The 117154-nt window shown below is 41.7% G+C and overlaps 1 long non-coding RNA gene across 2 annotated transcripts; it reads left to right on the forward strand.

The window, feature by feature from the left end:
• Window positions 1-247: 247 nt before the first annotated feature.
• On the forward strand, window positions 248-52801 carry LOC132398590 (uncharacterized). 2 transcript variants are annotated; one of them, XR_009513705.1, is made up of 5 exons: window positions 248-317; window positions 7488-7572; window positions 10755-10816; window positions 12692-12925; window positions 16639-16770. It is a non-coding gene; the product is annotated as an uncharacterized LOC132398590 (long non-coding RNA). The 2 variants fall into 2 exon arrangements; XR_009513706.1 differs by lacking the exons at window positions 12692-12925; window positions 16639-16770 and adding an exon at window positions 52268-52801.
• Window positions 52802-117154: the final 64353 nt, after the last annotated feature.

Here is a 117154-nt window from a genome sequence, read left to right on the forward strand (position 1 = left end):
AAGTGTTACGTTTGAAGTCCAAGACCTCAAACACAACACCAGCTTAGGGCTTACTAAGCAGATGTTATCCCTACCCTCCTGCATACTTTGGAATCATGAATAGGCATATCAAAGCACTAGAGAAGTTTTGCTATTGAAGACTGAATAAATTCAGCAAATTAATTGGCTAGGGAAGTAAAACGATGACATCATCCTCTCATTTCTGGAGGATTGGTCACATTGCACGCATGATCACCGTCAGTCTCTGGAAACAAACACTAAAGGCCAGGCTCCGTCATGGGAAGGGATTACCAGAAGGACAGAGAAAGAACTTGGAGGTCAGTTTCAAAGTCTCTTTAAAAAAACTGTACCAAATCTACGGCCTGCTCAAATGTTCAAAGCTAAGGAGGAGCATCATGGAAGCAATCTGAACAGGGATTGGCTTACTCTTGTCATATGTACCTAGGTACAGTGAAAGCTTCTCTTGCATACTGTTCATACAGGACAAGTCATCACATAGTGTATTAAGGCAATACAAGGTAAAACAAAGACAGAATGCAGAATTAAGTGTAACAGCTATAGACAGAGTGCAGTTCAGGTAACCAATAAGGTGTAAGATCATAACGAGGTGCACTGTGAGGCCAAGAGTCCATTCTATTGTACTAGGGAACCTTTCCATAGTCTTAGAACAGTGGGATACAAGTTGTCCTGCTGGTACATTCTTTCAGACTTTTGAATCTTCTTTCCAGTGGGAGAAGGGAGAATGTTTGGCATGTATGGAGTTTTTGATTATGCTGGCTCCTTTACTGAGGCAATGAGAAGTATGGACGGAGCCCACAGATGGAAAGTTGTTTTCCACTATGTGCTGTGCTGTGTCCACAACTATCTGCAGGACAGAAATCACCACAGGAAAAGCAGGACATTTCATTTTGGAAGAAGAGTTCTGGAGATTACATGCCCATAGTGTAAAGTTAAAGAGAATCAATTGCAAGGTCTTACAACAGAAAATCCTCACGCAGGACATCCTAAAGTTTAGTTTGCAGGTTGAGTCAGTGGTGAGGAAGGAAGATGCGATGTTAGCTCTTACTTAGAGAGGACTAGAATATAAGTCAAAGATGTAATGTTTAGGCTTTATAAAACACTGGTGAGGCCTCACTTGGAATACCGTGAGCAGTTTTGGGCCCTTTATCTAAGAAGGGATGTTTTAGCTTTGGAGAGGGTTCAAAGGAAATTCACAAAAATGATTCCGGATTGAAAGGCTCGTCATATGAGAAGTGTCTGATGCCTCTGGGCCTCTACTCACTGGAATGCAGAAGAATGAAGGGTGACCTCATTCTAAAAGGACTTGATTTCGAGAGGATGTTTCCTATGGTGGAAGTCTAAGACCAGGAATAGAGGGATGTCCTTTTAGAACAGAAGTGTGGAGGGATTTCTTTAGCCAGAGATTGTTGAATCTGTGGAATTCATTGCCTATGGCAGCTGTGGAGGCCAAGTCATTGGGCAGAGGTTGATAGATTTGTGATTAGACAGTGCATGAAGGGGTGCGAGGATAAATCAGGAGATTAAAGCTAAGAGAGAAAATGGATCAGCCATGATGAAATGGTGAAGCAGACCCAATGGGCAAATGGCCTAAATCTGCTCCTATATCTTATGGTCTAAGAAATGGTATCCTGGTTTTAAAGTTGATTCCAAAGAACATTAAGCAATAAAGGAAGAATAGGGGTGAGCATCTAAGCCTAAGTGTACTGACTGAAGCCAGAGGTTCATGAGCCAGACCTCATCAAAGGTGGAGAGGGTCAGCAACTTTAAATTCCTCATTGTGATTATTTTGGAGGACCTGTCCTAGGTACAACATGTCAGTGCAATTACAAAGAAAGCACGCAGCTTCTCCTGTAGGAGTTTGTGAAGATTTGGCATGACATCTAAAACTTTGACAAACTTCTATAGATGTGTAGTGGAGAGTATATTGACTGGCTGCATTACAGCCTAGTATGGAAACACCAATGTCTTTGAACAGAAAAATGTACAAGAAGTAGTGGATATGGCCCAGTCCATCACGTATAGAAACCTCCCCATCATTGAACACATGTACACAAATTGCTGTCACAGGAAAGCAGAATCTATCATCACGAATCCCCACCACCCAGGATGTGCTCTCTTCTCTCTGCTGCCATGAGGAAGAAGGTACAGGAGCCTCAGGACACACACCATCAGACTGAGGAACAATGATTACCCTCAACCATTAGGCTCTTGAACCAAAGGGGATAACTTCACTCAACTTCACTTGCCCCATTATCGAAATGTTCCCCAACCCATGGACTCACCTTCAAGGATTCTTCATCTCATTTTATTGATAGTTATTGCTTATTTTTTTATTTATTATTTATTTTGTTTTGTATTTGCACAGTTTGCTGTCTTTTGTACACTGATTGAATGCCCAAGTTGATGGGTCTTTCATTGATTCTGTTATGGTTATTGTTTTATGGATTTATTGAGTATGCCCACAAGAAAATGAATCTCAGGGTTGGACACGGTGACATATATGTACTTTGATAATAAATTTACTTTGAACTTTGAACTGAAGTCATCCTGGTGGGTGCAGTATTAAGTTTGATTTTCAGCATGTCTTATGAAAGCATGTCTCAGGCCATTACATGAGTTACTGAAAATTGAAATGGAGATAAAGCAAATAATAAAAATCATATGGTAAATGCAAGAATAACATAGCAAATGAAAGTCCCCTTTTTAATTATAATACCACATGTGAGATGAAGCTACTATGTGTTGTACTATTGAGCAGGAGCAGTGATAAACTCAATAACAGATTATGGATAAGAGAAGCCTATTGCTTTCACTTCCTGCACCCTCAACTTGGGTGAGTACAAGTATTCACAAGTCAAAAAGAAAGCACTCAGAATAGTGTTGGGAATCAAGAAATGCCATTAGATTTTACTAGAGAGACCATTAACCCAGTAATATCATTACCCATGCAAAATGGTAGGATTAAGGAAACTAAGGTGGCAATCCTCGTGCAGTATGAGTGCTGGATTCCAAGTAGAATGCCATCGTGGATGATCTCCTGGAACTTTTCAGAGAGTCCATGCCAGGTTTTGTTAAAAAGGAAATGAGAATTCTATATTTAGAAGGATGAGAGGGGATCTGATTGAAACATATAAGATTATTAAGGGATTGGACACGCTGGAGGCAGGAAACATGTTCCCGCTGATGGGTGAGTCCAGAACTAGAGGCCACAGTTTAAGAATAAGGCGTAGGCCATTTAGAACAGAGATGCGGAAAAACTTTTTCACCCAGAGAGTGGTGGATATGTGGAATGCTCTGTCCCAGAAGACAGTGGAGGCCAAGTCTCCGGATGCATTCAAGAGAGAGTTACATAGAGTCTTATAGATAGCAGGGTCAAGGGATATGGGAGAGGGCAGGAACAGGGTACTGATTGTGGATGATCAGCCATGATCACAGTGAATGGCGGTGCTGGCTAGAAGGGCCAAATGGCCTACTCCTGCACCTACTGTCTATTGTCTATTGCCTAACACTAGTCGATAGTGTAAGTGGATGAGTTCATTTACCATTGTTTAATTTAAGAGAAATTAATTGAAGTCTGTAGGTGCAAGTCATAGTTGACGAATTTGTTTCTGACAAGGACACTTGGTTTCAAGTAGTTTGGATTAAACACTGTGAAAGTACTGTAGATTCAAAACCAAAATCCATAGGAAATATAGATTTTGAAAAGTCAGTTACTGAATTTATGGCTATTCATTAAGTAAATATATTAAGTTAACGATACCTGACTTCAAGAAGTGGGGAAACAGAGCTAAGGTGCATTTTTAAGAAAATGCCTTCTCTCAGTATTCATGTGTGTGTTTGTATTGTGATCCTCTTTGAGACCAGATCATACTGTATGCCTGTTTCTCAACAATTTCACTTGGTTACAGATATTAGTCTAAAGATTGGATCCATTACTTCCATTACCTGTGCTTAAATTGTCTATAAAAGCAATTTAACTCATATTAGATCATGCTAGCAAATCAATTTCTGGTGAAATCATGCCCATTTAGGAAACAGGCTCGGGTACTTCTGTGACCTCTTCATGTTAATGCGCCTGGTATTTTTTCTGGTATCAGAGCTACACTGAGTGATATCCCTACTCACACACTTTGTTCCCTCCTACAGTGGTATAAATTAGAAATTATCAAAATGTTCTACACCTTCACTGAGCAGTCATGTTACAGCTCAGAATATGTTTTTTTTTCTGCATTTCTGTTTAAAAGCATGTTGCTGACACTGCCAGACCACATCCTGGTAGCTGCTTGTCTGGCTAGTCAAACTCACGCTATATTGAGAGTCTGTTTCATATTTATTCAGTAGAAGTCTTGGTGTATCTGGTCTTTATATTGTTGTCAAGGTCAACTTGACTCTTATTTTCCTCACCATATGATCGTCCCACATGGCTGCAGTAGATCTCTGCTACGTCTTCCAAATTGCTGCACACCACAGGATCCATATTTGTTCAAAGATAAACTGACGAACGTTCACTTACGTGATGCCATCCTTGCTCCTGGGATTTGACAGAACTGCTGGCTTCCCAGAGGTGCAGGCAGCCACTGGCTCCACTCATTTGCCCATTGTAAGGATGTCAGTTCACTAACCCTGCCAGGTGGCTTCCTGCCCCTCACTCATTCTCCTCCATGGTAACAATAATCTGTGATGCTAGTGGTTACAGAAATAGACAATGTTGTCAGGAGGCATGTTTCCTTGAGCTTAGGCTCTCTGGTAACCACACATATCCTGCATCAGAGTCTGGTTCTGTGTATAAAGGGTTAACTTCATAAATGGTACTATTACTGGACCATAGCAGATTTTGAGTAAACCAAAGAGTGAAATCCAATTTCAAGGTAACTTAACCTGCAGCAAGCATTTAAAACCTATAGATTTGGAATAATTTTAATGGTGTTATCTGGTAAGAAAGCTTCTATCTCCTTGGGCATGCAGGTATTGTTTCTCAGCACATTTGTAAAGACCACATTGTGGATGGTGTGGCATCTGAATGAGCAGCACCAATCTCATTGACAAGATCCAGGACCATTTCAGTTCAACTGATTGTGAAGAGGCTGGAGGGGTGTAAGAGGTCAATGGTAGCTGAGAAAAGAAGCCAGGAATTATCTTGGCACTTCAGGATGATCCAGGGATTTTTTGCAAGGGAAAGCAATGGGAACTCTTTCACATACGCAGGCAGGGAACAGAGGGATCCAGGCCATGTGCAAGCAGATGGGATAGCTAGAGAGGCATAATCGATGGCAGAGACAAGGTAGGCTGAAGGTCTATGTTGTATTTTTCTAAGTTCTTTACATCCATCCATCCCCTACCCTTCCTATAATGTAATACTAACATGTTTTCTTAACACAAAGTACACTGCAGATGCTGTGGTCAAATCAAGATGTACAAAAAAGCTGGGTGAACTCAGCAGGTCGGGCAGCATCCGTTGAAAAGCATCCTTTTCAATGGATGCTGCCCAACCTACTGAATTCATCCAGCTTTTTTGTACGTCTTAACTTATTTTCTTTCCTGATGAAAGATCTGTAACATGAAACATTTACTTCGGTTCTCCTTCGAAAGATATTCCCTGTCCTGCTAAGTGTTCCCTGCATTTTGTCTTTTTATTTCAGATTTCTATTATATGCAGTATTTTGATTTTCATATAAGGTTTTTAATGTGCCAAGTCTAGAGAACAAGGCAGTTAAGATGAATAACAAATTAACATACCAAATTTAATTCGGCTGCTAAATTGTAAATGTGATTTTAGTTATTTGCTAGTTAAAGTATTAGCTAGTAAAGATATTTTTCACTCTGTAACTGTATTAAATTAGCAAACAAATCAACATGTCCAAAGAATTAGTGCAAAGTGCTATGTTCAAAGCACTGTGTTCAAAGAAGACCAATAACCTGGTACATGTATGCATTAAAGAGCATTTTTAATTTTCCTGTTCAAGTGTCTAAATAAAAAAGCTGCCTTCTTATCTACTCCCTTTGCAACTAATTAGTCAGTGAAGTCATGGTGTCATTAGTGCAGAGCTGCCTGAGGGACAGGGCAAAGTGGATGTTGGCAGCTCATTGGTCCCAGTGGTTGGTATGAGAAGTGTCAGGACAGATCACTGACTTATCTATGCCTATGTGTATTGCAGTCACTTTATAAGGAACAAAAGAAACTTAAACAGAAGTCCTGGGTAACATGATAAGTGAGTGCATTGACAGTGTATTTTGAGGAATTATGAGTTAATGATGTAGATTTGGGGTGAAAGCCTTGTTGAAGTGAGGGTATAACTTATGTTACGTGGTAGCAAACTTTCCAAAGCAATGTATTGTTTCCATTGTCTACCACACTATCAATGTTGTCATATCAAATTGAGAGGGTGAAAGTTTTGAAACTGGATTTTATATCATAATTCTTTTGTACTGTCAGTTTCAAATTCAGTCCCATATAATTCCCAAATATTGGAAGAGATACTTATAAAAATGATAGAAAATAATAATGTAATTGTGGTAAAAACTAAATCTAATTTCAATGATCTACATAAGTGTTGTATTTCGATAAAGTTATTAACAGAGGAATACACATGAAGGGAAAAACATTATAGTTCAGTTAAATTGTTTCAAGACTTTGTTAAAATGGAGCACATGTGGTCTAATCAAATGATTAATGGAGTGCCTGGAGAAATTTCTACTTCATAAATTACCATGAAATGCATTTTTGAGTCTGGTTATACATTACTGCAGCTCCTTGGTTCTGCTAAGATTTTCTTCTTCTCAAAATAAACTATTCAGACAATAATTGAAGGAGAAACCGGCGTCTCTGATCTGACACAACACGGCAAATTGGTAGAAAAACAATTCTTCTGATCTCCACAGCTGGAGAATGCATACTTTCTGGAGACTGACTTTCCCATGAGGCCTATTAGACCGTGCAGGGGAAGATGAGCTGGTGAGAGTTACTATGTCAATTAGCAGTTTCTAGGGATACAATGAATACTGACTTGATCACATAGTTCTACAGTTTTGGTTGATTCCAAGGACATCAAGTGTTAAAAATACAATTCTCATTTATCTTGAATTTATCTAATTGAATATGCTCAATGATGTTTCCTATATTAGGTCAGCCAGTATTTTCAATAATTATTACTTATTCTATAGATGAATCTCAAAACAGTAAGCCATGCATAAAAAGTAACATTCATCCAAATTATAATATGGTACTTCATTCCTTTTCTTTATTTGGTTGAAGCACTTGGGAATTTAAGGAGTTCAAATGAGTAAGTGCATCAATTGATTTCATTGATTAAGCAGTTAATTGCTTTGAATGTGCCCCAGTGACTATCCACAAAGTGACTCTGTCAAAACAGTTTATTTCTGAAACCTTCTTTAAGCATAGATAATCTGTTATTCATTTCCATTACTTTAAATGATAATTCCATTCATCTGAATTTCTTTCTTCACAGTGCTTGTATTCTTAAGAATATACGCATGTTCTAGCAGATCGGGCAGCATCTGTGGCAAGGGAAACAGAATGATCACTTTGGAGTGGTAAAGTAATCGATCTGAAACTCTAACTCTGTTAAGCTCTCTACAACTGCCCCCTGCCTGGGGATGGGGGAAGGGTTTGAATGTTCGGTGTTTTTCTTTGAATGGGTTGGTTCCATGGTTTTTCTTTGTTTCGTGGCTGTCTATGGGGAAGTTGGATCTCAGGGTTGTGTACTGCATACATAATTTGTTAATTAAAGAACTTGGAATGTTTGAATTTTCTGTTTTAATCCCTGATATATTGCAGATGCAATATATCAGGGATTCACTTGAACATACGAGATGTAACTGCAGTCCTAATGGACAAACCTAATGGCCAAATCATTAAGTCAGATCCATATTTCTGCTTTATATCGCATGATGCTGACTCTCGGTTTTGAGTGGCATGCTTCTGAATATTCTTGAATGTCATGCTCCAAGTTGTAGAACACTTTGGGCCAGCAAACAGAAAAGTGAGGGAGAGTTAAGAACAGAGAGTGTTAACAACAGAGAAGAGAGGGCAGTAAGGCCACTGGCAGTGATCTTCAGGCAATGAGCCTGTTCCAGCAACATGTGGCCCACTGTTACTTTGACAGAAAAGTTCTGATCATTTCATGCGTTTGGTAGACCCCCAAGTTAATGGTGAGCTACATAGGATCTAAACTCACGTGAATTGACATTCGTGTCAATATAGACACTAGATAGGTTTGTCAGTGGTGCTTCCTTTCATAGACTTCCCTGCTACGATTTTAGATTTCTGTTCTATGCGTAATCGGATGAAATCTGATGGGGAGTGCGGTGAGGGGTTAACACTCAATACCATGATGCAGAGAATCTGTCAGCAGCTTCCGGAACACATTGCTAAGAGTGGTGATGGTGGAGGCAGATTCGGAGACATCCAGGAGGCTTTTTGATAGGCACATGAATATACTAAGAGTGAATGGCTGTGGACAGGCAAAAGGGATTAATTTAATCAGGCATCATTAACCTATTTAGTTTGGGACAGCATCATGGACAAAGGTCTTGTTTCTATGCTGTACTGTTCTATGTTCCATGTGAATATACTTATTTTTAACTAAAATATAACAATCCAGTGTTGCTGGAAGTAAGTCCCTACATTGGAAAAATCTTCAGAAATTTGTGAACTGCAAAAACCTGAAATTGAAACAGAAAATGCTGGAAATACTCAGCAGGTCAGGCTGCAGCTGTAGGAAGAGAAGCACTTTAATGTTTCAGTTTAAAGACCCTTTGTAAGAACTGAGAAGGAGGCAAAAGAAGTTTGTTAAGATACAATAGGCTGTGATTACTGGAATCCAGAGCAATAAACAAGCTGCTGGAGGAACTCAGTGGGTCAGACAGCAATTGTGGAGGCAATGGGATGGTCAACATGTTGGATTTAGAAGCTTCATCGGGATTGAAAATGTTGAGGGAAGAGAACCAGTGCAGTGAATGAGGTCGGTTAATAGGTGAGAACAAGAGAAGTAGAAGTGATGAGCAGATGGTATCTGGTGGGTATAGGAGGAATGTGCAGGTAGGTTGGAAGCTGAAATATAGAAGCAAATAAGTCAGCAGTGCTGGGCAGGTGGATTCTCTGGAGGAGGTGGAGGGGAAAAGGGAAGTTCAGAATTAAGGCCTGATGACTGATGGCTACGAATTGTCATTTCCTCAGATACTTTGAAAATCCACAGATTTTACAATAAGTAGTTGTTATTTTGTAAAATTTGTCCATGGCTTAATCTCATGTGTATTGGAAAAGAGTTAAATTATACATTTCACATGTAGGAAAATGCATAATACTTAGTACATTCTGCTGTCAGAGAATTCTTCAATATGATTCACTGCAGAGCCTGCTTGTTGATACTGCTACTGCTGCTTGTTTGCTAATCCTCAAAAACAGACATGATGCCCAGAAATCCCATCTCAGCTTCCTTTGACGTCTGCTGTAAATATTGCAATATCTAAATCCATAAATACCTTGAAGCTTCTCATTTATTTTCAGATAATTACTTAGAACTTGGCCTGTAATTGATAAATACTCTCAATCAACCTTTCTCCTTTAACAAGTAATCAGTACCATTAAAAAAAGGATGATCAAATTATTGATCCCATGGCTGTTTGCCATTTGCTACTGTCCCAGAACAGCTGACCAAATTATCTATGTGACAGTTATTAGAGTTCAAGAGTTAATAATGAGGTGAAGTCTTTTGTGTAGTGTTGATACAATAAAATGCTAAGTAATAGATGTATTATGAATGACTAGGAATGTCAGACGTTTCCCAGAATAACTGCTTTGTTACCATTTTATAATTTTGCAAATTGGTGAACAGAACATTGAACATGAAACAGTATTGCACAGGAACAGACCCTTCAGCCCACAATGTTGTGCAGAACCAGTTAAATTAGTAATCAGCTGGCCAACTAAACAAACCCCCTCTGCCTACACAATGTCCATATCTTTCCGTTTTCCTCACATTCATGTCCATATCTAAACATCTCTTAAAAGTCATTAATATATCTGCATGTACCACCACCCTAGACAGTGTATACCAGGCACCAACTGCTCTCCACATAAAAAAATCTTGCCCCTCATATCTCCTTGGAAAAGACCCCTTCTCACCTTAAATGTATGCCCTCTGGTATTAGATGTTTCAACTCTGAGAAAAAGATACTGTCTCTCCACTCTGTCTATGCCTCTCATCATCTTATAAACCCCTATCAGCCTCCATGGCTGCAGAAAAAACAAGCTATGATTATTCAAGCAAACATGAGGAAATCTGCAGATGCTGAAAATTCAAGCAACACACACAAAATGCTGGTGGAATGCAGCAGGTCAGGCAGCATCTATAGGAAGAAGCACTGTTGACGTTTTGGACTGAGTCCTGACGAAGGGTCTTGGCCTGAAATGTCGACAGTGCTTCTTCCTATAGTTGCTGCCTGGCCTGCTGCGTTCCACCAATATTTTGTCTATGATTATTCAAACTCTCACGATAGCTCATGTACTCTGATCCTGGCAGCATCCTGGTGAACCTCTTCTGCACCCTCTCCAAAGCCTCAACACCCTTCCTATAATGTGACGACCAGAACTGTATGCAATATTCCAGATGCGGCCTAACTAGAGTTTTCTAAAACTGCAACATGACTTCCTGACTGTTAAATTCAGTGCCTCGACTAATAAAGGAGTGATTGCTATATCCTTTTTTTTGCAGCCTCATTCGCAGAGCCACGAATTTGGGTCCCAAGGCCCATCTGCTCATCAACACTGTTACAGGTATTGTTCTTAAGAGAGTTCTTTACTTTTGACCTTACAAAGTGCAACTCTTCCATTTGGCCAGGTTGAACTCCACTACCCTTTCTCTCCCTTATTTGTAACTGCTCTATTTCCTGCTGTATTCTTTGCCAGTTTCCTATGCCATCCACAACACCACCAATCCTCTGCAAGCTAACAAACTCACTTATCTACATTTTCACGCAGGTTATTCATATATATCACAAACAGCAGAGGCCCTGGGACAGAACCTTGCGGAACACCACTCATCACAGACCTCCAGCTAGAATAAGTCTCTTTGACCCCTAGCCTCTATCTTCGATGGGCAAGCCAGTTCTGCATCCAAACGAATAATTCACATGGATCCATGCGTCTTAATCTTCTTGTCAAACACCTTACTAAAATCCATGTAAACAATATCCACAGCTCTAGTTTCATCATACACCCTCGTCAAAAACTCAATCAAGTTAGTAAGACTTAACTTGTCCCGCTCAAAGCCATGCTCTCCTTAATTAGGCCATAGTTTTCCAAATAAATCCTGTCCCTATGAATTCCCTCCAGTAACTTCCCAACCACTGACGTGAGACACACCAGTCTATAGTTTCCAAGATTATCCCTCATTCCCGTCCTGAATAATGGAATAACATTAGTTACTTGCCAGGCTTCCAGTACCACACCTGTGGCTAGAGAGGACATAAGGACATTGGTCAAGGCCCCAGCAGTCTCTTCCCTTGCCTCCCTCAAAAAGCAGAACTCTATCTGAACTAGAAATAATAGAGAGAAAAACACATTAGATGACATATGCCTTCAGTTGAGTTGTTCATTGAAACATACTTCTGTTAAAATATGATCTTTAAAGCTCTTGTTTTCATTCATGCTAAAGCTCTTGTTTTCATTCATGTATCACAGTCTAACTTCTCAGTTAATGTAACATATTGAAAATTCTAACATCATAGATTAAAGGCAGAGAATAGGAATGGAATCATCATAGGCAGGCAACCCATATAATTTCCTTTCATTAACAGCAAATGACTGTACATCCGGAGTCACAGAAACTGATAAAATAGGGGCATAATATGCCTTTCAGCCTTTGATTTGGCGTGCGTATGAAACATACACGGCCCATCATCTAACCCACACACCATTCCCAAACTCCCAACACATCTCTTGATGCCGTTTGCACACAAAAAAAAATTACTTATTCAGTGGCCACTTTATTAGGGACTAATACACATATTTGCTACCAGTGCACAAAGGAATTTGAACTGGACAGAAAAGGTTGTCACCCTCTACCTCATCGGTATGTTAAGTATATTTCACGATTGTACACAATCATATTTCCTTTTCTGGTTTTGGATGAGGACGGTTCTGAAAAAAATGGAGTCTGTGATGATTTGCCTGCAGATTTTAGAACTGACTTATTTATACTGTTTTTATTGGAAGAAATTATTCAGTCTGCACATGTTGTTGTCACTGGGCAAAACATTACACAGCACAAGATTTTTGTGCACACTGGTCATTACAAATTAAAGGGAACGTTGGACTCCTGTATGTTTGCATCAACTGGGATTCCCTTATCAATTCATTTAATTACACTTTCAGAAAACTCCAGCGGGTTGTCGAACATGATTTACATATCTGAAATCAATCTGATTTAGTCTAATTCCATGGATGATTTCCAGGTGATCTGTAATCTTAACTTTTAGGAAAACCTCTTGTATTTTACCACTAACATCAGGAGGCTAATTAGTCTGCATTTTTCCCTATCCTTATTTAAATGGTGGGATTGTATTTGCCACCTTCCAATCTTGCATAATTGCTTGCATTCTGGATAACAATAACCAATATATCCACGATTTTCATTTCTATTTCCTCTAGTAATCGAGGGATGCAAATTAGCAGGCTCCTGGAGGTTACCAGGTTTCAATGCTGTTATTTCCTCTAGCACTGTTGTTATTGATACTCAAGAGATGCTGGAAATCATGAAAAACACACACAAAATGCTGGAGGAACTCAGCAGGTTAGGCAGCATCAATGAAGGGAAATGAACATTTTAGGCCAAGACCCTGCATCAGTACTGAAAACGAAGAGGATAAAAGCCAGAATAAAAAGGTAGGAGAGAATGAGCACAAGTTAGCAGGTAATAGGTGAGTCCAGGTGGGGGGGTGGGGGATGGTAGATGGGTGGTGGAGGGTGATGAAAGGGAATGATACAAGAAGCTGAAGAATGAAGTATTTGATAGGAAAGGACAGTAGATATGGAATAAAGGGCCCACTCTGATTCCCTTATTCCCTGATCTACAATCCTCTCCTATCAGGTTCTTTCTCCAGTCCTTTGCCTCTTCCACTTTATCTTCTAGCTTTTCACATCTATCACTTTAGATACAGCACCCTGAAATTTACCTTTCTAACTATTTTAGACATCCTAATATTTCTGTTTTGTGCTATAGATCTATTTTGTATTTTTGCCATTACCTCTTGCCCTGTTCAGTTTTAGTTTGGACAGATCACAATCTTTCTCACACAATCTATTCATCATTTTCCTAACTCAGTTTCTTTGCTTTTTCTCTCTGGTATTCGAGCATTCCATCCCAACAAGCATAGAAGTTCTTCCTAGTACCACGACTGACGCTATCCCATAATAAGAATTATGCCACTTGACCATTGTCAGGATGGTGGCTAGTTCTTTGCTTGCAAAAATTGGGGAGGAAGAGGAGCACTCAGGAGTGACGGCACAATTGTTGGTGACTGTGGAGGCCAGTTCTGGACCTGCAAACTCTGGAGCAGTGGGGACCCGGGAACAGCTCGGACAGTAAGACCCTTCGTGCATCTCCTCTCCTCCGTCAGAATGCTATAAATGGAACCTTGCTGCGTGAAACTTAGCTACCATGTTTCCTCACATTACAATGGACAGCATTTCAAAGTGGGCTGCCCTGCACATCCTTTTTAAAGTCAGAAGGCCAGCGTGTCAAATAAATGGAAATAGGGTCAATGGGTTGAGGCACTCCAGGCTCCAAACCCACGATGTTTCTTCATGTTTGCTGCCTCTAACTGCCCAAAGCCTGTCAAGTTAAATTCCTTCGTTTTGTTAGAGTTAGTACTGAAGGTAGCAGTGTACACTACTGTCGATGAGAAACAGCATAAGCTTGGCATGAATAGTGCTTCTTAAACAGGAACCCATAAACTAATGTGAAATCTTCAAGGGGTAATATATTGGTATTGTGTTGCGATATCTCACTGTGCCATAAAAACAAAAAAAAAGCTGGAAACGGTTGGTTTTTATTTTTCATGAAGGGTCTTTGCTTGACATATTAATTGTGTTTCTCCTTCCGGACAATAACTCAGCACACTAGGCGAAGATCTGAATCCACTCAGGTGCTCCTTTCCCATTACCTTGCGTTTGGTCCCGCTTAAGTGAGTTAGAAGCGGCTTGTCAAATGAGGATAAAGCTGTGAAATGTGGAAATAAAGACTTCTATTTCATGTTGTACTAGTTAATCTATGAAAATTCACCGAAGTCATCATTTCAAAATGCATACAACTTGACACAAGGCACTGATTTAAACACACCCACGGATCCTTATCTATGCAGGATTTGGTGGCATCCGTCAGTCTCGAGAGACCATGGATCTGTGCCTGGAGTTTCCAGGGCGCAGTTGGGCAGGGTTGTATGGGAGACCGGCAGTTGCCCAAGTTGCAGGACTTCCCCTCTCCACGCCACCAATGTTGTCCAAGGAAGGGCACTAGGACCCATGCAGCTTGGCACCGGTGACGTCGCAGAGCAATGTGTTGTTAAGTGTCTTGCTCAAGGACACAACACGCTGCCTCAGCTGAGGCTCGAACCAGTGACCTTCAGGTTGCTAGTCTGATGCCTTGCCCACTTGCCCATGCACCAACACATGCAGGATTTAGCATGGTACTATTTATTTGTACCCATATAGAAAGCACCGAGTAATTCATGGAGATGTGCAAGGTACATGGATATCAGCACGATTACTTCAGTTGCCTGGTACCAGGATATTTTGGTGAAGGTTCAAAACAAAACCCTACAAGCGTCTTATCATCAGAGAATACCTTGCTAAGGATCTGACTTGAAAGTAATTTGACATCTGTAAGATCTTACCACAAGTACTTTAAAGGAGAAAAGTTAACTTTCTCCAAAATATACTTCCAGAAAATTTATGTTGCAATGCATACAAATCCATGAGTTTTGTAGACTTTTGCCAAGAAAATAAATGAATGGTAATGACCTAAAATAAACACCTACTCTTAGCTGCAGTGTCAGCAGTATCTTAGACAGCAGCATGGGCAGCAGTGCTTCTCTGAGCATACAACATTGTGACTTGGATCGGGTGGTAGCACTGTTGAAAGCAATAGCTGGGCAAAAGAGCCTAATTTTCACCCTTGGGCTGTAATGTATACTTTAAGGAGCATTGCGAATCTTCTGCAATGCAAAGGGGGTGTTTACTGAGACTTACAGGATTTGCAAATGAAGTTTCAGAATGGGTCATAGAGTCATAGAGCACAACCACACAGAAACAGGCCCTTCAGCCCATCTAATCCATGCTGAACTATTATTCTACCTAGTCCCACAAACCTGCACCTGGACCATAGCCCTCCACACTCCTCCCATCCATGTATTTATCAGAAATTATCTAAAATGTTGCAATCAAACCCACATCCACCACTTCTGCTGACAGCTTGCTCCACCACCTCCACGGTGAAGAAGTTCACCCTCAGGTTCCCCTTTTTAATCTTTCACGCATGGCCTATAACTTCTCGTTTTTGCTTCGCCCAATCTCAGTGAAAAATCCTGCTTGCATTTACTCAATCCATACCCCTCATAATTTTCTATCAAATCTCCCCCATTCTCCTCCAATCCAGGAAATAAAGTCCTGACTTATTCTACTTTTCCCTGTAGCTCAGGTCCTCAAGTCCTGGCAACATCTTTGTAACTTTTCTCCATACTCTTTCAATCTTATTGGTATCTTCTCTGTAGCTGGGTGACCAGACTTACACATAATGCTCCAAATTTGGCCTCACCAATGTCATATACAACTTCAACATAACATTACAACTCCTATAATCAGTACTCTGATTTATGATGGCCAATGTTGCAAAAGCTCTCTTTATCATTCTGTCTATCCGTGACATCATTTACAAGGAATTGTGGATCTGTATTCCCAGTTCCCTTTGTTCTACCGCACTCCTCAGTGTCCTACAGTTCACTGAGTAAGTCCACCCTAGTTTGTCCTCCCAACACACTACCCCTCACACTTGTCTGCATTAAACCTCACCTTCCATTTTCAGCCCATTTTCCCCGCTGGTCCAGATCCCACTGCAAACTTTGATAGCCTTCCTCACTGTCCACTACTCCTCCTGTATTGGTGTCATCTGCAAATTTGCTGATCCAGTTTCCCACATTATCATCCAGATCATTGACGGTAGACATAAGCATCTTTTCTTCACTGGAAGAGTGTTTAGTAAGAGAAAATAACCTTACGGTGAGAGACAAGTCTTTCAGGACGGAAGTTAGGAAATATTTCCTTTGGTAGAATTGTGAAACGTCTAATGCACACTAGTAGATGATAGTTTCATTAATAATTTACAATCTGATTTTGATAGACTTGTGATGGCCACATTGCGGGATATTTAGCAAAAATAGGACATTAAAGTAAGGTACAGGCCATCTGACCCACAGTGTTGTGCGGACCTTTCCACTGAAAGATCAATCTAACCCTTCCCCTCTTCATAGCCCTCCATTTTTCTGTCAACTGAGTTTCTTAAATGTCCTTAAATTATCTGCTTCTCCTACCACCTTTGACAGTGTGTTCCATGAGCAAAGTACTGACCTGTTCTCCTGATGTGCTGATCTGATGACGGCCTTGGACACTGTTAACAGAGAGGGTCTGTGGAAGATCATGGCAAAGTCCAGATACTCAAGGAAATTCATCACTGTGCGGCAGCACTTCCATGATGGCATGCAAGCTAGAGTTTAGGACAATCGGGAGACACCCGAGCCATTCCCCATCTCAAGCAGGGTGAAGCAGGGCTGCATCTTGGTGCCAATGTTATTCATTCTGGTGTTTTATGCTATGTTGGTTGATGCCTTGAGAAGAAGTGATGTAGTCATTGCCATCAAATTCTGTACTGAAAGGAAACTGTTCAATCTCAGGAGGTTCCAAGCAAAAACTAAGGTTTTGGCTGATGACTGTGTCCTCAGTGCTGGTTCAAAAGATGATATGCAGCATAGTTTCAACAAGTTTTCTGGTGCATGAAGCCACTTTGGATTTACCATTAACACCAAAAAGACTGAAGTAATGCATCAGCCATTTACAGAGAAAACATATTCTAATATCACAATCAACAGTCAAAGACTCAACCCAGTGAATAGGTTCACATATCTTGGCAGAACACTGTCCCAGAGCTTCATCATCAATGATGAAGTAGATGCCAGGATCAGTGAGTGCAGCCTTCAGCAGACTTAATACTCAGGACTGGAACAGAAGAGGCATGAGTATACAGAAAGTGTATAGGGCCATGATACTTCCTACTTTGTGAAACGTGGACACTGTATGCTTTACAGAAATGAAATGTTGTAAAGATACCATGAAAACTTCACTCATAGCCTTTGGCATCAACCCAGACATGTGGGAACATATTGCTCAGGATTGGTTTTCCTCCAATCAACTTAAAATAATGCCCCCTCATATTGGTCGTTCCCACCCTGGGAAAATGTCGTTGGCTATCCACTCGATCTATGCCTCCTATCACCGCACACACCTCTATCACCTTTTATCCCCTTTCACTCCAAAGAGAAAAGCCCAACCTACCTTCACAAGACTTGCCCTCTTGGCCAGCCATCATTTTGGAAGATCTCCTCTGCACCCGCTCCATAGCATCCAAATCTTTCCTATAGCAAGGCAACAAGAATTGTGGTTGAACCAGGGTTTTATAGAGATGCAAAATTACTGTTTATGTACTGCATATATAGAGTACACATAGTAATGTTGTGGCTCGAAATAATATATCTACTGTATATCATATATATGATAAATATCACATTATATATAATAAAATTATGCATGGGTCAGTCATGATATTATTGAATAGCAGAAGAGCTAAAAGCTTCCTCCATTTCCTATGTGTCCATAAGAACCAGTCAGGCCAAAGAGCACACCAAAGTGATTTTCCACTTCTGTGGGACCAGGAAGAACCAACGTGCTCCTGCACTCTCTGCATTCTCAATGTACGTTGCTAGTTTTCCACCACCTTCCCCCATCCAATCCATAGATCGGGGCCCACCAGAGGCTTGTTGACCATCTGATATTCTGGCAGCCTGCTCATACCAAGCATGGCTGGTTGAATGCAAGACTGCAGTGTCAAATGGACTGAGCCCTCTACTTGGATTCCACTCTCCGAGACGATCCATGCTGCGAAATGGCATCAGATAATTTTGGATGGAGCACTGATTTAGGTGGAGGTACGAAGGGGTGTCAGAGAAGCATCTTCTCAGCTGCAATTTGTCCCGAAGTCCTTGAGCTAGATGTGTTGTGTATTTAATATTCCAGTAATATTTGCATAGTATTGTAAACATATTGTTTGATTCAGCATTCTTTGTTGTTAACATAATTCATTATGCGTTATACTGTATGAAGTATGTGAATGGCATACATTATTACACCACCACAATCATATGTGTGTGTCTCACTAAAGTAAAGTGAAGTAGGTAAGTTATCCCCGGCTGCTGTGTTTTTCCTTCAATTAGTTCTTGGAATTACAAAACATAACAGTGGTGACAGTGTTGTTTTAAAATGAACCTGTGACGACAGCTTACCTGTTGAAGTGTAGCACTTTTTTTCTCTTTGGAAAGTGAGAAAGACATTTAATTTTAAAAAAAGCACAGCACATGTTTCTTTGCAAGGGGAGAAAGACAGCCAAGTAAACAAAAAAATCAGCAGAAACATACTTAATACGTGGGTTCATAAACAGTGAGTACCAGGTGACAAAAAAAACCCAGTAGTGGCTGGTTATGTTGGAAAGATAGACACGTTTCATTGCACATCAGATAACTGGATGATCTATACTGAACAAACTGAGCAGTATCTTGAAGCAAATGAAATAGCCAATGAAAAAAGTACCAGTGTTACTGAGTGCAACAGGTGGAACAGAATACAGTTTTCTTATAAGTTTAACAGCTCCACCCAAATCCGCTGGAATAAGCTTTGATGATATCATGAAAGCAATGCAGGAATATTTAGAACCAAAACCATTATTGATTGCAGAATGCTTTTGATTTCATAAGTTGAATCAAAAGTAAGTGGATACCATTTCATTTTATGTGGCTGAAATGAAGTAATTGTCAGAGCATTGTCAGTTGAGTGATGTGCTTAATGATGCACTGAGAGATTGTTTAGTTTGTGGAGTCTTACAAGAAAGCATTTAAAAATGGCTCCTGAAGCATAACTCACATTGAACGAACAATTGAAATTGCTGGAAACAGCAGAGACATAATTGAGTTGCAGTCAGGAATGTACGTGAGTGTGAACAAAATTGCAATGTTTAAGCAGGAGTCTGCCTAGCTGAACAAAAGTCAAGTTTCAAATAGAGCACAATCTACGTTCTGTTGATGAAAAATCTGATAATGACATGAGAGAAACAGGACTGGGTTATCTCAAGTTTGCAATGTGAAAACTAACAATAGACAAGCAATATGGCTTACATCAGCAGTGAACAGTAGTAAAAATGGAATTGGACACTGGGTCGGCTGTTTCAGTCATTCCAAAATAAAAAGAGCTTGAATGACATTTCAAAGATACTGAACTGAAGCCTGCAGATATCCAACTAAGAACTTATACTGGAGGAAAGGTAACTCCTGTGGGAATTCCATTCATAACAGTGAAATACAACAACAATGGGGCTTGTTAGTGGTAAAAGCAGGCATTGTGGGGCCATGATTGGCTGAGACAACTACAACTTGGCTGGATATCCATCTGGTCTTTGCATGCCACATCCCTTGCAAAAGAGTCAACTGAAGGCAAATTAAGAAAGATACTGGATGGTGCCAGTGTTCAAGAATGACATAGGAAATGGTAAAATAGTGTTAAATGAAAATGCCGCACTCTTATAGAATCCATGATGAAGTAGCCCGTGAGCTTAATCGTATCGTACAGAGGTTGAAGGAATTCATTCCAATTTTGAGTGGAGTCCTTGGAAACAGCAGTGGTCCCAGCAGCCAAGACAATGGGTCTGCCAGGATCAGTGGTGATTTTGTCAGCATAAATCCAGTACTTAAAGTCAATCAGCCCAGGATAGAGAATGTCTCTGCAAGCTTTTCTGGAGGGGAACACTTCAGCAAAGTGGACTTAGCTGAGGTCTATCTATAGATAGAGATGGAAGAAGATTTCAAAGTGTTTCTCACCATAAACGCTCACAGAGGGATATATTGATATATAGTCGGCCCTCCTTATCCGCAGGGGATTGGTTCTGAGACCCCCCGCGGATACCAAAAAACGTGGATGCTCAAGTCCGTTATTTAACCTGTCGCAGAGCGGTGGTCTTTAAGACCCAGCGGAACCCTGGACTTTATTTAACATGTCTCAGTGCGGTGGACATTAGAACCTGGTGGTGTAGCTCTGAATCTGCGTTTTTCTGTTCACGAAAATAATCATGATCGCGATTGAAAATAAGGTGGAAGTAATAAAGCGATCGGAAAGGGGTGAAACACCATCGGTCACTGGAAAAGCGTTAGGCGACGTTGGTCAATGATCGGAACAATTTTAATGGAGCATGTAAAAGGCCCTGCCCTGATGAAAGCTACAATTACTACTAAGCAACGCAGTGGTGTAATTATTGAAATATGCATGATTCTTAAGTGTTTTATATGCATAGAAAGGTAAAATATGTACTATACACTAAGAAAAACGTTTGACTAACTGATGCTAAATAATACCGGATGTACCTGTTCCGACTTCAAATCCGACAGAGATGGACTCAGGAACGGAACTCATTCATAACCCGGGGACTGCCTGTACTTTTAAATCATTTCTAGATTACTTATAATACCTAATGCAATGTGAATACTATGTAAATAGTTGTTATACCGTATTGTTTAGGGAATCATGACAAGAAAAAGTAGTCTGTACATGCTCAAATAACGAGTGCTGGAGAGAGAACTTCTGGGTTTTCCTGATCCGCGGTTGGTTGAATCCGCGCATGCGGAGGGCCGACTGTTACAGTAATAGACTTATTTTTGGAGTAGCATCTACACCTGTACTCTGGCAGAAAGCTGCCCAGGTATTCAGTGCTTTGCTTTGAAATCGCTGGAAACAGCAATCGAATTCCTGTCAGGAAATTTATTTCCCACTCCCATTGCAACGTGTGAGTCCATGGCCTCCTCTACTGCCGCAAAGAGGCCACACTTGGGTTGAAGGAGCAACACTTTATATTCCGTCTGGGTAGCCTCCAGACTGATGGAATGGACATTAAATTCTTCAACTTCTGGTAATTGCCCCCCCTTCACTATTCCGCATCTCTTTTTAGCTTTCTCACCTTATCTCCTTACCTGACCATCACCTCCCTCTGGTGCTCCTGCCCCTTCCCTTTCTTTCCATAGGACCTTAAGACATAGGAGCAGCATTAGGCCATTTAGCCTGTCGAGTCTGCGCCATCATTCAATCATGGTTGATCCTTTTGTCCCCTCCTCAGCCCCACTATCCATCCTTCTCCCCATAACGTTTGATGTCATGTCCAATCACAAACCTGTCAAGCTCTGCCTTAAACACACCCAAAGACCTGGCCTCCACAAATGCCTGTGGTAATAAATTCCACAAATTTGCCACCTTCTGCCAAAGGAATTTCATTGCATCTCTCTTTTAAATGGATGCCTCTCTAACCAGAGGCTGTGCCCTCTTGTCCTAGACTCCCCAACCATGGGAAACATCCTTTCCGCACCTACTCTCTCTAGGGCTTTCAATTTTCAAAAGGTTTCAGTGAGATCCCCCCTCATCCTTCTAAATCCCAACGAATACAGACTCAGAGCCATCAAAAGTTCCTTGTATGATATCCCTTCCATTCCTGAAATCATCCTTGTGAACCTTCTCTGAACTCTCTCCAACACCAGCACCTCTTTTCTTAGATGAGGAGCCCAAAACTGTTCACAATACTCAAGGTGAGGCCTCACCAGTGCCTTATTACGCCTTAGCATCACATCCCTGAACTTGTATTCCAGACTTCCTGCAATCAGCGTTAACATTTGCAGTACTCAAGTGTAAAGGAGAACAAAATAGTTATTATTCCAGTTCTGATGTAGCACAAAAAACAACCAGAGAAGGTAAAGAACACACTATTACTCTAGGGTAATGTAAGGGTTGGAAACATGCATAATTCTCAACTATCGACATTGAGTTGGAGTTCACTTTCTGAGGCTAGTCTGATGTGATGATGTAATGACATGAATTTTGTTACTGGTCTTTATGTTCTGTGTTTGGCTGACAATAAATTGTGTTGTTATGGTTTCCCTTAAACTTAAGATGAGGCCATAAGACCATAAGCTACAGGATCAGAATTAGGCCTTTTAGCTAATCGAGTCTGTTTTATCATTTTGTTAAGATTGATCTAATTTTCCTCTCAGACCCAGTCATCTGCCTTCCCCCCTGTATCCTTTCTTACCCTGACTATTCAAGAATCTATCAATCTCTGCCTTAAATATACATAAAAACTTGGCCTCCACAGCTGCCTGTGGCAATGAATTCCACAGATTCGCCACTCTCTGGTTGTAAAGCTGACAAATTTTAGTTTCATTTTGATTATATTTCACAATTCCCTCTTGGAGTCTGATAAAACAACAGGTAAATCGTCCTGGGGTCTACCTGCAGCACATTGCATTTCATTAAAGAAGTTTATTGGCTTGAAAGTAAATAAAAAGAAACGGACACTCGAAACCATGGAGATTGTTCAGGTTCAGCTTCAAGTTTAATTGCCATTCAACCTACAAGAACACCCGTGAGCGCTGCCAAATGAAACAGCGTCCGTGTGGGGGTCAAGGTGCAAAACACAGTACAGTCATACAGGGGACAGAGCAGATATACCACATACAAGATAGCAGTAAACATACAGTCATACAAAAATATATATAAATAGCCCAAGTTCCTGAGTCCATGGATAGCATAGGTCTCCTGAACACAGAAGAAAAGGATAACTTACCTGAAAGTGAAACCCAATTAGGAGGAGTTGAAAAATAAGTTTGACTGGGTATCAGCAAAGTAATGTGAGGATTCAGACTAGCAAGCAAGTGAATAGTATCTAGAGCAAGTGAAAATCATTAAGCTATTTTTAGGGCAGAGTTCTTGAAAACAGACTACCCATCGAATGGTAGGAGTTTTGTTCAGCAAAAGGCCAGGCATTATTTCCAATTAAATAGTTGATTGCTTACCCCTTGTGGTTCCTTCAGAGTCTTTGCAGCACAAGGCCAATCATGATTATTTTAAGGAAAAAAAATCCCTTCCATTATTTTCCATGCTATATCAATGCAGTAAATATTTCTTGGTGACACTTCAGTGCAAGTTGTTTCTGTAGTTGGTCTATGATAAAAGTACTTCTTTTAGCATAGCCTGCCCATTTCGTGCCTGTCGTTTGACAGACAGTGGCGAGCCTGTTCCAGGTTTCCTGGACTTGCACTGCTGAAAGGGATGGAACGATGCAGAGCATATGCCAGGATCAACTGAACAAGCTTCAGAAGGTGGAAGAAACTGGCTTGATTCCTTCTCTTTTTAAAAAAAAATGTTTCGCATATGAAATCAAGTGCTCCAGTCTGAAGTGCGATGTTTGAAGTTTGAGGTGTGATAAGCCACGTGTGAAGTCTGCAATGTGTTTTCTTGAGTGTGATTCTGTAGTGTGATAGATGCACATTAGCTGTAAGTCCATTTTATGTACACCGAGTTAGAAGATGTATTTTAACACCTCAAGTGACTGTCTAATGATCTTGTGACAACCACACTCATGCAAAAGACAAAAATTTAAGAGCTTAAGTGATAGACTTAAGTAAAGAAACTTGTAGATTGTCAATTGTTACTGAAAATTATACTTTGATCATATGTTCAGTTTAAGCTTATTTTCTACCAACCTTTGTTATGAAGAGAATTTGAAAAAATATTTCTTTAAAATATCTGAGCGTTAGACATTCAGTTTTAAAGCCTCAACAGTCTCTCATTCTACAAACTTTGTACAACATAATGGACTTGTAGATGAGACAGCTTGTTAAAACATTGCATATAGTATGATTATCACAGAGACTCTGGAGTGTGGTTGACCCAGAGGTTAAGAATCCAAACAAGATTTTGATGAAGAAATGAGAAGTCATGATATAGGTCTGGGGGAGGAGAGCCTTGAGAGATAGTCTCAATGTCCTTCTATGGTGAAATTTGCCAACAATTCAAAGTAACAGGGTCTATTGACCTGCTCACTAAGTAGAAGCCATAATGTACATAGGCTTGGAGTAGGTGGGTTGATATCAGATCAGGTAAAAAACTGATCCAGGAGTACTGGATGTCCTGAAAATATTGTGGAACTATCATGGTGACTTACATTTGATGTCACAAGATGGCGGTGTTGCAGTGTCCTCTCCGGCTCCACCTAATGGAGAAATTTCTTGTCTTATTTGTCTTTTCTATGACCGAAAACCACAACTTGGCATTAAGAACGTTAAATTCTGCAAGTCCGCCTCACTAGGGAGCGGAATAACGAACGTGCTGTGGAGTTGCAGCCTAGTACGGGGAGCGGGCTCTGATACCCCACTGGGGCTTATGGCAGCTACTCTCGGAGACTCTCGGAAACTATCTGTTCAAACTCAGAAGCACGGTAAGTGCATCGGTATTAAAACAAGACTTAAACCTGATCCCCGCAGGCCCGCCGTCCCATCGATTCTACTTGCTAATGTAGAATGTAGATTGCTGAAAAATAAACTGGATTATCTGTGCCTGCATCTGAACCAGAGGGAGATGAGGGCGCACTCATCCTGACAGAACCGAGGCTTCAAGACATCATTCCAGACTCACCCATCCAGCTAGAAGGCCTAATCTCCTTTTGGGCAGACAGAGATGCCTCAAACTCCAACAAGACCCATGGAGGAGGTCTGTGTGTCTACATCAAAAAGAACTAGTGTGTGAATGCCCCAGTAGTAATGGCCCACTGCTCACCACAGGTCCAGTTTTTTATGGTGAAATGCAGCCCTTCTACTTGCCGAGAGCGTTCATTGCCATTGTGATTATTGCTGTTTAGATTTCCCCCTGGTGCTGATGCTGGGGAAGTGCTACAGGAGCTCTGCAGTGCAATCTACAAGCTCAAAGACACTCACACTGATGGTGGCTTCATTGTTGCTGGTGACTTCAATCAGGCCAACTTTCTGCCAAATTTCTACTAGCACGTCTCGTTCGCAACCAGAGGAGAGAGTGCATTAGACCTAGCTTATACCAAATATTGTGGCACCTACAAGGTGATAACAGCAACAATGGGTCAGCATACAGTGAGGAGGTACAGAAGCTTGTTAAATTGTTTGAGAACAACAACCTGAGTCTCAGCGCGGACAAGGCAAAAGGGATGATTGTGGACTTCAGGAAGGTGCAAGTCGATCACTCTCCATGGTACGTTAATGGTTCTGCTCCAGAGCAGCTAAAGAGCACAAGTGCACATAATGGACGATCTAACCTGGACTAGAACACCTCTTCACTAGTCGAGAAGGCACAACACGTCTACACTTTCTGGGGACATTGAGGTGTGCAAGGTTCCCTGCCCCCATTTCAACAACCTTCGACAGGAGCACCATTGATGGTGTTCTGTTTAGCTGCGTTACTCTGTGTATGGAAGCTGCAAGGCCCGACCTGATAGAGGAGAGTAAAAACTGCCGAGAGGATCACTGAGGTCTCCCTCTGCTCCACTTGTGACATTTACCGGGAGCATTGCAGATGAAGGGCCCAAAGCATTGGACCACTCATCCCATAATCTCTTTGCCCCACTACCGTCAGGAATGAGGTACAGAACATCAGGACCCGGACTGCCAGACTGGGTGGCAGCTTCTTCCCTCAGGCTGTGAGACTAATGAATACCCTGCCACCGTGGAGGTCTTGTCATTAGATCAGCAATGCTGTTTGCTGTGCGTTACTACATGCACTTTACATTATATTTTATTAATTTATTTCCAGTATGATACTTTGGTTTATGTGCTGTGTGTGATATATGTTGTGTGGGTGTACCATAGTCTGGAGGAATATTATTAGTTATCCCTGATGAAGATGGTGGAGTTTGTCATCAAAATATCAGTTATAATCGATATCCATACCTGGCTGGAAGCCCGAGAAGAGGTTATTCACACACTGTTCGTTTAGTTATATATATGTACAGTCAGATGACTATAGATTTGACTTTGAACTTGAAATGAACACCTCAATGAGGTTCAGGACTGTCTATCCAGTGACCTACAGGAAGTCCTGGTACAATCTCCAGAAGGCTATCATGAGAGCAAAGGATACAATTCCAAATGAAGCAGGAGACACAAGCAGACACTTGACAGCTGTGGCTGGGTATACCCACCATCATCAAAGTGAATAGCATAAACGGCAGTGAAGCATCGTGCCATTTTATGCATGTTTTGGGAGGGGAGTACCGACACACCTGTAGGAGTCCCCACAGAGCCCGACCACCCTTTGATCTCAGTTCTGGAGACTGACTTTGCAAGGCGCCAGGTCCTGATGGCTTACCTAGTCACGTGGTAAAATGGCCGGTTAGTCAGAGTGCTCAGGAACATGTTTAACCTCTCGCTTCTGAGGTCTGAGATTCCTACCCGCTTCAAGATGGCACCAATTGTGCCGATGTCCAGGAAGGTGGGTGGGAAAGGAGCTTGTTTTGCTTTGTTATTGTTGTTGTTTGTGTTGTTCTGTGGAACATTGTGGCTATGAAGTGTTGGTGCCAGAATGTGTGGAGACACCTGCTGCCCCCACCCCGCCAGCACATCTTGTGTGAACTGGTTGTTAACTGAAGTGATGCATTTCACTGTATGTTTCGACATTCATATGAAACCTGGAACTAAATCTGACTTGCCCCAGTGCTTGCCATCCAGTAGCACTTATTTCCACTGTCATGAGGTGCTTTGAAAGGTTGATTATGATGTGAATCAACTCCTGCCTCTGGAATCAGAATCAGGTTTAATATCATTGGCACATGTGATGAAATTTGTTAATTTTGCAGCAACAGCAGCACAATGCAGTATATTATAATGGAGAAAAAGCATAAATTGCAGCAAATATATAAATATCAAATAGTTAAATTAAACAAGTAGTGCAAAAATAAAAATAAAAAAGTTGTGGGGTAGTGTTCATGGGGTGAATGTCCATTCAGAAATCGAATGGCTGAGGGGAAGAAGCTGTTCCTGAAGAAAGACCTGGACTGGCTTCAATTCACCCATCACACATTGGGTCTACCGTTGTTGCTATCTCACTGGACCACAGGGACAACTGGGATGCACAGTTTTGACTACATCTCAGCCCTCAATGCCATCATCACCTTAAAGCGTCCAAGGCCTCTGTGGTTGGATCCCCAACTTCCTCACAGGGATACCACAGTCAGTAAGGATCAGAATCCTCATTACCTCCTCACTAACCATCAACACAGGCCCACCTCAGGGCTGTGTGCTCAGTCCCTGCTTTACGCTCTCTCTACATACAAATGCTTAGCTAAATAGAGCTGCAACACTACCTACAAGTTGACTGATGTCACTGCAGAATCATTCGACATAGGAGGCATACACACACACACACACACACACACTCACACACACACACACACACACACACACTCACACACACACACACACACACACACACACACACACACACACACACACACACACACACACACACACACACACACACACACACACACACACACACACCTAGGGTGCCCAAGACTCCAAGACTTTTGCATAGTGTTGTGTTTGTCAACATGGAGCAGAAAGAAGACTTGAGACACCTGGCAAGGTTTAATTTTACAAATGATTGGTTTATTTAACATTACAAAATGTCTCTCTGGTGCTTCCTGCTCCCTCCCCTCTCCCTTCCCCTTTTCCCAACCTCTCTTTGACCCCTTCCCACTCTCAGTCCTCAATAAGTATCCATATCAGAATCAATATCATCACTCACATAAATCGTAAAATTTGTTTTTTTTTGCAGCAGCAGTACAGTGCAATACATAAAGTTACTACAGTTCTGTGCAAAAAATCTTAGGCACCCTGCAATAGAAAGGGTGGATTCCTTCTCCAACACCATCACACTGAGCACGAGGGCCCCCCAGGGCTGTGTGCTCAGTCCACTGCTGTTCACTCTGCTGACCCACGACTGTGCTGCAACACACAGCTCAAACCACATCATCAAGATCACCGATGACATGACCGTGGTGGGTCTCATCGGCAAGAACAATGAGTCAGCTTACAGAGAGGAGGTGCAGCGGCTAATGGACAGGGGCAGAGCCAACAACCTGTCTATGAATGTGAACAAAACAAAAGAGATGGTTGTTGACTTCAAGAGGGCACGGAGCAACCACTCCCCGCAGAACAGTGACAGCTCCTCGGTAGAGATCATTAAGAGCACCAAATTTCTTGGTGTTCACCTGGCAGAGAATCTCACCTGGTCCCTCAACACCAGCTCCATAGCAAAGAAAGCCCAGCAGCATCTGTACTTTCTGTGAAGGCTGAGGAAAGTCCATCTCCCACCCCCCATCCTCATCACATTCTACAGGGGCTGTACTGAGAGCACCCTGAGCAGCTGCATCACTGCCTGGTTCGGAAATTGCACCATCTCGGATCGCAAGACCCTGCAGCGGATAGTGAGGTCAGCTGAGAAAATCATTGGGGGTCTCTATTCCCACCATCACGGACATTTACACTACACGCTGCATCTGCAAAGCAAACAACATTATGAAGGACCCCATGCACCCCTCATACAAACTCTTCTCCCTCCTGCTGTCTGGGAAAAGGCACCGAAGCATTTGGGCTTTCACGACCAGACTATGTAACAGTTTCTTCCCCCAAGCTATCAGACTCCTCAATACCCAGAGCCTGGACTGACGCCTTACTGCCCTATTGTCCTGTTTATTATTTATTGTAATGCCTGCACAGTTTTCTGCAATTTTGCAGTCCTGGGTAGGTCTGTAGTCTAATGTAGTTGTTTTTTCTCTCTGTGTTGTTTTTTACATAGTTCAGTTTAGTTTTTGTACTGTGTCATGTAACACCATGGTACTGAAAAATGTTGTCTCATTTTACTGTGTATTCTCCCAGCAGTTATGGTCGAAATGACAATAAAAGTGATTTGACTTGACTTGAAGTGCCAAGCTGTCCTCATCCCATATCTTGAAGGATCCATTCTGGACTCTGCACAAAGTTGAAGAAGGCATGCCAAAGGCTCCCTTTGAAGTTTAAGGAGATTTAGATATTTCAACAAAGATATTCCGATAAACTTCCACAGATTTATAGTGAAAAGCAATCTGACTCATTGTATCATAGACTGGTATGGGAACTGCAGCGCAAGAGGCAATAGAGGGTTGTGGACTCAGCCAGCTCCTCGTTGGGTACGGCCTCCCCTCTGTCAAGGATCTCTGCAAGAGATGATGTTGGAGGTACAGGAGCCCGAGGATCCAAGGCCCAACAACAGTTTTTCCCCACTGCAGTGAGGTTCATGAACTGACCTGAAAAACCCTAATTCTAGCTTGGATTATATTTCCATCAACTTGCACTCATATAATTATGTCCATTCTGTGGCGTGATTTATTTATGTAAGTTTGTGTAATTTGAATTTATCATGTTTGTAATGCACTGTGCTGTTGCTGCAAAAAGCTGATTTTCATGGCATTCGTACCCTGGCTATTTATGCTCCTGGCAATAAGCTTGATTTTTATTCAGTTTTCTCTCCTTTGATACAATGTGGCAGTAAGTTTTTACATGGTTTTGCCTTAACAAACCTTTGATTTGGGTCCTCTGTCCCAATAGAAACCCGCAAATCAATTTTAGCAGATGCTGTAAAAAAATATAGTTTTTATTTTTATTGAGGTGCATTGCAGAGTGGGCCCTGCTGGCCCTTCGAGCCACACTGCCCAGCAACACCCAGTTCAACTGGAGACTAATCACGGGACAATTTGCAATGACCACTTAACTTACCAACCAGTACGTCTTTGACTATGGGAGGAATCCGGAGAACATGGAGGAAAACTATACATTCATAGAGAGAATGTACAGATAGTAGCAGGAAATGGACCCAGTTCCCTGGTGCTGTAAGACATTGTGCTAACCACTACTCTACAGTGCTGCTCTTAAAAGACTTGTTTTGGAAAGTGTAGGCATGTGTAAGATTTGCATATGTATATAGATTTTTGAAGAATCAGTTTTGCAGAAATATTAACATTTTAATACATTTTATATTTGTAAGAATTCATTAAGAATGAATTGCAATGAAATATTTCTAGAAGTGAAACATTCCCTGCACGCCCAGCAATCATGGCAATACTTCTCAGCTTCCTCACTCAGTAGAGTCTTCATCGACATAAAACTTTCCTTAGATTTGAAGGTCTACCTATGGGAATTGTGAAAAAGAAGTTTGAAACTTCCACTCATGAATGTAATTTTGTGTGAGAAAATCTTCAATCACCACAGCAGGCTAGCTGTCTGTAATCAAAAGCAAAGAAAGAAACCATTCGCAGATCTTAGGATAAACCACAATATATCAGTTCTTTATATAACTGCTCCAGAATGCTGTCAGTCCACAGTCTCAGTGGGGCACAATTGTATAACTGAAAGCAGAGCGTGATCTGTATATTAAGGGGGGGGGATAAAAGAGTTAGAGCATACTCTTCACAAAGGAAAACTAATATCTTCCACAAGGCAAACCAGAAATGTATTCCCGTAAACTTCACCTTTCTTTTTTTTGGCCTATGGTCAGGTTGGAGGATGCAGTTGATGAATAATGTACAGGTAGTTAAAGTGTTAAAAGAGAAAGAGTTGGGGTTGAAATTAAATTGATTTGCCACAAATATTGTCCATATAGGCTAAGTAATGTCAATTAGAAAAGAGCAACTCATTTACTCTAGGTGTCAGCATACTCTGAAAAACAGGGCAATATTTGTTTGGTGACACAATCAAGAGAACAGATGCTGGAAATAGGAATTCAGCAAGTTAGGGAGCATCTATGGTGGGAAATGAACTGTCAACATTTTGAGCTGAGACCTATCACCAGGACTTCATTTCCTTCCATTGGTGCTCCCTGTCCTATCGGGTATATCCAGCATTTTGAGTATGATGTGTGTTTGGTGTCCTCCACCCTTCTGTTGATTAATTTGATATTGAAGACCTTGTTGTCCCACCTTGGTGATGAAACTCCAACTCCTTGGTCTAAATACACCACTGCACAACTGAGTGTCGGACTTCCTAACCAACAGATCTCTGACAGCCGCTCCTCCCTACTCATTGTCCTCAACATGGGTGTCCCTCAGGGCTGTGTGCTGAGCCCACTGCTGTACCCCCTGCTCACGGGCGACTGCATGTCCCAATAACTGAGTAACCAGTCAGGTTCGTTGATGACACAGCAGTGGTGGGGCTCATCAGAGAGAAGGTGGAAGAGCTCGAGGTGTGGTGCTAGGCAAGTAACCTCTTCCTCAGAGTCAACAAGACAAAGGAGATGGTTATTGACTTCAGGAGAACTCCCACCACTTCCACCCTTCTTTACAATGGTGGCACAGCAGTGGAAACTGCGATCAGTTTCAAACTCACATCACACACAACATCTCATAGTCCCAGAACACATCCTACACAGTCAAGATAGCTTTCCAATGGCTCTATTTCCTGAGGAGGGTGAAGAGAGCTGGACTATGCATATCAATACCAACGACCTGCTACAGATGCATGGTAGAGATCGTCCTAACAAGCTGCATCAATGTGTGGTACAGAAACTGCACTGCAGTGGACAGATAGTCAAAACCGGCCAATGCATCACTGGCACCAGCCTACCCATCATCAAGAACATACTGTTTACACAGAAAGGTGATGGAAAAAGGCCAGCAATATCACGAAGGATCCTACCCGCTCTGCTTATGGTTTGTTTGTCCCACTCGTATCGGGGGGAGGCTATGAAATATCCATGCCAGGACCACCAAACTCAAAAACAGTTACTTTCTCAAAGTAGGAAGGCTAATCAACACCTCCGCCCTAACCTGTCCCACCACATGGTCCACCAGTACTTTATCATTTCCTGTCAGAGTCACCTTATGTACAGCTACCCCTTGCTTCACTTCATGGACATACAATCAATCCATGGATATAAGCTATGTGTTCAGATTTATTGTGGTTTTTTATTATTGCATTCTTTATCTTTTTTTCAGGGCTGCATTCGATTCAGAGTGACAATCAGAGTACAATTACAGCTCAGTCTCCTTTACACTTGTAACACTTACCCAACAGGCTGGTATATGTCTAGGGGAAACGGAGATCCAGCCACTCACCAACCCACCTCCCGTATGCGCAGGTGCTGTGAGAATCGAGTTTATGCCTCGCGCCCGCCAACAGTATCAAACCCACAACAAATACCGTTATGAAATACACTTTAAAGAGTTTACTAAAATTAAAAGAGTATTAGGCAATACAATATAGATATATATATATATATATATATATATGGAAAAAACAAAAGGCGCCAACTTATCAAAGTTCAGTCTGTTTAGTGCACTCGTTGGAGCTCAACCATTGAACCATTCGACCCCTCGTCGCTTGCCTCCGATTTCCACGTCTTCCACCCTGGACTCCCCAGTGGTCTTCCGAGCGCACGTCCACCTCCTTCGGCGTCTTTCTCCTGACTCCCTTCACACCAAAAACCTGCGAAAACCCCTCCCCCAAGTTCCCAGCCTCACAAGACACAATAACATTCCCCATCGATTAACAAATGAATACAATTACCATATCAGCCATTCTGAAGTGAAACAACAGCGAGAGAAACACTTATCAGACAAAGAAGCATTCCTACTTGTAACAAACCAAAGAAGCCATTTTGAGTAACATACACAGGCCATTGTACACACTTGTGTTCGGGAAATGACATTTTAAATAACCTTTAACAAATTCGGAGCCATTTATTTCCCATTTTGGGTTGCATCTGAGGACTTCCCTAATTTCTTTAGGTTACTAGGTTTTATCCTTGCACATTGGTTGTTGGTCTGTCTTTGTCTGTTTATGTCTGTTTTTGTAAAATCTTATTCTATTTCTTTTTTCCTGTAAATGCTTCAACAAAATTAACCTCAAGGTAGCATATGGCAACCTATAGATAAATTAATAGTAAATTTACTTTGAATTTTGAACATTGATCGGCAGTGAGAGAGCTCTTGCTGTTGGTTGCTGTAAAACAGTAATACCATGAGACAGTGCGGTAGTGCAGTGGTTAGCACGGTGGTTTACAGTACATGTGACCCGGGTTCAATTCCTGCCCCTGCCTGTAAGGAGTTGGTACATTCTCCCCCATGACTGTGTGGGTTTCCTCTGAGTGCTCTGGTTTCCTCCCATGAAGGCATACCGGTTAGTCATAATTGTTCTGTGATTAGGCTAGGGTTAAATTGGGAGCCAGGGGTGGGGTATGGGGTATTGGGGGGAGAATTTCTGGGCAGTGCAGCTTGAAGGGCCAGAAGACCTTATTCCACACTATATCTCAATAAGCAAACAAACAGACAATCAAACAAACACATAATTAAACTCTTCTCTGAAGCTACTCCTGTTTGAAATGCAATGGGTGTGTTTGTAATAGAGACAGGCAACCTATCTCACAAGATTGAATTTGAGTTGTGCACTTCCTACACTATAGCACCCCATTTAGGATTGACAGCCCAGATGTAGTATTAAATCCCTGTTAGGTCTTGAACCCACAAACCTTTGATTTAGGGGAGAGATTATTACACCCATCTCTGAACTAATGGAATGCAGGCGGCTGGTACTTCATTCTGGGATCTTTTATTTGAGTATCGCACAGAGTAACATATGTGTTGAATAGACTCCCACTCACATCCATTTACGAAAACTCGGCTTGCTGCCTGGGTTTAATCTTGCTTTTCTTTGAAGTTGAGGCCAGCTGCTCAACAAAACAAATAGATTGTTTTTACACTAGCCAGGTAATCAGCATGTTAATTCTTTCTGCGAAGGCTGCCATTTCTGGTTGGATGTGTTCCTGCTGGTTAGATCATATGACCTTCGGTGAGCATGAAAACCTGGCAAACTCAGACCGAGCAGCCTGGTGGAAGTCAAAGACCAGGTTCATTGGCCACAAGAGTCTCCTTCATCCTTCCATGTTTTCCATCTTACCTCCTTTAATGTCACTAGCCTGTGGCATCAGCTCACATTTGTTCCATCCAATTTCAGTCATCATGACATATTGCTTTATGACATTTTGTTAATGATATTATATTCTTCGTCCAATCTATTTATCCCTCATCTCAATCCTCTTTTGCACCAGCTCTTTTCCCCTTGCTTTGTTCCTTCAAGAAAGCTGACAATATGTAACATTTTGCTCCATTCATTTATTTTGTAATCAAGAATAATTTTATGTCTTTGCACTGCATTGCTGCCACAAACAACTAATTTCATGTCATAAGACAGTTACAATAAACCTGATTCTGATACTGTTGGTCAGAGTCTGTGTGAAATATATTTTCTGCTTCTATTGGTATTGGTTCATTTCCTGTCAGTCACCATATGTACAGACAATAATCTATGTATATAAGCTGACTTATATATTTATATTTATTGTGTTCTTTTTCTTATGGTTGTGTTCTTTATCTTACTGTGTTTTTTCTGCTACTTTGGAGCCAGAGTAAGAATTATTTCATTCTCCTTTATGCTTGTGTACTGGGAGTGACATTAAACAATCCTGAATCTTAGATTGGCTTTATTTGTACATTTAAGCATACAATGAAATCCACCGTTTGTGTCAACAACAATCACAGTCTGAGGATGTGCAGGGGGCTGCCCACAAACATCGCAATGCTTCCAGCACCATACAGCATGCTCACATGCCTAAAGTTCACAAACCCTAACTTATGCATTGTTGGGATGTGGGAGGAAACTGGAGCACCCGAAGGAAACTCACGTAGTCACGGACAGAGCGTACACGCTTCTTACAGACTGTAGCGGAGATGTGAACCCTGATTGCCGACGCTGTAAACAGTTAGACTAACCATGATGCAACGGCTTGCCTTATTGTCACATGTACCACGATACGCTGAAAGGGTTGTCTTGCATGCTCCTCATGAAGATCAAAGTTATTACAGAATGCATTAAGGTAGAACAAGGCAGAACAATACAATGCAGAATGAAGTATAAAAACTACAGAGATGGAATTCATATTTAAGATGGAAACTGTCTTCAAAACCTTAATAATAATGACTTTATTGATATAGCATCTTTCATACATTAAGATGAATGCTCAAAGTGCTTTGCATAGATTGTAAAGATAAATCGATCTAGTCATAAAAATACGAGATAATATTAAAATCATAAGTAAAGACAAACGTTATACAAGATAAAATATAATTGATTATACCTAATTATATAAATCAACATTAGCCTCCTATAAGTAGGCCAAATTAAAAAGTAGGTATTTAGAAGTGTTTTGAAACGTTTCACAGTACTAGTCTCACGTATCTCAGTCAGTCGATTTTTCCCGATTTCTGGTGCATGAGCAAAATGCTGCATCACCTGTTCTAGGACCACCAAGCAAACCAGTATTCACAGATCTAAGATTATGATTCGGGATTCGCAGAATAAACACTCCAAAATATATGGAGGAGCTAGACTATTCAGAGCTTTATATACAATTAAAAGTATTTTAAAATTGATCCTGAAGACACAGGCAGCCAGTGAAATGTGGTCAGATTTTCTTATTTTGGTTAAGATTCTTGCTACTGCATCTTGAACAAGCTGCAGCCGATTTGTCTCTTACTTACGCAGTCATGAGAAAAGCACATTTCAGTAGTCTAATCAACTAAAAACAAAAGCGCATACCATCTTCTTGTGCTGAATTCCAAACCATGCACTCAAGGAAAAATTGCAGGAAAAACGGCAATTTCTTTCATGGATGCTGGCTGAAAAAATAAAAATACCTGCATAAAAATAGGATTCCAAGGAGTGAAAAAGGGACAAAATTAAGTCTGCGTCCCTGATCTGGTATCTTCCACTGTTTATTTTGAGCGCACAATTCATCTTTACTCTCTGTGGCTGTTACCAGAGAAGGATAATCAACAAATTTTCTAAACTAACACATAAAAGCTAGTTTTAAAAAGTAAAGCATCCTAAGTTCTGAAAATAGAACTATACAGCACAAGAAAAGGTACTCCGGCCTATCATGTCACCAATCACAGGAGGACAAATTAAACCAGTCCTTTGTGTCTGTACATGATAAATGTTCCTTTAATCTACACATGTTCATGTACCTATTTAAAAGCCTCTTGAATGTCACTATTGAATCTGTTTGTACTACCACTTCTGGCAGTGTGTTCCAAAAAAATCTTGCCCCACACATCTGCTTCAAACAACCCCCTGCATGGCCTCTAGTATTTGACATTTCTACTCTGGAGACAAAACTGTGGCCTTCAACCCTATCTGTGCCTCTCGTAATTTTATAGACTTTTAACAGTTCTCCCCTCAGCTTCCAGGGAAATATTCTACATACTGTGTGCTGGCTGAGTATTTTCAGCATTTATTTGGTTATATTTTAGATTTTCGTAATTTGTAGTATCTGTAATATAATTTTGCCATCCTGTCGCAGCTGGTGGGAAGGAGCTAAAACTCCTCCATATGGGTAGAGAATTCCTTGCCCACTTTGCTGAACTTCAGCAGCAGAGGAGAACCAGCTATGGAGAAACTGCAGGGCTGCTTCTAGAACCTGGAGGCAGTGAGCCACTGGAAGCCTCGTAGCAGCTGACAGTTGCAACTTCCATGGAGATAGATTATGATAGCTGGCTGCAGGACAGGTTTTGGGCCGATACAGATCATCCTTAATTCCATTGAACACAGAAGGAGATGCCACAAGCAAACAACGCAACCAAGGACAACATTCTCCAGATGGTTCGCAAAACTACTTTCACCTCTCTTACATCTTTTTCTTTCAAGTGTGGTTCTGCAAATGTTGGAGCCTGTGGTCTACTGTTCAGCCACATTTTGGTGGTGTGTTTTGAGGCCGATTGAGTGATCTGCCACTTTGCTGTCTCCGAGAGGGTTCGAGCGAAGCATATGGTCTTGAGACCATGAAACCTGGAGGTGGCCCATGATTGACTCCATTTCTTGCTGCTCTCACCGACTAAAGTGCTGAGGAATATTGAAATCATTGAGGCGAGCGCAGATAGCGAGCGGGTGTTCAGCGCCATCTACAAGCCTCTTGCTTGCTGCTGCCAGGGGAAGGTATCTGGGTGTGACAGTCTCTCTCTTCCTCTCTCTGACTGCTCCTGAATTCTTGGTGGATGGTGTCAGAGCAAGTTTGAATTGACGTGGCCAGTGGATTGGACTCTGTAGTGCATGTTATGATGTGCGTCTGGTGCCTGGTTGCTCCCTTCTTTGTTGCTGTTTTGAATTAGCGTGGCCTGCAGATAACAAACACCACGCTGAGCTGAATATGCCTGAACACTTCCAATACTGTGTTTTATATCCTGCGATTTTCACTTGATTTTTGTTGTTGTTTGCCCCCTTTGAAAAGGGGGGAGGGTTTGATATCTTTGAACAGGTTCCATGGTGTTGCTTTGTTTCGTGGCTGTCTGCGGGGAAGACACGTCTCAGGGTGGTATACCCCATACGTACTTTGATAATAAATGTACTTTGAATCTTTGAATGGAGGAATGGATCTGATGGGCTGAATAGACTACTTCCTATACCTTCATGATCCAGCAAGACATCAGATAACCGAAAATTAAGATGTGTTTGTTTTGACACAGCTTGGAGTTTTTTTTAATGGTTGCTAATTTTGTTTTTATTTGTTGACTAGTATAAATTGGTATATAATAGATATACCAGGTATATCCAATGCCCAGCCTACACACAGCCCATACATAAGGATAAAAGCTTGGGAGAGCGGTGACACAGAAATAGCAGCTGTTACAGGGCAGGAGGCAACTCAGCTTTCAGCTGCATTTCCAACCAGTGAATCATCTGGGTTATGAATAGTTCACAGGAATAGAACTTTATCATAATGTGGGGAGGACCTGCGTATTGGACAGAGGCAAAATAAAAACAGATGCCTCATATCAAAGGAACCTAAGTTTGAACCACAAATGAAGAGGATTTTTTTCCTGTTAAGTCAGCAATGCCTAAAAGCCCAATCCTCAGTTCCTGGAGGCTCCAGGCAATTGGAAAAACTTTGTCATTGTCAAAAGATTTACTTCTCCTCCCCCTGAAACCTCATTGCCTTGGCACAATTTATTTTCGTCTGATTTATCAAATCCATAATCTTGGTTGTAAGCTCATTCATTAAACCATGATTGTTTTGTAATAAATTATTATTACCATTTCAGGTCATTACAAAACTCAGCAATAAAGGTCAAATAAAAAAATCAAATTTGATGAAACCACTAGGAATCAAGAATAATTCTTCCTCCTTTGGTTTCTTTTAAATTGCTATATTTGAAATGTCTGAAAACTATATTGCAAGTTTAAAGTAATTCAGAGTGCTAAAACATTTATGTTTCAGCAATCATTCAGCTAACAATGTCAAATAAAAAATATGGAGATTTGCTTTGGCTAATGTCACTTTAGTATGCAAGATTTATTGTTCATATTTCCATGCTAGTCACATGCTGCTGGTGAGAAATTTCTTAGAAGGCAGATAGTGAAGTTTCACCTAGATTGTTTGCTCTTTCTTTGTGCTGTAACCCTGTCATTCCTAAGGTTTATGATTATGGGTTGGACCAGTTACAAGGAAATTCCATGCCCACTCTAACAAAAGATGTCTGCTTGAGTGCAAGTGAGACAGAAAGGAGGAAGAGTGTGCATTTCAGTAGCACAAACAACCAGTAGAAAGAAGAGCCCTCCCAGTTTGCTTGAAGAAAGACTTGAGATACTTAACCACATGATAAATTCCTTCATGATTTCAAAGATCTGGCATACTTACTTACGACATGGAGGGAGGCTGTTCTGTCAAGTCTATACATGCTCCCATTAGCCCCATTCCTCCCCCTCCTATTTCCCTACACCTTATCCTCTCTCCCTGTGTTTTTTCTATTGTTTTACTTCACACAGTAAGGGACAATTTACAGTAGCCAATTAACCTACCGACATGTCTCCAGTAGAGGAAAATTGAAACACCTTGCAGGAACCCATAATGGGAGAAAGTGCAATTACAAGACAGATAATACTTGAGGGCAGATCAAGCCCCAATTCATGGAGCCAGAAAGTAGCAGCACTAACTGCTGCCTCACTGTTCCACTCCCTGCTTGTGAATAGGATTCAAACTGACATTTTTTTTTCTTACAATGGTTTTAATGTGAGAAAATATGTCAATGTGTAAGCAAACAAAAGCCAAGATGAAGGAAAGGGGAAGACCAGTGAGAGAATTCATCCGGAAATAAGAAAATAAATCACTAAAGCATCAAGGAAAAATGTGAAACAAAGGAGTGATGTGCAAATAGAATTTCTTCCAGGTTACACAGGACAGCAAATTTTTTCAAAAGTGTTGCATCCTCAGAAATTTTGTTTGTTTATGATAAACCATTTGAAACTGAACACTAATATAATTTTAGACTACTTGTATCATGTAGGAATTTGGAGAAACAAGAGATTAGTTTTATTGAATATAATGTGTTTAATTGCATAATGGTGCTGATGCTTTCCAATAGTTCAACTAAGCTAAAAATGTTTTGTTGATGATTTTCATTTGTACTCAGTGACTGAGGCTTCTCATTTAACCGCCCAACAATAATCAGCCAGCGTTGGTGGATTCCAGTTGCTCTGATATTGTTTCTCCATGACTACAATGTCCTGGTGAAACTGTTCACTGTGCTCATCACCAACAGCTCCAAAATTTGCTGGGAAGAAGTCTAAATGGGAATGCAGAAAATGAATCTTTAGTGACATGTTTCACTTCATTGTTTTGTATGCTTGAAGCATGTTATCAACCAGCTGTATGTAGGTTGGTGCTCGGAGATTGCTAAGAAAATTTTCAACAACATATTTTGAATGCCTTCCATGCGATTTTCTCCAGTCCCACTAGAAATTCTTTGAATTGCCCCCCATTGACGACTTGTTTGATTTGCGGACCAACAAAAATGCCTTCCTTCATCTTGGCATCAGTTATTCAGACTTGAATTATGAATTGAAATAAAAAACATAGGTGATTTTTTAAAAAAATGGTGTGTGATAGGGAAACTTCAAGGTGATCTTCATGATCAACAGCCCAAAATCCGTAAGATACGCCCAAAGATATTCAGGAAGCAAAATCTTTGTTGTCCAGTGTTATCATCCAGGAAGGTCAGCTTTGAGAGCACTGGTGGGGAGAGAGGGCAATGAACTTAAGTTAGTGTGGGGAAGAAAACAAGATGACAGGCAAAAAAAATTCTATTAAGTGAATTTGGAGTTAATGAAAACTGATGAAAGTTGCAGCAATAAAAAGGCGCAAACAATATAGGTGCAGACTTGGCTCATATTACAGTGATGAATGTAGACAGCCTTTGTATTGGAGCAGATTGGAGGAGATAAAAGCAACTCAGATTCAAATAGAAGGCTACAAAGTCAAGAACAGTTTTCCAGTTAAAGCCTGAAATGAGAGAAACTTTCAGTGGTGTGATGTTTCTTTGATTGTTGCAACAGTTGGAGGTAATTGATTAGGGCTCCTTCTCTGATTGTAAACTTCCAAACCATTTCACTTCAATAATTTAGGAAAGGTGATGTTGCAGTCAACTTATGAGTACATGTAATATCATGCTGCAAAATCGGATAGACCAGATAGTCCCCATGGAAACATAAATAGGCCTTCGGCATTATTGGTCTTCTTCTCCAGAGAGTCAACTACACAGAGAACTAAAGTTATTTTCTAGCACATTTACCTTATGGACGTATATCAATTTTTTTATACCTTTGTGAAGTATCTCTCAGTTTTATGGCTGTAGCTCATTTACTAAGACTGGTATTAGTGAAGTCATTCTAGCATTATTCTTTGTCAGATCAGGCTCATACTTTATGATTGAAGTACTGAGAATTATTTTGAAAAAAAGTCCCATGGAGTTACAATTGTTTTCACAGAAAAAAAAACTAAATTCTGGAATAATTATTTAATGTCAGGAGGTAAATGCATGATGTATAGCGTTTCCTGCCAACATCAAGAAGGGATCCGAGCCAGTTACCTAGAGGATATGTTCTTTCAAACAAAAATATCACTTTTGAAAAAGGATCAGTTAAATTATAGATCCTTACCTGTCAAGCGTCCTCCTTTTGTGACCATCGATCACATAACAGAACTACAAACAGAAAATAATTCATATAAAAGCAGAGTTTGGAAAAGTGGATATTTCAATAATGCAAAGTAGGATTCAGTTTTCCTATAAAGGTAAAACTACTTATTTATCTTGTTATCTGTACAATGACAGTGTAGGCAATATTCTCTTAGTATTTTCTCACCCTCTGAATTATTTCTGAAGCTGTCCATGTGATGGTGTAGTCAAGATTCACGATGCAAGGCCAGGCACTGTGGTGCTTGGTGCTCATGTACTTAGCTTCCACACTCTGCCTGATGAAGATGCTAATCAGAGTAAGGCCATCAATGGGTACACTTTTGCCCCTGTGGTCTAAGGACCACATTGTGATCTGTCTGACTCACTCTACCTCGGATCACCAGATCAATCTGAAGAACCTAATTTTTAAAGAAGCTACTAACATTAAGAAAAATCCACAACCAAAATGCAAATACAAGCTACAAATGTGACTCCAGCCATTATTAACGTTCTTCAGAGGTTGCCAGCTTGGCATCAGTGGTGGCATAACCAGGACTTGTGATATGGACCAGCTGCTAATATAACCAGGTGCTATACCTTGCCCAGTGTTGACTTGCAGGCTAGAAGAGGGAAGGAGCACCTTGCACCTCCTTTGGTAGAGACATATTTCCACCCTGCCACCCGTAACCTATCATATGAAACTGTCCAAACTATTGTACACCAATAAGACATATGCACTCAATACCTTATACAGTTCCAACTCTCAATGGTAAGCTATGACATTTATTTATATATTCCTCTCTCTAAAACTATGCAAGCGATCAATCCTGTTTGTAGTTCCTTGTGACCTTTTCTTTGTATTTAAATATTATTCATTCTTTGACTTCATAGAGGAGAACATTTCTATCCGCAGTTCCCTTAAAAGCTACGAAGTTCTATCTTGAACACTCCTTATTTTTAAATCCAAAAATCTGAACCCATCTCAACCCCACCCCCCCCCCCCCCCCATTGTACCATTTTAAGACTAAGGGCTGGTATAAGTCTTTTGAAACTTCTGTTGGAGAAGTATTTTGTATTTGAGAAATAACATGTGTTTTGAGGGGGAGAAGATCTAAGTTTACGATCATTCTGAAAAGCTGATGAATGTCTTTTATTCCAGTGACCAGTCTGATTCTTTTCAAAAGCCAGTTGAAGACAGGACAAAATATCCTGGAAGAATACTTGTAAAATATATATATTGATTTATAAATCTTAGGTGACAGCTATATTGCAGGGGTCTAGAGGAGGTTTTTCTGTTTACATTTACAAGTCGATCAGGATTTCCTCTCAGTTTCAAAAGTTCAGTACAGAGCTTCTTGGATCCTTGTGGCAGACTGGCATAAAATTTCCAGTCAAAGTTGTACATGTTTTCCATGTCTTATAAATGCACTTCTGTAGAATATAACAGTGATTATTGTTGCAAACATTATATCTCTGCAACATATCTCACCAGTTATGCATTTGTCAAAAGTGAACTGCCGTGAAGAAGCAGTATTTCTGCCTTGCTGGTGATAGACCATAGACCATAAGATATAGGAGCAGAATTAGGTCAGTTGGCCCATCAAATCTGCTCCGCCATTTCATCATGGCTGATCCATTTTTCCTCTCAGCCTGAATCTCCTGCCTTCTCCCCGAATCTCTTCGTGCCTTGACCAATTAAGAATCTATCAACCTCTGCTTTGAATATATGCAAAGTCTTGACCTCCACAACTGCCTGTGGCAATGACTTCTACAGATTCACCATACACTGGCTCAAGAAATTCTTTCATATCTCTGTTCTAAAAGGATGCCCCTATATTCTGAGGATGTGTCCTCTGCTCCTAGACTCCCACATCATAGGAAACACTCTCTTCACATCCACTCTATCAAAGCCTTTCACCATTCGATAAGTTTCAATTCGGTCACTCCTCACTCTTCTGAATTCTAGTGGATACAGGCCCAGAGCTATCAAACCCTCTTCATATGTCAAGCCATTCAATTCTGGAATCATTTTTGTGAACCTCCTTTGAATCCTCTCCAATGGTAGTGGAGGATTGCTTCTCTGAGTGGAGGCTTGTGACTAGTGGTGTGCCACAGGGATCAGTGCTGGGTCCATTGTTATTTGTCATCTATATCAATGATCTGAATGGTAATGTAAATTGGATCAGCAAATTTGCTGATGATACAAAGATTGGAGGTGTAGTGGACAGTGAGTAAGGTTTTCAAAGCTTGCAGAGGGATCTGGACCAGCTGGAAAAATGGACTGAAAATGGCAGATGGAGTTTAATACAGACAAGTGTGAGGTATTGCATCTTGGAAGGACAAACCAATGTAGAACATGCAAGATAAATGGTAGGGCACTGAGGAGTGCAGTAGAACAGAGGGATCTGGGAATACAGATACAAAATTCCCTGAAAGTGGCGTCACAGGTAGACAGGGCCGTACATTGGCTTTTATAAATCAAAGTATTGACTATAAGAGTTGGAGCATTATGGTGAAGTTGTATTGGTGAGGCCGAATTTGGAGTATTGTGTGCAGTTTTGGTCACCAAGTTACAGGAATAATATTAATGAGGTTGAAAGAGTGTAGAGAAGGTTTACAAGGATGTTGCTGGGACTTGACAAACTGAGATGTGCTAACTGAGTTACAGAGAAAAGTTGAATAGGTTAGGACTTTATTCCCTGGAGCATAGAAGAATGAGGGGAGATTTGATAGAGGTATTTAAAATAATGATGGGTATAGATAGAGTGAATGCAAGCAGGCTTTTTCCACTGAGGCTAAGGGGGAAAAAAAACAGATGACATGGGTTAAGGGTGAAGGGGGAAAAGTTTAAAGGGAACATTAGTGGAGGCTTCTTCACACAGAGAGTGGTGGGAGTGTGGAATGAGCTACCAGATGAAGTGGTAAATCTAGGCTCACTTCTAACATTTAAGAAAAACTTGGACAGGGTACATGGATGAGAGATGTATGGAGGGCTATGGTCCAGGTGCAGATCAGTGGGACTTGGCAGAAAATGGTTTGGCACAGCTAAGAAGGGCCAAAAGGCCTGTTTCTGTGCCTGCCTTTCTGTTTCTACTTCCTCTAAACTACTTGCCCCTCCACCTATCTTTGTGTCATCTGCAAACTTTGCAACAAAGCCATTAAGCCATCATCCAACTCTCTGACATATAACCTGAAAGGAAGTGCTCTCAACACAGTGGAACACCACTAGCCATTGGCAGCTAACCAGAAAGGCTCCTTTTCTTCCCACTCTTTGCCTCCTGCCAGTCAGCCAGTGCTTTATCCATGCTAGTATTTTCCTGTAATACCACGGGCTCCTAACATGTTAAGCAGCCTCATGCATGGCATGTTGTCAAAGGGCTTCTGAAAATCCAAGTACACAACATCCACTGATTCTCTATTGTCCAACTTGTTATTTTTTCAAGTAATTCCATAGATTTGTCAGGCAATGTTTTTCCTGGAGGAAATCGTGCTGGATACGGCTTATTTAATCATGTGTCTCCAAGTACAGCAAAACCACATCCTTAACAATTGACTCCAACATCTTCCCAACCACTGAGGTCAGACTAACTGGCCTATACTTTCTTTTCTTCTGCCCATTTCCCTTCTTGAAGAATGGAGTGATATTTGCAGTTCTTCTGGAACTATCCCAGAATCCAGTGATTCTTGAAAGATCATTACTGATGCTTCCACAATCACTTCAGCCAGCTCTTTCAGAAGTCTGGGGTGTGCACTATCTGGTCCAGGTGACTTCAGACTTTTCAGTTTCCCCGGTAACTTCACACACTTCTCACCCTGGACACCATCGAACCTCAGCTATGTTACTCGTGTCTTCCACAGTGAAGACTGATGTGAAATACTTATTCAGTCCATCTGCCATTTCTTTGACTCCCATTACAAGTACACTCTTTTACACTTTATGTATCTGAAGAAATTTTTGGTATCCTCTTTAATATTATTGGCTAACTTACTTTTGTATTCTATCTTTTCCTTCTTAATGACTTTTTTTAGTTGCCTTCTGTTGGTTTTTTAAAACTTCCCAATCCTCTAACCCTTGTTATCTTGCCTTTAGAATACTTCTCCCTCTTTGGGATATATATATATCCTGTGCCTTCTGATTTGCTTCCAGAAATTTCAGCTATAGCTCCTCCGCTGTCATTCCTGCCAGTATACTTTTCCGATCAATTTTGGCCAACTCCTCTCTCATGTTTCTGTAATTCCCTTTACTCCACTATATTACTGATAAATCTGACTTTAGCTTCTCCTTCTCAAATTTCAGGGTGAATTCAATCATATTATGATCATTGATGTGATCAGGGGATTTGCCCAACCAAGCTTCTTGAGTAAGGAGCAAACACGAGGAAATCTGCAGATGCTGAAAATTCAAACAACACACACAAAATGCTGGTGGAACACAGCAGACCAGGCAGCATCTATAGGAAGAAGCACTGTCAACATTTCGGGCTGAGACCCTTCGTAGAAAATAATAATTAAACAGTCTAACCTAAGAACTAAATAGTTGGCTCCAACAAGAAGATAGTATAAGCTCAGAAGATTTGAAACCAATCTCACTTATTGGGGTGAGGGTTTGATTTCCTTTGTGCAGAAATGCAAATTCTCATTTACTCCATTATTTTCCACAATGCTCCTAACACACCTTCTTTTCCCTTACAACTAGTGTTTCAGGCTGGTCAGGCTAATGTCTATCTCAGGTCTTATGAGAGGTGTCAGCTGTGAGACAGTGGCATTCACCTTGAAGTCAGAACATCATTGATATGTGTCCTACTGTGGAGTTATGGAAGCATTATTTATACTGTCACTCTAACTAAAACTAAAACTTTACTGCTTCTTCACAACAATTCCCTGCTGGCAACTGAAAAAAGTAATAAAAAGAGGAAGGATGAAATATGAAGTTAAGCTAGCCAATAATATAAAAGAAGATGCCAATAGTTTTTTTTCAGATATATAAAGAATAAAAGAGGGGTGACAGTGTATATTGGCCCATTGGAAAATTATACTGGAGAAGTAGGAATGGGGACAAAGAAATGACAGATGTACTGAATAAATATTTTGCATTAGTCTTTACTGTGAAAGACATCAGCAGCATATGCCCAGAAATAAAACAGTGTCAGTGGGAAGAAGTAAGTGTTGTCTCAATTGCTAAGGAGAAGTAGCTTGGGGAGCTGAAAGTTCTGAAGGTGGAAAAGTAACCTGGACTAGATGGATGCAATGCAGGTTCTCGAAAAAGGAGCTGAACAAATTGTGCAGGCTTTGGTAATGATCTTTCAAGAATCACAAGATTCTGAAATAATTTTGGAGGACAGGAGAATGGCAAAGGTCACTCCACTCCTTAAGATGAGAGGGAGATGAAAGACAGGGAATTACAGGCCAGTTAGCCTGACTTCAGAGGTTGGGAACTTGTTAGAGTACAGACTCAGAATTATGAATGATGAGGTTTCAGGGAGGCACATGATAACATAGACTGAAGTCAACATGGTTTTCTGTATTGACAGTAAATGGTGACAAATCTGTTGGAATTCTTTGAGAAAGTGACAAGCAGGATAGACAAAGGAGTCAGTGGATGTTGCTTACTTGGACTTTCAAGATGCCACTCATGAGGCTGCTAAATAAGATAAGAGGCCATGTACTACAGTAAAGATACTAGTATGGATAGAAAATTGGCTGACTGGCAGAAGGGGAAGTCTGGGAATAAAGGGAGCCTTTTCTGATTGGCTGTTGGTGACTAATGGTTTTCCACAGGAGTTGGTGTTGGCTACAATATTTTTCATGTTATATATTGATCTGGATGATGAATTGAGGGCATTTTGGAAAGCTTGTGGATGATACAAAGATAGGTGAAGGGGCAGGTAGCATTGAGGCAGCAGGGAATTTGCAGAGATATTTGTACCGATCAGGGACAATGGGCAAAGAAGTGGGAGATGGAATATTATGTAGGGAAGGGTATAGCGTTGCTGTTTGGTAGTAGGAATAAGGATGTAGACTATTTTCTAAATGGGGAATGAATTCAGGAATCAGAAGTGCAAAATGACTTGGGCATCCTTGTGCAGGATTCCTTAAGGTTAACTTGCAGGTTGAGTCAGTGGAGAGGAAGGTAAATGCAACGTTAGCTTTCATTTCCAGAGGACTAGAAAATAAATGCAAGGATGTAATGCTGAGGCTCTGTAAGGCATTAATCAGACCACATTTGGAGTATTGTGAGCAGCTTTGGGATCTAAGCTGAAAGAAAGGATGTGCTGGCATTAGAGTGGGACACTGATGGTTTATGAGAATAATCCCAGAAGTGAAACAGTTCATGTATGAGTAACTAGACGTACAAACAAGCTGGATGAACTCAGCAGGTCGGGCAGCATCCGTTGAAATGAGCAGTCAGCGTTTCGGTCTGAGACCCTTTGTCAGGACTGAAGAAGGAGGGGGCAGGGGCCATATAAAGAAGGTCGGGGGAGGGTGGAAGGTGCCAGGTGAAAAACCAATCAGAGGAAAGATCAAGGGGTGGGGGAGGGGAAACAGTGAGGGGATTGGCCAGAGAGGTGAAGAAGGAATGAAAGGGAAAAGCACTATGGGTAGTAGAGGAAGGCAGAATCATGAGAGAGGTGATAGGCAGCTGGAAGAGGAGGCAGAGTGAAAATGGGATGGGGGAAGGGAGAGGGAGGGAATTACCAGAAGCTGGAGAATTTGATGTTCATACCAAGGGGCTGGAGGCTACCCAGTCGGTATATGAGGTGTTTCTCCTCCAACCTGAGTTTGGCCTCATCATTGCAATAGAGGAGGCCATGTATGGACATATCCGAATGGGAATGTGAAGCAGAGTTGAAATGAGTGGCAACTGGGAGATCCTGTCTGTTGTGGCGGACGGAGTGTAGGTGCTCAACGAAGCGGTCCCCCAATCTGCGTCGGGCCTCATTTAGGCCTCAGAATAGAAGGACATCCCTTTAGAACAGAGGTGAGAAGGAATTTCTATATCCTGATTCTCCGGTATTCTTTGCTACTGACAGTTGTGGAGGCCAAGTCACTGAGTACACTTAAAGCCGAGGTTGATAGGCACTTAATGAAAAGGTTATGGCAAGAAGGCAGGTGAATGCAATTGAGAGGAAAAAAACAAATCAGCCAAATAGACCAAATGACCAAGTTCTGCTTCTATGTTTCATGGTCTTATTAATGAAGTACAATGCAAGTATTCTCCCTGTAGCTGCTTCTCTTTATTTTGCACTCTCTTAATGTTTTACCATAGTACCTCAATGTATTATGTAATAAATTGATCTATAGTATAGGAACAGTATGGAAGACAAGCTTTTCACTGTACCTCAGCACATCTGACAATAATAAACCGATTCCAGTTCCAAATATGTAAACCAGTTCCTTCATCCCCGGAATCCTGAATAATACTTATCTCTCGGAGTATATTGGCTCTTTGCTTTCCTTGAGATCCTCCTTAATACCCAATATAGGACAAAGCTTGTGGTTCCTCCTAATATCTGCTCCTTTGATTTGGATAATGATAATAGACAATAGACAATAGGTGCAGAAGTAGACCATTCGGCCCTTCAAGCCTGCACTGCCATTTTGAGACCATGGTTGATCAACTACTATCAATACCCAGTTCCTGCCTTGTCCCCATATCCCTTGATTCCCCTATCCATAAGATACTTATCTAGCTCCTTCTTGAAAGCATCCAGAGAATTGGCCTCCACTACCTTCCGAGGCCGTGCATTCTAGACCCCCACAACTCTCTGGGAGAAGAAGTTTTTCCTTAACTCTGTCCTAAATGACCTACCCCTTATTCTCAAACCATGCCCTCTGGTACTGACTCTCCCAGCATCTGGAACATATTTCCTGCCTCTATCTTGTCCAATCCCTTAATAATCTCAAATGTTGCAATCAGATCCCCTCTCAATCTCCTTAATTCCAGCGTGTACAAGCCCAGTCTCTCTAACCTCTCTGCGTAAGACAGTTCGGACATCCCAGGAATTAACCTCGTGAATCTACGCTGCACTTCCTCTATAGCCAGGATGTCCTTCCTTAACACTGGAGACCAAAACTGCACACAATACTCCAGGTGTGGTCTCACCAGGGCCCTGTACAAATGCAAAAGAATTTCCTTGCTCTTGTGCTCAATTCCCTTTGTAATAAAGGCCCATTCCATTAGCCGTCTTCACTGCCTGCTGCACTTGCTCATTCACCTTCAGTGACTGATGAACAAGTCCTCCTAGATCTCTTTGTATTTCTCCCTTACCTATCTCTACACCGTTCAGATAATAATCTGCCTTCCTGTTCTTACTCCCAAAGTGGATAACCTCACACTTATTCACATTAAACGTCATCTGCCAAGTATCTGCCCACTCACCCAGCCTATCCAAGTCACCCTGAATTCTCCTAACATCCTCATCACGTCACACTGCCACCCAGCTTAGTATCATCAGCAAACTTGCTGATGTTATTCTCAATGCCTTCATCTAAATTGTTGAAGTAAATTGTAAACAGCTGTGGTCCCAATACCGCACCCTGTGGCACCCCACTAGTCACCACCTGCCATTCTGAGAAACACCCATTCACCGTTACCCTTTGCTTTCTATCTGCCAACCAGTTTTCTATTCATGTCAATGTCTTCCCCCCAATGCCATGAGCTCTGATTTTACCCACCAATCTCCTATGTGGGACCTTATCAAATGCCTTCTGAAAATCGAGGTACACTACATCCACTGGATCTCCCTTGTCTAACTTCCTGGTTACATCCTCGAAAAACTCCAATAGATTAGTCAAGCATGATTTGCCCTTGGTAAATCCATGCTGGCTCGGCCCAATCCTATCACTGCTATCTAGATATGCCACTATTTCATCTTTAATAATGGACTCTAGCATCTTCCCCACTACTGATGTTAGGCTGACAGGACGATAGTTCTGTTTTCTCCCTCCCTCCTTTCTTAAAAAGTGGGATAACATTAGCCATTCTCCAATCCTCAGGAACTGATCCTGAATCTAAGGAATATTGGAAAATGATTACCAATGCATCCACAATTTCCAGGGCCACCTCCTTTAGTACCCTAGGATGCAGACCATCTGGACCTGGGGATTTGTCAGCCTTCAGTCCCATCAGTCTACTCATCACCTTTTCCTTCCTAATGTCAATCTGTTTCATTTCCTCTGTTACCCTTTGTCCTTGGCCCATCCATACATCTGGGAGATTGCTTGTGTCTTCCCTAGTGAAGACAGATCTAAAGTACTTATTAAATTCTTCTGCCATTTCTCTGTTTCCCATAACAATTTCACCCAATTCATTCTTCAAGGGCCCAACATTGTTCTTAACTATCTTCTTTCTCTTCAAATACCTAAAAAAGCTTTTGCTATCCTCCTTTATATTCCTGGCTAGCTTGCGTTCGTACCTCATTTTTTTCTCTCCATATTGCCTTTTTAGTTAAGTTCTGTTGTTCCTTAGAAATTTCCCAGTCATCTGTCCTCCCACTCACCTTAGCTCTGTCATACTTCCTTTTTTTTAATGCTATGCAATCTCTGACTTCCCTTGTCACCACTGTGGCCCCCTTCCCCCCTTTGAATCCTTCCTTCTCCGGGGGATGAACTGATTTTGCACCTTGTGCATTATTCCCAAGAATACCTGCCATTGCTGTTCCACTGTCTTTTCTGCTAGGATATCTGTCTAGTTAACTTTGGCCAGCTCCTCCCTCATGGCTCCATAGTCTCCCCTGTTCAACTTCAACACTGACACCTCCGAGCTGCCCTTATCCTTCTCAAATTGCAGATAAAAACTTATCATATTATGGTCACTACCTCCTAATGGCTCCTTTCCTTCAAGATCGCTTATCAAATCCTGTTCATTACACAAGACTAAATCCAGAATAGCCTTGTCCCTGGTCGGCTCTCGTACAAGCTGTTTCAAGAATGCATCCCGTAGGCACTCTACAAACTCCCTATCCTGGGGTCCAGCACCAACCTGATTCTCCCAGTTCACCTGCATGTTGAAATCCCCCATAACTACTGTGACATTACCTTTGCCACATGCCAATGTTAACTCCCTATTCAACTTGCACCCAATATTCATGTTACTGTTTGGTGGCCTGTAGACAACACCCATTAGGGTCTTTTTGCCCTTACTGTTCCTCAGTTCTATCCACATAGACTCTACTTCTCCTGATCCTATGTCCCCCCTTGCAAAGGACTGAATCTCATTCCTCACCAACAGGGATATTTTCCCTCAGACCTTTGAACCAGTTTTGCATACTACTTTGATAACGAAACCAGTATAAATAGCCATTCATACCTGAAGCAACGGTTTGAGACTGGAAGATATTGGCAGGCTAAAACTGCAACATGACCAATTTATTTGAAACACTGAAACCCAATAAGCTGAATAAATTAAGCTATCACACCATTTTAATTTTTTTCAAGGCAGAATCCTGTCTCGTCTGTTCTCATTCACACTGATTACTCCCTAGGTCTCAAGGTGATTCAGGGCCCATTTATTTTTTATAGTGAACCAAACAAAACTTTCATTTTGTATTTTTGAGAGCTTTCATAGAATTTTTCCCAAATTCTTAGAGGCATTTGTCATTTTACCCTCATTATAATGGAAGACACTTCCACAGTTTCAGAAGAAAGCATACCTACTTCAGTGTTGGTGCTGAAGTCCTCCATGTTTCCAAAAGTACTTACAGAGCTCTGAGAACCAGTGTGTTAAGAAGAAATGTATTACGCAAGCTGTCACAGGATTCTGCCATCTTCCCCAATAAACCAATTGCCAGCACTAACGTAGCACTGCAAGCAAGTTCACTACAGTCCTCAACTTCTGGCCATTCCAGGCTACCACAGAGATATTGATGACACCAGTCAGTCACAATGGGGGGAAGGCGGAGCTAAAGGTGGTGCCAGAGGATGACTTCTCTCAGCTCATCAGCCAAACAGTTAAATTCTTCCTATTCTTTGATTTACAGCAGCACTCAAAGACTGAGGTTCAGCATGACGGTGTGTTGCCGTTCTCAGAGCTCGCTGATCGGCTGCGTTTCGACATAACCAGGTGCCTTTAGGGCCCGCAGGGCTCTACAGAGACAAGTTCTCGGTGGCGTCGCGTACTGAAGCACAACGGGAGCTGGAACCTCGAAGACAGCAAGAGTGGCTGTTGGAGAGCTCTGCACTCGGTAAGCCGAATCTTGAGTTGGAGAACACGAAGCAAGCAATGGTTCAGACTGACTGTAATATCAAAATAGCGACTGTTTTCTCCTCTGTCACAGTGGAAGGAGTGATATCTGTGGAGCGAGCCTGTTGAATGTTGGAGTGAACAGTTAGTTCTTGATGTATTGTAAACCATGATAATAGACAATAGGTGCAGGAGTAGGCCATTTGGCCCTTCTAGCCAGCACGGCCATTCACTGTGATCATGGCTGATCATAGACAATTAGTATCCCGTTCCTGCCCTCTCCCATATCCCTTGACCCCGCTATCTATAAGAGCTCTATCTAATCTTTAGGAGCTTTGCGGTTGTTTAGATGGTGGGTTGTCGGAATGTTGATGCTTTGTGCTAGAATAAGTGGGGCTGAGGGAGGGGAGGGTTGGTTCTGTTTGCTGCTGCTCATGTGTGGGAGGGGGCAGGTGGCTTTGGGGTTCTTATATTTTTTTCTGTCATTCATTCTTTGGGGGATTTTCTTCTGTTTTGAGGATATTTGCAGAGAATAAGAGCTTCAGGTTTTATATTGTATACAATTTCTGATATTAAATGAAGCTATTGAATATTGAATGGGGTTGAGAGGGATAATAAATCAGCCATGATGGAATGGTGAAACAGATTTTATGGGCCATATGCCCTAATTCTGCTTCAATGTCTTATGGTCTTTTGATTTAAAAATATAAATGTCTATTAAACAGTCCACCGATCCAATATTCATTGCCGAAAGCATTTTTTCCCTTTGTTCCAGGGTGACCGCAGATTGTAGGTTTGTCTCCAGTCCAGTATGGAGCTTCACTTGATGTGTAATGAAAAATTATAATTGTCATATTTGTCCATGTTCTAATATTCCTTATTTTGAGGCTGAGCAATAGAGAATAAATCGAGAAGAACAAAGAGACGCAGAAGGTCTCTATAATTTATGCAAATAGTTTAAGATTCAAGATTGTTTATTGTTATTCCTCAGTAAACAAGTGTAAAGTGTTTGAAATGATTGTTAGTCTGGATATGATGTAACAAGAAAAACACAGTAGGCATGAAGAACACAACAAAAAAGCATAATAAATATAGCTTAGATATACAGACTGATTGTATGTACATAAAGTGATTCTATGTACAGGAGAATCTGTACATGAGATGACTCTGACAATAAATGATAATGCGGTGGTGGTGAGGGTATGGTGAGGTGTTTAATGGGTGAAGGTGTCGATCAGCCTGATGGCCTGAGAGAAGTAACTGCTTTTGAGTCTGGTAGTCCTGGTGGTCCTGGTGTGAAATCTGCATAGCCTCTTCCCTAATGGGAGTGGGACAAACAGACCACGAGCAGGATACTGCTGTCCGTTTCCCCTCACCTTTCTGTAGAAATGTCCTTGATGATGGGTTGGCTGGTGCTGGTGATGCATCACTATGTCCATGTGTTATATAGATACGTCACACTGTAATGTTCTTTTTTCTCTTTGAAAATAAGCTATGATTGATATATTCAGGTTATCTACAGATTTGTAAGTGTCCTGTGCCTCTCTTAGCTTTTCAAAACTACTCTCATTAGTGTTGTATCCACTTCTTAAGGATTATCCTATTTCTTGACTCTGTTCAATGGAACCTTCTGGCTTTTCTTCCAAAGTATCTCCTTCAGGGCTTCCCAATCTGGGTCCATGGACCCCTTGCTTCATGGTATTGATCCATGGCGTAAGAAAGGTTAGGAACCCCCACTCTACTTGATTATCTTCCAGAATACTTGTGGAAGATGGATACACTGTAGCTTGCTAAGTAACATCTCACTATTAAACTTATAATATTTGTTTCTTCAGGGCTTATTCAAAAATCCCCATTTAAAATTGACAAGTATGACAATTATAATTTTTCATTACACATGTAATGCATTGAAACATGTGAGTGTGTTGGAACATTTTGTTTCCTAAAGGGCTCATATAGAAATAAACAATACTGATGACTGTCATCTTAGAATGGTTGCTCTGGTAAACCATTGCATCAGAAAATTCATTTCTAATTGTGTGTCTTGTGGCAGCCCTGGAGATAACAACTTGATCCATCAGAATAAATTGTTATCTCATAGTAATCAACACGTACTCTTTTGAAGAGTCTTGTTGGCTATTTCCCCGGATTGGCTGTGCCTCCTTGACAAGGCGTACTCCTGCTTACTGGCTCTTTATTTAATCTTGGAAAACAAACAAAACTTTTTGTACTGCCTTTATGGTGACGATACCAGAATTTTCAGTGTAGAGTCCTATAATTTATCTTCTCAGTAAATTTTGGTATGACAATTCTGTTCCCCATATAACACAACTTCTATCCATTGCCAACTCATCTTCATTTGTAGTACAGAGTTATGCCTTCATCTGGATATTTTGCTAATTCTGGCCATCTGTTTAAATTTGTCTCTTTTTCCATTTGAGAGTGATACCTTTTTGTATCTTCTGGATATCCTCATTGCTGTAACTTGAAAATCATTTGAATTATAAAGCTAAATGTTTTAATTGTATGCAGTATACTGTTTGTTATTTCATGGTACTGATTTGTAACGGTAACAAATCACACAGCATTCACACAAACAGGGGGATTTGGGGAGCTTGCATTTCAATCCCACACGTTTGGCGTGTCTTCCCTAGACTTACACAGCCGACAGAACCACAGTGTTACCTGCATGTTATACTTTCACCCTACATATCTGAATTTGCAAGTGGTAACTTTGATGATAGTATATAGTAATTTGTTTTAATTTTTTAGGCTTGACCACATCATTAGACTGAAATAAGGAAATAAGTCATATAATTGGTAATATGATTCAGGTACAAATACTACTAATTGAGGCTTGTGATTTTTGACCAACGATATGCACAGTGACAAATGTACTTTCTCTTTACTTGAAAGACAATTCCATGTGTTCCTTTTTCAATTTGAGCATAATGTCTCTCACTCTTCAGCAATGTTCATGAAACAAAGGCAATTCCTTTTTTCTAACCCATTAGTTATTACATGACTTCTAATCCATAATTCAAATCATTACATGCAAGCTTCAGTGTACATGTTGTACCACAGTGACTCAGTTCTCTTCATATTAGTCATTTGAAATTTGCCGTTCTTTGCATCAATTCCCTTTTTTGTTGCTTTTCTTCAATATCTGATGTAATGCTATTGACAGGAACTGTCAGAAATCTATCTCAGTATTACATCATATCTTAGAGTGATGCTATTACAGCTTAGGGTGTCAGAGTTCAGAGTTCAATTCAGGTGCCGTCTGTATGTTGTTGGCATATTCTCCCTATGGGTTTCCTCCGACAGGCCAAAGATGGTTAGTAGGATCATTTTAAATTGTCCTGTATATAGGCCAGGGTTAAACAGGTGGGTTGTTGGACCGGAAGGGCCTGTTCTATGTTGATCTCTAAATTAAATAAAAGTAATTAACATAAGTTGAACAATATTTTCAGGTTTCCCTGGCCTAATAATACCTCTGCCTTTTCAATGACTTGTAATCCATTTGCATTTTTAGGCAGATTAAGAAAATTACTTTTCTGTTCAAATGCATAATTGCTTCTTTTTAGCCTTATGATCACGTGAAGAATAGTGGTTGGTTCTGCTGCCTCACAGGATTCTATCTTAATCCTGTGCTTGCCTGTGTGGAGTTTATATATTCTCTGTGACCATGTGGGGTTCCTTTGGATGCTCTGGTTTCCTCCTGTATGTGAAAGATGCTCCATGTGATAGATTAACTGGTTGCTCTAAATTGTTCGTAACGTAGCACAAGAAGCAGGGTCATGATGGGGATGCAAGAGAGAATAAGTAGAGTCAGTGTTTGATGGCAAGTATGCATCTGATGAACTGAAGAGTTTTTCTGCGCTCAATGATTTATAATATTCAAAGGTTTTTTACTTTGGTAATTCTGGTTCTTTTTCATCTTTTGATTACTTAGACAGACTTTGCAACTTTGCTGCCTCTTGTCCACTTCAAATTTTATAAGATTTTCAGTTTCAATTTCAAACCATAGATAATATTATGTCAAGAGACTCTGACACCTTCCCCGATCACTGCAGGACCCTTTAGTGAGGTCAGCTTGCAGAAGGTCAGGCAAGCTGCCATCTACAGGTCACGTGCAGAACCAGAGGAGTAACCACACTCAATCATTGTTACACCACCATCAAGGAGGCTTACTGTGTTATAACACACTTCGGCAAGTCCGATCACCTGCCTGTACTTCTACTCACCGCTGCAGCACAAGTGGTGAGAAAGGTATGGTCAAGGGAGCTGGAGAAGCATTTACAGCACCACTTTGAATTGGTAGACTGGACCTCATTCAGGTATTCATCTTCGAATCTGTCACCAACTTGACGAAGAACTGTGTGAATGAGTCTGTGTCTTTGAGGACTTTCCAAGTGTTACTAAACCAGAAGCCCTGGATGAACCAGGAGATTTGCAACGTACCGAGGGCTAGATCTATCATGATGATCCAGAACCAGACAAGATACCTTGGTATGAGCTGTGGAAGACCAAGGTAATTCCACGTGAAATTAGAGACACAAGAGGAGGCATGACAGCTATATTATGGTTTACATGCTATTACTCTCTAAAGTTGAAACCTAACGGTATGAATGGCAGTGATGTTTCACTCCCCATTGAGTACGACACCTTTTATGCACACTCTGAACGGGAGACTAACACTACAGCTGTGTGAAACCCTACTATCACCGTGTGTGCCAGCAACTAATGAACCCTGATGTGGAGGGATGACAGACTTTCATGTAGAGACAGAAACCAGAGTTTATTCATAGGAATTCCAATGGAACATTAGCGACACCACGAGATGAATCATTCTTGAAACAGAAGGACTCCACGATAAGCGCTAATAGGGAGTCCACTTTAAGTACTCACAGTATGTGGAAAACCAGTGCCAGTCAAAATAAACTTGACAAGATTAAATAGAAAGCACAATGCGTATGACTCTAGATAAGACAGGAATCAACAAATGCAAGTGCACAGGCCCACAGGGCTCCTGACGCCCCACAGCACCCAATGATCCTGTGATCTCTGTCGCAGAGGTCGATGTTAGAACATCCTTCAAGAGAGTGAACCTTTGCAAGGCTTCGGGCCCTGAATGCATACCTCGCAGTTACTGATCAATTGGCTGGAATGTTCAAGGATATCTTCAGCCTCTCACTGCTGAGGTCCGTGGTTCACACCTACTCCAAAAGGGCAACAATCACACAACTGCCTTGAAGAGCAGGGTGAACTGCTTCAATGACTATCATCTAGCAGCACTTGCATTAATGAAGTGCTTTGAGTGTTTTGTTATGACCAGAATTAACTCTTGCCTTAACAAGGACCTGAATGCACTGCAATTTGCCTACCACCGCAAAGGTCTACAGCAGATGCAACCTCTACCCTGTATTGTAGCATGTAGAATACAGCAAAATATACCTTATGTAGGGTTGCTGTTAATCGATTGTGCCTTGGCATTCAATAACCTCACCCCATCAGTTTTAGTCGCCAAGCTTCTAAACATGATACTCTGTCTCTGCAAGCAGATCCTCAGCTTCCTCATCAGGAGACCAAGTCAGGACAGATCAGTGATAACATCTCCTCCCGGGCAACACACACAAAATGCTGGAAGATCTCAGCAGGTCAGGCTGCATCTACGGAAATGAATAAACAATTGATGATTCAGGTAGAGACCCTTCATTTGTCCTGATGAATGGTCTCGGCACAAAATGTCGACTGTTGCTTCATTTCCGTAGATGCTGCCTGACCTGCTGAGTTCCGGCAGTATTTTGTATGTGTTGCCTTGGATTTCCAGTGTCTGCAGATTTTTTTCGTGTTTGTGTCATCTCCTCCTTGCTGACTATCAATACAAATACACTTCCCTCTCTGAACTCGTGACTGCGCAGCTAAGCACAGCTCAAACATCTTCTAGAAATTCGAAGATGACACCTCTGTCATTGGTAAAATCTCAGATGGTGAAGACAAAGTGTTCAGGGATGGGACAGAGTGGCTGATTGAGTGGTGTCACAACACCAGCCTCACACTCACTGTCAACAAAACAACAAAATTGATTGTGGACTTCAGGAAGGAGAATTCAGGAGAACACACACAAATCCTTATTGAGGGGTCACTGGTGAGAAGGGTGAGCTGCCTCACGTTCCTGGGAGTCAGCATCTCTTTGGATCTGTACGAGGCGCAACACATTGATGCAATCATAAAGAGACCATTCCAGCGGTTCCGCTCCATTAGGAGTTTGAGGAGCTTTGCTTGTAGATTTCTATAGATGTATGGTGGAGAACATCATAGCCTGGTATGAAGGCTTCAAAGCATAGCGTCACAAGAGGCTGCGGAGGCTGATAGACTCAGCCAGGTCTACGATAGGCACAACAGTCCCTACCATCGAGGACATGTTTAAGAGGCGGTACCTCAAGAAGACACTGTCGATCGTTACGGACCCTTCCGTCTGGGACATGCCCTTTCTTCGTTACTATCATCACGAGGGAGGTTAGGAGCCTGAAGACCTACACTCAATGATTCAGAAACAGCTTCTTTGCCTCTGGATAATTAACTCTACTTCATTATTCCTTCTTTTTGCATGATTTACTTACTTTGTACTTTATAGTAATTTTTATTTGACTATATTGCTGCTGCAAAGCAACACATTTCATGCCTTATAAGACAATGATAATAAACTTGATACAAACTCTGTATCCTTATGTGTGTTGGTTATTAAATATTGCTGACTTTCCTTATCAACATTGAGGTAAACAGATACATATACCACGAGCTTGGAGAAAACTTGGCAGCCTGCCAGCCTCGTATATAAATCATGTGACCTCGTCAATGAGGTTCACTCACCTGCAGCTGCTCAGTGAATTGTCACCTGGTAGTCACACCACTTCCTGAAAGTCTCTCCAATAGGCAAAACTACAATTTGTGTTACCAAATCACTCTGACCGGATGTTACTGGAACTCTGTTGCTTCTTCAAAGCTCGTGGGTTGAGGATTGCAGTAGTTTGGCGTTGTATCAAAACTTGATACAACTCCAAACTATTGGGGCAGTACAGTAGCATAGTGTTTAGCACAATGCTTTACTGTACCCGTGAACCGGGTTCATCCCTCACCACTGCCTGTAAGGAGTTTGTACATTCTCCCCATGGAATGTAAGAATTTGCTCCAGTTTCCGCCCACAATCCATAGATGTACTGGTTGGTAGGTTAGTTGGGCATTGTAAGTTGCCCCCTGATTAGGCTGAACAGCGCAGAAAGGCCTGTTCTACATTGTATTTCCATAAATAAATATCACAATGAGTTTTGTAATCGGTAATCCCTGTGTGGGTATCCTGGAAAACTCTTCACAGTATGTTTAAAAGAGATTTTGAAGCAAGCACACTTGAGCATCTCTTCTCAGTCTAGCTTCAATTTTTTGAGTCAACTTCTGTCCATCAGTAATGTTTGATTGGTTATGGCAATTCTCTGTTTTATTTGCTAATTATTGTGATCCGTTTAATCTAACCTATAGTTTTCTAAACCTTGCCTGAGTATATTTTCAGGGTGACTTTGTTAATGCTACCTGGCTGAGCTTGACATGTTTCCTTTTCCATTATAGAGCAATCAATGTGCTAGCATTTTAACACATTTTTTCATTGGTTGTATTTGATTTCTCTCTTTGCATAGGTGTAAATGGTCTATTAGCCCAACTCTCCATTGTTGTCACTGGCTTTAGTACTGTGCAAAACTTCCATTCTGTGGATTCATGTTGTGAAACTTCCCTATATGAAAAATGTTCGACGACTTGAGTTGCAATGCCTAATTCTCTTGGCTTTAGACTTGCATATTGAAGACATATACTCTTTCTGGCAGATAGAACTTGTTGCCATTTCGAATTGACACCAGTGGCTTCCGTTACATCTACAGCAGTGATGCATGCCAACCTCATCCATATGCTTTGCATTCTGTTTTGGAACAGAAGCTTTCGCGTTTGCCCTGTGATTATAAACTGCAGTTGCACCTTGTGTTGGATGAAACATTAATTGATGCCATCTTCATTGATTTAACAATTTTACATGATCAAAGTAAAATTTTATGCGTTTGATTAATTTAATTTACTCTTTGATTAAACTACATACAAACTTGTCACGCAGCATACAATAGCACCAGAGTTGCAGTGTTAGGGAACGTCCTTCAATGAGACAGTCTGCTCATTAACTTCTGATTCCTGGTTCTTAGATTTACATCTTCACACTTTCTACAGGACTGAAACTTTTGTATTACCCAGCCCCTAAACAAAATATCTCTTGCTTTTTTGTGTCATTAGAACAATTTGCAGTTGCTGATCTTGCTGAATTTTAGTTACCAGATCTTAAGGAATATTTGGCAATTTTGCATAGTAGATGCTGGATTTTTATTTTATTCAAAAGAAACTTAACAAAACCATCCATTGTACTACGTATATTCCCAAAGAAGGCATTATAGATATAAGCATTCTTTCTGAAAAGCTCTACTTGACATTTCCTGAAAGACCATTTAAATTTTGACTAGATTGGCATCACTATTTTACAGATTTGAATAAGCTTCTATATTATAAAATAATACAAAGCATAGTCCCTAATGTTCTTTTTGATTATATTTACTTGGTTATTTGAATTTCTTTGCTGGATCTTATTATTTTTTAAATTGATTTTTCATTTATAGCAGTACCTCAATTATATTAGAGACAATATTTCCTTAGATGAATGGTGCTATAACCCAGCAGCATTTTACATATTCAGGCAAAGACAGAAAGAATCAATTATGACAAATGTCTTTGAAAGTACTTTAAAACTAAGGAAATAGAGAGAAGATAAGCATGGTTGAAGTTTGGTTGTTCAGACCAAACATCAGAATGAGGAAGAAAAGTGACCTAAGTTACTTTGACAGTGGAATAATCATTGTTATCAGTTGGGGTGGTTCGAGTATCTCAGAAGTTGCTGATCTCCTGGGATTTTCATGTTCAACAGTCTCTAGTGCAGGGGTTCCCAAACTTCTTTATGCCATTAAGCAAGGGTCTGTGGATCTCAGGTTGGGAACCCCTGCTCAGAGAATGTTGCAAAAAAACTCATTCAGGGAGGGGCAGTTCTGTGGGTGGAACTGCCTTATTAATAAGAGAGGTGAGAAGAAAATGGCCAGACTCATTCAAGCTGACAGAAAGGCAACTGTAACTCAAATAACCACATGATACAATAGTGGTGTGCAGAGGTGCATCTCTGAATGCACAACACATTGAACCTTGAGGTAAATGGCCTGGAGCAGCAGAAGATCACAAACATACAGGAATACACTCAGTGACCAATTTATTAGGTACCTCTTGTACCTCATAAAGTGGCCCATGAATGTATGTGTTGGAGTTCATACAATTCATTTTGATAGCCCTTGCTAGTTTACTCTCGCATCCTCTTCGTTCTGCCTTTGTCAATTCCTGTTTAGTTCAGCTTTTGCTGGTCTCTACGTTTCATTTTCATTTCATTTTTAGAATCTTTTTATTGGTACATAATCTTCTACAGCTATAAAATGATACAAAACTTCAACAAATTAATATATATACAATTAATAAAGCTGAAGAAAATAAAAGCTGATCATAATATATAAAAATAAAAAAAATTATATAAGGAAAAAAAGAACCCCATCTAAGAAAAAAACCCCACTAACTACAAAAAAAAGGAGGGAAAAGCCCATTAGGAGTCAACGCCCGGAGCAATATGTCTTACCATCATCTATATATATATATAAAGAAAAAGAATCTTCAACCGCCAATTCATATTTATATAGAATAAGATTGGAAGGAAACCATATAAAATAATTCAAATTAAATGGTAATATTTGGCAAAAGAACCCCATCTTCTCTCAAAATCGAATCAGGCATCAAAAGTTCTACTTCTAATTTTTTCCAAACTTACTTGAGAAACATTACTTGAGAAAACCATTCAATTAATGTAGGGACAGAGGTATCTTTCCATTTTAATAAGATAGCCCTTCTTGCCAATAATGTAACAAATGCAATTACATGTTAATCTGAAGATGAAATACCCTGAATATGATGCGGAACTATTCCAAATAGAACAGTCAATCTATTGGGTTATAAATTAATTTTCAGAGCTTTAGAAATTGTAGAAAATAAAGATTTCCAAAATGGTTTTAATGAAGAACATGACCAGAACATATGTGACAAAGTAGCTACTTCAGTTTTACACCTATCGCAGTAGTTGCCTAACTAGGAAATATTTTAGATAGTCTCTCCTTTGTTAAATAATAATGGTGAACAATTTTAAACTGAATTAAACAGTGATTGGCACATACATAAGAAGAACTTACATTTTTCAAAACTAGCAACCAATCTTCATTTACAAAGGTCATATTAAGTTCTCTCTCCCAATCTTGTTTAATCTTTAGTGAGAGGTTCTCTTTTTGTAACAAAAATAAATTATAAATTCTGCTAATGGAACCTCTAACTAAAGGATTCAACTTCAAAATGGTATCCAACAAATCAGATTCTTGCAAATATGGAAACTTAGATAAATATTGTTGTAAAAAATGTTGCAGAAAATGTGTATGAGCTAGAGAATATTGGTTAATTAACTCTTCAAAAGACATCAATCGAACATCACAAAATAAATCTGTAAAAGAACGGATCCCTTTATTTCTCCATAGGAGAGAAATGGGATCAGTTATTGAAGGTTTAAATAAAAAGTCTTGAAATAGACAACTTAAATTGTTTAAAATTTAAAAAGTTGCGAGACTGAAACCAAGTGCTAAGGACTATTTAATAACAGGGTAAAGATTTAAATTTGGAATTTTAGAGAGTTGTAAAGGTAATGGATTTCCTAATATTGAAGTTAAATGAAATTGTTTAACAGCATTTCTTCCAATCCTCGGGCTGTCACGTCTCTTCATAACTTTATAAGCCTTTTCTTTCAACATAATAACCTTTTAGTTAACCACACGGAATCCTCTTTTCAGTATATTTTTAATTCCTTAAGAAGATACGTCTTTGTTGAGAATAATGAAGTATTTCTATACCTCCTGTAATGTTATAATAATATGAATTTATATCATTTGTATTTGGAACAATGCCTGTATTTTTCAGGAATTCTCCTGGTTGTCAAAGTTGCTTGGGTGACTAGGCGTTTCATCAAAAGTAATGACAATGAAAAACAATTCTAACTAAACCCCTTTTTTCTAGATGGGAAATGCCATCAAAGTCTATTTTGTAACACGGATACCCACATACTATCATAGTATTTTGTAATGCATTCGATGAAACCATTACCCACTTCAAATTATTCATGAACAGCAAATAAAACAATGAAATTCCCCATTGGATATTTTCTTAGCGTGGTGAGGATGCCTCTGGCATTGGTTCCTGAATAACTGCTTTCCAGCAAATTCAATTTCCATTAAAACTAGTCTGCAGTTAACACATTCTTAGAATGAATGATGCTACTATTTAATTTACACTTAAAAGAATGGGGTGAATAGATTGATTAACATTTAAAAGTTCCAGGCCATACTTTTTGTTAATTTTATTTTTTACCAGTTTTTTTGGGGAATAATCAAACAATGTTAATGTCTGAAGAAGTGTGATTGACCTGAAACATTGACTACGTTGCACTTCACCTACCTGCATGACTTCCTCATCCTCTCTAGCAGTTCGTTTTACTCAAGATTTCTAGTAATGATGTGTTCAAAGCAAATCATTAAGAAGTTTTAAATAAAGAAGCTCTTTAAGATATATTATCGCTGTTTCAACTGGAGAAGCCTACTATTAAATATTCTGTAATTTGGAAATAATGTGCAGAGACAATTTGACAATTCATTCCTTTTAATGCATCACTGGTCTTAAAATTGCAGCAATGTACAAGCAGTAGCAACAACAAAACAGAAGATTCTGTAGTAGAATGAAGTATGTTTCTCATTTCATCAAAGCATTTTGCATAACTGAAAATTAACAAACCTATTCTCACTAATGAATGCAGTGGGAGCTAATGGTGAAGCTGTCTATAGTGAAAAATTCAAATATTCCGATTCATTTACTTTGTAACAGATGGAATAAGAATCCCATTACAATATAATGAACATCTTTTTATAGAGAGGATTTAAACACTGTTTATATAATATGGAGATCTGGGCACATTTTGTAGATCACTAGAAACTAGCGCCTGAAGTCATGGTATTTAATTTCTGTTTGCTCATCAGCTAAGTTTTTTAATCACACTTAGGTTAATAAAAAGTGACTGCCTTTCTGTTTGGTTATAGGAAATCAGCTCATGACATGAGCAGTTTGCAGTTTTATGCTGTAACCCGTGATCCACACATTTGGAAAATATGGCATCTGCATGCATTCCAGGGGCTGCACAGGCTTGGGAAAAGGGTTGGGAGAATTCATGCCCCATTAACACCAGTATGTCTACAGGGGCTAGCTGCCGGATGGCTGCAGCCATGTCAGAGTCAGGGGGTAATCCTCTTCCAATGTGCAAAGTGGACTCTCATGATGCGCGAGATAGAAATCTCAATACCAATACAAAGGAAGAAAGTCACAGAGTAAAACAAGCCTTACATCTAACGTGTTTGTCCAGCTATCAAGTACACATCAATACTAATCCCGTTTTCAGGCACTGGGCCAATAGTATTTCATGCCATGGCGTTTCAGGTAATTGGTTTTTAAACAATGTTAGAGTACCTGCCTCCACTCTCCTCTCAGGCAGTGAGTTCCAAATTTGAACTACCCTCTGTGTAAAGTTATTTCTCCTCCAAATCCCTCAAAATCTCACACCTCTGTGCTTGCTTGTCATAGACACCTCTGCTAAGGCGAATTGCCTCTCACTATTGACGCAAACTATGTCCCTCACAATATTGTATACCTCAATCATGTCACTGCTCAGCTCCCTCTGTTCCAGGGAGTCAAATAGATGATCCATTCTCTCCTCATAGCTGAATACTCTATCCTACCCTGGTGAATCTCCTCTGTTCTCTTCTTCCTATAGTCTGGTGACCAGAAATGCATACAAAGACGAGCAACGGTCTAAGTAAAATTTTATTCAGTTAGGTATATCATAACCTTCATGTTCTTATATTTAATATTCTGGCTTAATGAATATGAATATCCTGGATGCCTTCTTAACCATTTTAGCATCCTTTGCCTCTGGCTTCAGGAATCCTTTAAATTGTACATTTAGATCCCGTTGTCCCTCAGTACTTACTATTGAATTGAATTGACTATATTCTTTACACCTTCACATAAATGAGGAGAAAAAATCTTTTATGTTGCATCTCCATCTGAATGTGCAATGTGCAATTTATAGTAATTTGTAATAAATAGTATATATAACAGGACTGCCAATATAGCATAGAAATACAATTGTATCAGTGCGAATTAACCAGCCTGGTGGTAGAACCTGTCCCAGAGCCTTTTGGTCCTGGCATTAATGCCGCTGTATTGTTTCCCAGATGGTATCAGCTAGAACAATTTGTGGTTGGGATGACTCAGGCCCCCAATGATCCTTTGGGTCCTGTTTATGTACCCGTCTCTGTAAGTGTCCTGAATAGTGGGAAATTTGCATCTACAGGTGTGCTGGGCTGTCCCCACCGCTCTCCGCAGGGAGGTACAGTTCCTAGAGGCTCACCATTCAATATCCTCGTTTTAATAGTGAGTCCCAATGCAGCAATTTACGTCTTTCTGATTTAAATTCCACCTGCAATTTCGCCACTTGTATTGCAAACAGATCAGTGTCATTCTGTAGGTAAAGTGTATGTGCCTTATTACCTGCAGCAGCTCCATTGCTGGGTTGAGGAGAGGAGATGCAGGGTTTCAGATCACCAAATCTGTTTCTGTGAAGGTGGGGCAACTACATGTTGGACAGGTTGTATCTAAAGGGGTCCAATGTCGTTTGGGAGTGGGGTGAGGTAGGGTGATAGAAGAACTATTTTGACAGAGGAGCAAGACACAAAATAGGAATACATTTGGGGCTCAGGAACAGACAAACAGACAGACAGACATACTTTATTGATCCTGAGGGAAATTGGGTTTCGTTACAGCTGCACCAACCAAGAATAGTGAAAAAAATATAGCAATATAAAACCATAAATAATTAAATAAAAATAAGTTAATCATACCAAGTGGAAATAAGCCCAGGACCAGCCTATTGGCTCAGGGTGTCTGACACTCCGAGGGTGGAGTTGTAAAGTTTGATGGCCACAGGTAGGAATGAATTCCTATGACGCTCAGTGTTACATCTTGGTGGAATGAGTCTCTGGCTGAATGTACTCCTGTGCCTAACCAGTACATTATGGAGTGGATGGGAGACATTGTCAAAGATGGCATGCAACTTGGACAGCATCCTCTTTTCAGACACCACTGTCAGAGAGTCCAGTTCCACCCCCACAACATCACTGGCCTTACGAGTGAGTTTGTTGATTCTGTTGGTGTCTGCTACCCTCAGCCTGCTGGCCCAGCACACAACAGCAAACATGATAGTGTAGTGATATACTACATACAGAGCTAGAGACGACACGCAGTCGGTAAGTTGTTTCGAGACTAGTTTATTCAAACTTCGCGGCGCTGGCATTTAATCCCTAGCGCCCGCCCTCTCTGGGTGGAAATGATGTCAGAGGTGCATTACCAAAGTCTCCCCCCTTGCGCTGGCTATTTGTGAGCCGGTTCGCCTGCGCAGAAAGTGGGTCGCCACAATAGCACTGGCCACCACAGCCTCCTAGAACATCCTCAAATATAGAAGTGAAAGCAAGGTCCCCAGGCACATGGAATAAATGTAAGACTGGACTGCACCTATTTTAAGGATCCATTACTGCAGTATTAAGGGTGGCTATCACTGACACATCTACAGATGAGGTCAGATGGGCAGAGCTCAGAGGCCAAATGGATGTGATCACTTTGCCGGGCAGCAGTAGAGAAGTCCAAACAGTTAGTGGGAAATAGAGCAGCAGATCGGTAGGCAAATCACAGAGACTGGATGATCAGCAGAGAGTAGGAATAAAGGGATCTATTCTGGCTGGATGTCGGTCACCAGTGGTATTCCTCAGGGGTCAGTATTTGAATTGCTGCTTTTTACAATGTATGTCAATGATTTGGACAGTGGGATCAATTAATTTGCGGCTAAATTTGCTGATGATACAAAGATAGGCGGAGGAGTGGGTAGTGTTGAGGAAACAGAGAGCCTCCAGGGAGACTTAGTTTAGGGGAATGGACAAGGAAGTGACAAATGAAATACAATGTTGGAGAGTGTATGGTCATGCACTTTGGTGGAAGAAATAAATGGGCAGTCTATTATTTAGATGGGGGTGAATTCAAAATGCAGAGATGCAAAGGGACTTGGGAGTCTTTGTGCAGGATACCCTAAAGGTTAACCTCCAGGTTGAGTCAGTGTTGAAGAAGGCGAATGGAATGCAAATACTAGTAATAGGTATATTTGTAGCCTACAACATGGCAGAACAATATTCTGCGTGAATGAATTCTGGATAATTTTTGTTACATGTCTAGAGGGGTATAGTAGTACATAATTGTGAGATTTGCTTGGACACTATTAACTAAATTGTATTAACACGTTAAATTGGTAAATAATTTAAAATTAATTCTTTCTGAATCTTTTGTCTTTCAGTTGTAGTACTTGCAGTTTGCTATCATAAACGACCATCCAAGAAATATTGAGTCAAAATTTCAGTAAGATTATATAGCAGAACAACTGAAATGTAATTCCAGTAGATTTTAAAACCTAGCTTGTGATGAAAGTTTACTAATAATATATCCCCTCCATCCTGTGATTAGGAAAGAAAAATTACATGCACAATTTGACATTGCTGCTTATCAACTGAGGATGTACACATGAGTGAATTTTCTATCTTTATTTTTAAAAAAAGACATAATAAAAATTAGCATCTTGGAATGTCATAAGATTCAGAATCACTGACATATGTCATAAAATTTATTGTTTTGTGACAGTAATATAATGCTAAACATAAGATTTGCTGTAAGTTGCTTTAAAAATAATTGAGTAGAGGATTAGCGAAGTGCTGTTCATGAGTTCTTGGGCAGTTCAGGAATCTGATGGTGGAAGGGAAGAAGTAGTTTCGAAAATATTGAATGTTGATCTTCAGGCTCTCGTATCTCCACCCCAATGATCGTAAATAAGAAGAAAGCAATGAATGCAGCTTTCTTCAGGCACTGACGTTTGAAGATGTCCTTATTAGTGGATACAGTCTTGCCTGTGGTGCACCTGGCTGAGTCTACAACTCTCTGAATCCTCTTTCTATCCTGAATATTATAACATCACACCAGGCAGTGATGTTACCAATCTCCTCTGTACATCTGCAGAATTTTTTTAGAGTTTTTGGTGAAAACCAATGTTCTCTCTAATTTTTAGCAGTCAGTGTGGGCAAAAATCTTCTGTTGTGCAGATTTTTTTCCTGTGACCAAAGTATGTGCGGACTGAATGCAAACATGGCACAGTTTATCGGGCAGCAGCCGTTGAAACAAGCAGTCAACGTTTTGGGCCAAAACCCTTCGTCAGGATGAAGGGTCTCGGCCCGAAATGTTGACTGCTCGTTTCAACAGATGCTGCCCGACCTGCTGAGTTCATCCAGCTTGTTTGTACATGTTGTTTTGACCACAACATCTGCAGTGTACTTTGTGTTGGCACAGTGTATGTAGGTTTACAAAATATTTGACATAAAACTGCACAGAATAACAACAAATTAATATACATGTTTAAGTCACCCCGTTATTTTTTCTCTCTCCTGTCTTTGGTACTTACCCATTCTTTTAAAACTCTATCTAGACTAATTGAACTTCCATCCAATTATCAGCTTTTGATTCTCATTAACATATCCAAATGACATTCACCTAAATGGTTTCTCAGCTTGTTTTTGAGTGGATTCATTAGGCTAAAACCTCGCTCACAGTCCACACCAGATGCAAGAAAGGTTCCCCCAATGTCCATCAACTGTGCAAGGTCGCAAAACGCTATGAACACTGTCCGCCAAAGGTGGCTGCCGTTGTGATGCAGCTGTACAAACCAGAACAGGAAAGGTGAGGTGACGTAAATTAGTGACGTGCATTGTAGTATTTGAAAAAAACGACTAACTAGTTAACAGAAACATATAGCTAAAAGATTATTTTCAATAAGTATAATTATTAATTACTATATTATTTTAGTTAACTAACCTTTTGTGCGCACATTAATTTCCTTTGTGCGCTGGTTGAAAAACGTGTGTATGCGCGCACACGCACAGGTTAGAGGGAACATAGGTGACAACCCAAATTTCTTCAAACATGTACTGAAGTAGAGACTCTGGTTTACCTTCCTCATGCTTGCATTAATGTAAATTCTCTGAGCTGTTAACACTTAGAAGGCTGCTTATCTTTTCTAAAAAAAAGAATCCAAATCAGTATAGCACCTTTAATATTTGTTTTGGACAGGCCATTTCCCCCAACCTTGATATCACAAACAATTCCATATGCATGTCTGATAACGTAGTGTACTCAGATTAAAATAAAACTTTTGACACTGAACACAATGCACTTGCTTTAACAGTGTCTCTTCGATCTAGAGAGGTGGTAGAATAGTGGCCATATGGTCACTTAAGCATTTATCACAAAATTAGCTTATTAACAACAAAACAAGTATGCAGCTAACAACTAACCTGAAAACCTTGGCTGCAAAAATAGTGTTCACCTTTCTTGCAGATACCTTTTCAAATACTGCAGGTCTTACTTATTTTCTTCCTACAGCACCAACACAATGGCGTACCCATTAAGAATTGCCCCTCTTCATTCTTTGCATTTTCTGGGCGGTCTTCAAAGGCTCCCCTCCCCAGACAGACTTCATGTACTTGTTCTTAGCAGCTTCCACTTTAGCCTGTATGTTAACAGACTGTCTCGAGTGGTAACCATCCGTTCTTCCCCACCCTCTCAACACTGGAGTTCCTGAAGAGTCCAGCCTGCTCCTTTTGCTCCTCTTCAGTAGTATACTTCTCATTCGTGACATCATCTACAGAGTCATGTGGTCAGCTCTCTCATTTATGCCTATAGCACATGCCTCTCTCACCCCACCATCTCTCCCAACTTCTTGGTGCCTTAACTTTCTCCAGCTAGATGTAGTGAAGAATGAAGCCATCAATTTCAAACCTTGTCACATCTTCATTCCTTGACCCTCTCCAGCCAAAACTTCAGTTGGAACCAAAATTTTTTAAATCCTTGTTGTACTGGCACCCCACCCACCACACCCACCCCTTTTCCCTTTCTTGAAAACTGCTGATATCCATTTGTATAACATTGGGTACCTCCCTTGCATCAGTGCCTATCTATCACTGCAATGAAACCGAGACAGCTTTAGATCAAGTAGCTCGAATCCTCGTGAATTCATTCTAATTGCTGACCCCCACCACTTTATCAGCACAAGCTCTCATTCCCTATTACACATCAGCCCCATCTTGTCAATCATCTCTATCCTCATCAACCCTCATACCTGTAATCAAATTAAAATCTTTGTCACTTATGACCATCCCATTCTATAAGGGTAAGAATCTCTGACCTTATGTTTCTGTGCACCTTCCAACAGCACACTGCACACCACCCCCCCTTGATGAAAAAGGCACTACCTACAGTGAATTAAAGTTGCTGTCACCCTGATGAAGTTATTGTCTTTCTGAAACTGCATTAAATTCTGAAGATAATATAAAGAAAAAGCAAAATAGGAATACTAACGGTTATACAAATGAGGCACTTGGGATCACATAAATGACATGAATCTGTTTTCCAGCAATTTCATTTATTGATAAAATAATATTTTTTTCACAAATTTTTTCAGCCAAATATGACTTTTCGCCACGTTATTAAGTGAGCACAGGTTTCTGTGTCTTTCCTCTATCTCTATGCCAATGTAACAGACAATGAATCAAAGGAATAACACCAGTGTATGCAGCTGACAAAGGAATATCCTTCATAGAAAAATAATTCATATACTACGTTGCAAGCAGTAATTTCTAGGCAATAATTTTTAACTTTCAGTTTTAGCTTTTCATTGAACGAAATATGTTAAGCTTTCAAACAAAATATTTCATAGCAAAACACATAAAATGCTGGAGGAATTCAGCAGGTCAGGCAGCATCTCTGGAGATAATAAGCAGCCGATGCTCGGAACTGAGGCCCTTCATCAGCAAGAGGTATATGAAAAACATATTTCATGCATTTCTTCCATGTATTAATTGGTGGTTAAATTCTATGAATAAACAACAATCAGTCCCTATACATCAATTAATAATTCCAGTCATTCAGAATGAATATTGTAGCTGAATTCAAACAAAGTTTTGCTTCGCATCTGTGAGTTTACCTCAGCTGGTAATTGTTCTAATCTAGAGAAAATCAAGCATGATTTCTCTGTTTTTAAATAATTGATTTTGGGGTGCACCTTATTGTAAAAATCATTGTAAAATGACAGCATTGATTTGCAAAATACATAGAAATGTAGAAAATCTACAGCACAATATTTTGGTCCTCTGGCCCACAATGTTGTGCCAAACATGTACTTATTTTAGAAATTACATAAGGTTACCCATAGCCCTCTATTTTTCTAAACTCCATGTACCTATCCAGGAGTCTCTTAAAAGACCCTATTGTACCTGCCTCCACTATTGTCACCGGCAGCCCATTCCACGCACTCACCACTCTGTGTAAAAAAACTTACCCCTGACATCTTCTCTGTATCTACTTCCAAGCACCTTAAAACAGAGTCCTCTCATATTAGCCATTTCAACACTGGGAAAAAGCCTCTGACTATCCACATGATCAACGCCTCCTATCATCTTATACACCTCTATCAGGTCACCTCTCATCCTCCATCACTCTAAGGAGAAAAGGCCAAGTTCATTCAACCTATTTTCACAAGGCATGCTTGCCAATCCAGTACCATCCTTTTAAATCTCCCCTACGCCCTTTCTATAGTTTCCACATCCTTCCTGAAGTGAGGTGACCAGAACTGAGCACAGTACTCCAAGTGGGGTTTGACCAGGGTCCTATATAGCTGTAACATTACCTCTTGGCTCCTAAACTCAGTCCCATGATTGATGAAGGCCAATACACTGTATGCCTTCTCAAACACACTGCCAACCTACACAGCATGAAGCACTGTTAAATAGGCACAGAAGAAATCAAAGGTATGAAATTGATTTTCAGTTATCTCATCAATTGAGAATAACTGTTCCTATTAAGTATGAAGTTGAAGACAATCTAGTGCATATTGGGCAAGAAATTTAGGACCAAAGTTCAAGTTCAAAGTACATTTATTATCAAAGTATGTATACATTATACAACATCATTGATTTACAATGATTTGTCACTTAACAAGCAGCTATGAAACAAGGAAACCCAAAAGAACCCATATAAGAAAAGACTGTCGAACACCCAATGTGCAGAGAATAAAAGCACATCTTGCCATCAAAAAGATAAAAGAATCCACTAAGGAAAAGAAAACTGTCGAACACCTAATGAGCAGAGGGAAAAACACCATCATGCAAACAACAACCACAGTGTGTGTCAAAATATAATGATGTCATTATGATCAGAAATGCATTGCTTGGAAGTGAAGTGGTTGCAGGCTTTTTGAAAGGAAACTTGGTAAAAGAAGGTAAAGGATTGTAGGGCCATGGGGATAAAACATGGTAATGGGGTGTGGAAGAACTCAGTGGGTCGAGCAGCTCCTGTGGGAGGAAAGGAATTGTAGATACTTAGGATCAAAACCCTGCATCGGCACTACCATAATAGGCAAAAACCTATCACAGACTTATTGACTAACTATCTTCTCTGCTGTAACAATTTTAGGTCTATAACCTGCATTTAAAATCTTACAGTGTATGAAAATCATTTGATGGAACTTAAACAAATTCTGCATTTTACTGAGAGTATTTTTTGCTCCTGTTGAGTTTATTGATCTTCGCCCTGTCAGTAATTTGGTCTTTGCACTTTGACACTTTGTTCCAGTACTAAGGAGAATAAAAGTCACCAGGATTCCCATTCCCAAACAATAATCAATAGAACCTGCTGTTAATTGCAGGCATCACTGGTTAGCAATTAAGTCTGTCCATGGTTGAATATCCTCTTGACATTTATAGTCTAGCCTCACATGAATTACAGCCAAACTCACAAGATTCTGGAAGATGGGCAGCATTTGGCGAGCCAATACGCCAGCTAGTGTCCACACTTCCTGCAGAGAAATACAGAAAAGCAGAGGGAAAGAGAGTGACAAAAGAAGCTTAACGGGTCACTTGGAGCACAGAGAAGCAATGACAGCCAACTTGTCCTTGAAGTAATTAATCAAATTGCATCTTCCAGATCATGGACAGATCAGAGCCTATATTTTTTGAGATACCCTGTAATGAAATCACTCTGAATTATCTTCACACCTGCGGTCATCCAAGAATATCGAATTAGGGAGCAGCCATTAAGTTCTCTAAGCCTATTCTGTCATTCAGTTAGATTATAGTTCATTTCTATCTTGTCATTATTTAACTGTCTTGGTGCCTAACCATGAATACCTCAGCCTATTTTTTTTTTGTTTGACGCCTACCCTCAGAGGGAGAATTCACTCTTTTAATAACCATTGTCTGAAGAAATATTGCACTGCTGATCTTTGATATAAAGCATACTGTAAGCCTGTCAATAGCTTTCTGAGTAACGGGAAAAATTAATCTTCTATATTTACTATCCAGCCTGCCTTTCTCAATATTCACATCCCAGAAATTACTTCAACAATGAACCAATTAAATAATGCATTTTTTATGTTAATAAGATCGACAGCAGATAAACCATTCAAAATTCTGATTTGTTTTGGATAGTATAATGTTTACTTTAGTGGACAAAACTCATCAAATAGGCTTGATGAATGAGTGGAGTCTTACTTGGTTTAAGATTCTTTACTATCAAATGTCTAGGCTTGCAAATCCTGTCCACTAGGAGGTGCCAGTGAACCAGCAGTGAACATAATTCAAAGCTTCAAATTTCAAGATTAAATTCTTATTCTTTTCTATGTCTGTTCTCTACTGGACAGACAAGATTATCTGTTATGTTCTTTTCATGGCAAAAAGTAACTTAACTTTCCCTTTGGACATTTGGCAACTAAAGCCTTATATTGGTCAATAATAAACAAATGATAGACATCAGTTTTCATACTTTCCAAACTTACAGCTTTTAGCTCTCATGATCCAGAAGCATTCTATAAGTCACAAAGGTTTGTCCATCATCACCTGTGTTTTCTAATCCATATTGATTTACATTCTCGTTCAGTAAGTCGTTTGTGATCTCACTGCTGTTTGAACGACATCTACCCTCGAACCTATCCTTCACCCTGCTCTTGGTTATCTAACTTACTGCATCTTGTGGCTCTGTGTCAGAAACTCTTTTTCCAACAGCTATGACAAGCTTGGGATAATTCATTACAGTTGATATGCTGTTATTTTTAATTGGACTGAAGTAATACACAGAAAATGTAAAGTAATCTTGTTAACTAATTAACAATCAAATGACCCATCATGAAATAATGGGCCTTTAGTGGCTAAGTGAGGCCTTCTACAGAACAACATAAGGGACCATCCTGATGAGGTTCATGGCCATGGACCCAGGTGCATGGATCAAGTTCAAATTCAAGTTTATTGTTATCCATCTGTATACATGTATATCACCAAATGAAACAATGTTCCTTTGGATCAGTACATATAACTCACACAGCATGTAAGGTAATATTACCAAAAATAAATTAACAGATGAAAAGTAAACCATATACGCTATTTCATAAATGGCGAGACCTGGGTTGTGGCAAGGAGTTCAGTAGTCTCAAGCCAGGGGTTAGAAGCTACTTCCCATCCACAGATACAGCAGGTAGATGCTTTTACAACTTCTTTAGAGTATTTCCACTAACTCCCCTACACAAACCATTGTTGGCCCCCAAAACATCATTGATTTAATTTGTTTCCAAGGCTCTAAATAATTTCTAGGTTAATGTCCTGACAAAATTAACATATTTGGTAAAGGGCCTATTAACTCACTTTGGTCTAAAATAAAGGGTCAGGCAGCTGTTAAAATTAGCCATAGTAATTACTGCCTTGTGAATTCCTATATACTGCCACCTTAAGTCACCAAATTAAAGGTGCCTGACAGAAACAGAAAGCAGAAAGACTTTATTCAGAACAGAGGGCCATCCTTTTAGAACAGAGATGAGGAGAAATTTCTTTAGCCAGGGAGTGGTGAATCTGTGGAATTCTTTGCCTCAGGCAGCTGTGGAGGCCAAGTCTTTATGTCTATTTAAGGCAGAGGTTGATATATTCTTGATTGGTCAGGGCATGAAGGGATACGGGGAGATGGCAGGAGATTGGGGCTGAGAGGAAGATTGATGAAATGGCAGATTAGACTCAATGGGCCAAATGGTTTAATTCTGCTCCTGTATCTAATGGTCTTATAGTCTTATGGTCTTTATTAAAGACCTTTTAATATTGTGTTAAGTAGTAGTCAACAAATTGGTTGAAAAGGTAATTGGCTGAGGAGTAGAATTGATCTAACTCCACAGGCACTTGATGGACATATAGGTGTATTTAGCTATTTATCTCAACTCTACTCAGTAGATTAATGAACTACAGCATCTTCATATTGTTTCCTGAAGTGGGACACTTCATGGACTTTAGTGCTGAAACATCAGCTTCCTGCAATTTTCCAGCAGTTGTACTGGGGAACGGCCTGGTGGACCCATGCTACTTCTAAAGCGAGGGACACCTGTAACAGGAAAGGAAAATGTTCAGCTAATTTACTATTTGAGTTTACCTAATTAACAAATATATTTAATAATTTTTAATTCTACTAAAAAGAATATTCATGATTTTGATCATGTGAATATTTTGATAATGTGAATATAATATGAATATTTACAAATTGTTTGACAGTTGGTTAAGCTGGGATCATGGTTTAACTGGCTTGCAAATCATTAACACGGATGCTGCTGTCCCAACTCTGACGCGTGTTTCCACATAAAATCACCTACGACAGAGCCCCAGGCCTTGCTGATCAGGTGGGGAATCAGCCAAATTCAGGCAGCTGCAGCCTGAAGATCTTCTGAAGGTAAGTCTATGCCCCTGGGTTGGGAACAGCAAGCTCTGGTAGCCATAAACCTAGCAAGTATGTACAGGCATTTGACAAAAGTGATTTGTTCATAAATGGATGCCATTATGAATTATTTTAAAGGAAATTATTAAAATCAATATTTCACAAGATGAATATATTTCAAAAAATAAGTAATTTAACAGTACTCTTCAAACCAGGTTTCCTAAAATCTAACAAGTTTTGCTACCTAGCATTAACTACATGCCGATGTTACCAATTGCTTAGAGCAGAACTGTTTCTAATATTCTTTTACCTCTGGCGGTAAGTTAAATAATTCAGTAGAAGGTTTGATGAAGCAGTTAAAATGTGTTGCCCTACTTATACAGGAATAAGCCTTTATAGACTCCAGAGTCAGTCAGAGACAAGAAAAGTAATTCATTGATCTAGTGCCCATATGACATGGCTTTGTTATTTAGGGAATCTGCGTATGTTTAGAGATTTCCATTGAAAATATTCAATGAAATTTATTTTCCTTGCCTAAACTCTAAGAATGTTAAAAATGAATTGTCATATCTTCTATATTTTAAAATAGTTGTCTATTTTGTGGCTGTATGAAGCTGCTTAGCTAACTTTTATTAAACAAACATGATTTTCGGAATTGTTGTGTATATTGCAATTGCTGTATCTGCCAATACTTACACAGGAAATCATTGCAGTTACTGTTAGTAGAAGGCCAGATGGACAGCGTGCATTCAGTGTATCTATCAGAGATGGATAATTATCCAATTAGGATGATCATATGAATAGAAATACTCAGTTTAAGAGAGGTAATTGTATAAAATCAGCTCATATGGTCAATGTGTGCACAAACAATGGTTACTCATGGAGTTCAAGGAAGAATCAGATCTGATTCTGATCGAAAGCTGATCAGTAAATGATTAGGGCTGAAACGTATTGTACGCTCTGGGAAGTGTGAAGCATTTTATTACTTATCATTTCCACATCGGATGGATTTCATTGGGATTTAGGATTAAATCTTACTCAAGGTCAAACAGAACACATTAAGAGGAGGTTTATCACTGGAAAAAAATACTGGATGTTTTAATAATAGCACATTGATCTGTAGTAATGTTTAGCTATTAAACCATCATTGACAATGTCCTTGATTTCCAGAATTACAAAACAGTCAAACACAAGTTCTCAGAGCTGATAGATTCTGACAAAACTAGCTTTAACGTGATTTTTTGTCATGTAAATGATTTTCTCTGAAAATCATATGGCATATTTAAGTTCCAAAGAAAAGCTACTTGAGATGTCAGGACTGTATAAAAAAGACTTGCAGTTAGATCTGGTGCAACATTAAAAGTCACATCAGCAGCCCCTAGAGCTCTACATAGAGGAGTGTGTAGGATGCACACACAAGTTAAATAGCAATAGGATTTTTCGGTTGTTTCTTGATTCAGCACTCCCACAAAACTAACCTTCCTCACCTGAGGTTGATTCAGATGGCTCAGAGTTGTTATAGTTCCATCACCTATATCACTTGATATAGGTTAATATCACTTGATATTAAAAATGTGTAGGTATCCTGTGACTCTTTTGTATTCATGAAAATCATCTCTGCTTCTGTCAGGCACCTTAGTGCATGGTAAGGTAAGGTAGTGTAGTGACTGGCATAAGTCACTACAGCACCAGTGACCAATTCCCTTGCTATCTGTAAGGAGTTTGGATCTTCTCCCCATGACCACACGGATTTCCTCCAGGTGCTCCAGTTGCCTTCCACATTCCAAAGACTTAAGATTTTCTCTTGTTTGTGATCAGGTTAGTAAGTTGTGGACGTGCAATACTGGTGCGGGAAACTTGGCCACACCTGCAGGCTATCCCCAGCACTTCCTTGAATTCTGCTGGTTGTTGACAGAAACAATGCATTTCATTGAATGTTTCAATGTACATGCAACAAATCAAGCTACGCTTAATTTTAAAATGGTGGCGATGTGTAAGAATTCACAAGACGGCAAATACTGCAGCTCCCTGCCTCTTTCTTTTCGGACAAAGTGGGTTAATAGGTCCTTTACCAAATACCCTCAAATATTTTAATTTTACCGGGATATTAACCTAGAAATTGTTCAGTGTCTCAAAAAGAAATTAAACCGGTGATGGGGTAGGGTGCCGAAAATGACTTTGTGCAGGGGCCCCTGTGGCAATATTTTACCAAGCATGAGGACCAAGAGATAGACATTTCAAAGATATCTATATGTGAAGCTATATGTGGACATGGTCAGACCGGTCCTTTCAAGGTGTACTACAGAAAGCCTCACTTACTCCCTGAAGGCCTGTTATTTCATGAGGGGTGTTGTGTAGGGTTAGCCATGCATATATGAAACTTAAGCAAGTGACTTCCAGACGTTCATTACACACCTTTATATGACATTGTGTATGTACAGAGTCCTCACATTTACAGAGGCTAACCCTAACCCTAACACTAACCTTGCAAGAACATGAAGTACAAGCTGTTACATTCCTTCATTGCAGAAAAAGTAGCTTCCTAAATTTTAATAAAAAATTTGGGATTAGAATTATGACATACATAATGATTCTGTGTCCATCATGAGATCAAGATATCCTGAGAATGCATTCACATCCGCAATGGAGTTGGAGAATAAATGGTTTTCTAAAAACTTTTCAGAAAGCCTTTCCTGACTAATCACTGGGCTTTTTAAGAATGAAGTGCACCATTCTTCCTTCAAATCATTTTTGTATTGATGGATCAATTTATGCTGCTAAGTACACCAAACATGACAAAATAAAAACATTATACTGACCTGGTAGAGGCAAAAGCTTGCAATCATGTCGAACATTAAGAAAATGTGTAGCAGACCAATTTTCGTCTTGACCAGATAAGTGGTTCTTGAAAGTCTGAAAATCTGAAAATTATCTTGTCATCTTTGATTCCAGTTTGCCTAGTCTTGCAGAACTTGTAAAGTTGCTCAAGGACATCTCTTTTATTGAGGGAGCAATGAACTAAGAACAATAGCATCGATCAATGGATTTAATCATGGTCAAATTGTATATAAATTATTTTGGTTATTAGTTCCAAAAACACTGCAGAAAATAAAAATGATTTTCTAGAGTCACCAGTAAATGATAGAATTATATCAATGTTCAGATGTTACAAAATCTGGAAAAATTTATCTGAGCATATTCAGTGAAGGTGGTTTATATATTTTCATATGTGAATGATGTACGATTAATATTTATTGGATCTGGTATATTGCCTTTACTTCTGAATCCAGTGGCAGAACTCCTCAAGTGCCCAGTCAGTATTGACAGCCACACTGAATGATCACAAATAATTCAGGTTTAAACATATATTTTCCTCTTCTTTTATTCTGGGGAAAACTGCTACCACAGGCAAAGCATCCAACCGGACATTATTCAGGAATGAATCCAAGCAGCACTGGGGCTGTTTTCATCCCATTGATATGGAGTTCCAGTTCACATTTGGAGCTAACTTTCTACTTTGCTTTTCAGAGCCAGGCTTGGTAAAAACCAGGGAGAGTAATGTAGCTACCTTTTACAGTGCCCTGAAATCCCATTTGGGAGTGATTGCAACATGGACCTCCAAGGTAATTATCGCTGGATTACTCTCAGTGCTACAGGCTAGTCAGGGCAAGAAGAGGATGGTAGTTACAGATGAATGGCAGTTACAGACCACCCAATAGTAACAGGGACATCGAGGAGCAGAATTTTCCAAATTCTAAAAAGGTGTAATAATAACAGGGCTGTCGTGGTGGGAGATTTTAATTTCCCAAATATCAATTGGCATGTCCCTAGAGTGAGGGGTTTTGATGGGGTTGAGTTTGTTCGGTGTGTTCAAGATGGTTTCTTGACACAATATGTAGATAAGCCTACACGAGGAGAGGCTGTATTGGAATTGGAATCTGGTATTGGGAACTGAACCTGGTCAGGTGTCAGGTCTCTCAGTGGGAGAGTATTTTGGAGATAGTGATCACAATTCTATCTCCTTTACCATAGCATTGGAGAGGGATAGGAACAGACAAGTTAGGAAAGCATTTAATTGGTGTAAGGAGAAATATGAGGCTATCAGGCAAGAACTTGGAAGTATAAATTGGGAACAGATGTTCTCAGAGAAATGTATGGAAGAAATGTGGCAAATGTTCAGGGGATATTTGTGTGGAGTTCTGCATGGGTACATTCCAATGAGACAGGGAAAGGATGGTAGGGTACATGAACCGTGGTGTACAAAGGTTGTTGTAAATCTAGTCAAGAAAAAAAGAAGAGCTTATGAAAGGTTCAAAAAGCTAGGTAATGATAGAGAGCTGGAAGATTACAAGGCTAGCAGAAAGGAGCTTAGGAATGAAATTAGGAGAGCCAGAAGGGGCCATGAGAAGGCCTTGGCAGGCAGGATTAAGAAAAATCCTAAGGCATTCTACAAGTATTTGAAGAGCAAGAGGATAAGATGCGAGAGAATATGACCAATCAAGAGTGACAGTGGAAGAGTGTGAATGGAACCGGAGGAGATAGCAGAGGTACTTAATGAGTATTTTGCTCACCTCAGTATTCAATACACTTCAGTATTCAGTATTTACTAAGGATCTTGGCAATTGTAGGAATGACTTACAGTGGACTGAAAAGCTTGAGTATGTAGATATTAAGAAAGAAGATGTGCTGGAGATTTTGGAAAGCATTAAGTTGGATAAGTCACTAGGACCAGATGAGATGTACCCCAGGCTACTGTGGGAGGCAAGGAAGGAGATTACTGAACCTCTGGCAATGATCTTTGCATTATCAATGAGGACAGGAGAGGTTCTGGAGGATTGTGTGTTTGTGGATATTGTTCCTTTGTTCAAGAAAGGGAGTAGAGATAGCCCAGAAAATTACAGACCAGTGAGTCCTACCTCAGTGGTTGGTAAGTTGATGGAGAAGGTCCTGAGAGGCAGGATTTATGAACATTTGGAGAGACATAATATGATTAGGAATAGTCAGCATGGCTTTGTGAAAGGCAGGTCATGCCTTAGGAGCCTGACTGAATTTTTTGAGGATGTGACTAAACACATTGATGAAGGAAGAGCAGTAGATGTAGTGAATATGGATTTTAGCAAGGCATTTGATAAGGTATTCCATGCAAGGATTATTGAGAAAGTAAAGAGGCATGAGATGTAAAGGGACATTGCTTTGTGGATCCAGAACTGGCTTGCCCACAGAAGGCAAAGTGTGGTTGTAGACGGTCATATTCTGTATGGAGGTCGTTCACCAATGGAGTGCCTCAGGGATCTGTTCTGGGATCCTTACTCTTTGCGATTTTTATAAATCACCTGGATAAGGAAGTGGAGGGATAGGTTAATAAATTTGCTGATGACACAAAGGTAGGAGGTATTGTTGATAGTGTAGAGGGCTGTCAGATGTTACAGCGGGACATTGATAAGATGCAAAACTGGGCTGAGAAATGGCAGATAAGTTCAACCCAGATAAGTGTGAGGTGGTTCATTTTGGTAGGTCAAATATGATGGCTGAATATAGTATTATTGGTAAGACTCTTGGCAGTGTGGAGGATCAGAGAGATCTTGGGGTCTGAGTCCATAAGACCCTCAAAGCTGCTGCACAAATTGACTCTGTGATTATGAAAGCATATGGTGTATTGGCCTTCATCAATTGTGGGATTGAGCTTAGGGACCTGAGAGGTAATGTTGCAGCTGTAATAGGACCCTGGTTAGACCCCACCTGGAGTACTGTGCTCAGTTCTGGTTGCCTCACTATAGGAAAGATATGGAAACCATAGAAAGGCTGCAGAGGAGATTTATAAGGATGTTGCCTGGATTGGGGAGCATGCCTTAGGAGAATAGGTTGAGTGAACTCAGCCTTTTTTCCTTGGAGAGATGGAGGATGAGAGGTGACCTGATAGAGGTGTATAAGACGATGAGAGGCATTGATCGTGTGGATAGTCAGAGGCTTTTTCCCAGGACTGAAATGGTTAACACGAGAAGGCACAGTTTTAAGGTGATTGGAAGTAGGTACAGAGGAGATGTCAGGGGTAAGTTTTTTACGCAGAGAGTGGTGAGTGCGTGGAATGGGCTGCCAGCGACAGTGGTGGAGGCGGATACAATAGGGTCTTTTAAGAGACTCCTGGACAGGTACATGGAGCTTAGAAAAATAGAGGGCTATAGGTAACCCTATGTAATTTCAAAGATCAGGACATGTTCGGCACAGCTTTGCGGGCTGAAGGGCCTGTATTGTGCTGTAGCTTTTCTATGTTTCTATAAATGAGTGGCTGAGGAACTGGTGCTAGGGGCAGGGTTTCAAAATTAAGACCATTAGACATTGGAGCAGAATTAGGCCAGTCAGCAAACACATCTTCTTTCAGCCACAACTCAATGATGCCCACAACGTCATACCTGCCAATTTCTAACTGTGCTACAAGATCATTGACCATATTTTGTATATTGCGTGCATTAAAATATAACACCCTCAGTTCCGTATTCAAAATCCTTTTTGATTTTGTTTCTGTGTTACATTGCAACTCATCCCTCTGATTCAATTTTGCCCTATCGTCTTTCTGTCCTCCCTCTCAGTCTCACTACACACTATTTGTATACCAGCTGACCCACCTTCAGCTCTATCCCTCTGGCTTCAGTTCCCTGCCAAGTCGGTTTAAGCATTCTCCAAAAGCTCTCACAAACCTGCCCGCAAGAGTATTGGTGTCCCTTGGGTTCAGGTGTAACCCATCCCCTTTGTACAGGTCATACCTTCCCCAGAAGAGACTCCAATAATCCATAAATCTGAAATCCTGTCCCCTGCACCAGACCCACAGCCACACATTCATCTGCCAAACCATCCAATCCTTACCTTCGCTAGTGTGTGGTACAGACAGCAATCCAGAGATCACTACTTTAGAGATACTGCTTTTCCTCTTTCTACCTACATCCCTAACTTCTTCTCTTTTCCTACCTTTCTCATCAGCGCCAATATGCGCCAAGACTCCTGGTTGCTCACCTTACTGCTTTAGAGTGAGGTGGACCCAATCTGAGACATTCCTGACCCTGGCACCTGGGTGGCAATGTACCATCTGGGTGTCTCTATCATATCCACAGAATGTTGGGTCCACTCCTCTGGCTATGGAGCTCTCTATCACTACTGCAGTCTTCTTTTTCCCCTTTCCGTTCTGAGACACGGAGCCAGACCAATGCAACAGATCCAATCACTGTGGCTTCCACCTGCCCCAACAGTATCCAAAGTGATGTACTGTAGCGACGTGCTCCACACAGCGCTGAAATAACGACATGCACTCGGTAAGTCATTTCGAGACTAGTTTATTCAAACTTCGCGACGCTAGCATCTAATCCCTAGCGCCCATCCTCTCCGGGTGGAAATGACATCAGAGGTGCATTACCAAAGTCTCCCCCCCACCCCCCCCGCACGCTGGCTATTTGTGAGCCGGTTCGCCTGCGCAGAAAGTGGGTCGCCACATAACCCCCCCACACCCCAGAACCGGTGATACACCCCTCAATGTCCACAGTCTGGATTGGCCTCTGTTTGGGAGGTCTGCCTCTGCACCGCAGTGCCTGAACCGCGACCGGCTGCGCCAAGTCCACATGGGCTGGTTTGAGTCGGTCCAGCGTGAAAACTTCCTCTTTCCCCCCAATGTCCAGGACGTACATGGACCCATTGTTGTTGATCACCCTGAATGGCCCCTCGTACGGCCGCTGTAGCGGTGCCTGGTGTCCGCCCCTTCGTACAAACACAAACTTACAGTTCTGCAGGTCTTTGGGTACATGGGTCGGGGTCCGTCTGTGCTGTGAAGTTTTTACGGGGGCTAGGTTGCCGAGCCTCTCACGTGGTCTGTCCAGGACTGCTGCAGGTTCTTCCTCTTGCCCCCTTGGGGCTGGTATGAACTCTCTTGGAACGGCCAGGGACACGTCGTACACCAACTCCGCCGATGAGGCGTGCGGATCCTCTTTGGGCACTGTACGAATTCCAAGCAGGACCCAGGGAAGCTCGTCCACCCAGTTAGGTCCTCTCAGGTGGGCCATGAGAGCCGACTTCAAGTGACAGTGGAAACATTCCACTAGTCCGTTCGACTGTGGGTGGTAGGCAGTTGTGTGGTGCAGCTGCTTTCCCAACAGGCTGACCACAGGCTGGAGGTGAACTGGGCACCTCTGTCGGAGGTAATGTGGGCCGGTACCCCGAAACGTGCTACTCAGGTTGCAATCAGTACTCGGGCACAGAAATAGTCAGATGTGTCGGTGAGCGGGACCGCCTCTGGCCACCATAGGTCTACCATAGTTAGGAGGTACCGCGCTCCTCGGGACACTGGTAGGGGGCCCACGATATCCACATGAATGTGGTTGAACCTCCAGTGGATGGGTTCGAACTGCTGCGGCGGGGCTTTAGTGTGCACCTTGGCTGTTTGGCACTGTGCGCATGTTCTGGCCCATTCACTGACCTGCTTGCGAAGTCTGTGCCATGCGATCTTGCTGGAGACCAGCCGGACAGTTGTCCTGATAGATGGGTGCGCCAAACCGTGTATGGAATCGAAAACTCACCACCTCCAGGATGCTGGGATGATGGGGCGAGGTTGGCCGGTAGCCACGTCGCACAGGAGGGTCCTCTCACCTGGGCCTACGAGAAAGTCCTGCAGCTGCAAACATGAGACTGCAGTCCTGTAGCTGGGCATCTCATCGTCTGCCTGCTGCGCCTCCGCCAGTGCTGCATAGTCCACCCCCAGGGACAGGGCCTGGACAGCTGGTCTGGAGAGTGCGTCCGCCACAACATTGTCCTTTCCCGAGACATGCTGGATGTCAGTCGTGTACTCGGAGATGTAGGACAGATGTCGCTGCTGGCGAGCCGACCAGGGATCAGACACCTTCATGAACGTGATGGTCAACAGTTTGTGGTCCGTGAATGTGGTGAACGGCCTGCCTTCTAAGAAATACCTGAAATGCCGGATTGCCAGATACAGTGCCAACAGCTCCCGGTCAAAAGCACTGTACTTGAGTTCAGGTGGTTGTAGGTGCTTGCTGAAGAATGCCAAGGGTTGCCAGCGCCCCTCAATGAGCTGCTCCAGCACCCCTCCGACTGCTGTGTTGGATGCGTCCACCGTGATGCATTGCAGCATCTGCCAAAGTTTCCTTGGCTTTAACGAAAGCTGCCGCGGCTGCCGCGGCCTCCTCATCCCAAGTAATGTCCTTGCCTTTATCCGACATCAGGGTGTACAAAAGGTGCATGATACAGGCTGCTGAGGGGAGGAAATGGTGGTAGAAGTTCACCATACCAACAAACTCCTGTAGGCCTTTGACCATGTTGGGCCGGGCAAAGTGGTGGATCGCGTCTACCTTGATGGGCAGAGGTGTTGCCCCGTCTTTGGTAATCCTGTGGCCCAGGAAGTCAATGGTATCGAGACCAAACTGGCATTTGACCGGGTTGATTGTGAGGCCAAAATCACCCAGGCGGGAGTAGAGCTGGCGGAGGTGGGACAGATGCTCCTGCTGACTACTGCTGGCTATAAGGATGTCGTCCAAATAGATGAACGCAAAGTCCAGGTCGTGTCCCACCACATCCATTAGCCGCTGGAACGTCTGTGCGGCATTCTTCAGGCTGAATGGCATTCGGAGGAACTCGGACAGGCCGAGCGGGGTGATGAGTGCCGTTTTGGGGATGTCTTCAGGGTGCACCGGGATTTGATGGTATCCCAGAACGAGGTCTACTTTGGAAAAGATTCTTGCCCCGTGCAGGTTTGCTGCAAAGTCCTGTATGTGCGGCACGGGGTAGCGGTCTGGAGTGGTAGCTTTGTTCAGTCTGCGGTAGTCGCTGCATGGTCTCCAACCCCCAGTTGCTTTGGGCACCATGTGCAGGGGGGAGGTCCATGGGCTGTCAGACCGCCGTATAATCCCCAATTCCTCCATCCTCTTGAACTCCTCCTTCGCCAGGCGGAGCTTTTCCAGGGGGAGCCTTTGTGCGCGGGCGTGGAGGGGTGGTCCCTTGGTCGGGATGTGGTGCTGTACCCCGTGTATGGGGATGGCTGCCGTGAACTGCGGTGCCAGAATCGATGGAAAGTCCGCCAGGATTCTGGTGAATTCATTGTCCGACAGCGTGATGGAGTCCAGGTGTGGGGCCGGCAACTTTCTTCACCCAGGGAGAATGTCTGGAAAGTCTCGGCATGTACCAGTCTTTTCCCTTGCAAGTCGACCAGCAGGCTGTGAGCTCGCAAGAAGTCCGCCCCCAGGAGTGGTTGGGCCACCGTGGCCAGTGTGAAGTCCCACATGAATCAGTTGGCGCCGAACTGCAGCTGCACTGTGCGGGTGCCGTAGGTTTGTATCATGCTGCCGTTTGCAGCCTTCAGGGTGGGTCCTGGCTTCCTGTTGCGGATGTTGTACCCCGTCGGGGGCAAGACGCTGATTTCCGCTCTGGTGTTGACCAAGAAGCGGCGTAACGACTGTTTGTCCCAGATGTACAAGAGGCTGTCCTGGTGGCCAGCCGCCATAGTCATTAGCGGCAGCTGGCCCTGGCCCTGGCCCTTGCAGGGCAGGAGACAACGGTGGGCTTTTGTGCCCCAGGGCTGGTGGTAGAAACACCACTGTTCACTGGCCTCCTCACTCCTGCCTCTGTGTTGTGTGCGCCCCCCTGCCGGGCCTGGTCTGGTCCGCTGTTGGGTGCGTGGCCTGGTAATCTGAACAACGGACGCCACGCTCTCCCTCTTGGCTTTCTACAGCATGTCTGCCCGGGCCGCCACCTTCGAGAGGTCGCTGAAATCTGCGTCAGCCAGCAGCAGATGTATGTCCTCGGGCAGTTGCTCTAGGAACGCTTGCTTAAACATGAGGCAGGGCTTGTGTCCGTCAGCCAGGGACAGCATCTCGTTCATCAATGCTGACGGCAGTCTGTCTCCCAAACCGTCCAGGTGAAGCAGGCGGGCACCCCACTCACGACGTGAGAGGCCAAAGGTCCCAATGAGCAGCGCTTTGAATGCTTCATATTTGCCTTCTTCCGGGGGCAGCTGTATGAAATCCGCAACCTGGGCGGCCGTCTCCTGGTCAAGGGCGCTCACCACATGGTAGTAACGCGTGGAATCAGAGGATATCTGCCAAATCTGGAACTGGGCTTCTGCTTGGCTAAACCACACGCGTGGTCGCAGCGTCCAGAAAGTCGGCAGTTTTAGCAAAACTGCGTGAACAGATGAAAAGTCGGTCACCTTTGGTCTGAATCCCGTTTAGACTGTCGGGGTCACCAATGTAGCGATGTGCTACAGACCGCGCTGAAATAATGACACGCAGTCGGTAACTCGTTTCGAGACTAGTTTATTCAAACTTCGTGGCGTTGGCATTTAATCCCCAGCGCCTGCCCTCTCTGGGCTGAAATGATGTCAGGGGTGCATTACCAAAGTCTCCCCCCGCGCGCCGGCTATTTGCGAGCCGGTTTGCCTGCGCAGAAAGGGGGTCGTCACAGTACATATTATTGAGGGGAACAGTCACGGGGTATTCTGCTCTGGCTGCCCACTTCCTTTCCCTCTTCTGATAGTCACCCAGGTGCCTGCTTCCGACATCTTAGGTGTGATTACCTCACTGTAGCTCCTATGTATTACCTTCTCAGTTTCCCCTAAAAGCAGAAAGTCACTGGGCTGCAGCTCCATTTCCCTAACCCATTCTCTGAGAAGTTGCTGCTTGGTGCCTCTGGTGCAGATGTGATTAGCTGGGAGGCTGGAGGTCTCCCAGAATTCCCATGTCTCACACAAAGAACATAACACTTGGAGCCATCTTCCCTGATCTAACTAATTTCTGCATCAGTGGGATCTCTTCCGGGGAAGGTATGACCTGTACAAAAACAATGGGCGATACCTGAATCCAAGAGGGACCAATATCTTTGCAGGCAGGTTTGCTAGAGTTGTTGTGGGGTGGGGGGGGGGTGGATTTAAACTAATTTTGCAGGGGGATTGGAAGCAAAGTGATATGGCTGAAAATGGACCAGTTGGTATACAAGACAATGCAGTGTGTAGTGAGACTGTGAGAAAGGACAAGCAGATGAAATGACAAAATTGCAGTCAGTGGAATGAATTGAAGTGTAACATGGCGGAAAAATCATAAAAGGGTGATGAATACAGGACTAGAAGTGTTATACTTGAACACACACGGAATACAGAATAAGGTAGTGCAGGTAGAGATTGGCAGGTATGACATTTTAGGCATCAGTGAGTCGTGGCTGAAAGATGATCATGGTTGAGAGCTTAACATCCAAGGATACACATTACATCATAAGGACATGCAGGTAGACAGAGGAGGTGACATGGCACTGATGGTAAAAAGTGAAACTCAATCATTAGAAATAGGTGACATAAGATCAGAAGATATAGAGTCCTTGGAAGCAGGGCCCTGATGAGAATTATATACAGGGCTCTGAACAGTAGCCAGGATGAGGGATATGAAATACAATGGGGAATTGAAAAGGCATGTAAAAAGGTCAACGTTACCATAGTCAAGGGGGCTTTCAATATGCAGGTAGAATTAGGTTGGTGCTGGGTCCCAATGGAGGAAAGTTTTAAAATGCCTACGAGATGACTTTTCAGAGCAGCTTGTGAATGAGCCCACTAGGCAGAAGTTAATTCTGGATTGGATGTTGTGTAATGAGTCTGTTACGTTTTGTAACTCCAGAAATTAATTGAAAGAAAAATGCGAGAGCCAGGAAACAGTTTTTACTTTTCTTTACTTTAGTGAGGTGCTCAAATATGACATGGTGGTGTAATGACGTATGCCATTCAAGTACTTCTTACATACAACTCATAATGAATTGTGTTAACAAACTTAAAATGCTTCATCAAACAATATATTTACAATTATTCAAATATTACTGAAATATTAAACACACTACAGAAACAGATTTGATTAATGACTGTAAGGTAAAAATCTATTAGAAGCCATTGATCATAATATGATAGAATTCACCCTGCAGTTTGAGAGGACGAAGAGAGTCAAATGCATCAATATTAGAGTGGAGTAGAGGGAATTACAGAGGCATGAGGGAAGAGCTGGCCAAAGTTGACTGGAAGGGCACACAAGCAGGGATAATGCCAGAACAGCAATGTCTGGAGTTTTTGGGAGCAATTTGAAAGGCACAGGATAGATATCTCCCAAAGAGGAAGAAGTAGTTTAAAGGGAGTATGAGACAATGGTAACTAACAAGGGAAGTCAAGGACATCATAAAAGCAAAAGAGACAGCATATAATAGAACAAAAATTAGTGGGAAGGTAGAGGATTAGGAAGCTTTTAAAGACCAATAGCAGGCAACTAAAAAGCAATAAGAAGAGTAAAGATGAAATATGAAGGTAAGCTAGCCAATAATATAAAATAGGATACAAATTGTTTTTTCAGACATATAAAGTGTAAAAGAGAGGTGAGAATGAATATCAGACTGCTGGGAAATTATACTGGAGAGGTAGTAATGGGGGATAAAGAAATGGTGGATGAAATTAAGAAGTATTTTGCATCAGTCTTCATTATGGAAGACACCAGCAATGTGCTAGAAGTTGGAGAGTGAAGCGGCAGAGGTGAGTGTAGTTAGTGTTACTAAAGGCAACATTCTTGGGAAGGTGAAAGGTCTGAAGGTAGGTAAGTCATCTGGACCAGATGGACTACACCCCAGGGTTCAGAAAGATGTAACTGAAGAAATTGTGGAGGCATTAGTAATGATCTTTCAAGAATCATTAGATTCTGGAATGGTTCTGGATGACTGGAAAATTGCAAATGTCACTCCACTCTTTAAGAAGGGAGGGAAGCAGAAGAAAGGAAATTATAAGCCAGTTAGCCTGAGTTCAATGATTGGGAAGATGTTGGAGTCCATTATTAAGAATGAGGTTTTGGGGTAAATGTAGGCTCATGATAAAATAGGACAAAAGCAGCCTGGTTTCCTTATGGGGAAACCTTTCCTGACAAGTCTGCTGGAATACTTTAAACAAATAACAGGCAGGATAGATAAAGGAGAGTTAATAGATCCTGGTTAGTTGTATTTTTTAAGGCCTTGGCAAAGTGCCACACATGAGGCTGCTAAACAAGGTAAGAGCTCACAGTATTACAGGAAAGATACTAGCATGGATAGAAAATCTGCTGACTGGCAGGAGGCAGAGAGTGGGAATAAAAGGGGCCTATTTTGGTTGGCTGCTGGTAACTAGTGGTGTTCCACAGGGGTTGGTATTGGGATCGCTTCTTTTTACATTATATGTGAATGATTTGGATGAAGGAGTTATTGGCTTTGTGGTGAAGTTTGTGGACAATAGGAATATAGGCGGAGGTGAGGGACAGGTAGCACTGAGGAAGCAGGGAGTCTGCAGAAGATTGGGAGCATGGGCAAGGAAGTGGTAGATGGAATATAGTGTAGGGAAGTGTATTGACATTCACTTTGATAAAAACAACAAAGGCATATTTTATCTTCTAAACCAGGAGAAAATACAAAAATCTGAGGTGCAAAGGGACATGGAAGTCCTTGTGTAGACTTCTCTGCAGGTTAACTTGCAGGTTGAGTCAGACATAAGGAAGGCAAATGCAATGCTACCATTCATTTCAAGCGGTCTGGAATATAAGAGCAAGGGTGTGATGTTGAGGCTTTACATGGCATTGGTCAGACTGCACTGCATTGTGAGCAGTTTGGGCCCCTTATCTAAGAAAAGGTGTGCTGGCAGTGCAGAGTGTCCATAGGAGGCTCACAAAAATGATTCTGAGAATGAAAGGATTAATGTTTGAGGAGCATTTGATGGCTCTGGGTCAGTACTCACTGGCGTTTAGAAGAATGTGGGGGAAACCTAACAAATTTTGAAAGGCCTAGATAAAGTGTTTGTGGGGAGGATGTTTTCTATAATGGGTGATTCTAGTACTAAAGAACACAGCCTCAGAATAGAGGTACATCCATTTGGAGAAGAGATGAGAAGGATTATTTTTTAGCCAGAATTTGGGGAATTCATTGCCTATGGAGGCCAAGTCATTGAGTATATCAACCTCTGTTTTAATAGTTCATGATTAGTCAGAGCATCAAAGGTTTCTGAGAGAAGGCAGGAGAATGGGGTTGAGAGGGATAATAAATTGGCCATGATGGAATAGCAGAGCACACTTGATGGGACAAATGGCCTTATTAAGCTCTTATAGTCTAAATGTTACAGAGTCAAACGTCGATAGCAAAGTGTCACACTGAGATTCCTTGATTACATACAGGTGGGGATCAGCAGAGTTTGGACATTGCTGCACTTGTTCAAAGGATGCAGTTATCTAGTTTACTTGCACGGCTCGATGAACTCATTGTCTGGTGATTATAATGCTTCTTACACTGTGAATAAATCATGATTAGAATAGATCTTGCATATCAACCTGCAAATCACATTGTCCTGAAAATGAATGCAGAGCCAGGCAATGTAAAATATGCTCCCAGGCTTCAGTTTGCAGCATTTGTTAAATGGATTGTTACATTAAATGGCAACAACGATAAAGTGTGACTGTAGTATTTTTGATTTATTATGTCCCAAAGTCTTGAAAACACTGATTTGATTTTTGCCTGGGCTTTTGGTGCAGCATCTAGAAACCTTCTCAAATGTCCGTTGCTCATGATGTCCAAAGGAATGTGTGCTGACCGCAAGAATTGAAAATACACGTGGATTAAGATGTTAACTGTCCTGTGCTATCATCAGTGGGATCATCAGTTGATCTATCACCTGTCCTCAGGAGTTTCGGCCCATTTATGATCAAGACACCCTCGAGGTGGTGGGCCAGCAGTGCTGAAGCACCACCTCCCACTGATGAGCTTAACAACTTGGCATCTGCCTCTTTCAGAGTTGCTGGTCGCTTCCATCCAACAGATAGTCTACTCTTCAGGTGTTTATGCAGCTACTGAAGAGTTTACAAACGATGGATACACTGTCCGACTATCTGCCCCTCTGGACGTACTTGGTCCACACCCATGATGATCCTGCCTCTGCTGCCTCAGCTACATCCCTGCTGGTTGACTTGATCTCTCTTCTAGTAAAGCCAAGGTCATGCAGCTACTTCTGGAAAGTGAATGCAATAAAGCTAAGGCAACCTATTTTGAATGGATAGCATGAGACCTTCCACCCTTTGTCTCTGCACTCTGATCTTAATTCTGCATACTTGGTTAAGTTGTGCTCATGGGCTTCATCGATGTTGTCTTTCCAGGGGACTGTGAGTTCACCAATAACCACTTCTCTACTGGTGTCAGACCAGACGATTATACCTGGACACAATGTGGTGAAAACTATTTGCTCTGGGAAACTGCCTCTCCCATCCAGGTCGGCCAATCATTGGCTGAAGAAAGTATGCTTGATCGTGGGCCTGTGCTGTACACCCTTGACTTGGAGCCTTTTTTCACAAATGATATGCGATGTTCTATGCAGCATGGGGCATGAGGTAAGTTGTGCTACAGTACCCTCTGCTCAACTGCTTCTGTTACAACTTTGAGAACATTGTTATGTCTCCAAGTGTACATGCCGCTGGAAAGATTGACTCTGCATGCACTCAAAATATGCTGAAGTGTTCCCTTCTCACCACAAGCAGCACAGCTGTCTGTCTTATCTTCATACCGGGTGCTGAGGTTGGCAGGTGTTGGGAGCAGGTTATACACTGCTCTATATAGAAAAGAAATACGGAGCGGTTCCATCTGCCACTGGACGTTCCAAGGTAGATGACATTGTTCAACACTTTCCCAACAGGTCCAAGCCCCTTGTTTGGCCAGGCCAGCTGCTTTAGCTAACTTCTCCTCCTCTTCTACTTCTCGCATATATACTGTTTGATAGTGAGGGAATGAGGGGAAACAAGGTTGGAGGATGTGCTGCAGGTTGAAGAATTGAGGGCAATGCAACTTATTATAATCCTATGCATACTTAATAAAACATTCGTCTTAGAACAAATCACCAGAATGTGATCTTGGAGAGGAAGAACTTTATGATTCTTTCTGCCCAGCAAAACAGTGGTCATCTCCATCTTCCAAATATTGCCTCCACTGTGACTGTTTTATAATGTGTTCACCTGGGACTTGCAGGTGGTCCCAAGTTGGCTGAAAGAACCCTATTACTTAATTACAATCAGTGCCTTCTCTTCATTACCAATAGCCTGTCCCATCTTGGCACAAATGTCAGTAGGAATATGGCTGATGGTGGGGAGAAGGATTGGGTACCCAGAAGGAGAGAGACCATCTCCACTACCTTGGAGTCCATAATAAATAAAAGGTATCAACTCCAAGTTTTGGTTTGATACAGTATATTCCACTAACAGATTTAATCAGAGCTTTTAAAATATTTTTACTTTGAACTGAATATGACCTTATTAAATAAAATTACTATATATAATTGAAAATAAATAAAATACAGGAGACATCTGCCTGATGGACGCTCACTTCAAATGGACTGAGAACCTTTATCAGGATTGGAGGTGTCAGAATTTTGGGCACCTGTCAGTTTTGTAGCCAGTTGAAGTCGCACTCATGCTGGGCTGAACACACCTCACAAGTGGGCTGTATATTAAAGGGAGAGTGTCGTTCAGTACTAGCTGTCATTTATGCCATGGGAGAACTGTTCGTGTATCGTCGGTGGTGGTAGGAGGGAGCAGGAGCATTTGAAATTTAACGGTCAGTTTTTTGGAGGCAAAAAGATCAATTAGTTGGGTGGAGAGGGGATGGGCAAGTGACCTTATAGGAAAACCGGAGCATTTAAAAAATAATGTTACACCAGGGTGGGGTAGATTTCCGTACCTTTTGGCTGAGAAGTATTCCCAAAAGGCCTTCCATGCAATTTGTGAGACATCCTGTTTTGGTCTCTTTACCTTGACAGTGTTCAAGCTGTCACCGTGCAGATAGTGATGCCAGGAGGCGTCAACGTGACACAATTGACACAGTCATCCCAGAAGAATGTATTCCAAATGCTAGAAAGCAGACAGGAGCCATTGCTGACAGAAACCTTACCCTCTTGGCCGGCAAAGCCTTTAAAAATCAGATAATCTTTTATTCAAGCATAACTATTAATCTTTTTCATGAAACACTGAACTTAAAAAAAAATTGTTAATCTCTAGATCCACAAATGGCCAATTATTTGCTATAGTAGGGCTTCCAAAAAGAACATAGTAGTTAATTGGACCTGTTCAGTTGGGATGTTAATTCTGTTACCTAGTAAGTTCTCAGGCTGGTAACGCCACAACTAAAACAATTGGAGTCTACAATCTAAATGAATAGGGTAAGCACCTTGCTAAAGAGTACCTTCCTCCTTAGCAAGTCAGATTGAAGGAATGTTATATTTAGATATAGAAACATCTTCTTCTCCTTTATTTAAGACTATTGAACTCCCTGCCAGCATTCAGGTCTCATCAAGCACAAAGCACCAGTAATGTTATACTGTTTACTTTTTAACTTGTATATGCACATTATTATTCCTTAATTCATTTGTGGTAATGCTACTTTATGTGTTATGTGTGTGAGTTATATGTACCATGTTGTGCACCTTATGAGGAGGAATGTTATTTAGCTTGGCAGTATACATGTATACAATTAACTCACACAAAGTACTGGAGGAACTCAGCAGGCCAGGTAGCATCTATGGAAAAGAATGCAGTCGACGTTTCGGGCCAAGACCCTTCAGCAGGACAGAAGAAAAAAAATATGAGGAGTAGATTTAAAAGGTGGTGGGGGGTAGGTGGGGGGTAGGAGGGGAGGGAGTGATAGGTGAAATTGGGAGAGAGAGGGGTGCAGTAAAGAGCTGGGAAGTTGATTGGTGAAAGAGATACTGGGCTGGAGAAGGGTGAATCTAATAGGAGAGGACAGAAGACCATGGAAGAAAGAAAAGGGAGGAGGAACACCAGAGGGAGGTAATGGACAGGCAAGGAGATAAGGTGAGAGAGGGAAAAGGGGATGGGGAATGGTGAAGGAGGTGAGGAGGCATTACTGGAAGTTCAAGAAATCAATGTTCATGCCATCAGGTTGAAGGCTGCCTAGACGGAATATAAAGCGTTGTTCCTCCAACCTGAATGTGGTTTCATCACGACAGCAGAAGGAGGCCAGGGATTAACATATCAGAATGGGAAGTGGAATTAAAATGGCCACAGGGAGATCCTGCATCTTCTGGCGGACAGAGTGTAGGTGCTTGGCAAAGCGGTCTCCCAATGTACATCAGGTCTCACTGATACACAGGAGGCTACACTGGGAGCACTGGACACAGTATATGATCCCAACAGACTCAGAGGTGAAGTGCACCATGAACATAGATTTCTCAAACTTCCTATTAGATTCCCCCTTCCCCAGCCCTGTATCTCTTTCACCAATTAACTTCCCAGCTCTTGACTTCATCCCTCCCCTCCCAGTTTCACCTACTACCTTGTGCTTCTCCCTCCCTTCCCCCCCCCATCTTTTAAATCTACTTCTCATCTTTTATTCTCCAGTCCTGATGAAGGGGCTCGCCCTGAAACATTGACTGTACTCCTTTCCATAGATGCTGCCTGGCCTTCTGAGTTCCTCCAGCATTTCGTGTGTGTTGCTTGTGTTACGAACCCCGTAATTGGGTCACTTACCAGCAAAGATAGAGAGGTCCATTGAAGTCTGATGATATGATTTTTAACAGTATTTATTAGTAAAAATACACAAAAATAATATCAATGCAAACATACAGATAATATACATCATCAATACTAAATCTAAAAGTGTGGGTATAATAATAATCAATAAAAAATAGCTCTATCATTGTCTAGGGGATAATGTATTGTCCGATGGAAATATAAAAGTCACTCAGTTCATTTAGGCTGCAGCCTTTGTTGGAGAGAGAGAGATTTTTAGAAACTTGCCGGCTTTCCTTTTTATGATTTCGATCCGTTGGAGTCTCGTTGGTGTGGCCGTTCACTTGTGGCCTCTCCTCTAGCTAAAGCATTCTTCCGTGGTGAGGCTGACAATTCCCAGGCAAGGGAAAGGATGCACACGAGCCCTCCCACCGGCTGTCGCTATTAAACGCTGTCATGGGATTTCTAGCGTTTCTCCTGGTGCGTCTAAAGGGGTTGTTCCCCAGACCCTCTTTTATCCTTACCCACGGGGTCTCAGATGTCAATCAGGTTGGGATGATGCAATCCCTCAACCAGCCCACTCTGGTCGTCCCCTGAGGGGCTTCAATGAATAGTGCAGTACTCAATACACAATTCCATCTCCAAGAGACAATGGCCATTATCAGTGGCTTTGTTTCGCTGAGGCCAGGACACATTCCAAAACCTTGTGGATTCTCTCTCATTTCCTGGGTCCCAGACCTGAATTAATAGCAATCTTGCGATTCTCAAAAAGGAGGGGGCGACTTTGTACCATTCGGCCCCTCAGAGCTGTGGCACATTTGTAACACTCCCTTCCGTCAAAGATTTTTACCATCGGTAAAAATGAATTCATACGGAGTCTTACAGGATTTTAGAATCTAACACAATACAAAAGAGTTTTTTTTTCACTACAGAGTAATACAGTTATACATTCAATTCAGCATCTAAACAGTTAACGATTACATTGTCACTTTCTTTAATATCTTAACATCTTGTACCTTAATAAATTCTTGTAGCATCAGACTCCAATTTGATAACCACCTGTTTTTATTCTTTTTCTTCAGCAAACAAAAACTAAAGAGTTGTGATCTTAGCTTACGTGTATACAACAAAAGTTCATGCAAATACTAATCTTTATTTTACTTTCAAACTTAACAGTCAATCTTCCATGGGGGTTGTCTTTATTATTCACATGCTTTGTCGAAATCCCTTAAAACCGGATTCTGTTATTTAAAATGGCATCCCATCAACCCTCGCCCCGTTTCCAGTTAACTCCCACATGGTTAACTTGTATACTAGTGTGGAATAAGCTTTTGCATGCTCCTTTCATAGGAGTTATTTTATCAACAATGTGTTCCAAACTTAGACCATTTTCTGAATTTCCACACAATTCTTTAATTTTAAGCAAGTTGCTATTTTTCTCTTCAGGACCCTTCATGCTATTAGTTTTCAGTTTAAACTCTTGGTCCAAACAGCATTTCAAATTCTGCCTCTTCACAGCACTCTCTTGAATAACAATAGCGTGTGGGGCACCTCTACATTCCAAATCAACCTGTAATTGATTCGTAGGCACTGTGTTACCAAGCCATTGTCTCTGCAGCCTGGTTGCTGCTTCTGACATCAATCCAGACTTTAAATTTTCTTCATTCAATTTAGGAACTACGGTTTTCCCTTTTCGTTCAATAATAATATTCACCTCACCACCTTTTATCTCCTCACTAACTTTTAACACACCTTCGAACACAAACAACTGGGAATTCTCACTTCCCGCTATTACCAAGGTTAACCCTTTCTTCACCGAACCAAGTCCATCTGACCCACAAGGACTGCATTCCTTTTCAACTGAATCAAATACCTCAGACTTTTTCTGAGCTCCATTACTCGGTTCAGTACCATGTGCATCCACATCTTGAACACACTCAAACGGGACATTTGCCTTTTCCAGGCTTTCAATACCCGTACCCTTTTCAAATTCTAAATTCCCCTGATCCTCCCAGTTACTCTCTGGGCAACTCCCTTCTGGAGTAAACTCAACCCCGTGGGCTGAAACAACCTCATCTGCCACCCCAGCAGACTTCTTCAAGGTAATGGCATCCTTTTTATCTAGGACTGCCCTCATTTCATTATCAGGAACACCTTTAGAATTTTCAACTTCTTCAAACAGTTCTGCCAAACCAGACAGATCATCCATGTCCAACCCTGGACCTTTTAACAGCCTTATCTGTTTCTCATCTTTACTTCGTGCCTCTATAAATTTCCTCCTGGCTAAGGGCAGGACTACCTCCTCTCCCTTACTCTCTTTCACTTTCCTATTCTCCATTTTACCGCCCTCTAAACCCTCTTGGTACAGGGTCGGTAAAAACGTCTCGGCCAGATTGATCCTGGCCGGATTTAAACAGGTCTCGTTCTCAGCTGCCTTTCTCGACATGCTGCGAGTGGTCGCGCATGCGGTATAGATCTTGGAATCTAGGGGCGGGTCCTCAACACTTACAGGCTGGTAAGTCAGCTCCATGGCCGACCAAACGTCACCCCCAGCTAAATCGTTACCCAGAAGGATGTCTATGTCAGTTCTCGGGAATTCTGATCGCACCCCTATTTCAACTGGTCCAGGTACCAGCTCATAATTTATAATGACCCTATGTGAGGGCACCGCTTTGTCCCTTTTCCTATGCCTCTCAAAGCTACCTCTCCAGTCTTGCGACCAAAATCCAGTACCTTACTGCTAATCAATGACAGCTCAGCTCCCATGTCTCTCCAGATCCGCACTGGAACTGGTGTGTCTCCCTCCCTCACAGACACGGTTCCTTCTGAAATACATTTCTCAGACCCTTCTCGTACTCTGTCTACCTGGGGCTCTCTCATCGATTTACTGTTCACCACAACACATCCTGTAGGGACTGCTGCTTTCCATTTTCCTGTCTCCTTCCTTCCAGCTAAGCAAGGCACTTAGCTGCAATATGACCCCTCCTTTGCACAACTGAAACAGGTCAAGCTAGGACCTCTCCTGCCGTCTTGCCTTTCTTCCTCCTTTTTACCGCTAGCTCCCAGCTTAGTTTCTCCCTTAGCCGGCGGGCTTTCTCTACCATTCCCACGGTCTCTCTGGTAACTTTTATTCGAGGAAAACTTTGTCTTGTGGGTTAGGGCATATTCATCTGCGAACCTAGCAAATTCTGAGATGGACTTATTCGGCTTCTCATTCAAATACATCTGGATATCATCTGAAACACAATCTTTAAATTCCTCAATCAGAATTAATGCCCTGAGACGCCAAAACTCTTCTTCCACTATCTCTGCTGCATACTAACGATCCAAGAGCACACCCTTCTCATAGGCAAACTCGGTATACATCTGATTCCACCCTTTCTTTAAATTTCTGAACTTTTGTCTATAGACCTCTGGTACCAATTCGTAGGTCTGAAAAATGGCCTCCTTTACTTTCTCATAATTCTCAGACTCTTCCTCCTCCATGGACAACGCCACATATGCCCGTTGTGCCTTCCCTTTTACCACACTTTGTAACAACGCCACCCACTGCTCTTTGGGCCACTTCTGACTCCCTGCCACCTTTTCAAAATGCAAGAAATAACTATCAACATCCGTCTCCTCGAATGGAGGTACTAACCTAAACTCCCGACTAACATTAAACCGCTCCTCTCGGTCTGACCCTTGAGCTCTTCGTTCTTGCCTTAACTTCTCCATGTCCAAGTCATGTTGCCTCTGTTTCTCTTTCTCCTCATACTCTCTCTCCTTCTCGGCTCTCTCCCTCTCCTTCTCGGCCCTTTCTTTCTCTTTTTCAGCTGCTTCCAGCTGTTTTAGCTGAATTTCATGCTCCCTTTGTTTCTCAGCTCTTTCCTGCTCCCTCTTCACCTCTAACTCCTTTAGCTGGAGTGCATGCTCCCTTTGCTTTTCAGCTCTTTCCTGCTCTTTTTCCTTTTTGGCCCTGCTTCTTTTCAGCTGCTTCCAGCTGCTTTAACTTAATTTCATGTTCCAACCTTAATTTCTCCAACTCTAACTGAGTCGTCCCACTAGCTGGTACCTTTTCAGGGATATTTTCCAATACCTCAGCCGAAAACACATTCTTCACAATATAATACTGAGTTATGGCCCTCTGCACCTCCTGCTTTTTCATCGACAACCTCACCTCTGCGAGGTTTAGTCCTTTCGCAATATTTATCAATTCCGACTTTGTGGCCGCCTCTAACGCCTCCAGAGTTGGGTTTTCTATAAATTCATCCACGTCCATCTTTGCTGGTTTCCCGTCTGGCTTCCCACGCAACCAGACCCACATTTGGACTTAAGCCTGATTCACTGGCCCTCCAATTTTGTATCAAATCCCAAGACGAGATCCCCACTTTGTTATGAACCCTGTAACTGGGTCACTTACCAGCAAAGATAGTTTCGGACCTACGAGAGAAGTCTGATGGTACTATTTTTAACAGTATTTATTGGTAAAAATACGCAAAAATAATATCAATGCAAACATACAGATAATATACATCGTCAATACTAAATCTAAAAGTGTGGGTATAATAATAATCAATAAGAAATAGCTCTATCATTGTCTAGGGGGTAATGTATTGTCCGATGGAAATATAAAAGTCACTCAGTTCATTTAGGCTGCAGCCTTTGTTGGAGAGAGAGAGATTTTTAGAAACTTGCCGGCTTTACTTTTTATGATTTCGATCCGTTGGAGTCTCGTTGGTGTGGCCGTTCACTTGTGGCCTCTCCTCTAGCTAAAGCATTCTTCCGTGGTGAGGCTGCCAATTCCCAGGCAAGGGAAAGGACGCACACGAGCCCTCCCACCGGCTGTCGCTATTAAACGCTGTCATGGGATTTCTAGCGTTTCTCCTGGTGCGTCTAAAGGGGTTGTTCCCCAGACCCTCTTTTATCCTTACCCACGGGGTCTCAGATGTCAATCAGGTTGGGATGATGCAATCCCTCAACCAGCCCACTCTGGTCGTCCCCTGAGGGGCTTCAATGAATAGTGCAGTACTCAATACACAATTCCATCTCCAAGAGACAATGGCCATTATCAGTGGCTTTGTTTCGCTGAGGCCAGGACACATTCCAAAACCTTGTGGATTCTCTCTCATTTCCTGGGTCCCAGACCTGAATTAATAGCAATCTTGCGATTCTCAAAAAGGAGGGGGCGACTTTGTACCATTCGGCCCCTCAGAGCTGTGGCACATTTGTAACACTCCCTTCCGTCAAAGATTTTTACCATCGGTAAAAATGAATTCATACGGAGTCTTACAGGATTTTAGAATCTAACACAATACAAAAGAGTTTTTTTTTCACTACAGAGTAATACAGTTATACATTCAATTCAGCATCTAAACAGTTAACGATTACATTGTCACTTTCTTTAATATCTTAACATCTTGTACCTTAATAAATTCTTGTAGCATCAGACTCCAATTTGATAACCACCTGTTTTTATTCTTTTTCTTCAGCAAACAAAAACTAAAGAGTTGTGATCTTAGCTTACGTGTATACAACAAAAGTTCATGCAAATACTAATCTTTATTTTACTTTCAAACTTAACAGTCAATCTTCCATGGGGGTTGTCTTTATTATTCACATGCTTTGTCGAAATCCCTTAAAACCGGATTCTGTTATTTAAAATGGCATCCCATCAACCCTCGCCCCGTTTCCAGTTAACTCCCACATGGTTAACTTGTATACTAGTGTGGAATAAGCTTTTGCATGCTCCTTTCATAGGAGTTATTTTATCAACAATGTGTTCCAAACTTAGACCATTTTCTGAATTTCCACACAATTCTTTAATTTTAAGCAAGTTGCTATTTTTCTCTTCAGGACCCTTCATGCTATTAGTTTTCAGTTTAAACTCTTGGTCCAAACAGCATTTCAAATTCTGCCTCTTCACAGCACTCTCTTGAATAACAATAGCGTGTGGGGCACCTCTACATTCCAAATCAACCTGTAATTGATTCGTAGGCACTGTGTTACCAAGCCATTGTCTCTGCAGCCTGGTTGCTGCTTCTGACATCAATCCAGACTTTAAATTTTCTTCATTCAATTTAGGAACTACGGTTTTCCCTTTTCCTTCAATAATAATATTCACCTCACCACCTTTTATCTCCTCACTAACTTTTAACACACCTTCGAACACAAACAACTGGGAATTCTCACTTCCCGCTATTACCAAGGTTAACCCTTTCTTCACCGAACCAAGTCCATCTGACCCACAAGGACTGCATTCCTTTTCAACTGAATCAAATACCTCAGACTTTTTCTGAGCTCCATTACTCGGTTCAGTACCATGTGCATCCACATCTTGAACACACTCAAACGGGACATTTGCCTTTTCCAGGCTTTCAATACCCGTACCCTTTTCAAATTCTAAATTCCCCTGATCCTCCCAGTTACTCTCTGGGCAACTCCCTTCTGGAGTAAACTCAACCCCGTGGGCTGAAACAACCTCATCTGCCACCCCAGCAGACTTCTTCAAGGTAATGGCATCCTTTTTATCTAGGACTGCCCTCATTTCATTATCAGGAACACCTTTAGAATTTTCAACTTCTTCAAACAGTTCTGCCAAACCAGACAGATCATCCATGTCCAACCCTGGACCTTTTAACAGCCTTATCTGTTTCTCATCTTTACTTCGTGCCTCTATAAATTTCCTCCTGGCTAAGGGCAGGACTACCTCCTCTCCCTTACTCTCTTTCACTTTCCTATTCTCCATTTTACCGCCCTCTAAACCCTCTTGGTACAGGGTCGGTAAAAACGTCTCGGCCAGATTGATCCTGGCCGGATTTAAACAGGTCTCGTTCTCAGCTGCCTTTCTCGACATGCTGCGAGTGGTCGCGCATGCGGTATAGATCTTGGAATCTAGGGGCGGGTCCTCAACACTTACAGGCTGGTAAGTCAGCTCCATGGCCGACCAAACGTCACCCCCAGCTAAATCGTTACCCAGAAGGATGTCTATGTCAGTTCTCGGGAATTCTGATCGCACCCCTATTTCAACTGGTCCAGGTACCAGCTCATAATTTATAATGACCCTATGTGAGGGCACCGCTTTGTCCCTTTTCCTATGCCTCTCAAAGCTACCTCTCCAGTCTTGCGACCAAAATCCAGTACCTTACTGCTAATCAATGACAGCTCAGCTCCCATGTCTCTCCAGATCCGCACTGGAACTGGTGTGTCTCCCTCCCTCACAGACACGGTTCCTTCTGAAATACATTTCTCAGACCCTTCTCGTACTCTGTCTACCTGGGGCTCTCTCATCGATTTACTGTTCACCACAACACATCCTGTAGGGACTGCTGCTTTCCATTTTCCTGTCTCCTTCCTTCCAGCTAAGCAAGGCACTTAGCTGCAATATGACCCCTCCTTTGCACAACTGAAACAGGTCAAGCTAGGACCTCTCCTGCCGTCTTGCCTTTCTTCCTCCTTTTTACCGCTAGCTCCCAGCTTAGTTTCTCCCTTAGCCGGCGGGCTTTCTCTACCATTCCCACGGTCTCTCTGGTAACTTTTATTCGAGGAAAACTTTGTCTTGTGGGTTAGGGCATATTCATCTGCGAACCTAGCAAATTCTGAGATGGACTTATTCGGCTTCTCATTCAAATACATCTGGATATCATCTGAAACACAATCTTTAAATTCCTCAATCAGAATTAATGCCCTGAGACGCCAAAACTCTTCTTCCACTATCTCTGCTGCATACTAACGATCCAAGAGCACACCCTTCTCATAGGCAAACTCGGTATACATCTGATTCCACCCTTTCTTTAAATTTCTGAACTTTTGTCTATAGACCTCTGGTACCAATTCGTAGGTCTGAAAAATGGCCTCCTTTACTTTCTCATAATTCTCAGACTCTTCCTCCTCCATGGACAACGCCACATATGCCCGTTGTGCCTTCCCTTTTACCACACTTTGTAACAACGCCACCCACTGCTCTTTGGGCCACTTCTGACTCCCTGCCACCTTTTCAAAATGCAAGAAATAACTATCAACATCCGTCTCCTCGAATGGAGGTACTAACCTAAACTCCCGACTAACATTAAACCGCTCCTCTCGGTCTGACCCTTGAGCTCTTCGTTCTTGCCTTAACTTCTCCATGTCCAAGTCATGTTGCCTCTGTTTCTCTTTCTCCTCATACTCTCTCTCCTTCTCGGCTCTCTCCCTCTCCTTCTCGGCCCTTTCTTTCTCTTTTTCAGCTGCTTCCAGCTGTTTTAGCTGAATTTCATGCTCCCTTTGTTTCTCAGCTCTTTCCTGCTCCCTCTTCACCTCTAACTCCTTTAGCTGGAGTGCATGCTCCCTTTGCTTTTCAGCTCTTTCCTGCTCTTTTTCCTTTTTGGCCCTGCTTCTTTTCAGCTGCTTCCAGCTGCTTTAACTTAATTTCATGTTCCAACCTTAATTTCTCCAACTCTAACTGAGTCGTCCCACTAGCTGGTACCTTTTCAGGGATATTTTCCAATACCTCAGCCGAAAACACATTCTTCACAATATAATACTGAGTTATGGCCCTCTGCACCTCCTGCTTTTTCATCGACAACCTCACCTCTGCGAGGTTTAGTCCTTTCGCAATATTTATCAATTCCGACTTTGTGGCCGCCTCTAACGCCTCCAGAGTTGGGTTTTCTATAAATTCATCCACGTCCATCTTTGCTGGTTTCCCGTCTGGCTTCCCACGCAACCAGACCCACATTTGGACTTAAGCCTGATTCACTGGCCCTCCAATTTTGTATCAAATCCCAAGACGAGATCCCCACTTTGTTATGAACCCTGTAACTGGGTCACTTACCAGCAAAGATAGTTTCGGACCTACGAGAGAAGTCTGATGGTACTATTTTTAACAGTATTTATTGGTAAAAATACGCAAAAATAATATCAATGCAAACATACAGATAATATACATCGTCAATACTAAATCTAAAAGTGTGGGTATAATAATAATCAATAAGAAATAGCTCTATCATTGTCTAGGGGGTAATGTATTGTCCGATGGAAATATAAAAGTCACTCAGTTCATTTAGGCTGCAGCCTTTGTTGGAGAGAGAGAGATTTTTAGAAACTTGCCGGCTTTACTTTTTATGATTTCGATCCGTTGGAGTCTCGTTGGTGTGGCCGTTCACTTGTGGCCTCTCCTCTAGCTAAAGCATTCTTCCGTGGTGAGGCTGCCAATTCCCAGGCAAGGGAAAGGACGCACACGAGCCCTCCCACCGGCTGTCGCTATTAAACGCTGTCATGGGATTTCTAGCGTTTCTCCTGGTGCGTCTAAAGGGGTTGTTCCCCAGACCCTCTTTTATCCTTACCCACGGGGTCTCAGATGTCAATCAGGTTGGGATGATGCAATCCCTCAACCAGCCCACTCTGGTCGTCCCCTGAGGGGCTTCAATGAATAGTGCAGTACTCAATACACAATTCCATCTCCAAGAGACAATGGCCATTATCAGTGGCTTTGTTTCGCTGAGGCCAGGACACATTCCAAAACCTTGTGGATTCTCTCTCATTTCCTGGGTCCCAGACCTGAATTAATAGCAATCTTGCGATTCTCAAAAAGGAGGGGGCGACTTTGTACCATTCGGCCCCTCAGAGCTGTGGCACATTTGTAACACTCCCTTCCGTCAAAGATTTTTACCATCGGTAAAAATGAATTCATACGGAGTCTTACAGGATTTTAGAATCTAACACAATACAAAAGAGTTTTTTTTTCACTACAGAGTAATACAGTTATACATTCAATTCAGCATCTAAACAGTTAACGATTACATTGTCACTTTCTTTAATATCTTAACATCTTGTACCTTAATAAATTCTTGTAGCATCAGACTCCAATTTGATAACCACCTGTTTTTATTCTTTTTCTTCAGCAAACAAAAACTAAAGAGTTGTGATCTTAGCTTACGTGTATACAACAAAAGTTCATGCAAATACTAATCTTTATTTTACTTTCAAACTTAACAGTCAATCTTCCATGGGGGTTGTCTTTATTATTCACATGCTTTGTCGAAATCCCTTAAAACCGGATTCTGTTATTTAAAATGGCATCCCATCAACCCTCGCCCCGTTTCCAGTTAACTCCCACATGGTTAACTTGTATACTAGTGTGGAATAAGCTTTTGCATGCTCCTTTCATAGGAGTTATTTTATCAACAATGTGTTCCAAACTTAGACCATTTTCTGAATTTCCACACAATTCTTTAATTTTAAGCAAGTTGCTATTTTTCTCTTCAGGACCCTTCATGCTATTAGTTTTCAGTTTAAACTCTTGGTCCAAACAGCATTTCAAATTCTGCCTCTTCACAGCACTCTCTTGAATAACAATAGCGTGTGGGGCACCTCTACATTCCAAATCAACCTGTAATTGATTCGTAGGCACTGTGTTACCAAGCCATTGTCTCTGCAGCCTGGTTGCTGCTTCTGACATCAATCCAGACTTTAAATTTTCTTCATTCAATTTAGGAACTACGGTTTTCCCTTTTCCTTCAATAATAATATTCACCTCACCACCTTTTATCTCCTCACTAACTTTTAACACACCTTCGAACACAAACAACTGGGAATTCTCACTTCCCGCTATTACCAAGGTTAACCCTTTCTTCACCGAACCAAGTCCATCTGACCCACAAGGACTGCATTCCTTTTCAACTGAATCAAATACCTCAGACTTTTTCTGAGCTCCATTACTCGGTTCAGTACCATGTGCATCCACATCTTGAACACACTCAAACGGGACATTTGCCTTTTCCAGGCTTTCAATACCCGTACCCTTTTCAAATTCTAAATTCCCCTGATCCTCCCAGTTACTCTCTGGGCAACTCCCTTCTGGAGTAAACTCAACCCCGTGGGCTGAAACAACCTCATCTGCCACCCCAGCAGACTTCTTCAAGGTAATGGCATCCTTTTTATCTAGGACTGCCCTCATTTCATTATCAGGAACACCTTTAGAATTTTCAACTTCTTCAAACAGTTCTGCCAAACCAGACAGATCATCCATGTCCAACCCTGGACCTTTTAACAGCCTTATCTGTTTCTCATCTTTACTTCGTGCCTCTATAAATTTCCTCCTGGCTAAGGGCAGGACTACCTCCTCTCCCTTACTCTCTTTCACTTTCCTATTCTCCATTTTACCGCCCTCTAAACCCTCTTGGTACAGGGTCGGTAAAAACGTCTCGGCCAGATTGATCCTGGCCGGATTTAAACAGGTCTCGTTCTCAGCTGCCTTTCTCGACATGCTGCGAGTGGTCGCGCATGCGGTATAGATCTTGGAATCTAGGGGCGGGTCCTCAACACTTACAGGCTGGTAAGTCAGCTCCATGGCCGACCAAACGTCACCCCCAGCTAAATCGTTACCCAGAAGGATGTCTATGTCAGTTCTCGGGAATTCTGATCGCACCCCTATTTCAACTGGTCCAGGTACCAGCTCATAATTTATAATGACCCTATGTGAGGGCACCGCTTTGTCCCTTTTCCTATGCCTCTCAAAGCTACCTCTCCAGTCTTGCGACCAAAATCCAGTACCTTACTGCTAATCAATGACAGCTCAGCTCCCATGTCTCTCCAGATCCGCACTGGAACTGGTGTGTCTCCCTCCCTCACAGACACGGTTCCTTCTGAAATACATTTCTCAGACCCTTCTCGTACTCTGTCTACCTGGGGCTCTCTCATCGATTTACTGTTCACCACAACACATCCTGTAGGGACTGCTGCTTTCCATTTTCCTGTCTCCTTCCTTCCAGCTAAGCAAGGCACTTAGCTGCAATATGACCCCTCCTTTGCACAACTGAAACAGGTCAAGCTAGGACCTCTCCTGCCGTCTTGCCTTTCTTCCTCCTTTTTACCGCTAGCTCCCAGCTTAGTTTCTCCCTTAGCCGGCGGGCTTTCTCTACCATTCCCACGGTCTCTCTGGTAACTTTTATTCGAGGAAAACTTTGTCTTGTGGGTTAGGGCATATTCATCTGCGAACCTAGCAAATTCTGAGATGGACTTATTCGGCTTCTCATTCAAATACATCTGGATATCATCTGAAACACAATCTTTAAATTCCTCAATCAGAATTAATGCCCTGAGACGCCAAAACTCTTCTTCCACTATCTCTGCTGCATACTAACGATCCAAGAGCACACCCTTCTCATAGGCAAACTCGGTATACATCTGATTCCACCCTTTCTTTAAATTTCTGAACTTTTGTCTATAGGCCTCTGGTACCAATTCGTAGGTCTGAAAAATGGCCTCCTTTACTTTCTCATAATTCTCAGACTCTTCCTCCTCCATGGACAACGCCACATATGCCCGTTGTGCCTTCCCTTTTACCACACTTTGTAACAACGCCACCCACTGCTCTTTGGGCCACTTCTGACTCCCTGCCACCTTTTCAAAATGCAAGAAATAACTATCAACATCCGTCTCCTCGAATGGAGGTACTAACCTAAACTCCCGACTAACATTAAACCGCTCCTCTCGGTCTGACCCTTGAGCTCTTCGTTCTTGCCTTAACTTCTCCATGTCCAAGTCATGTTGCCTCTGTTTCTCTTTCTCCTCATACTCTCTCTCCTTCTCGGCTCTCTCCCTCTCCTTCTCGGCCCTTTCTTTCTCTTTTTCAGCTGCTTCCAGCTGTTTTAGCTGAATTTCATGCTCCCTTTGTTTCTCAGCTCTTTCCTGCTCCCTCTTCACCTCTAACTCCTTTAGCTGGAGTGCATGCTCCCTTTGCTTTTCAGCTCTTTCCTGCTCTTTTTCCTTTTTGGCCCTGCTTCTTTTCAGCTGCTTCCAGCTGCTTTAACTTAATTTCATGTTCCAACCTTAATTTCTCCAACTCTAACTGAGTCGTCCCACTAGCTGGTACCTTTTCAGGGATATTTTCCAATACCTCAGCCGAAAACACATTCTTCACAATATAATACTGAGTTATGGCCCTCTGCACCTCCTGCTTTTTCATCGACAACCTCACCTCTGCGAGGTTTAGTCCTTTCGCAATATTTATCAATTCCGACTTTGTGGCCGCCTCTAACGCCTCCAGAGTTGGGTTTTCTATAAATTCATCCACGTCCATCTTTGCTGGTTTCCCGTCTGGCTTCCCACGCAACCAGACCCACATTTGGACTTAAGCCTGATTCACTGGCCCTCCAATTTTGTATCAAATCCCAAGACGAGATCCCCACTTTGTTATGAACCCTGTAACTGGGTCACTTACCAGCAAAGATAGTTTCGGACCTACGAGAGAAGTCTGATGGTACTATTTTTAACAGTATTTATTGGTAAAAATACGCAAAAATAATATCAATGCAAACATACAGATAATATACATCGTCAATACTAAATCTAAAAGTGTGGGTATAATAATAATCAATAAGAAATAGCTCTATCATTGTCTAGGGGGTAATGTATTGTCCGATGGAAATATAAAAGTCACTCAGTTCATTTAGGCTGCAGCCTTTGTTGGAGAGAGAGAGATTTTTAGAAACTTGCCGGCTTTACTTTTTATGATTTCGATCCGTTGGAGTCTCGTTGGTGTGGCCGTTCACTTGTGGCCTCTCCTCTAGCTAAAGCATTCTTCCGTGGTGAGGCTGCCAATTCCCAGGCAAGGGAAAGGACGCACACGAGCCCTCCCACCGGCTGTCGCTATTAAACGCTGTCATGGGATTTCTAGCGTTTCTCCTGGTGCGTCTAAAGGGGTTGTTCCCCAGACCCTCTTTTATCCTTACTCACGGGGTCTCAGATGTCAATCAGGTTGGGATGATGCAATCCCTCAACCAGCCCACTCTGGTCATCCCCTGAGGTCTTCAATGAATAGTACAGTACTCAATACACAATTCCATCTCCAAGAGACAATGGCCGTTATCAGTGGCGTTGTTTCGCTGAGGCCAGGACACATTCCAAAACCTTGTGGATTCTCTCTCATTTCCTGGGTCCCAGACCCGAATTAATAGCGATCTTGCGATTCTCAAAAAGGAGGGGGCGACTTTGTACCCTTCGATCTCTCAGAGTTGTGGCACATTCGTAACACTTGGATTTCCAACATCTGCAGATTTTCTCTTGTTTGTACATGTATACAGTTGAATGACAATAAACTGATCTTGAAAATGAAGTTGAGAAATAAAGAGTAGAAAGAAAGTTTGAATAAGGCACGATCAAAGAGACAACAAGGATTTGTATAAAAACAAGATAACTTTAAAAATGTTTCTTTAAAATAAAACTTTATGAACATTATATAAAGCATAGTGGACAGCACACTTGTTATTGTCAATTTTGCATACTTACAAAGATAACTGGCAGTAATTAGCACTGAGTAGGCACTTGAAAAGTGACATAACTTTAATGAGTTGAGTTCAATTTGTGTCCCGCTTGCAATTTCACACTGTTCAGTGAATGCACCATTCAACAGTAAGAAGTCATTGGCAAAAGAGGGAACACCAATATTCAATTCCTGATTTAAAATGTGGCTTCATTATTGCATAAAATTACCATACCGTCTGAGTATAAATGATACGAAGCAAGATTACCAACTGGTTATTTGAGAAAATCTGGACAAATATTTTATTTGTTTCACAGTTATACTGGGGGTGCTAAGGTCAATTTTAACCCTGTTAGTCAAGGAGGCATCTTCTGCAACTCAAGAGGCCAGGTTGTGCTTAAACTGACCTACTGCTTGTCTTGCCTCCGCTATATTGCCCTGCCGGTCCAGTCTAGGACTAAGGTGATAGACCCCAGGGCTCTTCACCTCAACCATCCCAGTATCATTTTGATAGCCTACTGCTGTCAAAGCACTATACATGAGTCCATTTTAAATGTCTCTGATAAAGAGTATGCACAATTAAAGTAACTAAATAAATGTAAAAAGTAAAGTCAAAGTCAGCAGCTGCATTCTGATTGGCTGGTGATATGTACTGCATATCATCTATGGTTGGCATAAAGTTGAGAGGACAGTTGTAACATGCGTCAACCCTTCACCTCAGGCCGTGTGTGTTCCACCCCTGGACTCAGTAGACAGCTCAGTAAGTTAGATTTGAGAAGTAGCTGAAGTTAGCCAAAGGATTTCCATGGAATCACAGGCTGAAGATTGCTATGCTCAGGCCCAAAAAACTGGAATTTCCTGGTAAATGCCAAAGTTCATGAGTGAACCAACAGTGAGGTCAGGATTCCAAAGTGAATGTGGATGACCCAAAGGCACGGTTGTATTCCACCATTGGTCTCTGCGGAGGAGAATGAACTCACAGCGATTCTAAACTGGACGCAGGAGCTTGAAAAGGCTAATGATTACAACGAGGAAGAGGAACAATAAGGTACGCAAGTATTAATTAATTAATGATGTTCGTTTTTGTTTCTTTTTCACTTCTTTATTTTGTTTAGTTTCAGTTTCAGTGAACTGCCTGCTTCCACCTTTAGGATTCTCTTTGTCCCACTGCTTCTGTATGTCTTATTACCAATTTTCATCATTTCCATACTTGACCTTTGAAATAACTCACCTTTCACACTGCATTCAATATGACCAACAGGCAAAAGAGTGAATAATCACGCTCTAGAGCCATTGTCTAAAAGCCATGTATTCTGACTCTGCTCTTGAAGCCTCCTGCATGAGCACAATATTCATGGTTAGAACTGTATAACTTTCAGTTTGTGTGTGATTATGTTGAACCATCTCTTTATCCATGAACATCATGGATAACTTGAGTAATTTATCCTTGCTGTACCCTCAACCATTTCTGCTGCTCAGTGTTGCTGACTGAAATCCATCTGTATTGTTACACTAAGAATTTGCTACCAAATTGATCTGTGGTGCCTTTGTGCTTTCATTTGCAGTGATCTGTTATCTCTTATGGCAATGGCGTAGCTTCCTGTGGTGAGTGAATTGCTTACAATCTGCAATACTGTGATTGATTTAATTGTAAAAAATATTGCATAAATCTTTGTGATTTGTTGTAGTAGCCAGCAAGACTATTAATTTTTCTCAAGCATAAAATTGAGGTTGTTCTCCATGGGGTTTCTCTTATAACAAGTTCCACTAGCCCATGTGTAAACACTACGTGAGTAATCTGTTAGTAAATTGTTTCACTGAAGTGACAATACACGTGAATGACTTTGGTTTTGCCACCTTCAATGTTTGTTGTTTTTGATGAATCTCCTTCTCTGTCTGGCAGTCTATAAGTATAATTACTCATACTGTGTGTGGGTGTGGCCACACACACACACACACACACACTCTATTCTGGAGCAACTCAGCAAGTCAGGTAGCATCTATGGAGAGAAGTAAACTGTCAATGATTTGGGCTGAAACCCCTTAATCAGGAGAGTCCTGAGTCCTGATTCAGGCTCTCAGCTCAAAACATCAAGTGTTTATCCTAAAAAAAACATGAAATGCTGGCAGAACTCAGCAGGCCAGACAGCATCTATGGGAGGAGGTAATAACGACGTTTCGGGTGAAACCCTTCATCAGGAGTGAAGTAACATGGGATGGTCGAGGGGGGATAAGAAGTGGGGGGAGGGATAAAGTAGAGAGCTGGGAAGTGATAGGCTGGAGGGAAATGGGCTGGGGGAAGGTGGAGAATTATGGGAAATAAAAGAGAAAGAAAGGTAAGGCTGGGGGGAGATTATAGTGAGGGGGGAAAAAGAGAGAGAAAGAGAACCAGACTAAAATAATAGATAGGGATGGGGGTAAGGGTGGGGGGCAGGGGTATCAACGGAGGTCAGTGAGTTGGATGTTCATGCCGGCAGGAAGGAGGCTACCTATGCGGGAGATAAGGTATTGCTCCATCGACCTGCGTGTGTCCTCATCTTGACGGTAGAGGAGGCCATGGACAGACATGTCTGAGTGGGAGTGTTCTGTGGAATTGAAGTGTGTGGCCACAGGGAGATCCCGCCACTGCTGGAGGATCGAGCGCCGGTGTTCGGCGAAACGGTCTCCCAGTCTGTGGCAGGTCTCCCCAATGTATAAATGGCCACATTGGGAGCACCGGATACAGTATATCACCCCAGCTGACTCGCAGGTGAAGTGGTGCCTCACCTGAAAGGACTTTCTGGGGCCTGGGATGGTGGTGAGGGAAGAAGTGTGGGGGCAGGTGTAGCACTTCTTCCATTTGCAGGGATGAGTGCCCAGAGGGATTATCCTCTCCATAGATGCTGTCTGACCTGCTGAGTTCCTCCAGCATTTTGTGTTTGTTGCTCTGGATTCCCAGCTTGTGATTTTGGTGTTTGACTACAGTTAACTTTGATATGCAACAATCTGTGAATAGAGGCAGCAAGTTTATTGCCTTGGATATATGTTGCCATTTCTTAATTGTTGTTGACTCTCAGTCCTGGAAGTTACCTAGCAGCAGTGTGGGAATACTTTTGCCTGAGGGACGAGTGGTGACTGCAAGACCTTCACCTTCTGAGAGGAAAATCAGGATGGGCAATAGATATGGCCTTGTCAGCAATGTCCAATCATGGCTGAATGAAAATTTAAAAGCATAGCAGTTATCTTCTGCCTGTCTCCTTCTGAACCCAGTCAACTTCTCTCTGCAACATAGTCCATGAATATGGAAATCTTCACAGTGTAAGGGACTTTGGGTACATAGTTTTCACTGTTTGAACGTGTATGAGCATACTCGTCTTCATGGTGTGCTGCTTTAGCAACACACACAAATGCTGGAGGAACTCAGCAGCTCAGCAAGAGAATTAACCGTCTACATCTCAGGCTGAGACACTTCATCAGGACTGGAAAGGAAGGGGGCAAAAGTGAGAATAAGGTGGGGGTGGGGTACAAGCTGGCAGATGAAGGGAAGGCAGTGGGTGGAGGGGGGGATGAAATAGGAAGCAGGAAGGTGACAGGTGGAAGGGGTAAGGCGCGAAGAAGAAAGAAACTGATAGGAGCGGATATTGGTGCATGGACAAAAGGAAAGAAGAGGCATCAGAGGGAGAAGATGGGCAGGTGAAGAGAAGAGAAGGGATGAAGGAGGAATATGAATGGGGAATGGAAAAAGAGAGAAGGGGGAGGCGTGTAATTACTAAAAGTTAGAGAAATGAATGTTCATGCTGCCACATTGGATGCTACCCAGACAGATGATTAGGTGTTGCTCCTTTAACCTGAGTCTGGCCTCATCTGACAGTTGAAGAGACCATGGACCGGCATGTCGGAATGGGAATAGGAAGTCAAATCAAAATGGGTAGCCACCTGGAAATTCTGTCTTTTGTGGCGAATGGAGCGAAGATGCTCATTGAAATGATCTGTTTTTCCACATTGGGTCTCACTGATATATAAGAGGCCACATAGGTTACCCCAGATACAATCGTTGACTCCAATGGACTCGCTTCTGAAGTGTCGCTTCACCTGGAAGGACTACTTGGGGTACTGATTGGTGGTGAGGGATGAATTGTAGGGAAGGTTGTAACATGTGTCCTGTTTGCAGGGATAAGTGTCAAGTTCAGAGGGGAGGGGTGAGTAGACAAGGGAGTCATGCGGAAAATGAAACCTGCGGAAAGTGAAGAATGGCAGAGGGGGAAAGATGTGCTTAGTTGAAGGATCCTGTTGGAGATGGCAGAAGTTATAGATAATGATGGGCTGGAAACGTGGGATGGTAGGTAAATGCTACCTGCTAAGTGCTTGGTAAGAAACTTAATCCCTGTTTTGGCAGTGGAGGATGGGGTGAGGTTGGACTTGTAGGAAATGGAGGTGATGTGGGTGAGGGCATCATTAGCGGTGGAAGGGAAACCCTGTACTTTGTAAAAGGGGGGGCATCTCTGATGTTCTAGAATGTAAAGCCTCATGCTGAGAACAGAGGTGGTGGAGATGGAGGAACTGAAAAAAGGAAAAAAAGGGATTAACGTTTTTAACAAGTGACAGGGTCGAAGGAGGTATAATTAAGGTAACTATGAGAGCCAGTAGGTGCGTGAAAGATATCAGTAGATAGTTTGTCTGCAGAGATGTCGAGAAAGGGGAGAGAGGTGCCTAAAATGGATTGAGTAACTGAGGGCAGGGTGAATGTTGGAGGCAAAGTTTTAAACTTGTATACTTCTACATTCACATATGTGAATACAACCATCGTAACAGTCTTCAGCAAGGACAATTGCCTTTGATATATGACATTACACAAGGGTAACTATTTCAAGTGTGCAATGGTTTGCGAGTGCACTTTCTCACTAGAAGAGTCTGAAAATGGTTACTTTCATCTATTTCCAGCATGCAACAATCTGTGACTAAAATCACAATGGGCATGTGGCAATCCATGGAGTGAAATCACCTTAAGCATGCAATAGTGAGTAAGTGAGTGAAATCACCTTCAGTCCAACACAGTTAATGAGAGAAACTTTGTGACATTGTGAGTGACATTCTAGTTCTGGTTGCCTCAGTATAGGATGGATGTGGAAGGATTGGAAAGGGTACAGAGGAGATTTACCAGGATGCTGCCTGGTTTACAGAGATTATGATCAGAGATTAAGGGAGCTAGGGCTTTACTCTTTGGAGAGAAGGAGGATGAGAGGAGACATGATAGAGGTGTACAAGATATTAAGAGGAATAGACAGAGTGGACAGCCAGTGCCTCTTCCCCAGGGCACCACTGCTCAATACAAGAGGACATGGCTTTAAGGTAAGGGGAGGGAAGTTCAAGGGGGATATTAGAGGAAAGTTTTTCACTCAGAGTGGTTGGTGCGTGGAATGCACTGCCTGAGTCAGTGGTCAGTGGTGGAGGCAGATACACTAGTGAAATTTAAGAGACTACTAGCAGGTATTTGGAGGAATTTAAGGTGTGTGGGACGGGGGGGGGGGGGGGGTTGTATGGGAGGCAGGGTTTAAGGGTTGGCACAACATTGTGGGCCAAAGGGCCTGTACTGTGCTGTACTATTCTATGTTCTATGAAATTGCCTTCAGTGTGAGAGAGACTGTGAGTGAAATTAGTGTGTGTGCAATTGTGGGGAATAAGTCACCTTCAATGTGTGATTGTGAATGAAATTACCTCCAGAACTGACAGTAAAAAGCAGCACATGATAAAGCTCCTTAAACTAAGATTGTCTATCAGTACTTCTTCATTAATAGTGATCAGTACACACAATTCAAAGATTCCCTATGCAATTCAAGCAATTATTTAACTCTTTTAGTTTCACAACCTCAAACATTACTAACTCTTTAATTATACATCTGCCTCTTTAGTTACTTCCAAAGCTTCTACACCACAGGTTCAGCAGCAATGATTACCCCTCAACCATCAGGCTCTAAAACCAGAGGTGATACCTTCATGCAACTTCACTCATCCCATCACTGAACTGTTGTCACAACCCACGGATACACTCTTAAGGGCTTTTCATCTTATGTTCTTGATATTTATTGCTTATTTATTATTATAATTTCTTTTTTTCTCTTTCTTTTGGTATTTGCATAGTTTGTTGTCTTTCCTACGTTGGTGGTTGGTCTATCTTATTGGGTGGTCTTTCATTCATTCCATTGTGTTTGTTGTATTTACTGTGGATGCCCACAAGGAAATGGACCTCAGGACCTCTGACATATATGTACTTAGATAACACATTTGCTTTAAACTTTGTACATTGAACTTTGTCTCTTCCACAAGACCATAAGACACAGGAGCCGAATTCGGCCATTTGGCCCATCAAGTCTGCTCCACCATTCAATCACGGCTGGTCCTTTCTCCCCCTCCTCAACCCCACTTTCCTCTCCTGACCAGTAAATGCAAAAAAAGTTCAGTTCAGTTCAGTGTTTCATGTAGCACCATGGTCCTGTAAGACGTTGTCTCGTGTTTTACTGTGTACTGTACCAGCAGTTATGGTCAAAATGACAAAAAAAAAGTGACTTGACTTGACTTTTGCTCAGTGACAACATGTGCGCAATGAATAATTTCTTCAATAAAAACAGTATAAATAAGCCAGTTCTAAACTCTGCAGTCAAATCACTGCAAACTCCATGTTGTCAGCACTGTCCTCATCAGAAACCAGAAAAGGAAATGTGATTGTGAAATATACTTAACACATCAGCAAGGAGGAGGGTGACAACCTTCCGTGAGCCAGTACCAAAAGCTGCGTGCACGCACATGCGCT

The sequence above is a fragment of the Hypanus sabinus genome, chromosome 8 (assembly GCF_030144855.1).
Source record: "Hypanus sabinus isolate sHypSab1 chromosome 8, sHypSab1.hap1, whole genome shotgun sequence".
NCBI lineage: Eukaryota > Metazoa > Chordata > Chondrichthyes > Myliobatiformes > Dasyatidae > Hypanus > Hypanus sabinus.